Below are 143,418 nucleotides of genomic sequence, written 5' to 3'. Positions count from 1 at the left end.
TGTGCACAACCAGCGGTAAGTGGGAGGCAACGCAAACGTTTGCAGGTAAGATTATGACGCGACTTCGCTATATTGATTGGGAACGCAAAGCGTTTCAACAGCAGAGAAGGCGGACAGTCTCTGACGAACCGGCAACAAGCACAGACGTTTGAGTGAAACACTCAATACAGTATCATACAGAAGACAAGCCGGTAGTGAATTAAGATAACACTACTGCAAGCTTTCCGATGCCTCCTTTACTTTGGACCACCTATAAACATAGTGGGAGTAATTGAGACTATCGACGGTGTATAGCCTTCATACGCCTACAGGAGAGGAACCTGGACGCGGGTACCTGTCGTGTCTTCGGACATAAACGCGGCTCTACCCAGAAGTTATACTTTTGTGGTCCCAGGGTAGAACTAGCCGAGGTGGAGGATTGTTATAGTATTAGTGGGAGCGTGCCCCACATACCATTGGTGTGACGGCACCTTTGAGATGTTTCTGACATTTTGATTTCAGCCTCCAAAAAAAAAAAAAAAAAATTTGAATTAATTTGTGCAGTTCCGCTTTTACAACTGTTAGGGAGATGCCGATGCTCGGGTAGAAGGTCTCTGCCCCCTTCCTGGCAAACTCATCAGGAATTTCTTTTCCCTCTATGTTCCTATATCATGGAACCAAGATTAGAGAAATGTTACCTGCACACTCAAGAAATTTGATCTCCTCCTTACAGCAGTTGACTAGTTTCGTCTGCACCATGGCGTCGTCAGAGCCTTGATCGCGGCTTGACTATCAGAGAAAATGTTAATATCTCCCTCGCTCCCGGGTTTCCAAAGCATTTTGTATGCCTGCAGGATCGCAAAGACTTCTGCTTGAAAAACATTAGCAGTATTCGGTAGTTTAAAGGGGAATTGGCTGATTTAGATACTTACCCGATTAAAATTTCGAATCGCCATATAAAACTAAAAAACAAAAAATATTTATCCTTTCGTTCCTTTTTAAACATACAAAAAAAGCAGATTGTGAAGAAAGAAATCTTCCACGAATTGTACACCCCAAAAGGCATCTAAAGTCCTCAGAAAGGGAATCTCGAAGACGTGCGTGTTCCTCTCACGTCAGCCGGGTCTGCATCAGTGCAGAATTCCGGATTTATATCTGACAAAAGGCTGTCATATCAGAGAAATACTTTCTAGAAGCTTATTTGGAGCTTTTCACGCTGGTATAACTTCCAAAACAACAACAACTATTACTATAGCATAAACGAGGTCTGAAGTTCAGCGCACTAGACAGGGCTAGTTTACTGTGGCGGCAGTACTTGCTCACGGAAAACCCGAGTCATTCCGGTACGTAGATCCAGCTGCCATGAGATGATAACGTTCCAAAGTGAATGTCTATCTTGCCAAAAATCTCCAACGTTCCCCCCACTAAATTCACTGCAATTCTTTTTATCACATGGATGAAGGAGGTCGAACTGCAGCTAAAGGATAGACGATGACACACCAATATGTACCATCAAAAACCCCAAAATTTTGGATGTTACCTTCAATAGTTTGCTCTCCTTCTCAACGCTTACAACCACATTTGCTATTAAGGTGCTCAGATCGCTAGCCGGCAGCTTTTGGGGCAAAGACAAAAAATATCACTGGCAACATTAAAAGTAATTGATCAGCCGCTACTAAATTACACTGGGCTCGTCTGGTCGCCTGGTGTTAGTGATTCGCAGTGGACAAAACCCAGACATGTCAAAATACTGCTATTAGGACAGCCAGGGGATGAATCCTGCTGTCTCCTCTACAACACCTTCACAATGAGGATTCCATGGTTCCGGTCTAGTAGCAAAGCAAAATGCTCAGCAAGCAAATTTCTGCTGGGGTGTTACCGTAGCAATTAAGCCTGCAGACATTTGTTGGAATCTGAGCCACCTCCCAGACGAATCGAGAGACATCTTTTTGAATACAACGACGATAGCCAGAGCCACACACAAATGCAACTACTGGACCGGACAGTATATAGACAGGCATTAAACGGCATTCATGAAGAGACTCTCACAACCTTCTTAAACGCCCAACCCCCAAATGCCGTTATCGGGGTGCAAGCCCCACCTATTCAGATGAAGAGCTTCAGCTGCCTCATGAGACCCGCATAAATTTGGCTGAATGACGATCTGAATATTGCAACAAATTAAACTCCTACCTATCCAGAATCGACTTCGACATGCTCAACATATATCCGGGATGTAAAGGTACCCCGCGCGATACTAACCATCTATTCACATGCCCCATTAAATCCACTAACCTAACACCTCTCACCGCTCTCCCTCGGCACCCAACCTGTCAAAGCAGCACGTTTCCTGGGCCTACCGTTAGCTGAGTTAGACAATGACGATCGGTGACTACACCGCACTCGCAGCGCCTAATAAACTGCTACAACAACAATAACAACAACTAGAGACATACATCAGGCGTTCTCCAAATGTTTTGAATTCGCATGGTAATCCCATAAAAAATAAACTTGCTTTTGGAACACCCTGTGTAACCGCCCCTCTGATCTTGAATGAAAAGGACTCTCATAAATAAACAAAACAATGAGCTATAAAATTAAAGCAAGCGAATGTAAAGTGGAAAATAACAACAAACACTGCGAAGCAAAAAACGCTACCATAGCTTCAGCTAAGCGTAGAACAAATATTTTGGTTTTGTGGTAAAAAAGGTAAATCAATTACGCGGTTACGAATCGTTTATTTTCCACCATCGATGAAGACGCGATATCAAAAACAATTAAACTTGTTCTTAAGAGTAAAATATTGGTAAGTGAATACGTTAATTTTTTCTTCGCTACTCCCGCTTTTGGCATGCCCATCTGCCTTGCGCTGCAAATGCACGTAGGAATGTTGGCCAATGGTTTTTTAAATAGTGCAAAAGTGCAGTTTCTGCGATCAGTAGTGCGCAGGACATTCAACGATTCAGTGCGTGGAGTAAAAGACTGGTGCAATTTTAAATGCAGAAGAGTTTTGGGAATTGCTTATGTTTCTTGCGAATGTAGAATACTTGCTTAGTTGATTGTGTTTAATTGTGACGTTTCTCAAAATGAAATTTTTTGCTTTCTACTTTTTTTATACCGCCGGTGTGCTTGGTTAGTATGAAAGTTGTTTAAAACATTATGGAAAGAAAATATTATGCGGTTCGAGTTATAAAATTTATCAGAAATTTTATCAAATTATTAAGTAAATTCTCTTCAACAACGAATGATAATAACCCAAAAAGAAAGGACAATAATTTTATGGTTACAACGAGGCCAAAGCGAATTTCAGCTAATTCCAGCCGAACTGAACATTGTGAAGAGCCCAAGTAATAAACAAACAATAATATTTTCAACATTCCAGTATTTCCATTAATAAAAAAGCAAAAAAGCTACATAAGTCTCAATCTTCTTCTTCTTGATTGGCGCGTTAAACGCTTACACGATTTTGGCCGAGTATAACAAATCGCGCCAGTCATTTCTGTCTCGTGCTAACCGGCACCAGTTGGAAACACAAGCCAAGTCCTTCTCCACGCAAACTTTCCAACGCAGAAGAGGCCTTCCTCTTCCTCTGCTTCCACCACCTGGTACTGCATCGAATAGTTCAGAGCCGGAGCATTTGTAGCCATTCGGACGACATGACCCAGCCAACGAAGCCGCCGGATCTTTATTCGCTGCGCTATGTCTTGTCGTCGTAAAGCTCATTGTTTCATCACCTGCGATACTCGCCGGCCCTAACATGCAAAGGTCCAAAAATTGTCCGCATAATCTTTCTCTCAAACACTTCACGGGACGCCTCATCGGATGTTTTCATCGTCCAAACTTCAGCGCCATACGTTCGGGCGGACATGATGATAGCCTTATAGTGTGTTAGTTTTGTTCGTCGAGAGAGGACTTTACTACTCAATTGCCTACTTAGCCGGAAGTAGCACTTGTTGGCATGAAAAATTCACCGTTCTAAGTCTCAATCGCTCTTAACTAAATTTTAGCTGATAACATAAATTTGAGTTTGTAAAGGTACACACACTCAGGCTCATAATACCGTCTGCAGTACTTGCCCCTTATGAACTTTTCAAAAATTTTAAAATGCTGAGATCCACCAACTCATTAAAAAGTTGTCTATCCAAAGTGGTCAATCTTCGTCTAGACAGAGCCAGCAGCACAGAAGGTGTGAGATGTGTCTACGCGTGCCTATAAGACAGTGTATTTTCGTCTGGAGAATTGGAACAGTATTTTTGAAGCAGAAGTTTTCCGGATTGTGGGAGCTTGCAGAATAATTAGAAACCATCCACGAGAACTATCGGAAGCAGGTATTTTTTCCGATAGTCAAGCAGCCATCTTAGCTTTAAAGTCACCTATAATCAATTTAAAAATCGTCAGACAATGCAAAGAAGAACTTAATGCTTTAGCATGCAAGTCATCACTCTCATCGATAGACATCACTCTTATCTGTGGGCTTGGCCATAGCACATAGAAGAAAATTAGTAAGCTGATGACAAGACAGGGGGCATTCTATAACCAATCCGAAGCGGTAGAAATAGACTGTACCCAAGGCCTGCGCAAAAGGATATTCTCGCTATTCCAGAAGCAGGCAGTTGACAGATGGACTAACACGAATATCTGCAAAATAACTAAACAAACGTGGCCCAATTTCTACAAATCCAGAGCTGACGAGTTATTAAGAAAGCCACGAGCAGACATATGCAGAATTACGTCAACAATAACCGACCACTGTCCTTTGAAGACCATGCCAGGAAGATGGGGTGGCCGTTCAACGATAGATATAGAAGTTGCAATCAAGAAGAATCTAAGTGAACAGTCTTTCACAATTGTATGAGTGCCTTCCTGGGATTTAGGCGACCGGCTTGAAGGCCTAGACTATGCGGACGACATTTGTTTACTATCGCACAAATACTCAGATGCATCAGCTAAACTACAGCTAACTAACATAGCAAAGACCAAAGTAATGCGGATTAACACCACCGAAACACAAGTCCTTCAAATTGCCGACACGCCGCTTGAAGATGTAGATGAATTTTGCTGCCTTCGAAGCATAACATCAAAAAACGGCGGATCAACAACTGGCATGTCCCGAATATCTAAGGGACGCATTGCATTTGGTATGCTAGACAAGGTATGGAGATCAACCCACATCTCCAAGCACACAAAATTGAAAATACTTGAAGTCGGTAGTTCTGTATGGATGTGATACATGGAACTTAACAATCAACACATCACAATCATTGCAATCCTTCCTAAACCATTGTCTACGGAAGATAATGCGGATATTCTGGCCAGATATTATAAGCAACGATGATCTTTGGGCGGCTACCGGACAATCCCCAGTTCACATAGAAATTATGCGTCACAAGTGGAAACGGATCGGAGACACATTGCGCAAACCATAGCATGGCATCGCAAGGACAGCGCCAGACTGAAGTCCCCAAAGAAGCCGTAGGTGCGGGAAACCAGCCAACACATGGTGGCGACAAGTAGCAGCAGAGACGGACAGAGCAGACCGTTCCTGGAGTCAAATTAAACATCTAGCGAAACGAAACAAACGAAATCATAACTCGTTTATTGAGGCCCTATGTTTCATCTAGGAACTATGGGAAAGTATGAGTGCCTTAGTCTGGGTGCTCACGGCTTAGAATGCTGGGTGAATTCTCGATGGTTAGCTTGAAAGAAATTGCAGAAAGGAAAATAGATCGCATAGGCAGATTCATAGTCAAATCAAGATGTTTCGACCAACGAAAAGCAGTGGTTCTACAAGTGGTGTATCAAAATGCCATCTTTTTATGCTAATTGAGACTGGGATATGTCACTCACACAACAAATTTTTTTGTATTTTTAAATAATCTTTAAAATCGAGATCAAAAACGGTTAAATTTTTTTAGTTAAGAAAATTAATCAAAAGTGTGATAAATATTAATGTTTTTAGTATCTAGAACGACTTTCCCGGTAGCCTTGTAACGCGAGACACATTTTTTCTCTGCTTTTATTCGGCGACTGAAGTATTCTACTTAGAATTTTATACAAAGCATAGCTCAAAAATGGCTATCGAATCAATTTAAATTTATTTTCAGTTATTAAGCCTCAATAACGTTTTTTTTTTCTTTTTGTAATATTTTGTTAGTTTAATTACTAGAATTAGAAGCAAAGAGGCTTGAAACCCATTTTAGAGCCATGCTTCTAAGAGATTTTTTGTTCAGAATTAGAGATGGAATACTTCAGTCGCAGAAGCAAAGGTGGTTATAAAGGCTATTTCAAAAGTAACGCCCAGATGTTAGTAGTCAATCATTCCTCGATGGTACCTTTATTATGCCATCTCTGACATTAGTCAAGCAGCAGATGCACAATTTTACACGATAGAACAACGAGTTAAAATTATTTGAAAATGGTCGATCTTCAACACGCTGATCGCGACACCGAGATTTCAAAATGCGGCCGCTCTCTAAGTATGGGATAATGTAGTATTATCAGCGACTCTCAGCATGCGATTTTACGCACTGCGTGGCGCTCAACTAAATTTTGCAGTCATATTCGAGATAAGGAAAGGTCGCGTTCCTTCTCTTTGAGTGAGACAATGGAACAGGCAATGCAGGCGTACCTTTAAGAAACTTTCAGTTGGCAGAAAGCCACAGAAGTATACAAATCGTTTGAGAGTACAAACTTTAGTTTGTTCTTGAGAATATTTATCGCCCTTAAAACCGAAAAAGTTGGAAGGAGAAGAGAGTGGATGCATCAAGCGAAATTTTCTTATCGTTCAGATGTCGCCGGATATTACAGATATAATCATCAGAAGATGATATTTTAGTAGGCCAGAAAATGGAAATGGAGAGAAGAAGAGTAGGGAAGTAGCACACGTGCTAATGAGGTCTGTGACGGAAATGAATGGGTTGATCCAAAAGGGAATCAGCCTCTTTACGCGTACCTCCGGACTGACGCAGCGAGTAGATGAACCAATCCCACTTCAGGTAGGAAAAATTGTTCATAAATTACAGAAAAAGGAAGGAGACGTGTTATAAGGTCCCACGAATACCTACGACCGAACGCGCGCAAAACGAAAAAGATAACCGGTGTCAGTTACAGAATTTATTTAAGTGATCGCTTAGTTCCATCATTTATTATGTCAAGTCATTATAAAGGTCAAAAAGGAGAGAATGGCAAAAGATAGAAAATTAAAAATGCGTTTGGTTTGTTGAGTTGCCAAATCGACACTATTCAAAAAGACGTCCATAACGAAAAAAGTTGCGAAAGGAGTAAATTCCAGCAACACTTTTGCTTAGAATGCTTCTATAAAGCCGGTACCAGAGCCCGCCACGAGGAAATATCAGTGCCGGACCGAAACATATCGCAAAATGCGTGATTTTTTTTTATTGAAAAATCATCCGAATGATTCGACAATTCAAAGGTTAATGAAAAATTTTCAAGAAACTGGTTCTGCCAAGAATAGAAAACAGACTGGCAAACCAAAAACTTATCGTTCTATTGAGAATATTGCTGCCGAAGCGCAAAGTATTGGTTGAACAACCTTCGATATCTCGGCGTTCTCAACAATTAGACATTCATGAAACGACTGTTTGGCGGATTTGATCTGTGGACAGACTCATGGTGGGCATTCAAATGCTGCCTTTGAATGAAAGTGGTGAACCTGAAAGAATCTAAATTTTTGCATGTCTTGTTTTAAGGGGTTGTACGAGTATACAGTTAGAAGGCCGAAAAAAACGAATTTTCCCGAATTTTTTCTGAGAAAACTTTTAAAACTATTTACATATATAAAAATTTTTGCACATATTATGTTATCTTTTAACTGTATTTTAAGACTTAGTATTAGTAAAAATGTTTATTTTGAAAGGAACTACAGCTGATCTCCGGAAGCTTCTCTCTAAAAAGACGTTTTGCGGTGACCACTGCTTCTCTGAACTGGATCGTCTGAAATTAAAAAACCAAAGAGATTTCGTTAAAGTAATGTTAAATCTAGTAATTAATCGAAGGAATAAGCAAAATAAAATTTGTTGACCAAATGGCGGTTTCTAAAAAAAACAATAGATTTTTTACCAAAATTTCGGGCTTAAATTGTTTATAAAAAAAAAATATTTATCGGTGAGAAAAAATCTTCGACTAATTACTAAAAAATATATTTAATAAGCTCGTGTTAAAATTTGAGACTAATCGGTTGAGCCGTTTTCGAGTAATGTTGGTCACCGACTTTGAAAACACCATTTTGAGAAAAACGCGTCTAAAGTTCGAAAAACACTTTTCAAATGTGCGTGTAACTTCGAAAATATTCACCGGAACGATGTTAAATTTTCTGTGCGTATTCTTAAATATATAAAAAAAAAAAAATACATTAAGAAAATAAAATAAAAAAAATCGATCGTGTTTTGAAAGACCCTTTATTTAGTTTAAGAAGCAATTGGCACGCCCTAGTGCACATATAAATTTATTTTTAAATATAATATTTTTCCAAAATCATTTCGTATGCGCTTTGTGTGTTTCACATTAATCTTCTTGCATGCAAATTTATTTCCATTTATTGCCTTCCCCGCCCCATTGACTCACTCGTCCACCACTTGCAGCCCTCTATCAATATAACGCTCCGAAATTCCAAAACCGGTTGGGCGATTGTGAGCCATTCACTGTCGAATTCATAGCGGGACTAGTTTCGAAGGAGGCACGTCAAATACTCGATCCAGGATCACGTTCACGTCAAAAGCAATTGCGATACGATCTGTTTACACGTCTGAATCCACACAAACGACAAGTACTGTTAACTGGCGACCGCAACCGGCTGCTGACCTCGAACTTTAATGCCAGCTGGCCAGTCAGGTGAGTTGCATGCGAAAACAATAAAATTAACTGGATGAATGATGCGTCATTTTGTGAACTTGAACTTGTTGCATGATTCCTTTCGATTGCAAAACAAAAAGGAAAAAAAACGGTATTATATTTTTTCCACTCATTTACATTAACATTTTTACGTCCACACATATTTTTTGTCCACTACTACGAGTACTTCTTGTCCACTTTTTTGTCAACTCAAACCTTCGCCTTTTTTTCTTTTTTGCCTTCTAGATTCTCCATTCACGGCTGGAATGGCCAAACGACTACCTGCTCGAATGCCGCCATCAAAGATGCCTACCTCGCCGTGCACGATTACAATGTCATTTTGGTCGACTGGACAGATTACTCATTGGACATAAATTATATACGCGTGGTAGCGGAAATTTTCGAAATCGCACGCAAATTCAACGAGTTCACCCGTTTCCTGCACAACCACACCGCCATCCCGTTCAGTGAAATGTACTTAATAGCGCACAGCGCCGGCTGTCACATAGCTGGTGTGGCTGGAAAATTACTGCAACCAGACAAATATGGCGTCATCTATGCGCTCGATACTTCCGGACCCATTCACCGAAGGTTTGACGCGAAATGGCGACTCGCATCAACGGATGCCATTTATGTGGAGTCCGTACAAAGTGATGTCGCATTATTTGGCTTTCCCGCCGACAATCTCGCACACGCTTCTTTCTATCCCAACTGGGGTCTGGGACAACCGCATTGTCCGAACGCAACGACAATGGAGCCAGACTTTACATGCGATCATTTCGGTGCTTTGTATTACTTTGTGGAGTCCTTGCAAAATCCGTGGGCTTTTGGTGCAATAAAGTGCAAGAATTATAAGAGCATAGAAAACTACACATGCGGCTGCGGTGCGCCGCATTGTAGGACGAGTGATTTTATGGGTGGTGATCCAGCGGTGCCGAAGAAAGGCGTCTTTTACTTTAGCACGCGTAAGACAATGCCCTACGGATACGGCGAGATATGTCGAATGAAAAGACCGATCAAACCGACTATAGCGAGGATATAACTGCGGATAGGAATGTTCGAAACTTCATACCTCGAACTAAGCCTTGCAGCAATGAAGGAAGAAGTTTGTAGATCTGGAGTTTTATTGATTTGATTGGGGGTTTTGAGTTAAATTTTTTTCTTCGGGATCTCTCAGCCAAAAAATTAAATTAAGTATGCAGTGGATGTAGACGTTAAGTTACAAAATCAAACAAGAAATTACGTAAAAATATTCAACAACTATAATAAAAGCTGGATGAATCAACACTTAAACCAATAATAAAAGCATTTTAAGCCGCATGAAATGTAAAGCACTTCAGCTTACTTGGTTACTGGTAGAGCAAAGTAAAGTTGGTTACGACAGGCTGATTTCATAAGCCGGCAAAGTTATTTTTTTTTTTTTTTTATAAACAAAACAACGAAATTTAGGGACCCTTTTTAGGTGCTTGGCCGCGCTCCCCCTCCTATTTGTGTGCGTCTTGATGTTGTTCCACAAATGGAGGGACCTACAGTTTCAAGCCGACTCCGAACGGCAGATATTTTTATGAGGACCTTTTTTTCACGGCAGAAATACACTCGGCAGTTTGCCAGGGCCTGCCGAAGGGCGACCGCTTTTAGAAAAACTTTTTCTTCATTTTGGTGTTTCAACGAGATTCGAGTCACGCACCAACCCATTCGGCTACGGCGGCCGCCGAATATGATATGTACAACTGTATAATCATAAAACTGCATTGCAAAAAAATTAAAAAAAAATGCTGGTTAAAAAGTTTTAAGAAAATTTGAAGGTATTTTGAAATTTTTTTACAAAGTTGGAAACTGTGCGTTATATGGTTTTCGTTGTAGTATTAATTATATTTTTATAAAAACAAAATAGTGGCGTTTTTGTAATTTTTCAACGGGGCGTATATGAACAAAAATCGTAGGGGTGCGAATTAAAAGTGGTTAAGCAACACAGGATGCGTATACAAAAACTTCCCAAATCTTTTTAGCATACAGTGACACACAGCTTATTTGATGCAGGTAATACTTGACAACGAAAAATTTCAAAAATTGTTGCTATTAGTTCCTCAACTATCCAGCACATTATAGAAAGATTTCGCAACGAAAACAGCATAGAAGATAAGGGCAGATCCGCGCCAAATAAAATATTTAATGATGCAGATAAGACGTGGATTGTTCGCAAAGCTAAAGAAAACCCCGATTTAAGCGCTCCAAAATTAACGAACGAAGTCAAAAAATACAATACTTAGTCAAGATCTGTAACCCTGAAACTGTGCGTAGAGTTCTGCGCGAAGAAAGTTTTCCCGGAAGGACTGTCGAAATAAGCCGTTGTTTAATGTTCGTAATAGAAAACAAAGAATAGGGTTTTGCATTTGAACAAAGACATTTCGTTCCGGAAGTCCGTTGTTTTTGCGCATGAAAGTAAATTTAACCTGTTCAGGTGTTATGGGAAGTCCTGCCTTTGGAAAAAACACGGCGGGGCAGTGTGATGGTATGAGGTTGCATGTCCTATTCAGGCGTCGGAAATTTAACATTTATCGAAGGAAACATAAATAAAGAGTTATATCGGGATCTGCTAAAAGATAATTTAATACAAAGTGCGGATAAAATGGGTATTAGGGATTCGTTTAGGTTCTACCAAGACAACGATCCCAACCCTACGTCTGGTATTGTAAAAACTTGGCTTATCTGGAACTGCTCACATGTAGTACAGACACCTGCACAGAGTCCAGATCTCAACGTTAATGAGAATTTGTGGTCAGTGCTGGAATATTAAATAAGAAACCAGAACATTTCAATGCTTCTGATCTGAAACGGGCACTATAGGAAGAATGAGATAAAATTAGTTCCTATTATACAGCAAAACTTGCAGAATCTATGAATTCTCGATTAAAACCTGTTCTGAATCAAAAGGGATACCCCACTAAGTATTAGCCGTAATCATGAAATGGAAATATTAATGTATTTATGTTTTTTGAATACTTTTAATTTAGTGCATCATTTAAGCTGTGACCTCAAAACTGGAACTGAATTATTTTATTTTATTTTTATTTATTTATTTATTAGAGATATAATTATAAATAACTATATTACATTGCGAAAGGCACTAGTAGCTAGGACTATCGCACAATGCGGCCGATTCCCGAAAAGCTGGCCAAAACTCAAAAAATTAAGTAATTGATTCAAAATTTCTTACTCGGGGGTTGTCGGGGTCGCTGATTACGAATTTGATCTTAAAATTTTGAAAATCCACCCCCTTTCCACCCCTATTGGCCACCCCCTCACGAGAAATAGCGTATATTCTAGAACATAATGAAGATGCATGTTAATTTATATGTTTTCGGGGTCGCTGATTAGCAAGTGGTAGCAGCTGAATCTTGTTTTATTCAGTAACCATTACTTTTTTGAGTAAGCTTTAATAGGTTTCAAAGCAGCATATGACGGCGTTGTATTACTATACAGTTTGAAAACTCAAATTTTATAAAAAAAATTGCAAAAAATGTATCTACGTATTGCTGCAGCTAAAAATTTTGTGTCGAGGTATTGATATGTACTAAAGATTTCTCGTATTTTACTAACCTTCCGAAGATGATTCCATTTGGTTTTGTTCAATTTACTCCATTACAAAATCTTTCAAATGTGTACAACTTTCACTATTCATCGACAGTAATACGATGCTCAAACGAAGGCCACGTTGCGACTGAAAATACAGAGGATACTTAGGGTACAGGACGTTGCTATGAACGGTTTTCACTACTCAAGGCATTACTGTAGCCAACCCAAAGACAAAAAAACCCTATCTAGAAACTTTTTTTTTCGACTTTTGGCCAGCTTTTTGGGAATCGGCCGCACTGTGTATCGGCCTGAAATAATACTAATAGATTTTTTACTTATTTATAAAAAAAATATTAGAATAAAAATTATTATGTGTAGGTAATTAATTAATAAACAAAATTATAAAAGATAAACTAGTCCAATTTGATATATAAAATTATAAATATTCGACATATTTTCTAGAGAAATCTCTTTCAGTAAATCGGAAGGTTTCCTGCCGTTAAAGATATTGTTTCTGCCATTGTTATACTTGGTGCAGTAGTCTATTATATGAATAATGGACAGTGGACAGTTACATGCTGAGCAAATCGGGGCAGGCATTCCTTTTAGAAGGTGTTGGTGAGTAATATTTGTGTGTCCTAGCCGGAGTCGGGTAAAGATTTTTGTCTGCTGCAGTGTCGCTCCTGTTGGAATAATTGCTTTTCGTCGTTCTGGATTTATGGATTTGTAGCTGTGTTGGTATGTAAACCATTTCTCCCTTACGGTTGAGTGATAGATACTATCGATTATCCTGAGAATGTCGGATTTAACGAATTTTTCGAAACAGAATGTAGGGGTATTGCTGACATTTTTCGCTGCTTTATCAGCGTTTTCGTTGCCAAGAATTCCGCTGTGTCCAGGGATCCACATAACTTTTATTTTTGCCTTTTGCTGGGACAATTTATTTCGAATATTGTCAATTAAAGGTTCTCTGCTGTTTGCGCTCGACAGAGCTGCGATGGCAGATTTACTGTCTGTACAGATTATATATTTTCCTTTAGTTGAGAAGGCGTAGTCAATGGCGAAGTTTATAGCAATCGCCTCGGTAGTAAATATCGAGTTGTGTGGGAATAGAAGACCAGTCCTAAGTATGCTTCCCTTATCAGAAACCACAGCAAATGCAGTTGAGTCGGTTTCTTTAGAGCCGTCAGTGTAAATAAATTTCCAGTCTTTGGCATCCCAATAGTTCTTGATTTGAAAGAATAGCATTTGATAAACAAGTTTAGAGGTGTTTTGTTTTGAATACATCAGTAGGCTGGTGATGAAAATGGATGGAGGAAGTTCCCAGGGTGGGAATCTCGATTGAAAAGTTATTTTAATTTGCACATTTTTTGTTATTTTTTGTTATTAAATAAAGCATATTATTGTAATGGAAATACCATAAAATATATTTGATATTTTAATAATTGTTTTTTGGCTGCATCAAATAAGCTGTGAGTCACTGTAGATCGGGCAGTATTTATTTATAACGCGTATGCTTTCATTATTCAGGTCTGAAATCATCACGGACTTCTTCTTCCTCTGCTCCCATCAGCTGGTACTGTATCATATCACGATAACATTTACCATTCACGTAACAGCTTTGCCGACATCATTTTCGAAGAAGTACGGTCCGATGATTGGAATTTGTAGTAACAGTCAAGCTGCACTGAAAGCTCTTGCTAACCCACGCTGCTCTTCGAAGTTAGTCGGTGAATGTAAGACAAAACTGAACAGTGTTGCAAAACACAGCAAAATTAGTTTTATTTGGGTGCCTGGACATTGTGGTATTGCAGGGAACGAGTTAGCTCATAAATTGGCAAAGGAAGGATCTGCAAGTATGCCACTAGGCCCTGAACCCTTTCTAGGTGTCAATTCCGCATCGATTCAACTATGGATTGAAGACTTCATGAGATCTACCCACAGAGGTCCTTGGTCTGAGTTGAACTCGTGCAGAGTTGCCAAGTGCTTTGTGAAAGAACCAAAAATTAAAAACAGCGACCTTTCTCCTAAAACTCAGCAGGAAGGGCCTGACAGTACTGGTGGGTGTAATCACCTTTAATCTTTACTATCTCTATTTCTTCTACTGATATCTATCCGGGTGTAGTAGAATGGTCGACTGACTGAGTGCTCGGGCTTGTCCAGCCCCCACAAATCTAATCTAATCTAATCTAAACGGTCCGATGACTCAGCCAGTCCAAAAATCACACCAATCAGCGACTCCTTTTGCATGCATAGTTTTTTCTTTAATCACCTGTGAATTTTCAATGCCTCAAATACGGCATTTTGGGGGTAGAATAGGTTGATGCGTGACTACCGTCCGGAAGTGCCCGAGTTCGAATCTCCGTGCATGAAACACCAAATTATAAAAAAGTTTGTTCTAATAGCCATCACCCCTCGGCAAGCAATGGCAAACGTTCGAATGAGTTTCTACTATGAAAGAGCTCCCCATAAGAGATCATATGCCATTCGGAGTCGGCTAATCGAGACGCACACCCCACAAATAGAAGTAGAAGCTCGACCAAATACCCAAAAGGTACACCAAATCATAAATAAATAGGTGTAGAAATAAATGCGCGATTTTTGCTTTTTAACGTATCCGTTTCGGCGAAAATGTGCCTTATACGTTGAGAATTTCTTGCTGAACGACTATTTTTATAAATCGCTTAAATCACTTTTATCCACTGTTCAACTGAGTATAGCTCCATGACTAAGTTTGGCGTAGACAGTAGTACCAATTGCTTGAAAAAATTTTAATAAATAAAAATGAAATTAAATATCAGTAATAATGGCTTTCAAAGATCTGCATCACCCTTGAATCACCCTATATCTTTCCAAGATTTTAAAACGGCTCCATCCCATGCAGAAGGTGTTTCTAATCAAAGTTGAGTTCGGGTGGAGTGGACTTTGGTAAACACCATAGAAATATCTGGTGTTGTGTCAAGTTCAATACCTGCTCATATCCAAAGAATACGTGGCAACTATGCTGATCTAGACCTGAATCGTAATCGAAACGACACGGACTTATATCCGGCCAATGCCCGTGAGCATTCCCAGTTTATGCTTGGGTTATGAGGGGTTATGAGTTTTTCAAGCCTCTTTCAAAATGGATTACGCCTAGCATAGCCCCATAGTTTGATGCCAGCAAACTTTCCTTAGCCTTAGCTCTTCACTCTTAAGCTTCTTCTTGATGGTGTGTTGTCACATAGTAACGAAGATTCAATTTCTCGATACACTCAGGAACCAGTGAGGACTTAATCTCACAGAACTATAGAGCCTTGAGTGCAGTCTGACTGTCGCTGAAAGATGGTTGGAATACTACATATCGGCACATAACGCATGGTTCTGGGGCCATACATTGCAGCGCCTTCTGGGATCTTCGAGCCATCTGTGTACCAGTGCATGACACACTCCTAGAGCTTCCTTTCAGTGCAGTTCTGAACTTCTTTTCGAATTTGATGACTTAAGTGATATCAACGAGTTCAAGGCCGATGATTAGTTAGGAGTAGAGTTGGGTTTCGGGAATTTCCCGACGGGAATTCTCGAGAAATTCTCGATATTTTTCCATCCCGAATCTCGAGAATTGAAATTTTTAGCATTTCGGGAAATCCCGAATCTCGAGAATGTTTGAAGATTTCTCGAGAAATCCATTTTTTTTTTTAATTTCTGTTGTCAAATATTAAGAGAAAAAACAATTCTTTCAAAAGTAAAGGAATACACATACATATGATTAATACCTGGAAACACCAAACTGTAACGGCCATTATGTTACAAAGAATCGCACACTACATACTGTTTCGCAGAAGCACATACAATTTACACCATAGTTTCAATTGCTATGCGAAAAGCCACAACAGTATAACTGTTCCATTTGTTTGTTTGTTTGTTTTTTTTTGTTTTAGGGTGACTACAGAGTAAATGCTAGATGCGTTGCTATGCTATGTCCAGGGAAAGCACTGAACATCAAGCTAATGAAGTTTAGTTTTATGTGTTTCTTATATGTAGCAGCAGTTAAGCAATTAGAAATGCTTTGAAAATAGTCAAGCAATTTCAATTTGTTCGCAGACTGCACAGACGACGTTTGTAAATTTATTTTTTGTAGTGAGCGGGTGCATTTCATTTTGTGGTACCTGATTAAGTATAAATTATACACCGTATAATAAAATATTTTGTGGTCCAAATATTACTTATTTTTAAGTTTTGAATCGACGTATCCTTGACTGTGAGTACCGGTTAGTTACTTCCTTTAAAAAACAAAATTTAAAACAAATTTTGAATTTTTAGCATTAAAAATCATGAGTTCAGAATACGAATACGACCAAGTGTGGCAGCTTTTCAAGCGATTTGACGACGAAGCAACATGTTTGAAATGCAATAAAATCATTAAATGCAAGTCATCGTCAACATCTGGACTTCACCGTCACATGGAGAGGATACACAACATGAAGCGAAGGGAACATGAGGCTCCAAAAGAACAGCCACTAGCCAAGAAGACCCGAACTCTTCACAACTTTTTCAATACTTCTTCCTCGCCTGAATCGCTTGAACAAATTGTTGCAAAATTGGCTGCAAAAGATGGAATTCCAATAAACGCGATAACAAAAAGTGAGTTCATTCGTAATAGTATCAGCCGCTTAGGATTTCATCTTCCAAAGTGTCACAAAGCTGTTTTGGGTTTGGTTATGAAGTACTGCACGAAAATAAAAAGCGATTTGAAGATCAAAATTGAAAATTTTAAATCTGCACAGCGTAAGTTCAGCTTGAGCATCGACGAGTGGACAAGCGTGCGAAACCGACGTTACATGAACATCCATATATATTACGACGATGGACAATCTGACAACCTTGGCCTGGTTCGCATTCAGGAATCATGTCCCGCTGAAAAAGTATATGAGCTCGTAAATGCAAAGCTTTCAGACTTCAATATAAAACTACAGTCCGACATCGTGGCTATTACAAGTGATGGTGCCAGTGTCATGATCAAATTTGGGAGACTATCACCAGCGCATCAACAGATTTGCTACAATCACGGCATACATTTGGCGGTCATGGAGGTAATGTACCAGAAACGAAAAGTCGCAAACAGGATATACGATAGTGACGTAAGCGATGGAGACGATTCGGATGATAGAGGCTCCGATGAAAATGAAAACAATGCAGCCAGTACTTCATTTTCCGACATTAATGCTGAAAATGCTTCCGATGACAAGGACGACAATATCGTATTTGTTGCTGACAAGACGGTCACTATAAAGTCTGCATTTGAAATCGTAAAAAAGGTTCGCAAGATAGTTTTGAAATTCAAGAACTCGCCTGTACGGAATGCCATCTTGCAGAATTATGTTAAAGAGGTCGAGAAGAAAGAGCTTTTCTTGCTGTTGGATTGCAAAACACGTTGGAATAGCCTGGAAACTATGCTGGCCAGATACATTTGCATCAGCAAGCATGTTCGTAAGGCGCTCGACACTCTTAATTTAAATTTTATGGCCACTACTGACGCAAAAGAAAAGAATTGCGAGGATATCATAAATGCTCTTAAACCTATACGTGTTGCTGTAGAAGCACTTAGTCGCCAAAATGTGAACTTACTTGCTGCGGATTCTATTCTCAAATTTTTGTTCACAAAATTAAAGAATCAGCACACCGAATTGGGCAATGAATTCTTATCCAGCCTAAAAAAAAACTTAACAGCTCGTAGATCTAGCCGTTTGTTATCGGCCTTTAAATATTTACACGATCCAGTTAACAGCTCTAGTGACAAATCTGAATTTTTCCACACCTGTTCTAAAACAGAATTGATAAAAGAAGCCGAAAACTACTTGGTTCGTCTATTTTCTACGAGCATTCAAGAAGACCAAGCAGTGTCTAGTTCTGACGATGATGACGTATTTGCAACCAACAACGTCGATGAAGAAGATATGGCGAAACAGCTTGAAAAATACGTTCAGCAATGCTCAAAACCGAAAGCAGACATTGCGCAACATGCGGCGAACCAGATGTTTTCGTCGCTTAGAAACGAGCTAAAACTATATGAAAAAACTGGAGAGAAAACAAAAAATGTTGAAAGACTGATCGGGGCTTTTAACACTGTTAAGCCAACATCGACTCAAAATGAGAGGAATTTTTCTACAGCGGGTAATTTTGTGTCCAAAAAGCGCACGCGATTGTCAGACGAAGCCATTGACAGTCTGTGTTTTTTAAAACACCATTTTGGGAAATAATGTTTACAATCACTTTTTTCCCCTATTTTAATATAATAAGTATAATCTTGAATTATTTTTGTTTTGAATTTTTTTTGTAATTATTTTTGTTTCACTTTTTTGTTTGCAATAATTGAAATAGTAATATTTTCAAATATTTTTTTATGTAATTTATACTTTAATAAAAATAAATAAAAATACTATTTTATGAAATTCATTGCTCTTACACTGGTTTTAGATTTTTTTTTTACATTTTTTGGAATTTTTCCCGAATTTTCGAGAATTCTCGAGAAATCTCAAAAATTATTTTCGGGAAATCCCGCATCTCGAGAATTAAAATTTTCGTTATTTCGGGAAATCCCGATTCTCGAGATTGGGATTTTCTCGGGAAATACCCAACTCTAGTTAGGAGGTCTCTGAGACCAATTCAGTCCCCTTTCTGGCAAGCTCATCAGCAATTTCATTTCTCTCTATATCCTGGAACCCAGATCAAAGAATTGTGCCCTAAACACCCAAGATATTTCATCTCCTCCTTACAGGAGATGACTAGTTTGGGCATGCACCATGACGTCGTCAGTGCTTTGAGCGCGACTTGACTATCGGAAAAAATCCCTCGTTCCCATGTTTCCTAAGCATCTTGCGTTCCTGCAGGATCACAAATACCTTCTGCATTGAAGACTCTTTTTGGTAAAAAAATGCGGCAAATAAACCTAAGACATTTGTTGATAAACGTTTGAAGGGATCTGCTTATGTGGTCAGAGATGAGCCACGCCTCCATCCAGTTCAGTATAGGAGGACCGATTTTACGCTAGTATTGAAAATTCTAAGTTTTGATCATAGTGACACGATGCAAGAGCGCCACAGTCGGGTGGGCATATAGAACGCAGTGCGTGCTATCACATCACTCACTCTTTAACAAGTTAACTACATCCACATCGTTCCCACTGCAGTCGGTTCTACGTAACCGGAATGACCCGCATTTATATCCGGCCAAGAACAGTCACTTCAGCAGAATTTACCGCATATTTATATATATGAAAGTTCCTCTGGTTCCGCGAGGGCACAAAGGGCCTCAACAAGCTTGCTCCATTCGCTTTTGTCGGACACCAACCTCTTTAGTTCGTTCCAAATTTTGTTTGTCCTTGCTGTGTCCGTTTCGAAGGTTCTTCTCCAGGTTAGTGATTGTGTACCTCCGCGTCGTCTACCTTGCGGGTTCCAATCAATCGTATTACGGGTAATTTCGTTCGGATCTCTTCTTAAAATGAGTCCAAGCCAACCCTATTTTCTTTAGAGTATTCCCATTTGCACTGTAGTTCGTCATAGCCCATAAGTTTTGGTTGGATATGGTGTTAGGCCAAAAGATGCGAAGTACTGTGTGGAGGCAACGGTTCACAAATACACAAGATTCGCAGCCGTACAAGAGGGTGGACTTGACATTAGAGTAGAATATTTTAATATTGGTGTTACGAGTGAACACAGAAGATTTTCAGACATATTTAACAGAGCCAAAAGCCTGTTTTGCTTTACTTATACGATTGGTAATATCTCAGCTTGAAGATATAACAAGTTTGGTTTTACCGATATTTATTTTGGGGCCTACTTTCGCTGCTGTTTCTTTTAAAGGGTGTTTTTATTAGAGGTTAGGTTTTCAAGATGAAATAAAACGTATATAATTTAATGTTATGGCCAAGAATTTAGCTTTATTATAAAGATAAGGCTTTGCCATTATGTTTTAAAAATGATTTCGGGCAAGTGGCCGCCGCGGCTGGCTCGAATAAATTCCAGCCGAGAGGCCCAATTTTCGACCACTTTTTGCAGCAATTGGGGCCGAATGTCAGCAATAACGCGCCGAATATTCTCTTCCAAGACGTCAATCGTCTCGGGCTTATCTGCGTAGACAAGCGACTTCACATAGCCCCACAAGAAATAGTCCAGCGGTGTTATATCGCACGATCTTGGAGGCCACGCCACAGGTCCACGGCGCGAGATAATGCGCTCACCAAAAGTTTCCCTCAACAAATCGATTGTTGCGTTGGCTGTATGGCATGTAGCGCCGTCTTGTTGGAACCAAAGGTCGTCCACATCAACATCGTCCAATTCAGGCACGAAAAAGTCATTAATCATGGCTCTATAGCGCTCTCCATTGACTGTAACATTATGGCCGGCTTCATTTTTAAAGAAATATGGACCAATGATTCCCTCTGCACACCAAACAGTGACTTTTTGAGGATGTAACGGCGTCTCAGCAATGGCTTGTGGATTATGTTCACTCCAAATGCGACAATTTTGCTTATTGACATACCCATTCAACCAAAAGTGAGCTTCATCGCTGAACAAAATTTTCTTGTGAAAATCGGGATCGGTGGCCATCTCGTTTGGGTAATAAATTTGCACGTTTTGCAAACGTTGTTCAGGTGTAAGTCTATTCATTATGAAATGGCAAACCAAACTGAGCATAAATCAAGTGACAGCTGTCAAAAAGACCATCTACGAAAAAAGTAGTGCCAACTTGAAAACCTAACCTCTAAAAAAACACCCTTTACTATCGTTAGTTTTTTCGACAGTAAAGGTGTGTCAGTAGCATACGCCGATTACATGGTCCAGATGGTGTCGGGACCGTTTTCCTCAGTCATGGCTAACATTTTGGAAAGGCCACTGGCTGTACTCAGTCGCTGTGCTGCCACTTGCGACCTCCGAGTCAGCTCTGACAAAACGGAGCTGATGCTATTTACCAGAAAACATAATATAAGCCTCCACCATTTAGACTTTCCAAATTAAACAACCATGTTATCCCGCTCTCATCGGAAGTTAGGTATATTGGAGTGATACTTGACTCCAAATTCCATTGGAAGCAACACATTGAAAATCGGATAAAGAAGGCCAGTATAGCATTCTACTCCTGCAAATCTATGTTCAGTAAAAAATTGGGACTCAAGCCACAGGTCGTGCTGTGGATGTACAGCGCAGTGGTTTGCCAATTTTAACGTAAAGATGGATGCCTGATTTGGTGGGAAGCTCTTCGGAAGGGCTATAACATAACTAAACTGGAGAGGGGGCAAAGGATTGCTTGCATTGGCATTACCGGAAAATGTAAAACTTGCCCCAGTGGTGTCCTGAATGCCGTTTTGCACTTACTTGCCATCGACTTTTACGTTATTTCCATCGCAACTCAAAGTGCAATCAGGTTAAAGGAGGTTGGCCTCTGGAGGCAATCTTTCAAGGGACATGGGAGCACTTTCGGGCAGTCAACACCGTATTTCTGAGAACTTCGAACAGATCTCTCTGTCCGCAAACTAAAGTTTGAGGGTCGTGCTAGGGCAATCTTTTCAAATACGCAGGATTGGATCGAGGGGAAAATCTACACCGAAGCTTGCACCTCTGTCTTCACTGACAGTTCCAAGATGGAACTGGGAGTCAGAGCAGGTGTTTTCTCAAATCCCTTGGGTGTGCAAGTAAAATTTCTCTAATCGGGATTACAGGGCATAGGAACATAGAGGGAAATGAAATTGCTGATGAGCTTGCCAGGAAGGGGACTGAATGTTCCCACCTGACAGTTGTGAAAGGGGAACTGCACAAATTATTTCTCAGAAAAGCGCAGAAAAAATGGAGCTTCATTTTTTCCTATGCTATTTCTAAAACCCTTTGGCCCCAGTACAATATGCGATGGACTCAGAAAGTCCTTTGGACTACTCGCCAGTCAATTTCCAAATTCGTAGCTGTGTTTACCGCTCACTGGACGATCGGCACACACGCGGAAAAGCTAGGGTTACCATTTAACCCCCATTGCAGAAGCTGTGGGGTCCTTTCAGAGAAGGAGACTGTTGAGCAGTTTCTCTCTAAATGTCCGGTTTTGACAGCAAGACGATTAAGATCACTGGGTGCTCCTTTCTTCGACAGCCTGGGGCAGAGCGCCAACCTAAATCCCTTCAATCTTCTCCATTATATCAACAGTTATGGCTGACTGTAGATATCTGCCTGTTGGAGGTCTCATAATGGTATCAAAACGGCGCTTTAGTGCTACTTAAGGAGTGCCAGTCTGGCACTTCAACCATTTCACCTAGCCACCTAAAGGTGTGTGTCATAAGGCAGACAGTTGCTGGAATCTAAATAGAAATACATATGAAAATGCAAAAGAAATAAAACCGAAATGAATTTGCTAGTGCTTATCACATTTATTTGCTGTTAATTTTCAATTTTATTTTCATTAATCGTATTTTATAATATTTAGTTAATTTATGTATTACATACACCTTTTTGGTTTTCGATTCACTTAAGTTGCAAAAAATCACAAAATACAATAGTATATATCTTATCACTAAATACATTTAAATACAAACATATAACAGTATGTTCGTTCTTTGGCGTAGAACTTTGCGTTCAAACTGATTGTTGCATAAATGACATGCAGCAAATGACACGAATTGTTGGACTTTTGTTTAAATAAGGACACATTTTTAAGTCTGAATATGGCTGCATTCAAGCTTAAATGTAACTGCCTAAATATTTCAAGGCGTTAGTAAACAAACAAAACCGCATTAATAAATTCATACAAAAGCAAACAGAGCAGCTTTTGTGACATTTGCAAATACTGAAAAGTTCATAACCTAAAATAAAAATGTTAAACTTTTTAAGTGAAATCAGAAAATTACTTTGTGCTTAGCACAGCTCAAAAGTGTACTCCGAATTTGTATATAAATACCTAAACTTATGTACATATGTATGCAATATATCTATAAATAAACATATTAAAAAAAAAGAAAAAACCCGCCACCGATTTAACAAAACCCACTTGGATTTTAAAGCAAAGTAAGAAATAAAGAATGCAAGCAACAGCTTCCTTCAGCAGCTATAAGCCTAACGTAGCATTTGCATATACGCATACATATATAAATGCCTGCCCAAGTATGTACTTGCTTAGGTAATAACTTAAAATATAACTTTTTTCTTAAAAATACTCGTTCTAAAGTTTTGAGCTACGCAAAAAATCCCAGTATTCTTTAGGCAAATACAACTTTCTTGAACTCTCACTCCGGCATTCACAGCACAAAGTACTTAAACATACATACTTACATATGCATAAGTAGCCTATGTATACATATACATGTATATGTTCTACTATTGCGACTAATTCACGACTCTGGAAATGTGCAGTTAAGTGAAAGATTTTAAACTTTACCAAATAATAAACAAGAAATAAACTTTTTCCACATTTCTTATCAACCACTGCACATCTCCACTCTAATGCCCCTTTTCTACCTCGGCTCACACTTAAGAACGAGGCGCAGTTAATGTGCTTTGGCTCGTGCTCGCCGACATGCCCAGCTCCTCGTCCGATTCGTCCGAATCCAGCGGACTAATGCGTATCGCTTGATACCATTTGTTGGTCAAATCGGCCATTTGTGACTTGCACTCATGCAGCTCTTGGCTGTTGAAGCGACGCGTAAAAAATGGTATGAAAAATTTACGATCCATACGACCGAATCCACCGACACGAGTTTGTGCAAAGGACACATCTTCCTCCTCCGTCAATTCGGATAAGTGTTCAGAATCAATGGCTTGTCCCCATTCACGAGTCTTCGAAAGCGATATAGATTTTGTACGTTTTCGTGCACGCGAGGCCCCATTGCGTACAACGCTCGTAGAGTTGGCAGTACGTCCGGAGCGTGTGCGACGCTTTTTCCCAGGTTTGAGGTATTTCAGTAGCGGCATAGTTGAGCCGCCGAAGAAAAGCGTAGTGAAGAGCACAATAATTAGCGTTGTGGTGATGAGCACACGCCGTGTTTCGTCATTGGGCAAATCCAAATGCAAGGATAGCGCATATGAAATGGCTCCACGTAAGCCTGAGAACCACATGATGAATTGCATTTTGTTGGTAATTTTGTGTTCCCTGAATTTATTCACCAAGAAAGCCAATGGAAATATGTTACACGCGCGACCGATTAGGCACAACACAATCGACCAGATCACAAAGGAGAGTTCTACCTGATGCTTGAATGAGAATATGGCCAGTCCCAAGTATGCGAAAACGCAGGTTTCAGCAATAAAGGAGAGGGTACGCATTGTTTGTTGCATTGTAATCTGTGTGACGGTGGAGAGATTGAAATGTGTGTAGTGCGACATGACGATGCCGCAGAATAATATGGCCATAATGCCGCTCAAATGTATACCCTCAGCCAGTACATAAGGTGCGTAGGTGAACATCAGCATCATGGCGAACTCCAGCGACGGATGCTTACGCAAATCAACATACTTCAGCAGCAGCGCCGATATAAGCGCGAAAATTACACCGATGCCAGCGGAGGCGAAAAACATTTCACAGAATGTTCGGAGTGCGGAAAAGATTTCCTCACCTGTGGTCGCCTGTGTGTTAGCGGGTGTATTGGCCGATTGGGTGATCGATGTGGTAAGCACAATCGAAATGGCGTCGTTTAATATGCTTTCGCCGAACACCAACATGTTGAGAATGGGATCTACGTCGAGCGCGTGGAATATGGCCACAGTGGCTACTGGATCCACAGCCGATATTAGCGAACCAAATGCGAAAGATTCAGAGAAGTCAAGCCTGAAATATAAATAAAAGTTTTATTGAGGGCATAATTGAAAAAATTATTGTATTTGGCTTCCAAGGTAAAAGTAAATTTAAGCTATTCCTTTCTTTTCATCAGATAATACCTTTAATTCAACAATAATGACTCACCTATATGCAACCTCCGCCACACCTAGCAAATAACAGCCAGCCCCAATAACCAACGCCGAGATGGTCGTGCCAAATATGGCAAATACTAAAATCGAACCAATGTTTTGGAAAAAGTTGCCTTTGTGCAAATTGTAACCAGATTCGAATATAATTGGCGGCAACAGCACCAAAAAGAATCCCGTCGGCGAAAAAACTTCCTCACGCTTCCAGCTCGCATTTTCACCTGACATCACTTTGAGTAGGAGCCCAATTAGGGCACCCAGGAATACAACCACAATGCTTTCGGGTAAATACTGGAAGCCGGTTTGCAGCATTGAGTGTATGAGCAAAATACCCAACATAATAACACAAATGACGAAGAAGAGCGAAAGTGATGAATTGTGTTCCTGCTCCACGGCATGTTGATCTGGTAGTGGCGGATCAGCGGTAGGTGTTGTGACATTCTGCGTACTGTTTGCGACCGTTTGCGCTATAGTCGTAGTCGTGTTTGTTGGCACGCCGCTTGTAGTATTTGAATTCGCGATCGGTACTCCTGATATGGATGTGTTCGTTGCAGATGTAACATTTAATTGGCTGGCTGTGGTATTTGCTTGTATGCTATTCTGTATCTCCTTGGATGCGCCACCACTTTCTGCTACATTCTGGTTGCCTGTTGGCGAATGCTTAGCTGCTGAGTCATTTGGGAATATCGTATCATTTATGTTGTCACTATTTGCCACTGCTCCCTCAGTGCCATTAGCATTGTTTGTACTTGTGCCCACAATAGAATTGCCCAACAAAATGCAAACAACCAACGCAAGGTTATATACAATCAGCTTTTGTCTAGACATTGTTAATGATTATTCAAACTATGTCCACATAAAAGTCACACTGGGTGGCACTAAATTTAAGCCATTAAAATTAATTTGTTTAACTGTTTTTTCGTCGATTTTTTCGCGACTTTGCTATGTTCAAGAAAATTCCACCATAATTTTACAAGTCCAAGTGCACACGTCACTTTGTAAATGTCAACGGAATCACCTGTGTAGCTTTGTTTGTTTTTCACATTTGTTGATGAATCGATTGTTTTTATTTGTACCAGTGGTTCACAAACGTCTTTATTAGCATGATTTGTTTTTGTTTTTTGTTATTGCATTCGTATCGAAACATGACAGCAATGTTTGCAGTCTGTCAATATCGAGACAATTTGATTGGTTGCCGTGACTAAAATTTAGATATAAACCTAATTCTAGTTTAACACTTATTTGATTTAAAACGAGTTAAAAAGAAAACACACGAATTGTTTTGTTTCAACATAATTTTCAATATCTTATGAATATTTCTTGATTCTAATAAAGAAAATAGAGTGAAATTTTTCGACGCATTTACGAAGTGTTTAAATAAGTCTCAGGAAAAGTCTCTGAGACTCAGAAGATTTTGGTCTTGCCGTTTAATAATTTATTTCTTATAATACATTTAATGAATACAAATGTGTAAGCACGAAAATGTTAACTCCAAAATGATTTTTTTATATTTTTTCACCCACTTCACTTTTTAGAGTTGACTTTCATCAAACACGCAATGGAAACGATTTACGACTGCGACATGTAACATCATTTTTTTATATATCTCTCAAGTATTTATTAATTATTTATTACTGATATACAACTTAAAGTATATATATATATATATGTATGCTATTGTTGCGTACACTCTTTTTGGGTGTTTGGCCGAGTTCCTTCTCCTATTTGTGCTGTGCGATGTTGTTGTTCCACAAATGGAGGGACTACAGTTTCAAGCCAATTCCGAAATATTTTTTTTATTCCGGCAAATATTTTTTATGAGCAGCTTTTTTATGGCAGAAATAGACATGGTGTTTGGCATTGCCTGCCGAGAGGCTACCGCCATTAGAAAAAAAGTTTTTCTTCATTTTGGTGTTTCACCGAGATTTGAACCTACGTTCTCTCTGAACTCCGAATGGTAGTCACGCACCAATCCATTCGCCTACGGCGGCGAAAGTCACTTGCGAAAAGTTAGTTTTCACTCACAAGATATTATGACGAATTTTTTACCATTTTTGAGCTTTATAATGGGTGCAGAACTAGATTATCTACTTTTTCATGCTTAACTACCAATCCGTAATTACAAAGCGAGATTACCCATAAACTATTTCTCTCTCGAAATTCGAAATTATAAACTAATCTCAGATTATAAACATACTTTTTGCTGTTGCACGGTTGCTGTGTTTTCAGTGTTATCGATCATTATTATTGCAAATGTAAAAACTAAATAAAATGACCGCCGGCAAAGAAAAGAGGTTTGTAGACATAATTCTAATCAAATTTTTGTTAGATATTATTGAATTATTATTACAGCAAAAACCGTGTGTCCATAGACGCTTTGTCCTGTCATTGCTTATTATGAAATGTAATATCGAATTTCGCACGCGTTTGCCGCCATAATTTTTTGCAACCTCAGTAGACGTCGCTTACGGATTTCTTCCAACTTTCTTTTACCAGCAGCAAAATGCACAATTAAATTAACTACTCTTAACTTTACTTAACTCTTTGCCTTGTTTTAACAAAGCAGAAACACCAAAATATTCCACCAAACCAATTTATATGAAGAAAAGCCTTTCAAAACAGTTTTCACAGTTGGTTGTCAATATTGCAGTTAATCTGCCATATGCTAACGAATAGATAAATTTTTGTGGAGTTATTGCTAATCACTACATAGTCCCGATTTACACACAGCGACATCTTGAAGGGAGTCACTAGAAATTCTCTTTTGATTTTTCATTCACGGACACACGGACAAAATTCTTTTCGGTAGCATACATTGCTTTTGGCGTTTACGTCTTTAAGTTTGACAATACGAATAAGAAGCACAAAGCGTGTTGTTGTTATTGTTGTTGTTGTAGCAGCATAAACATTCCCCGCGCATATACGAGGAATGCTACTGAAGTGATAATCCTTGGCTGGATATAAATCCCGGTCGTTCCGGTTACGTAGAACCGACTGTCGTAGGAACAAAGCGTGTTGCTAGTACGGGAAACAAAAACCTCTCTCTCTTCCTCGTCCTTCTTCCACGAACAAAATGTTCACCCTTCCAAATATTTACCCAGTGTAATATTATTATGAGATTTACACGCAGCCTTATCACTTGTTACTTGATATCGATATATTTAACGCAATTCGAATGGTGATTCACACTTTACATGGTGAATTACGTATTTCTATTCCCATTTTTACTATTCCTCATTTTTTCATGAACTATTGCCTAACGCTGCTGCAAAATGCAACTGAAATTACTGTGAGCTAAAAACTGCGATTACTTAAGCAAAAATATCATTTTCTCAATTTCCGTGTGCCCCTCCCATTTCAAGTCCATTCAGTTGAAACGTAATTACTGTTCATTCACTTGCCGATACGTTCAAGAATGTCGGGACTCGCTCCCTGATAGCTGCATAGCCGAATATATAAATAATCTGATGAGTTAAAGCAATATTACAAACATATCAATTGGTTTTTGCATCACTTACGTAAAAGCAAACAATTAAAAGTTATTTTATTTTACGTTTAACTTGCTGATAAGTGAAGGAAATCTTTTGGATCTCCTCTCTGTCACACATTTGAAAGCGGACAGAAATTCCGCTATCTGATATTCCAGATATCTGGTGTGGTAAGGCTTAGATAGAGCTCTGCTCCGGAGCCAAATCGCGTAAATAAGTATTCACAAACTCTGCTTATTTTTCTTGTTCTATTTAAAATGTACAAATCGACTAAACGAATGTTACAGTTTTGATGTTTTGCAGTTACTAAAAAATTTTCACTAAAACGTCTGTAAAAAATCTCTATCACGTTTCTTTTTCTTTTCTTGATAACGGATTAATTACGGGTTTATTTCAAGTATAAATTTGTTTAAAATTAAATTTAATTGTTATGCAGCTCTGTTTGTATTTCGAATTAATTGGGTACGTGCTTGATAAGAACACATGTAAGTTGTTGGGGAAATATCGAAAATATATTTTCAGATTTTTTTAATTCAAATTATGCAAATCATTCATATTGAAAATATTTAGACATTATCAGTACCCATGATCGTTCACGTACGTCATTACGTCATTAATAATTGAAAACGTACAAATGTACATCCACAGCATCTTCAAGTAACATCCGCGCTCAAGCTAAAAAAACAAAAACAAGAAACAATTTAAAACGGTGGCGTATGGCTGGAGATTCTCAAATGTGTAGATTAAGATAAGGCATCAGGCAATACATTTGCATTCTTTATGGTTTAGCTGTATTCTGTTATTAAAATTTTTGTGTATATGCCACAAAATAAGCTGAAAACTGCCCTCCTTGACCCTGAAAGACCTTGGTTATCTGAAATCTTCAACTAAGAGAAATATGTATAAGCGCAGTATCGTAGAGCACATCTCAAATAAGATCAAAGAGCAGAAGAAATTAGGCACACGAGAATAAATACATATTTATGTTCTTTTAAATAAATAATATTTTTATACTCGCATACAGTTGTTTTTCTGAAAAGGTGCGGAACTACGATAACAATTTGTTTTGTTTTTATGTTATTCAAATTTAAGCAACCACCTCCGGTTTTTTATTGTTTCAAAACAAGCCTAACAAAAATTATACAATGGGGGTATTCGCGCCGTTTGATAACTCTACGATCCGATATATTTTCTAAAAGTATGTTCACATATGCAGCGATTAGCAAAAATCCGGAAAAAATTAATCTCCTAATCCATTCACATATAGCAGATTAGCTGCAAAATTAACAATCACCTGAATCACCTGTCGGGACTATTTTGAAAGGCTTCTCTTTTTCATAGAAATTGGTTTGATGGAATATTTTAGTGTTTTTAGTTTGTTAATTTATTATTAACGATGTGCGGAAAAGTTTAAGAGAAGCAGTCGTTAATTTAAGTGCGCAATTTCCTGCTAGTAATAGACAGTTGGAGGAAATCCGTAAACGACGTCCATTGAGGTTGCAAAAAATTATAGCTGCAAACACATGCGAAATTCGAAATAACATTTTATAATGAGCAATAGCAGGCTAAAGCGAATGGGTCTGGTGGTGAACGAGGATAAGACGAAGTATCTCCTGTCTTCAAACAAACAGTCGGCGCACTCGCGTATCGGCACCCTCGTCACTGTTGACAGTTATGATTTCGAGGTTGTAAAGGACTTCGTATACTTAGGAACCAGCATTAACACCGATAACAATGTCAGTCTTGAAATCCAACGTAGAATAACTCTTGCCAACAAGTGCCACTTTGGACTAAGTAGGCAAATGAGTAGTAAAGTCTTCTCGACGAACAAAAGTAACACTCTACAAGGCTCTCATCATGCCCGGCCTAACGTATGGCGCAGAAGCCTGGACGATGACATCATCCGATGAAGCGATGCTTGGAGTGTTTGAGAGAAAGATTCTGCGGAAGATTTTTGGACCGTTGCACGTTGGCAACGGTGAATATCGCAGGCGATGGAATGATGAACTGTATGAGATTTACGACGACATAGATACAGAGCAGCGAATGAAGATCCAGCGGCTACGTTGGCAGGGTCATGTCGAAAGTATTCGATGCGGTACCAGTTGGTGGTAACAGAGGAAGAGACCTTCCTCCTTTGCGTTGGAAAGATCAGGTGGAGAAGGACTTGACTTCACTTGGTGTTTCCAACTGCCGCCGGTTAGCATGAGAAACAAACGACTGGCGCGCTTTGTTAAACTCAGCCAAAATCGCGTAAGCGGTTATCGCAGAATAGCAGGCTAAAGCGCCTATGGAGCCACGCACGTTACAAAAATGTTATTCGAATTTTTTCTACAAACCTCCTTTCTTTGCCGGCGTCCATTTTATTTAGTTTTTACGTTGGCGTTTCTCCTTACATCCGTAATAATAATTATTGATAACACAGGAAACACAGGGTTGTTCCGAAAAAGGTATCTTTATAATATAAAATTATTTTATGATCTCGGATTTCGGGAGTGAAATTTTGTACGGATAATCTCGCTTTTTAATTACGGATTGGGAGTTAAGCTCGAATAATAGATAATCTGGTTATATGTGAACCTATTATAAGTCTGAACGCAAAACTAAGTTTTGATCTCATTTGCAAGATCTCGTTGCAGTTTTACAGAAAAGAACAAGTAGATTAAGGGAATGTCAGCTCTAAACAACTGATGTAATACTGAGTTGCTATACAACCTTAGTGCCCATTTACATAGGGAAACATTTTGTTCGTTGGAGAAGGACAGCCGCGGAAGAGAGACGGGAATTTCTGTCCCGTACTGGCGACACGCTTTGTGCATCTCATTCGGATTTCCAATCTTAAAGCAATTTTGACAGTTGCTTCATTTGTTTTCTTCTTTGTTGAGAGAAAGTTCTGAGTTATGTCTTGGTTTTCAATCAAAAGGTAGATATCAACGATGCCAAACATCCGAACGCTGCTTAGGAAATGCAGGATTATTTTTGCTAAAAGTTATGGGGCATGTAAATGTTGAATCCTAATTTTCCCCCCCTTTCTAAATATTCAAATAAGTTTTAAGTTAATTATTTATATATGAAGTATTTTTAATTAATTTTTTTCTTATTCACATTTATACATATATGTAAATAAAAAAACAACAAATTATTTATTATTTAACCTCATTGAAATATTTAAAAAACTGTTGACGAACGTTCTCCGCTTTACATGTTAGCGGGCTGTAGAATATATCCGAACCAGAAGATGCTGAAGTAGTAAACATCAAAATGATGCCGAAAACAATTTTTCCCGTGTGACCGCGAATGAAACATGAAAAGAGAATTTCCAGTGTCTCCTTTCATGATGTTTCCGTGTGTAAATCTGGTGTAAGTCGGCACTTATCAGACATGAATACTTAGAAAGTATTCTTTAATGCTAATTGTAACTTTGCTGAGCTTAATCTGTTCTAAAATTCACATAAAGGTTTTTACAATTAAATTGAATGGTCGCATAAAATTCATGTATAATCGTACATACTGGAAAAAGTGTACGGTTATATTTTTCTAAGTTAGTATACGAGTACAGCGTCACAGATTATTCATAATTACAAGATTATGTTCCTCTAGTTATGGGTTTTCATTTTAATTGGGTTTTCATTGAATACAAAAATAAAAAATTACAAGAAAAACATAGTTTGAAGAAAATTTATGACACCAACTGCTCCATTTATTGTACATTTACACTGTTCATCATTCGCGACTTAACATTTATTATTTTCGCGGCATAATTTTTCCACAATTTCCCCATGTGGGCACTTGCCGTTGTAATATTAAAAATAATTTTCAAAATTGCTTGCCATGGGGATTTCAAAAGTACACTCACACTGTTGTAGTTGTTGCAGTTAATCTGTCAGTTTCAGCCTAATAAAGTGTCACTATGTCCAAATCTAAGAACAATTAACTGTTGCTAATTTATTCTGAAAAATTTTGTGAGTCGAACTTAATTTCAAATATATTTAAAAATTCTGCCTTCTGTATGTTTGTGTTCATAATAGACTTAAAGGCGAACTGATAATTAAAGTGCAAATTTACTTATATGGAAAGTATATAAACGAGAGCAAGTGAATCGTTGTGTTTCAGTATGTTTTGGAACTAACACAGAGTAAGTTCATTTTAGAGAAAAGTTGTGATTTAAAACAAAAATCATTATGAAAAAAAAGTAAAAGCAAATATGTGAGACAAAATAAATGGAATGGAACTGGGAATGGGGCGACTGATTGAATGGTCCTCAGCTTTACCAACATCATAATGCAGATGCGACGATTTATGATTCTTAATAAATTAAACTCTGCTTGTGTAAATTAAACGAAATAACTTAAATTTTGCTTCATATTGCAATTCATTTACAAAAGCGCATAGTGTTCAAAATTTTAGTGTTCAAAAAAATGTTATGTTCTACTGATTGAAATTCTAATAGAGTCAATCCGATTGCTATATCATTCAGTATTTGTTGCGAACTTCTAAGAATTCGAATTACAATTAAAATATAATAATATATGTGTATAATAATTATTTTTTTAATGGACTGAAAACTAAAAAGTATTAATAGAAATCACGCTGTTGATAAGAGTTCAATGGACAACTATGAAACAGTTATCAACTGTGAGTAAAAATGTGATTACTTGAATGCGTATACAGTTCGTAGATTCCATATTCGTTGTGTCCAAAGTTATATTAGAGATATACTAAGAAATAGTGAATGAAAATAGGACTATTCGTTGTAGAATATAAGGCAAGTCAATACAACTTGAAAACAAGCACATTTTTTGTTAATTATCAAAAGCCGTCATTTTGGGATTAGCTTACGCAAAGTAGGGTATGTTGAAAAAGAAAAGTGACATATCGTTTTGAGAAGAATATCATAGGGGCTACTGCAAAAATTTTGATTACAATTTATGGAAATCAGAAAATTAAATCGAGCGTTAGAGGAAGTAAATATTAAAGAATTTCGATATGGAAGAAGTAGGTAAACTTTGGATGCTACGGAATGTGACTGTGTGATACATTATATCCAGCATTTTTGAATTTTCCATTTTTCTCATGTCACTTATACCATTTTCAATTCTCAATGTAAATAAATTATCAGCTGATCATGGAGCTCGCAAATTTTTATATATTTGTATCTCTCTAAATTGTCAAACTTTTTTCTTTTACTGTTGTTGATGGCTAGAGACTTTAAACAACAATGAAATATACGCCATTGAAAAATTTGACAATTTGTATTTGACATTCTAGAGATAAAAGACATGCCATTGTTGTTTTTGCTCTACTAATGCTACCTTATAGATATGCCCAAGGCGAGCATTCGAGCAACAACAACATTTTTTATATTAGAACTATCAAGGGAAAGAGAATAGAAGAATGGGATGAATGATAAATAGACATAATATAAATAAAATAATAAACATTAGTTTGTCGCTTATTCAGAACGCAGCAATAACTTTCCGTCATACCGTTTTAGTGGCATTTTAAAATTAAAGGCGAGTTGAAGAACAATCTATCAACTACTCTAGTTCCACCACCCTCTACAGGTACGCCTTGGATGTGCCTTTGCTTCTTGTTCGTTTAATATAATATTTTAAATATTTTTCTCTCTGAGAGGGATCAGTTGACAATTCACCAAAAATTTCCCTGCTGGATAATGTTTACCAGCCGCACTCTATTGACACTCAATAGAGATATTGCTTATTTTGAAGATAAATTAAACACTAATTTTGTTTTAAATAAATATTTGTATTTAAAGTGTATTAAAAAAAGTGAAGTAAGTGCACGACATTTATTTTTTAAATTTTCAATTCAAAAATTCAAGCTCGAAATTGAGAGTTAATTAATTTTTTAGAAGGGATTTTATTTGAAAAAAAAAAAATTAATTCCTGTTCAAATAGTTATTATATACTATCTTACAGTACTAACATTCATATGTACACATGTGAAGCAAGTGGGTTTTAATACCACAGGTACGAAAAAACACAAACGGGTAATGTTTGTTTATTTTCACGGTGTCAAAAAAGCGTACATTAAATACTTATTTCACTTTGTTTGAGTCAAAGAAAATTAAAGGCGAGGTAGGTTAATTTTTCACAGGCAATTTTTTTTATTTCATTTCTAATCGATATTGAATAGCAGAAAGAAGAGTTTATAAATAAACTTTTATATTAGAATTCCAACGGGACTTGTAGCACTAATTTTATATCGGTTTATCTATTGCGAATCCCTGAGTAATCGACTTTCAATATTAGCCACAAAATTTTTCATCATCTGCAGCGCATTGCTTAGCAATTTTTGTTATTTTTTTTTTCTTGAAAAGAAAGTTGACAAAAGTATACGCCGACGAAAAGCACGAATAAAAACAAAGTGGATGAATGAGTTCATATAGCCACCACCATCGAAACAGCAATATATTTCTTATAACCTCCACCGGCGAGACCGCCGTCCACAGCAACGCATCGTTAGACATCGACACTCGCAAGAGGAGCGATAACGAACACAGTTGCCGTCGTCGCCGCCGCTCCTGCTGGTGTAGATTTGGTGTACTATTCGTTGTATAAATTCTGAGAGTACCGGATTGGTTTCGCTCTTTTTCTACCCAACCGTCGAGAAGTGTGGACGTGTTTCTGCTTCTGGCCGAATTTTTCGCATTTTGTGTTGAGAATTGTGTGTGTGCTCAACTAACTAAAAGTAAGCAGCTAGTCAGTCACAATCAAAGGTTCAATTGAAAATACAAAAAAAATATATAGAAAACAGCCAAGTGATTTTACGGGTGCCAACATAGTGTGCATTTGGGAATCTCCACGGCGAATTCACGCAAAATATTGTGTTACATAAATAAATACGGAGGACAGCAGTTTGTGATCTACAAATTACTTTTTCAAACGCTTTGTGCAAAATTGACATCCGCATTTGGTGCTGGTACTGGTACTGGTACTGATTCTGCTGTCGCTGCCGCCAACTTCATTCCGCTACAAAAATATTTCTTCCCTTGTGAAAAATCAATTAGCTTCTCACTGCTTTTTACAGCTGCTACAACAACACGAACTACATCATTTGTTAATCTTCAACAGCATTTCCAATTATACAATCGTTATACGCAACTAAAAAACTACAAGATGCCCCAATCATCAGCTGCTGTAACAAACGGCCACGCTAATGGCTGCAATGGAAGGATAACCGATTCCTATGATATGGAAGATGGACAGACATTCCTCTTTACTTCTGAATCAGTCGGCGAGGGACATCCCGGTAAGTGTCGATTCGTTAATTTAATATACTTTATATAATTAATGTATATGTGCTCGTATATTTAAGATGCATTGTGTGTGTAAAAGTATTTGGTTTTTGTGTATGCAGTCTACCCTCGAAAAAAGTGACGGCCTGCGCGGCGCTGGTAGGCAATGAATACCTACGAATACCTCGCTATCTACATGCGAATCGTAGTGATCAGTCTGGCTGCTTTGCATTATTGTATGAAATACAGCAAAATAAAAGCGGCATTTTAAAAAGTGACTACGGTGCTCGTCGGTACTACCTCACATGAAAACAAATACTTCCGGCTACCTTAACGAAATACACGTTAAGAATTTTCCATAAATATCTACCAATTTTTCGCTAATCGACCTGACTTATTGCTCAAAAAGGTTTGCTTATTTTCTTCGTCGCTCACATGGAGCGTCGACAAAATGGCGGCGTTTCATTCTTCTCTAGAGACCGAGCATGTATTCGCTATTTCTAACAGCTCAGCACGTTCTTTTATATGGTTCCTCAATTGTATACATTCCTCTAACTCTTGACTTGCCGCATAGACACTGCTGTGATACCTGCGGGTTTTGTGCTGGATCATATGAGCTCCATATGCTAACTTCATGACCAGCTCATTATTTGTCTCCTCCTAATACCTAAAATGACTGAACCAGCCTAATTTTATTGATATTTCAATAAAATGTGTCGCCGTTTGCTGATTTGTATATCGCTGTCGTTTTGCTTGGCGGCGGGGAGAATTTTTATTTTCCCTTCTTTGATATATTTCGTATTCCCGAGAAACGCATGTTTCACATCGCACACAAACGCAAAGTGTGAACCAAAAAGAATATTCACATTTAGAGTGACCAGGTAACCGGTAGCGCTATGTACATTTGTCGGCTATATTGTTGTTACCTGCAAATTGGAGTTGGTGGCAATGGGTTGTGACCCAGCTAAACAAATATCATTAGTTTTATATTATATCTTTGGTATTTGTTTACATCGTTTGCTGCAAAATAGCCATTACCATCATAATAATGAATGAATTAACATAATAATGCCTCTACCAACAGCTGGTCACACGAGTGGATGATGAAACTCAAGCGATAGCAAGTTTGTGTTATTCATGCGCACCATGTGCTTGCCTTACCTAAAGATACTTTGATTGCCTCTCAGTGCTCTCTGGCACAACTTTGAATACCTTTAATGCATGATGCAAAGAATAATGAGATGGCGCCTATCGTGGTCCCGTTACTTTGCGCTCAGCGAATTTGACAACTAGTTACGTGATTTTAGCTCCAGTATGGCCAGATTACCATTTTCGTAACTTGATTTAGCTTTTTTTTTTATTATTTTTTGCCTGGGAGTTTTAGTTCTTTCTTCATGACATTTTTCTAGCTGTTCTAATTAAAATGTCATGTTTATAATTTTGTAAAATATACATTTTTTAATAATTATTTAAATAATTCACTCAGTTTTATTTAGCTTTACTTTTTTTGAACATCTGGTGGCATTGCCCGCGATTGCCGGTGTTGTTGGTGTTCTTCTGCTTTCGGCAGTCAAATCTCTCTCTCGCTACTGCAGAGTTGCCTAGCTTTGGATATAAAAACGCACTAAATGCCCATTTAAAGAAAATAAAACACGAAATTTTTGTTGTGTTAATTAAGAACTTTGTATGCGTGACAAATTGTCTGTAGAATGTGCGTTTTTTTTAAATAAATGTGTTATGCTTATGTACAATTTAATTTATGAGTTTTTTTTGTTAAGCGAAATTCTTTTGTTAAGGGAACGACTTTTTTGCTATATTTGAAGTTATATAACTAGATAAGGTGCTCTTTTTGTAAAAATGTCAGTATGGTTTCTTTAGTATTTTCTGGTATTTTGTTGCTTATTTTTACTATGAATACACCTCTTGATGCTCTATGTCTCACTAAGGATTGATGACCGGAAGAAACGATTGCACTTCTATGGTTTCAATTCGCATTCAATAAATTCAAAGGCTTTTTAAAATGTGTAAAAAGGTTTTCAATCTTAAGAAGAGTTGAGAGAGGGGCATTTAATATTTTTGCATAGCCTTAAATGGAGCCAAAAATTAAATTTGCACTTTCAAATTATCAAATTTTATAAGAGTAAAACAATTTTCATTAGCACTAAAATCTTCTCAGAGTGGCCCTTTTTAAACTTCTTTTGTATAATAATACACTTTTTTTTCAACCTAAAGTCTCGGTAGCCTTAAATTAAAAACAAAAAGAAACAAACACCAAACTTAAAAATTGTCGCATTTTTGGTATAAAAAAGCACTAAATTTATTGCGAAGAGCAAATGGTTGGCAATACTGCACAACTCTGCAAACGTGACGTCACGTACGCTCTGATGGGCGCAATCTTCTTTCTATCATTCTTGCCTTTAATGTGTATGCTTGTGTTTGTCGTTGGTGTATTTGTATTGCATTGGATGATATGCTAGTTCCCACAAGCATATGTAAATAGTGACTCACTCTCCCAACATCTGTTTGTCTCTGTGCTTGTGCTCGTATTATGCTCCTTAAACCCCCATCGATTGACTCTGCTTCCATTTTCTGTTGCGCTCACTCTCCGTCTCTTGTTTTTATTCCCACTTCTGTATTTTCGTTACCTCGTTGTTATGGATTCTGATTATATTTTGCAGCGCACATATACGATGATCTTTAATCAGTAAAGTTGAATAAAACTAAAAAAGTCTCTCAACGGCGCCATTAACCTGCACGTGCTAATGTATTTTCTAGATTTTTACGCTCTCCATATGCCAAGCTAAGCTTTGTAAATTTACTAAAAACCACGTGGTCGCAATCATCTCAACCGGAGCGCCAATGATTTCCAATAATTTTAAATTGGGTTGTTGCTGTGTTATGTTGTCAGTTTTTGATAGTATTTCTTGCTAAGCTATTTCCGATATTTTGATAATTCTGAGACTCAAAATTATGTAAATACTAAATATGTATAAGGAAGTAAGCGCTGATAAGGGAATATGCGCCCATTCCAATACTGTTAAAAATGAGACGATCACGAGTGAATAAGGTTACCATAATTTTTGTCGTTTTTATATATTTTTTTAAGTGTTATTTATTTTTAATTTTTACTTTATTAATCATTAATCTGATGCGCATTTTGTACTTTGAACTGGTACAAAGCACACTTTTAGGGTGAACTGGATTTATGCCTCAGTCGTATTTGACCTCAGCGGTTTGCGCTCAAAAGAAGGAGTTGAGACGTTTTGTTTTTACTATAAAAAACACTGAACGCTTATTTTAATTACTGATTATTAAGTGCGAATAGAGATCTGAGAATGTGCCGAAAATTGCTTCAAAAGATGCTAGCCTCTGTATCAATGTGTGTATGTATGTATGTGCATGTGTACTGAGATGCATTCTAGCCATATTTCTACACCGGCACATTTGTACAAATGCACAGATCAAAGAAAAGGTCTAAATGGTGAATAATATTTTTTAAAACTATGTTCGAAAAATTTTAAATTTTAGCACATAAGTCGCAAATAAAATTTATAAAAAAAAAAAATAACCGTTGTCGAAATACATAACTATTATTCGCTATTAGTTCATTTAGTATTGAGTTCGCCCCCACAAATCTAATCTAATTGAGTTCGCTTCGCTCCTCATGGTAGTTTCCTCAAAATAAGCGCCCTTTAACATGTTTTGAAACATAATCATAAAAACCTAACTTTTTATCGAAAAAATATTAACGTGGAAATTTTTAATTTGTGATTTCAGCCACAATCCCTTGAGTTCTAATATTACGCCGCTTTGTTTATGTTGTTATTAAAAAACGCTTGTCTCAACTTGTTTTTCAAAATCTGTTTCCGTGCATAAAAGTGATAACGCAGTTCTATGCTATCAGTTGCACCCTCGTTGGGTTCATTGTATCAGGAAAGGGTGGCATTACATTTCATGCCGTCATAATACAATTTTGTAAATCGATACCGTTTAATATACATACTATATATATGTATGTACATCCGTGACACTTTTTCATTCAAAAATATGCACAACAATCAATGCTTTCCATTTAATTTTCATTTTTATTGTTGTGTCTAGCGTCAAAGAAATGCAAACTCTCTCAAAAATATTGTAATACAATAAAATTTTGTCTTCTTTTTTTTTGCATGCGACTAAACTTTGCTTTATAAAAATTATATGAGCGCCTTACTTCATAGCGATGGTGTCATATCACACACTTGTGTAGAGACTGCACGCGCCAACTTGATCCGCGGAGCATTACTCGAAACGTGTGCAAGGATCGCGCACATAAGTGCATGCGCCTCGATCTTATTCTGCATGGCTTGTGTGTGAATATCTAGTTGTCGCTCTTTTTTGCTTGCATTTGTCACATTTATGCTGCATAGACAGTTTGGCATTGAATTTCGCTGGCTGAGCGTAAAATTTTATTTCGGCAAGTTTTTTGTTTTTTATTCTTTGACAATTTTCTAGCTAGCGATTGTTTATAATGTGATTGGGCGTGCGATGGTGGACAGGCGGCATTGATATTTTATATAAATATACATATATTTGTGTGTATAAATGCAGCTACTACAAAATGTATTCGCTTTGAATTTTATGCAACACACAAAAGTTTGTCGCCTGGTTCGTCTTTTGTTTTTAGTTTGTTTTCACTTCTTGCCTTGATTTTCACTTTTCTATTTGCTCTGCTTGTTCCTCTGGCATCTCTATGTTTGTACCACGCGCATTTGTTGCTACCCGTTAGCAGATTTATTTCTATTATAGCACAAAAACAAAAAAAAAAACAAAATAAAAAAAAAACTAATTTCAGTATACATTTGTGTATACATACATACATACATATAAATTTGTTTGGATGAACATAAAGTGAACCAAAAGCAAAAAAAACTTGAACACCAAAGGGTTTTACCTTAGATAGGCTCTATCTCTCTCTCTGGAACCATTTACACTTCAAAATTGCAAGCAACAGTAACTAAAAGGCTATATTATAACCGGAATGACTCCGAATTCCCGATATCCGGCCAAGGACTGTCCCTTCAGCCGCATTCCCCGTATATGTATGGAAAATGTTTATGTTGCTACAACAACAACAAGGTTTTTTTTTTTCAATAAGTATATTACAAACGATTTATTTTGTAAAATTTATTTTATTCGCCAAAATTTCAAAAGCAAAAACAACTCTTGCGAGAGCAAAAAAAGTGTGTGGCTACCTTTAGTGCCCTTGGTGGGTAGCAGGACTGTTCATAGAACGTACTAAGTTTTTTGTAACATCGAGGGACATATTTCCCAAATATCTCGAAGCATCTCGAGACTAAATTCGAGATTGTTTTCAATGCTCAATTTTATGGAAATTGTCAATCGAGACAGCAAATTGAATGAATTTGGCAGTAGTCAGAGGGCCGAAAAAATTAAGATTTTCAATAATTTTTGTTTTGCTAGTCAATTGGATTATTTTACAACAATAGCATTAATACAAAAATATAGCACTAATGCATCATGTTTCGACTTGATTTTAGCAAAAATTAAAAAAAAAATTATTATTGTAAAAGTTATCGCTGTGTGGGTGGAACCCGTTTCTCCAGAAGTCCCTTGCGGTGATCATCACAAATCCTTGGAGATTCATCTAAAATCAATCGGACAAGAGAAATTAGTTTTATTAATAGATAATCTTGTGCCTGACCGGAGCTTTTTTTCAAAATTAACAATATGGCGGCCTTAGGAAATATTTTTCAGATTTTCGAGAAAAAAACTGACAATTAATTGTTTAAATGAATCGAAATTTTTGAAAAAAAAATCTTTCGATCAGGGCATGTTTATGTTTTTCAAAAGCACTATAAATTTTCTTGAAATCTACCAAGCGGCTTTTAAGTTCCAGTGATCACCAGTTCAAAAAACGCATTTAAAGTTAAATTAAAAGCTCCCGAGCGCCTGAGCCCCTTTGTTAATTGTGAAATAACTTCAAAAGTATTTGTCGGATTCACTTCAAATTTTCACACACTATTTTTAAGATATTATATTTTAATAAAATCAAAAAAACAATCAAATTTTTTTTAATTCTGACTACCCCTAACCACTTAAGTCATATATTGTCAACTTCTGTGAATCAATGGCTGTCATTTTGCATGCTTGACAACCAATTGGTATTTTTTTGTGACGCTCAACCTGGCAGCATTTTTGATAACTTTTGTTTGTCAGACTGTGTGTGTCTCTTTTTTGCAAAAAGGATTCACTCAGAATCTGGACATCATTATTTCTTATTCATCGTATAATCATAATCAAATAATGCTTTCGATAACATAACATGGCAATCATCACCATCGTTTGGCGCTACAGTTTCTTGTGAGCTTTGACCTGCTGAACAGTAAACTTCCATGCTGCTCTCCGTTGCCGCTTTTTCCAGTCCTTTAGATTAAACTATTCCAGGCCTTTCACTTCATCTATCCACCTCGGTCTTGGTCTTCCTTATGCTTTATTTGTGGATCTATTCAGCTCTAGAATTTTTCTTTGGGCTCTTGAACTGCCCAATCTCATAACGTTTTATTCTTATCTTTTCCTCTCAACGTCAATTTTTTAGTTCCACTGCTATGCCCACACTTAAAATACTGACATTGAGTGTTGAGATGTTGAGTTAATCTCATTTTTAATATTTACATGACGCCCACATAATTTTAACTCCATGTACGCCCACAGGTGCTAAATGGGTTTAAGGTCTGTACGCTGTGAAGGTTGCGGCAGTACTTTTTTAAAGTTGTACAACCACCACTCTTTAATTATGACGGTGGAGTGTGTTGGGTTGATATCTTGCACTGGGGAGTAATCATCACTAATATCCAATTTTGCAGCAGATGGAGTCAAATTATTTTTTTGAATTTCTAGGTAGTCCAATTTGTTCCTTATTCCATCGATGAAAACTAGATTGCCCATATAGCCCTTTGTGCCCATTGCTTTGCACACCCTGATACTACTTTTTCACAGACTTCCTTTTATTAACCTTTTAATATGGCACGTTCCTAAGGCAGGCGGGTCTACGTTACTCGAACGAGCCCTAAAATCTAGGGAATGTGAAAAATTTCGCACAGTTTGAGAATGGACTTCTGTAATGGTTGTAGCGAAAACAACACAGGAAGTTTTCGAGTCCTTAATTAATACAACGCTACATTTTTCTTTCAGACGGGTGTGCAAATTTTGTTGGATCTTTTGATCTCACCTGGTCTTCCTACTTCACCGATTTTCTTGCGCACCATTTTTTATTAACAATTTTTAACAAATTCTCCTCGCTTGCCAGAAGGCAGCTAATATTTAATACTCCACTCTTGCATCTTCTTTTGAGATTTGAGTATTTGGCATTTTTTGATTTTATTATTTTTTTTTTTCAAAATATTTTTTAAAAATTCCTAAACGATGTAAAAAGCTCGCACAATCACAACACGCAAATAAAAGTGGATAAAAATAACGATGATTACGAAATAAATGCATTTAAAGTGCTGCCAACGCAAGTGTACAATTTTTTTTAGCCTTCAAAAGGGGAGTTCCATTCCTATAACGCATTTGCGGACCATTCTCCCATCTTGACCCACACCAACTTCGATTGCAGCCTGTGATTTGCAATGTTGCCTGGGGTTATTCTTTTTTTATCATTTCTTCAATAGACGTTCTTTCAGATGCGTATCTCGGGCAGGAGAAGAAGATATGTTCCGCGTTCTCAGCAGTCTGCTGCGTCCTCGTGGCCGAGACTTTGGAGATACTCTCATTAGGGGCTGTGTCAGGTAGTAATCTGTGTCACCATGTCTTCTCCAACCCATGCATGCACGCTTCTGATGAGTTTATGCGTCCACCTCCATTTTATCGCTAGGTCCCAGCGATTTTGCCACTCATTTATGCTCCCTTCTCTTCCGCCGTTAGTTGCCTGTTTAGGCTTTTGGCTTTGTTGAAGACTCTACCCAGTTCAGAGGCCATTGTATCTGGTGGCATGATACCCGATGTGACACATACTGCTTCATATGACACTCTCCTGAAAGCACAGGTAATTCTAAGGGCATTTAGTCTAAAAAATTATTGTATGTTTTTTTGTATCAGGGCTTTACCCCACATGGATGCTGCATACATAAGTGTAGACTGGGTAACTTTAGCACATACGTGTGTATGTGTGCAAGTGTGTGTGCAATGTAACGCGGAAAATTTGACAGCTGCAAGAATAAAAAAGACTATTTAAACATATAAAACTCATATAACCACATAATTTAAGTGTTTACGCGTATGCATAATAAAGGGTGATCAATTTATGGGTGTCGGATTTTAAAATGAAATAAAACAACGAAAATTCAAATTGATTGGACAATCATAGAACCATTCCTGACATTTATTTTTAAAGATACTACCTTTCAAATGTTGCGCCGTAATTCGGCCATCTGTAAACACCAATTTTGAATGACTTGGAGGGCTTCGGTAAAATTGCTTGAGCTTGTAAAGCATAACACGATTATATCCGGAGTTTTCAGAATTAATAAAAAAAAAAAAATTGTCAAAAATGACATGAAAATATTTGTTTCAATTATATTCATGGTATCACAAAATACAGAAATAATTAAATTAAATTAAATTGATGTGCGCTGTAACTAACTCAAGGCCAAGTGAGAATAGTGATCGACAACTTTCCAATTCATTTGGTTATAGAAACCCTAGAATGGAACACGTCAGTTGATTGCCACGGCTGTCAACCAATTCGACTAATTTTTTCACACAAACGCTACAAGAGAGAGTGACGTCATTGTGATGTCAAGTCGATAATTTCATTCGAGAACATACAACTAAAAATGTGTGCAAACAAAAAACTTAAAAAATATTTTCATTGTCTGAAATTGAAATTTCGGTTCCTAAATTCTGTTTTTATTGCTCTAAATGTTCACTATAAACAAACAAACAATTCACTGACTAAGTATTTTCTTTAAGTTCTTCAACCAATTGTGGGCAACACATACATGCAAACATATTTAAATAAACTTATATATATATGACTACGACAATACCTATACATATTTGAAACCTAAAATTTTACTATTCATTGCTTTTATTCTCTATTTTTAGATAAAATGTGTGATCAAATCAGTGACGCTATTTTGGATGCACACTTGAAGCAGGATCCCAACGCGAAAGTAGCGTGCGGTAATGATTTTTAATATTATATTTTTTAAATTATTATCTAAAATAATTTTTGTATTATGTCAAAACAGATGAAAAATATTTTTATTTTTTTTATTATTATTTTTATATATTTTTTTATATTTTTATATATTTTTTTATATATTTTTTTTATAATATATTTTTTTATATTTTTTTATATATTTTTTTATATGTACATATATTAAAAATAATTTAAAATATTTTTAGTTAAAAATTAGTTAAAAATTTTTTTAGTTAACATTTTTTTTTTAATTTTTAATTTTTTATTTCTTTACTTTTGTTTTTTTTTTTTGTAAAAGAGTACACTGAGTTGTGAAATAGCGCCGTTATATTGGAAGCAATATTTTGTATTTCAGCTAATTGAGATAATTTTTGTACGCATATTTCCAAGGTGAATCTATAGGGTGGGCCATGTAAAATTTGCTTTTTGAATCGGCTATAAAAAAAAACTAATCAATATTTTTTCAAAATTTTTTTTATTTATTTTGAAGATTGAACATTGTCATTTATGAATGAAAAATAATTTCGCTCAAATGACTGCCACGACTGGCTTTACAGTAGGCCATTCGATCAACCCAATTTTTAAGCACATTTTCGATTGTTTGGGCTCCAATTTCATGAATGGCAACTTCGATTTCGTGTTTTAAAGCATCAATCGCCTCTGGATGGTTCGCATAGCATTTGTCCTTAACGGCTCCCCACAAAAAATAGTCCAACGGGCTTAAATCACAGCTCAGAGGCGGCCAATTGATATCGGAATTTCGGCTGATTATTCGGTTTTCAAAAACGGTAGCCAAAAGTTCAAGTGTAACTTTGGCAGTGTGACAAGTTGCACCGCCCTGTTGAACTAAATGTCGTCCATGTCATCCTCTTCAATTTTTGGAAACAATTCGTTGAGCATGTCACGGTAACGCTCGCCATTTACTATAACCACGGCTCCTCGCTCATTTTCGAAAGAAATGGCCCGCTGATGCCGCCAGACCAAAAACCGCACCAAACAGCGACTCGTTGTGGATGCATTTGCTTCTCTACAGTAACGTGTGGATTTTCTGAGCCCCAAATCCGACAATTTTGCTTATTGACGTAGCCACCGATGTGAAAATCAGAAAAGAAGAAGAAGACTCATCACTTTGGAAATAGGTTTTCAATATTTCCCAATTTTGTTCAAGCGTATAGCCTCCCATTTCGTAAATCTCAAACCTTTAAGTAAATTATGAACACATTTGACATGTCATTTGTGTTACCATTCTCAAAAAAATAGGTGGTTCAAAAAGCAAACGCTATATGGCCCACCCTGTATTAGAGGTGGTGTTGGTAAATCAGCTGCTTTGTTTTTTTTTTCTTCCGGTGTGTCCATGTGGCTGTCAGCTCAGAATGAAACGAAGCAAATTCATCACTTCTTTTCTAGTTTCCCAATAATTTGCTTTGACAATCAAACGTACAGAACATTGTTCTTGGTCTAGCGCCACCACCTTTAATGAATGCGTCTTGCATACTTGCATAGACAAAAATATTTCTATTCGCACACGAGCAAATTCGAATTTGAATTTTCCTTTTTATTTTCACAACAAAAATTCTTATCTCTAAAATACTCAATGAATTTAATTATTAATTCTGTAATAACTATTAATTATAAAATATTACAAAAAGCGTACGTAGGCGCTAAAAAATTTGCCAGTCCAAAGTTACAGTTCTATTTGAGAGAAATGTCTATTTTGCATAGAAAATATTTCCAGTTGCAAGAATTAAATATTAATCACGCAAATATATGGCTCATTTACTTTTCGATCAGCTGTTCTCCTTTTTGGCAAATTCTTACAAGTAAAAATGTATCCAGTAAAAACTTGCAACTTCCCCTCAAAATAAGATGTCGCTTTGCTCTCTCACTTTCCCCTACTTTGCAAGTTTTTTTTGACAACATAAAGATCAAAACTTGATAATTTGTCATCCATTTCATTTATTTGCTTTATGAACAGACCTATGAAAATTAAAAGTGATAAAAGAAGAGAGGAAAATTCAAAAAAGCTTTATAGGCACATTTCGTAGTGGTTTCCAAGTGGGATTTACTTTTTTATCTTCTTGTTTTACTCCTCTTAGGAGCATAGAGCCTCTACAAGGCTTCAATATTTAAATTCTTTGTATTTAGTTTTTCCAACGCAAAAATTTAATTTTTCTGAATTGCATAGCCAGCTGCTTTTGATCAGTTATTTTTCTTGTCACTGTTACGCTCTCGATTTTTAGTTTCTCTTGCAACTTTTTTGCTTACGCGAAATATCAAATAGTATCAGGCATGCAAACATGCTAGGTTTACCTATGGTGAGAAACAAAATTGTGGGAGGAACTTCGGCTGCCAAATCACAGGGGATTCGCCAGCCTAATTCGAAGTATCATTGGCTCAATTTTATATAGCACCAACATAATCTTAGTTTTTTCGTAAACAAACCGCTTTATGACCCCAGTTACCTTAGCCCCTCAGCTGATTTTGTCAAATTCGCTGAGAGCCGCATAACGGTCTGTTCTTAGTCACACCTTCTCAATTTTTTCCACCAGGTCAGGTATGCGAGTTGACCTATTACTTGCAAAGAAGTGGAAATTGAGACAGTAAAGAGCAAACAAATTTTGAGCGGAAGTTGCAAACGATGGATAATTTGATGAATAATTCGAAATTAAGTTGATGGTAATTTTGCAAGTAATACAGCAAGAATCAACGTCAGATTAGTTCAGGCACTAAAATGTTTCGGATTACAAGAATATAGGGCCTAGTTGCTTATGTGTAAGCAGTAATCATGCAACATAGCTGGCAAAAAAGTGTTCTTATCAAGCGCAAGGGATTAAGTCCCATCTGCGCGATACGAATTCAGGTTCAATAAGGAATCAGTTTTTGTGATGCTCGTACCAGCCTTCAGCGGCGTTTCACATTGCAAGTTGAGTAAATATACTTTCACTTCAACCACTACAATATGAAAAACTCATATCAAAAGCTTAGCCCTGTATGTCTGTTTTATTATAATAATAATTCCAGTGGATTTAATTCCCTAAAGGGGATTAGGCCAATTTTTTCCTCCTATTTGGGAGGGTTTCGCAAATGCAGGAATTTAAAGTTTTATAAATTCAATGTCGAATTTCAATCGAATGCGGGCGCTCTTCTCTGCACGCCACGCACACACACACACTCGGCTACAGCGGTCGCGTATTTACTATGTTTACTTTTTTAGCATTTCCAGTCATCTGATATCGCAGATTAGTAAACAAATAAAGCCGCCATAAAGCCAACTGTGTGGCAAGCGCGCAACAGACATTAATACAATGGCACTGAAGTACGCTGCCTTTGCAATGCCCATCGCAAAACCATTTCGATGTTAGCCGTGTTTTTATGGTGGCGCAAAACGCGAAATTCACGCGTGCGCAAAGTTTCCCGGCGACAATGCGACAATAAACAAAATGCAGGTTAAACTTATTTTTACTTTTTATTTATGCGTCGCTCCGGCTATACATTGGGTTGCTATACTTAATTTGTAAAATGAGTAGTGGGAAATTAAACAAAGCTGAAAGGAGATGGCGCGGAATAAGGAGACCAAGAGTAAAGCGTTTGTAATTAAACTGCTGCGCGATGCCATTAACGTCTTGTAAATATTTACGGACGTGAATGTGAAACCTTTTTTAAAAATACGCGCTTAATCATTTTATTTATGAATTTATGTAATTTGTATTTATGGATTTATCTAATTTGTATTTATGCATTTATTTATGAATTTGTCATGCCTGTGAATTCACTGATTTAAATTCCATTTCATTGTGAATGTTTGCAGAAACGGTTGCCAAGACAGGTATGATTTTGCTATGTGGCGAAATTACATCGCAGGCTGTGGTCGATTATCAAAAGGTCGTGCGGGACACAGTCAAACACATTGGCTATGATGACTCATCGAAAGGTAAGCCAATTTTTCAGTTAAAGGAATACTCCCAGTTGCCCTTGGCTTAATGAAATCTTAATATTTCCAAACCAAAAAAAATTGGTTATTATTATCAAAAAAAAAAAAAAAAACAAATTTTAATTAAACGAAAATCCCTTCATTGTAAAATTGTCAAGGTTTCGATTGGAAAACATGTAATTTGCTAGTTGCGATCGAGCAACAATCGCCCGATATTGCCAATGGTGTACATGTCGATCGCGATGAAGAAGATGTAGGCGCTGGTGATCAGGTATTGGAAATTAACCAATTTTTCTACAAAAAAAAAAAAATCGGAATTTGTTTTATTGTTGTTTAACTGGCTGGCCTATCATACATACTGCCCATTACAATAAATGACAAGAAGTAGAAAGAGAGAGAGAGAGCGAGAATAATAAATACTAAATAGTTAGTAAAAAAAATAATATTCGAAAAAAATTAGAATTACAACTGAGAATAATGCATGTCAAAGAGTAAAAAAAAGTATAGAAAAAAATTTTAGAAAGTAATTAAAAATTTGTACCACATTTTATAAAGCCAGTTCAGTGAGCGTAGTTTCTCAAAGTGTCCTTTATGGTCCTGCAAATTCGTTTATCATTCTTCACTGAATTTACAATAAAATTAAACAAAGCGGCGCATGTCTACTACTCGGTTTCGTTCTATACATCTTAATTAGCATGGAAGCGTTTTGCTTTCATCTGGGTTAATGTTGTGTTGTCCAACTCGCTGGGAAATTCCATTTAAATCACCTTATTATTAATATAAAAACCATATATTTCTATGCTATTAAGTATTTATAGATAAGTATCAGGCGTTGATTCAATAAGTCATGATTTTTTCATAGTTTATTTAATATTTGTAAACAACATTTAATTAAAAGAAGACTAGACGTGCATAAATAATCGATTCAAATTTCTATTAGAACCAATGCACAGTGAACAGGTATTGACAGTAGAGCAAACCACAACTAGAGCAATGCATTTTGTTTTTGTTTTTGACACCCGCAATGTCTAAATCTATAAACAAAGATTACAGATTAAAAGATTAAATTACACTAAACTAATTTAAAGAAAATTTTAGAATTTAAAGTCCCAATAAAATGGAAAAAAATTCAGATGCTTTACTGCTACCAACTGTTCAGTGTGCCTTGATTAAGGTGAGGTTCTAGTCCAAAGGCCCGAAAATGTGCGTAATTTCATGATTTTTTTTTTGAGGGTACATACGTATTTTTTTTTTAACTTTTGTAGCATTTATTTGTCTATATTTTAAAAAGTTTATAAAAATTTTTCGAGTAAAAATATTGTAATACAAAATGTCAGCTCCAGCCCCCACTGACGACGGTCGTGCGCGGCGGTGGACAGTGTGCGCGAGGCATTCTAGAGCCCTGCCAAATGAACTGAAACGAAAAAACGAGAAAAAATCTTAAAGTGAGTGAAATTTGTGGGGGCCTTATGAATTTACAATTTTTAAAAACCCTTTAAAAAAAATGGGGATCCTTTGAAAAAAAAAGGTTTTTTGCCTCTTTTTAATTGTTTTAACGTTAAAAAAACCATTACTAAACATTTTTTCTTGACAAAACACGATTCCTGAAGGCCCCCTACATTGAATAAGCTTTAATTTGAGCAGCTAAACGTCGAAATAGGTGTAGTTGTTAAAGCGGAATCACGCCCCGCGCGCAAATAAAAGGTGTTTCGAGAAAAAACGCATTTAAAGCGGCTTCGAGCGCGCGCTTCTACCTGTTTTTCGGCCGACGCGCTCTCTCGTCTTTACGCTATAACTCGTAAGTTCAGTTAGATAGGGAAATCTTTTGCCTACACATTTTTAAGACCTTAAGAATGAAAATAAAGCAACACAAAATATAAGTTTTTTTCGGTTGATTTTGACTAGAACCTTCCCTTACACCAAAGGAGGGAACAATAGACCAGCTGATTTCTTTTTTTCTTTCGCTGTATACATTCGGTTGTCATTTGTAATTTGAAAAGTCAAATTTCTAAGGGAATCTATTAAAAGCGGTAGCAGTAAATCAGCTGAATTGTTTTTTTTTTTTCTTTCACCGTGCCCATGCAGCTGTCAACTCAGAAGGAAACAAGGCGAATTCATTCTTTGTTTTCTACTTTGCCCATACTTTGCTTGACAATTAAGAGTACAAAACATTGTTGTTGGTCTAGTGCCACCTCCTTTAATAAATGCGCTTTGCAAATTTCGTAATTAATTTAAATTCAAAAAGCTTTTTATAAATAATATATAATAAATAAAAAAACATCAGAAGTACGCAATTTGTTTTAAAAATGGATCCTCTTTTCTATTTTGCCTTCACAATTAAATCACTTCTTTGTTTTCTACTTTGACGTAACATTCTCATGTTCAAAAAGTTGTTGTTGGTCTAGTGCCATCATCTGTAATGAATTCGCCTTGGCTAGAACCAAGTAATTGAGCGCTGATAGTAAAAACAAGTTAAGTCAACTTGGAAACTTTTTTTAAAAAAGGTTCGCAGGCCTTGTTTGGCTTTAAAAGCAATTGTTTTTAGTTCAATAAAGCAAGGAAAATAGGAAAATTAATTAAAATTAAAATGAGATATTTGGTCTACATTTATGAATGATTAATAGTTTAAATAAAAAATATTAAAAAAATTGTTTCATCGACTTTTGGGTAAACTTTCCTCCAAAATTTTAACCTGCAGCTCAATGCATTGCTTGAAATTTGTTTTTCTTTATAAGCCTGGCTAAAGGTGCCAATTAATACATTCAGATTGGAATTTAGGTATACTTTGACGATTGTGTGCTGATTTTCTAACACTTTCCGCGTACTTTTCCTGATAATTTTTGCACCATTGCACTACTGCAGCACTCAAAGAAAATGTCGTTTATAGTATCCATACTAAGATAAGCTTTTTCATATTATTATATGCAAACATCCGCGTTTAATTGGTCCTTTGAATGAGTTGAGGATCGTATGCCTCATGTCACCCACTTTATGGTCGTCATGGGAACCTAAGCACCTCCCATTACGAAGAGACGAAGAGCTTCACCTACTGCGGGTATCACCTCTGGCGACATTTGCTTGAGCCCGAGTCGTCTCCTAGAGACGAGATCCACATACAACTGTAACTACTGGACCGGACAGACAGACATAAAACAACAACCTAAAACAACATTCACCGGGAGATACTCACCACCTTCCTAAACTCGCTACTCCGAATACCGTTATCGGAGTCGATATTCTGGCAGGTTTACCTATTCTTGTCCAAAATCGACTGCGACATACTTAATATATGTCCGGCTTGTGAACGCTGCTAACCACCTATTCACAAGCCCTCTTAGACCCACTCACCTAACAACCCTCTTCCTGTGCACAAAACCTGTTGAGGTAGCACGCATCCTGAGCCTACCGTTAGCTAAGTTATATGATGACGATCGGTAACCACATCTCACTGGTAGGGCTTGATGAACTGCTACAACAACAACAATGTTTTTTATTGTAAAAATATGTTGTCACCTAAAACTATTTTGTAAGCAATAGGAAATCCACGGCTGTGGCGCTATTTTTTGGGGGCGTTTATTGCTGATTTATTATGAACTCAATCGTAATTATTACATTCTGAATAAATTTTTAATAAAATAAAAGCGGGAAGAATCCTTATAAAGTTATTTTTGTGTCCCTCATTTATGTTTACAATCTTCGCCTAATTTAAGTATAGTTAAAAAATATTAAAAAATCATCATTTATAAAACCACTATTTCTATTTTGTGTGCATTTCTCTCTTTTCGTTTAAAAAAAAAACCCAAAAAAAAAACAAAAATCGAAAATTAATGTAAAAAAAAAAAACTCATTAAAACTAATCCCAGGCTTCGACTATAAGACGTGCAACGTTTTGTTAGCATTGGACCAACAATCGCCGGAAATCGCTGCTGGAGTACATATAAATCGCGCCGACGAAGAAATCGGTGCCGGAGATCAGGTGTGCACGTGTAAACGACTCATTTCAATGCGTTTCTTCTGTTGCTTATGATTTACTTTGTTTCTATTGTATTTTAACAAAAGTAGTAATCGAGAGTGTTTGAAAATGATTTTCCTACATGTAAATTTTTATAAATAATTTTGCTAAAAAAATGATCGAAATTGTAGTGCATAGTTCCATATTTAATGCAGCGCCATCAGACAAGTTTTTTTTTACGCGCAAAAGCATACACATACACACTCACACTCATACGGAATTTGGAGAAGTTGTTTGATTTCGCATACATATATACGCTAACGGGGTTGGTTGTTTGGCTGCAAAAACACTTTCGAATATTTTTGTACTAAAATTTTATGATATTCTTACATGCATACATTCGTATACGCTAACAGTCGTGACAACTTGCCTCTTCTGCACACGGACACATACACATGAAAATATTTAATCTGGCATTGGTGCACGGACTCTGTTTTTAATTTAAAAAAAAAAAAATCGTAAATTTCGCAAATCATTTAGAAGTTTTGAATATTTAATTATTTTGTGTAACGGATCTGAAAAAAAAAATTGAAAAAAAATTCTGCGTATTGGGCCAAATTTTTAGTCTTAGTGAAAGTTTTCGAATCTCTGACTTCTTGTATAGCCTCATAGTTCATTAATTCATTGAAAAATTATGCTTTGCTTTGTTTCTTTGCTTCCTTATTTACTTACTAACATCGAAATTATTTATTGTATTTTGCTTTCTCTAATTATTTGTTACTTTCTATGCGTTTCCTTGCATGTTCACTTGTAGTTGGTTGTTGTTGTTACATATAAAATTTATATAATATGTTTACTGATGTTGAATTGTACATTTGCAGGGCATTATGTTCGGCTATGCCACCGATGAGACCGAAGAATGCATGCCATTGACTGTCGTTTTGGCACACAAATTGAATGAGAAACTGGCTGAACTACGTCGCTCTGGCGAATTCAGTTGGGCGCGTCCCGATTCAAAGACACAGGTGCGTAACGCTATTTACGAATTTTATTTATTGCATTTACCAATACACCTACATCTACATATACGAGTATGTGCACACTTAGAACCAGTGCAAATTCAACTCTGCTAAACTCAGTTTGAATGCGAAGCCAAATTTAGTTTAAAATTCACCACAGTTCAACTGCCACTGTAAAACTGGTCCTAAAGTAACCATAATTGGTATGGAGGGGAAAATATATAAATTTTTTGCATTACAAAATATGAAACTTTATGGCAATCGGAGAAGACTTAGAGTTTTGACTAAATTTTAAGGTGATTGGAAAATATTTTGAAATTCGGAGTGGAGTTTCAAATTTGACAAATGCTGACAAATATATTTTACAAACTGCAGACTGAAGTCGCAAGCTGAAATTCTCTTCCGATTGACTGGACATTTCATATTTGATAGTTTCTTTGTTTTTTTTTTTTGGGAAATCTCAGAATTCCAAAACTTCTCGAAAAATATCTACTACTTTAGTGGCCAGCTTACACACATACACACATACAGAGGCACTTACAATAATAGCTGTGCGACATTTAACAAAGTTTTGACTTTCATGTTTGAATGTTCGAATGTTTGAAATATTTTTAAATGGGGAAAATGCTGAATATACAATACTCAAAGCAAAAAGCAAAAAAATATCCGCGCTCATTTAGAGGCACTTTAAACTTGCCCAACACGACACCAAAATTAACCGGCCTACAAAACTGAATACTGAAATTTTTGAAATTGAAAACATATTGAATTTTTTGAAATTTTGTGCAAAATTTGAAATTTGGCGCTAAATGATTTTTGTTGTAATATGATGGGCCAATAAAAAATTATAAATAAAATAAAAATAAATAAATAATATACAAAAAATAAATAAGTAAAATAAAAAAAATGGAATTAATTAAAAAAAACTTAAGTAAATCAAATTTAATAAAATCAAAATAAAAAAATTAAATAAAATCAAAATAAAAAAATTAAATGAAATAGAAAATTAATTAAAATAAAAAATTAAATTCATTACAAAAATTAATTAAAATAAAAAAATTTTATTAAATAAAAAAATTTTATAAAAAAAAGTAAATAAAATAAAAAAAAATTAATAAATTAAAAGTAAATAAAATAAAAAAAAAATTAATAAATTAAAAAAATTAAATAAAATAGAAAAGTAATTAAAATAAAAAAATGAAATAAAAAAAAAATTAAATAAAATACAAAAATTTAATAAAATAAAAAAAAAAAAAAAAATAATAATAAAATGAAAAAAAATTTAAAAAATAAAGAAAATTAAATAAAATAAAAAGAAAATAATATGGATATAAAAAACAAAAAAAAGGTTACAAAAATCAGCGCTAATTTTGAGGCACTTTAAACTTTTACAACATTATACCCAAATTGAACGGGCTACAAAACGATTTTTGCTTGAAATTCTGACAAAAAAATTGAAATTTGTAAATTTGAAAATATATTGAATTTTTTGTAAATTTTGTATAAAGTTTGAAATTTCGAGCTATATTGTTTTTGTTGTTGCATGGACCATTAAAAAAAATAAAACTTAAAAAATGTACAATATCTTTCGAAACACAATCTTTCAGTACTCTCGGACCTGAAAATCGAATCTCTCATTAAATTCTCGAAACGAATTAATATCTTGGACCAAAATCTATAATAAAAATCTCGGTTAGGTGGGGAAATCATATAATATAATGAGCTCTAGGGCAACACAACGGACCCAACTTGCGGTCTATGTGGCACTCCGATGCGGGGTCACCCTTAAACCAACCAAACAACCAAAACAATTTGATAAAATAAAAAAAAGTAAAAAAATAAAAAAGTATGTATAATAAAATAAAATAAAAAACTATAATAAATAAAATAAAAAATATAATAAATAAAATAAAAAATATAATAATTAAAATAAAAATTTTTTTGATAAAAAAAGAAAAAAAATAAATAAAGCAAGAAAAAAAAATTACAAAAAAAAAAAAATAAAATAAAAATAAAACAATAAAAAAAATTAAAAAGTAATGAAATTACTACTTGCGTTACGACCAGACAAATCTGGCCATCCTACAATCTGAAACAGACAAAAACCCTTACAAGTCTTTCAGTACTCTCGAACCTGAAAATCGAATCTCTTATCAAATTCTCGAAACGAATTAATATCTTTGACCAAAATCTACAATAAAAATCTCGGTTAGGTTGGAAAATCATGTAACATAATGAGCTCTAGGGCAACACAACTGACCCAACTTGCGATCTATGTGGCACTCCGATGCGGGGTCACCCTTAAACCAACCAACCAATGAAATTACAGTTAAAAAAAATAATTTTTAAAAATACAAAAACAAAAATAAATAAATAAATAATAAAAAAAGTAAAAATAATTATTAAAAAAAAAAATAAAATAAAAAAAAATTAAATAAAATAAAAAAAGAATAAAATAAAAAAAAATTAATAAAAAATAAATAAATAAAAAAACAAGAAAAAAACTTAAAAACAAATTATTAAAAATACAAAAAAAAAATAAAGAAAAAATAGAAATATTAAAAAAATATAAAAAACATGTGCAGTGAAACCTCCCTCCGGCGGGCACCCATAGTCATTCAACTTTTGTCCGCCCTAGAGAGATGTCCGCTTAAGAGAGGGTAATTTAATCCGTTACCGAAAACTTTGCTGAAGAAAACAATGTTCGCTCAAAGGAAGTGCCCGTCTGATAGAGATGTTAGACTCTATAAATAGTTAAAACTTTGGAAAATGTACTCCTATTATTGTGCCCGCCTGTGTATTTACATATCTACATACATATACATATATATGTCAAATAATCAGCAACCGTTTGCAATAAATATCTCAAAATACATTTTTCTCTCTATCCATAGGTCACTTGTGAGTACCTCTTCAATCAAGGTGCCGCTGTGCCAAAGCGTGTTCACACCATTGTCGTTTCCATGCAGCATTCGGAAAAGATCAGCTTGGAGGACTTACGCAAAGAAGTTATGAATAAGGTCATAAAAGAAGTCATTCCAGCCAAATATTTCGACGCCAACACAATTGTACACATAAATCCATGCGGATTGTTCGTCATCGGCGGTCCAATGGGTGATGCAGGTTTGACCGGACGCAAAATTATCGTCGACACTTATGGTGGTTGGGGCGCCCACGGCGGTGGCGCATTTTCGGGCAAAGACTTTACTAAAGTGGACAGATCGGCCGCGTACGCTGCACGCTGGGTGGCAAAATCTCTGGTGAAAGCCGGCCTTTGTAGACGTTGCTTGGTGCAGGTCTCGTATGCCATCGGCTTGGCTGAACCACTTTCCATCACCGTCTTCGATTATGGTACCTCACACAAGACACAAAAAGAATTACTCGACATTGTTAAGCGTAATTTCGATTTGCGGCCGGGCATGATTGTCAAGTAAGTCAAGCATTGAATTGAAAAGTTGCGCCAAATATAACAGAATTTAACCAATATTTGCATTTGCATTTGTTTTTGCGCGCTACAGAGACTTGAACCTCAGACAGCCAATGTACCAGCGCACAAGTACTTATGGACACTTTGGACGCAACGGTTTCGCGTGGGAGCAAGCAAAGCCGCTACAGATCAATTGACTAGACGCCGACGGAGATCAGCTAACACAGCCACCGTGTGCTAAAAAGTGTAAAGTTGCGTAATTATTAGTTGTTAATTTAATTATTTTCATTTTAATTGGCTTTTTCCTTGTTTCTTGAGTGTGCAAACCATGCAAGAAAATAATTGCAAATAATTATAATAGAGGAAAACGAAAAAGCAACTTATTAGTGAAAAGCGAATGAAAATCACAAAAATAAAGTGATTTTTTGTAATCATTTTCGTTCCTCTTTACTACCAATAAATATAATTTAGTTTTAGTTGTTTAAAAATAACAGAAATACGAAACAAAATATCCCAATTCAAGTTCTGTACAAAAACGTGTCAACTATTTTGTTGTAATTTGTCCATCAAAATTTTATATTCATGTTTAGAAAATTGTTCATTTGTATTAGTGTGATTCAAGCGTGATGCGTCTGTGAGAGGTATCAAAAATTATAAATAAAAGCATGTATATGTCAGCCCCCTGCAATTTGTACTCATACCAACAATGAATGTTAGAAATTTTTGAGAGAAAACAACAAAAAAATGGAAATCAAATACAAAATTATAAATATATTTAAATGCAATAATGTGACGCTAGTTATTTTTAAACTGAAGCAAGAGATCTATCAAATATATCTTATTTATTCAAATTCATAGTCTTAATAAAGCTTCAACTTATTGATATCAACAAAATTGAATTGTCTCTGTACACTAATTGTAACTTCCCAAACAATTCAAACATTAAAGCAAGAACGTAAATTTAAGAAGTAACATAAAATTATGACAAGTAATCCCTAAAAAGTGTTGAAACGCGCAACTATGATAAAATAATACTTTTTTGAAGACAGTTCCACTTGACCATTTTTTCACTGAAAATCTATGTTGGGAGACGCGTAGTATTACCACCGTTAAGCGAGCGAATATGCGGGTATTAACTTTTTATAAAAATTTAAAATAAATTTGGTGCCTGATGGCTGCACTTTCAATAAATACTAAATGGGTTAATTCTCTTGAATTAAATATTAACAAAAATGCATTACTTGCTGAATTTCCAATGCTAGTTGTTGTTGTTGTTGTAGCAGCATAAAAATAACCCCTCGCATGTACAGGGAATGCTGCTGGAGTGACAGTCCTTGGTTGAGTATAAATCCGGCTCGTTCCGGTAACGCAGAACCAACTGTCGTGGGAACGTTAGCGGAGAGAGTTTGGGGAGACTACTCGGTTGAAGTGCCAAAGCGCAAAAGTGTTGATTTGCGTCGACAGCCGTAACCGAATGGGTTGGTGCGTGACTACCATTCGGAATTCACAGAGAGAACGTTGGTTCGAATCTCGGTGAAAGATCAAAAATTAAGAAAAAGTTTTTTCTAATAGCGCTCTCCCTTCGGCAGGCAATGGCAAACCTCCGTGTGTATTTCTGCCATGAAAAAGCTCTTCATAAAAATATCTGCCGTTCGGAGTCGGCTTGAAACTGTAGGTCCCCCCATTTGTGGAACAATATCAAGAAGCACATCACAAATAGGAGGACGAGCTCGGCCAAACACCCAAAAAGGGTGTACGCGCCAATTATATTAATTTAATTAATTATTATATAAAAAAGTGAATATACACTAAAACTACAACAACAGCACTATAACTTAAAAAATGTTTGAAAAAAAAACGTGACTTTTTTGATAGAAAGTTTCTCTGCTTTTAAGTATCTCCAGGAAAATGAAATGCTGAAAAATTTTCTTCACAAAAATATTTTTTAAAATCTCTTCATCAATTAATGTGAAAAGTTTGCCAATACTTTATTACCCAATACATTATTTGGCATCTCAGCTAAATTTAAATTTTTACAAAATAACAATACCAATAAATATAATAACAAATAAAACAATTATTTCGATCGGTTGTATGCAAAGTCGTCAAGTTCAGCTTAATTTTAGAATTGCTGTACTTTGCAAAAGCTTATAATCCCACAAATTCCATAATATTTTTAATAAATAGAATATCTGCTCCGATCTTACTGAACTATTAGCTGAATGTGTAATTTGAGTAGAAGAAAACATTTCATATAAAGAAATAGAAAATTCAGTTTATTCTTATATCCCCCCAAGACCTCAATTGAACCGGATTTACGTCCCACGAAGATCTGGTAGTCAATTCAGCATCATTTCCCAACAATTTTTGGCGCGTATTTTATGTTGTTACAACAACAACAAAAATAAATTCATCTAAGTCGAAATATTTTTGACTCTCGAGATTTTCAGTGTCGTCTAATTTGCCTGTGACCTGCACGTTTTCATTAAAGCATAAAATATATCCAAGTCACGCTGGATACAAGAATTGTATCTTAAGTTAGAACTGTGGAGTAAAGAAATGCAAGGTGATGCATAATAAAAAATTCTAAATTATACCGCAAGCAATCCAATTTTTTGGATACAAAGGGTTTTCTTATGTGCAAATCCTCATCTTTTTCTTATTTTTTAAATTGCAAACAGCTGGAATTTGTTTTACACAAACCAGTTATAAGAAACCAAGTTGCCGCCAAACAATTAATATGACTTCTGGGGAGAAGCTGTGGAACTACCTTCTGAACGTAATTTTATCATGCGCTCAACCATCGTAATTATTGCAATACAGTGACGAAAATCAAATAGTAATTTACATAAAAATCGAATGAAACAATAAAATTGCGCGCGACTGCGTATACAAAAAAAATCATATTATTATTTACCTCAGGCAAGTTGAGACTGGGGGTTGTGAAAGAGCTTACAGGATTCATTAACTGCATTCAAGCCAATAAATGAAAATTGATTAGAAAATTGCCGTCTCGTGCAAGATTACAAAATAGTGATTAAAGTTTGAAATGTCTACATATTTTTGTGGGTTTTTGGCGAAACAAATTATTTGCTTTCTAATTAGTTTTGAATATTTACATATAATACTTTGTTATGCTTAAATTTAAATAATTTTTTTTTTAACTAACAAGAACCAGAAGTGAGCAGAGACAGAGTAGATTTAGGGCGGTAAGCAGAAGTGAAGAATAAAAATAAGCGGAAGTGACCGGAAACGGGGTTGACGGGAATCGGAAATCACCAGAGATGGACCAGATTTAGAGCGGATATGATCGAGGTGCGAAAGTGATTAAAAGTGAGATCCAAATTGGAGGAAGTAACAGGAAACGGGGTTGATGTGAAGCGGAAGTGACCAGAGACAGGGCAGATTTAAGACGGATATGGTCAGGAATCAGAAGTGGAGATTCTCAACAAGCGAAAAAGACTAGAAATGGAATTCACGAGAACCGGAAGTGACCGAAGATAGGGCGGATATGGTCAGGAAGCAGATGTGATTAGAAGTGCAGATGCAAAACAGGAGGAATTGATCGGAAACGGGGTTGGTGGGAAGCGGAAACCGAAATGACTGGAAATGGAATTGAAAGAACCGGAAGTGACCGGAAACAGCAAAGTGATTATAAGTGGAGATTTAAAATAGAAGGAATTGACTGGAAACGGGTATTACGGGAAGCGGCAGTGGCCAAAGACAGAGTAGATTTAGGGCGGATATGGTCGAGAAGCGAAAGTGATTAGAAATGGACATTAACAACAAGCGGATCTGACCGAAAATCGATGTGACGGAGGCCGGAAATGTCCAGAGAAGCAACGGAGCTGAGATGGTGGTCGGACAAGGAAGAGAAGTGACCGGAAACGGGGATGGCGAGAAGCCGAAGTGAGCTGGGATAGGGTAAATTAGAGGCTAGATAGAGCTAGCAACGGATATCATGCGAAACAGTAGTGAAAATGAGAAGCAAGGCACATTTAAGCGGAATATTGTCAGGAAGCGGAAAGGGTACATATCCACCTCTACTCCTTTCTGCTCAGATGGTCCCGCCGTAGCCGAATGGGTTGGTGCGTGACTACCATTCGGAAGTGCACAGGTTCGAATCTGTGTGCACGAGACATCAAATTATAGAAAAAGTGTTTTCTATAGCGGTCCCGAGGGGCATTTACCATCCGATAAAATTTTAAAATTTTTAATTACAATTTTTCTAAACTGTTAGGGTACGCAGTTTTATAGCCCATTGAGTTTTAGTATAGCAAAAGTGAAGTTTGGAGCCGCTGAAAATTTTTGTTCATTTTTTATAATTTTTTTTCTGCCGATATTTCGCATTTTCGCCGAATTAGCAAAAATTTGCTTTCATTGAAATGGCTTAAAATTTATATTACTTTAATTTTAAAATACTCTTTCCCCGTAACTGTGTTTCCGTATAAAAAAAACTTGTGCATTCGTTACATGGAAAAAATGCGCAACATTTTGAGTGACTTAATGGGCTATAAAACTGCGTATCGGTTTTTTTCAAAACTTCTAACTAAAAGTTTGAGGTTTTGAGAAAAATAAATTGCATTTAAACCCAGCAATCTGGCGCTTGACAAGTACAAATACAGTAGGGCCTTAATGTTAAAAAAAAAACATTTAAGTGGATATGTAAAAAGTGGGTAATGTAAAAAGCTCTCAATTCTAGCCAGAATTCCCAGCGTCTTGCGAATCGTCGCAATGCTTCAGAATTTTAAATGCGGTCAACATTTGTTGACTCACTAAAAATATGCACTAAATTTATAGGTTTCTGAACAAAACAATAATAAAAGCGCGATTCCCTGAAATTTATCCCACACAGAGTAACTGAGTACTCCACGCAAGTCGATTACATGATAGTGTTGATAACTTTCTGCTATTTGCCATCAAAGCCTCAACGAGTTTTACACTCATTGTGGGCCCTACTGCACATGTGATATTTTTGCATTTTACCGCTAAGCAAAAATATCCGCTCTTTGTAAGTGCAAGTAAAATGCGATGGAAAAGCTCAAATTTTCAAGCGGCGCTCACTTTACTACCGAAGAGAACTTGCTGCTGCCTCTAAGCGCTCTCTTGCTGGCTCATTTCATTATATTGCATGAGCGACACTAAACTTAATGTAAATTTGCCAAAGCACTGCTTAGTTGTCGCAAGCAGTCACTTCAATTGGACGGGTTCGATGTTGAAACTTGTTGGTATTTTTGTTTATTATTAGTGTAACTGCCGTTTGCCTTAGCAATGTCGATTAATTTTGAAGATATTTTAAAAGTCATAAACCAATTCATAAATATAAAGACTGAAAGACGTATGTTTATGTTGCACTATCAGGCATTGCGGGACAAACTTTTCGAAAATCTAAAACTGCAAGATCCGGTGTTTAAAAAGCTTTTCAATGGGCATCAATTGCAAGGTAGGCGTTAAATGCTTGCCTGGTGGTAGTGTTTCTGAAAGAGATTGAAATTTTGTTTTCTTATTAAAAAAAATGCATCAAATATGTTGCTTTCTTACTAAAAAAGTTCATCAAGTTTTCGTTTTTTCTCCAGATGTATTGTTGGATTTTAAGCGCAAAAAGTATTTGATCGGTTGAGGCAAAAAAAAAAAAAAAACAAAACACATGAAAAAGCAAATCAGTGTTGAAATTTTCTTTGTAAAAAAGCAGTTATTACAATAGAATTTTATCATTCTGCATTACATTAAATCTATTGCTGTATTGTTTGCTGTTGCATAAGCAACCTGTCGCAGTGGGACTCCCCGGAAAAGTGAATGCATAATAAGTGTTTGTGCAATGCGAATTGGAACATATTTTATAACTACATATATATGTATAGGGTGTTTTTTTTAGCTACATGAGAACTATCGATGCCGATAACTATGGTTTCACAGCTGAAAATGGCAACTATTGGGTTGGCAACTAAGTAATTGCGGATTTCGCTCATAGATGACTTCAGTTGAATTTTTAGGTTTGCAGACGTAGTACAAATGTACGTAAAAGAAGGATCCAAAATCCAGAGTAGCACCTATTGATTGGGAATAAATCCATATCGGGGAATTAGAAAACAATATTTTCTCATTTTAAAAGTTTTACATTTTGGTGTCTGTTGTTGTTGTGGCATTATGAAGCATTCCTCATATATTTTGGGAAGACTGATTCTTTGTCTGATGTAAGTCTAGATCTTTCCGGTGCCGCAGACAACGTGTAATGGGAATTAAGAACTGTTGGTTTGCAGACTCATGCAGTACCTCTGCAATTACAATGGTAATAAAAAACTATTTAACTGTTTGTTTCAACGCAGGAAGCTATGGCGACAATGTCAAGGTGAATCACGCCGATGAATATGACTTGGTGTTCTTCTTAAATTTTCCGGCAAGGGACGAAATACTTGTCACAGAGGATCCCGACATGCCAGGCAATTTCTTTATTGATATGAAAAACGTTTTGGAAGCAATAAGAAATCAAAAGCAAAATGCACTGGTTTATGAAAAACTGCAAACAATGACTGTGAAAGAGAACGACTGTGAATATTTGGATATAGAAAAACTGCATTCTTGGCTGAAAAGTTGTTTCGACAAGGCACTGTTGGTGATGAAAAGCGACGGGGAAGGAGTACCGTTTAATTTAAAATTCGCATATCAACGTTGTGGCCCTGCGCATACAGTTACCGTTAGTGAACCGTGTACATTTTCGGTGGATTTTGTGCCAGGCATAGTTTTGGGATCGAAACACGTTATAATGGCGATGAGCACAGCCGAATGGCATGGCATACCTAAGCCCATAACGAATACAAAATCATTTCGTGCCTCATATTATGCGATGGAGCAGGAACTTATGAAGAATAAGAACAATTTGAAAAATGCATTAAGAATAATGAAAAAGTTTCGTGATAGCCATCCAAATATGAACAATTTGAAGAGTTACTACATTAAAACGTTGTTTTTATGGAAAAGCTCGCAGGTGGAGAATCACTATTGGGAACGCAGACTTTGTGACTCCATTAAAGATGTGGGTAGTTCTTGCGCAATATAATTGCTTGTAGATATTTTTGAGAATAAGTAATCAATTTCTCTTCCACAGATGTTTTGTCTATTGAAGTGCAGCTTAGATGAAGGTCACTTGGGCTTTTTTTGGAACAAAAAGTTAAATCTATTCAACGCATTGGATGGCAAACAGCTCAGAGAGATGCGTTGCTACATAAATTGTGTTTATGAGGAAATCTTGGTTGCACACGACAACATGAATTTATGCCAACCACGTGCGGAGAAGATTATCAATTTGTTCTGTAAGTATGCGAGTGTATATTTCTGCATCGGTGTGTTGAAGCCACGCAATAGTTACTGGCGTTAGTGAATTCGTATTTCTTGTTTAATACTCCGCTGCAATGTTGCAAAAGTATTGGGTTGGAGAGAAAGTTCTGTAGTGTAAAAAAAATATTTGAATTCATTTATAAAAATATGTATGTGTTTAATATTAATCAATTCAATCAAAAACAAAACCGCGGTAATAGCGCAGACACCCCAAATTTAGCGAAGTCCCCAACTATCTGTGCGATCCTTCTGGCAGAAAATTGTGAAACACAGATGACCCTCAAAGCAGTAAAGCAGCCGTTGTTCCTAAGCAACGACAGTGACCCCCCTGTCCCACTTTTAGGACTGGTAGCGGCAGGCTAATCACCTAACCTGTCAGAAAGCAAAATAGATTAAAGAAACCAACGCAAGACTGAGTCTTGTCGAGCCCCTATGCTCACGAGAGGAGTGAATAAGAAAAAAATTAATCAATTATATATGCTCCGTTATTTGTTACAACTTGTTGCCATCTTTCAGGTAAACTGTAAATTCCTGTTTTGTAGAAAGTCTCGTCCTTGGAGTTAAAATAGTCAGCAACTGCTTTAGAAACATTTTCAAAAGACTTTAATTTTTTTCCTAATAGATAATTTTGCAGAGATCTGAACATGAAATAACCAGATGGTGCAATGTCAGGATTCAATGTCATGAATGACTAGGGACTCCCCATCATAACGCATTCAGTTTTGGTTGTGTCACCATTGCAGTATGCGGTGGAGCATTATCGTGTTGGTACACTATTCCTTTCCTGGACACTCATGCTGGTCTTTTTTCATTGATAGCTGCATTCAATTTATCCAGCTGATTTCCCTACAGATCCGCGTTGATGGGTTTCCCCTGTTTCAGCAACTCGTAGTACACTGGATCTTTCCTGTCCCACCACAAACAAAGCAGTCCTTTTCGTTGATGAGTACTTGATTTCGGAACTGTTGCTGATGATTTGCGGTAAGATTTTTTTCTGTTGATATTCTCGTAAAGAATCCACTTTTCATCTCCAGTAAATAGTTTGCCCAAAAATGGCTCCACATCGCATCTAATTAGATGAGATGAGCACATTCTTACACGATCAGACAAATTCTTTTCCGTTAATTCATGTGCAACCCAAACATTTTGCTGTGTGATGAATGCCGACCTCTTCTTGGCTTCGGCTTGTTAAATGTAGATTATTTTCCAACATGGATCGAAAAACATCATTACCGATCGTGGATGGTCGTCCAGATCGATCACTTTCTTGGAGTCTTAGGCCCCGGAACGAAATTTGCTAAACCATCTTGGAGAGGTACGAACATTATTTAGAATATCTTTTTCAAATACTGCACATAAATTTTTACATGCAATCGATGCGTTGCTTCCTTTTAGGAATTCATACAAAATGCAGTTTCGTAAATGCACTTTACTTACTGACATGTTTTTCATTTTAAATATCACAAGTAAATGATGAACGTTAAAAAAGGACTTCTCTTATCTTATACAGCAGGTGAAAAACCAAAAAAAAAAATTTCTAATGACACACTAGCCAGATGTTTTTTTATTTACAAGAAGAATTATCGGCCTATTTAAAATACGATAGAACTTTCCTCTAACCCAATAATTTGGCAAGGAACGTGCCATTTGTATGACGAAGTATTGAAAATTTTAACTGATAACTGATGAGCTGCCAGCTTTAATTTTGCCCAGTATTTTTTTTTTTCAAAGAATCGATTTTTTTTTTTTATTTGTTTATTTATTATCAACTAATATTATTAAGTACTACAATAAACAATAGTATTAGTATAGTAATGATGAGTCGTACAATGTCTCTAGACGAGCTCTCAAGTACGTATATTATCTGATGTCGAGAAACTTTTTCTTAGTATTGAAATTAATTTTGTTTTAACTTAGAAGTAACTTGGTAACTCCTAAAACACACATGAAAGGGTAAATAGTCGAGGAGGAAAGGAGAGAACTAACAGAAGGGAAAAGAAAGGACAGTATAGAGAAATAGAGGTAACTAAACTTGTGAGATTTTTTAGTAAATCTGAAAATATTCTCCAGCTTGGGAGAACGAATTTTGCGCATTCTCATGACATGGAACTACAAATTCGTAGGCTTGCTCTAGCAAATGCAGGACACTCACAGAGAAAATGCTCAGTACTCAGGTCGTCAATGATTCCATTAGTGGTCAAATGTTGAACCCAAGGACACAATCCTGTAATAATACCGGCCATCAACCGAACGTTTTTTCTTCCAAGTTTTACCATGGAAGAAGGTTCGACAGTTTTCTGTTCGGGCTTCTCACAATACACTTTGCAGTTCTGCAGCGTTCTAGATCGGACCATCGATATTTATGTAAATTGATTGCTCTTTATGTAGGATGATTTCTGCAGAACTGACTCCGATTATTGGCTCTGATTACTATGGAGCACCCACTGATCCGCAGTTGGACATTTCAACGACAATTTCATTGCCTTGAACACGGCAGTGTCGTGGAACCCATATAGGTAGGTAGGTAGGTGGGGTGGCTGTCACAATGACCTTAAACTTATGCCTTTCATAGGTCCATTGTGATACCACTGGAACTTATCTTTACAGTATGGGTTCCTTTTCAAACCATCCGGTACCTTTAATAAACGAGCAAAGCTTCATTAGTTTTAGATGTGCTATGTCCGCTACAACAGTTAAAAATGTCGTATCAAGAGTGCGGAGCCCCCTTGTAGCTAAGCTTTCACACTCACCTAAAAGGTGTCTGACTCTTTCCTCTTCTTCTGTATTAAGACAGCTGCTACAGAAATCGTAATACCAGAGTCCTAACCTTCTAGCGTGGCTGCCTATTAAACAATTACCATTTAATGCCCCTATAATTTTTCTTATAGCTTCTCTGTTAAATCCTAATAAGCTCTTTGGTCGACCGCTATTCCATTTCGGCCATGTTTGTCTGCTTAGTTCGCATATTGTGAGGTTTTGCCCATTTGTATATACCATGTTGATGGTTTCCCTATGTATGAGTATATAGTTTAGCCACTTCGCTATAGCCACGGTATCAGCGTCTTATCCACTTGAAGGTCAAGCGTTGTACCGGTTCGAGCAAGTTCATCTGCCTTGCAGTTCCCTGCTATACTATATTCCTGTGTCCTGGAACCCAAATAAGGTGTATTTTGTAGTATTTAGATACGTCATTTAGAAGTTTAAAACATTCTATAACAGTTTTTGACGAGTGTGTTTTAGATTCTAGCGCTTTTATTGCTGCTTGACTGTCCGACTATAATGAAGACTTCATTTGTGAATAATACTCTCATTTTTATTACCATAAGTCTCTCTTTAATGGCAGTGACTTCCGCCTGAAATACACTGCAATGATCAGGTAGGTGAAATGATTGGCTAACTCCGAGTTTATCGGAGTAAACCCCTCCATTTACTCTGTTGTCTAGTTTTGAGCCATCTGTATAGATGTTTATATCATTTTCTCTAACAATAAGCCAGTTATACCATTCCTCTTTGGAAGAAAATACTGTGTCGAAGGATTTATTTAAGTTGACATCCTTAGTCTTACAGAAATCCGTTATAACAGGAATGCAGGGGATTTTTTCTAAAATTGAAGAGTGCCCACTCGGGTTCGTTCTGAGTAGATCTATTTCTCTTAGTCTGAGAGCTGCCTTGGCAGCTGTTTGCTTGCCGTATTGCTCTATTGGTAGTAGGTTAAGCATAATATTTAGTACCTCAGTGGGTGTAGTCCAAAAAGCACCGCTGATGCAAAGGCTGGCCATTCTTTGTACATGTACCACCATTTTTTGTTATGTATAACTTATCTAAAGCCGGCCACCATACACAATTACTGTGTACAGTCAATATACGATAGGTGGGGAAAGACCCCAACCCCATATAAGTCCATATAAATCTGTTTTGCAACAGAATTAAGCTTCTCCTTACATTCTTGAACATCCCATGAGGTTCGCTTTGCATTCTCCAGAGCCTTTAGTGTAGCCTGACTGTAACTAAAGACTCCAATCTGTTTCCCGCTCTATCTCCTCTCAGTTATCCATTCTGCTACTTTAGAACGCCAAAAATTTCCGTTTGGAAAACAGCAACTATTCTTCCATAGCGCAATGATACTTAGGTATTACTATCGTATAAGTACCATCTGACTCCAGAACCTATTTCATTCTTGGACCCATTAGTAAAGAAAATATCCGTCAATCCTCTTTGAATGCACTCTGGATTACTCCATTGCTCGCACAGTGGAAATTTGGCATCGCTACTACTTAGTTCCAGTCGAGCTTAAGGGGTCACATACGTCCAGCAGCGACAAAAAAGCGTTAAAAGAAAAACTGTTTTTAGAAGGAACTTTATAAAAAAATGTATTTTAATTTTTCTTTACAAGAATTAGTATATAAAAAATCACATGACCCAAAGTACAATGAAAAAAAGGTGCTCCACGGTCTGCATCATTTCTCCTTGAAATGTTGATGGATCTGTAAAAAGTAAAAAAAATCTTGTAAAATAAAGTTGTAGTTATGGTCTGTAGAGTTGGATTTTTTAATTTCGAAAAGTTTTGTAATTTACGGCATTTAAAAAAAAATGTATACATCTTACGTCATAACTGTTATATAATTTTTATGTTTAAGTAATTTTTATAAAATTTTTATGCTTATATGTATGTTTATACAATTTTTTTTAATAAAAATATCAAAAATCAAATCTATAGAGAAAACAATTTCGAATATTCAAAAAAAAATCGCATCATAAAATATTAAAAACTGTATGAGTTGTTATGCATAGCGTGCCGGAAAAAATAGTTTCGAGAAAAACGAGCTTAAAATTTGAGGTACCGGAGGGCGCGGACCGCTCTCTACCTAGTTAATAGGCTGTAGATGCTATAATATTGGGAATTTTCGCAATATATTCTTAAGATACCAAACTTTAGAAATATCGAAAAAAAATCGATTTTTTGAAAATTCTGGATGTATGTAACCCTTTAATTTTCTTATGGAAACCATAATTGAATTATATTTAATAATAAAATATTTTAGTATTTATTATAAATTTTGCTTACTTTGCGATTTCCTCCTTAAATGCGTAGTGAAATTTTACGTAATGCGTTTGTTTTGCTAGTAAGGAGCAATTTTCAATTTTCAATTCTTACAATAATTTTAATTTTTATTCTTTATTTTTTACCATGTAATGTTCCTTATATTGCCGGCATTTTCGCTTAGATATTGGCGCTATCTCATAAGAAGTAACACTGCCGTTATTATTTGAAGCTTGAACACACGCCATGCATTTGGTAAACAAATTTTATTTTTTCCTCCAATTTTAGTGAACAGAGACGAGCGAAAGGAGTGTTTACCGTTAATAGGTCGCCACATCAAAACTAAACGTCATCGTTTAGTCCCTGCTGCTTCACGTTTTAGAGTACCACCACCATATAGGTTCCCGATGCCACATTCTTTAATCGGAGCTCCACAATACTTTAGTTCAGAGGATATAACAGTACCTGATGGACCTCTAGCGTTTGAATTTTATAATTTGAAGGAACGTCCTACTTATATTTCTGATGATGGCGAACTCTTTTTGATGGACTTACCTGAGGAGTATTTAAAAATTCTATATGAACTCTTTGAATACGAAGACCCTCTAACACACATCGAATAGAAGGTTTACCAAAACAACAACTTTTAGTCATTAAATTATATTTGTTGTATGTTAATAATTTACGCTTCACGCTGGAGTAGGGTATATTCAGAAACGCATTATAATGCGCAACGTACTTTTGCAGTGTTGGCAATGCGTTCAGAAATGCAAATATGGCAGTACTGCAAATGCATCGCGTTCCAAAACGCCATTTTTGTATCAAACGTCACGCATTATTTGCAGGAAAAATTTTAATACTGCCGCTGATTACGCTAATATGATGTCTGATGAAAACTGAGTATAAAACTAATTTTTTTAGCTTTTAATGCAAAGATATATTAAATATACGTTATTAAAACAATACTTTATTACATTTTTCTTGATTTTAGCGATTATCTAAGTACATCGGAAGTAAAGTTGCTTCTCAGAGTCCGACTGAGCATGGAAAGTGAATTTGCTTCAGGGAGGAGGAAAAATAGTGTTTTGTGGAATAAGGTGGCGGAAGAAATAAAAAAAGTGAATAAAGATTTGAAAATAGACGGGCAAATTAAAAAGCATTAGCGACTAGCAAAAAAGATTTATTTTTGGGAATTTTTCGTTTTAATGAACATCTTACTATATGTGGTCTTCTTTTTAGCTTTACTATCACTTTTTACTTCAAATATATCGTCAACAACTAAACTCAATAATACTTCCATTTTAAAACGCGTTCATAAATGCAACAAATCTTTTTGCAAATCGTTAACAAATCTATCCATTGCATCACTTGTCACATTGGCAGTGCTGCCAGCGCTGCCAGCGCTGCAATTACTGCGCATTTATAATGCGTTTCTGAATATACCCGTATTTTTCATGTCGCACATCGAGAAGAAAATTCTGTGAAAATGTAGCTGTATCCAATGTAAAGGCACACAATATAAATTAATATACACTAAATTTACGGCAAACACTCAGATTAGTAATTGGTAAAATACAGGGTCCGACACTCGAACTGTAACCAACTTCAGACTGGTCGCGCAGCTGATGCACGGGCATCTACTGTCTGTTAGTTGGCTAAGTAACAGTCTAGAGTATTGTTTACAAGCACCCGGAAGCATTTTGCCGAGAGTAAACGCGAAAAAAGAAAAGCAGTAATGGATTTCAAACGTAATAGTGTGGATTGACTTATATTTGGCTGGAAAATCACAACCAGCGATTACTCGTAAGCTCGAGCATCTTAAAGTAAATAAAGTTTTTGTTTATCACACCATTACTCGTTACAATGACACTGGTAGCATCGCCAAACGTGATGGAGGTGGTCATCAAGAGACCGCAACGTCACGTGAAATGGTTCAAAAAGTGAAGAAGCGACTTGAGCGAAATTCCCGACGAAGTGCCAATCAAATGGCGAAAGAACTGAAAATATCTGACCCTAGCATCCGCCGTATACTGAAAAATTATCCCAAAGTCAAGCCTTACAAGATCCAAAAGGCGCATGATCTCACACCAAAGCAGCAACAAGTCAGACTTGAGAGAGTGAAGGAGTTGCTTCGCTTGGCCGAAAGCCGTCAATTTCCGAATATTGTGTTTTCTGACGAGAAAATTTTTGAAATTAAGCAATTTGTAAACACCCAAAACGATAGGATTTATTTGACCGACCGTTCATAAGAGATTTTGAGTCATCGTTTGGCCACCAGGAGGCAGCACCCACCACAGGTAGTGGTTTGGGCCGCACGAAATCGTAGATGGGTGTTTTTATCGTTTCAACAGGACTCGGCATCATCTCAGAAAGTTCGAGTGAACCAAGAATGGCTAAAAAACAACGTTCCGAATTTCATAATGTCCACACAATGGCTCTCAATTCACTAGATGCGAATCCGATGGATTATTCTCTTCTGGCTATTTTGGAGAGACTGGTCCGAACTAAAAGTCCAGTCTCAAGGCTCTGAAAAAAGCCATTATCCGCGAGTGGGCCAAAATACCTACGAGTCAAATTCGGGCAGCTTGCGATTTGTTTCTGGACCGTATCAAGACCATAGTCAAAAGAAAAGATGGTCATTCAGAGTAAAAGTTAATTGATTCTTAATTTTGTATTATTTTCATATAAAGGGTGCGCCATGTAAAATTTGCTTTTTGAATCGGCTACAAAAAAAAAACCAAGCAATATTTTTTTTAAATTTTTTTTTATTTTGAAGATTGAACATTGTCATTTATGAATGAAAAATATTATCGTTCAAATGACTGCCACGACTGGCTTTACAATAGGCCATTCGATCAACCCAATTTTTAAGCAAATTTCCGACTGTTTGGGCTCCAATTTCATGAATGGCAACTTCGATTTCGTGTTTGAAAGCATTAATCGTCTCTGGATGGTTCGCATAGCATTTGTCGTTAATGGCAAATCCGACAATTTTGCTTATTGACGTAGCCACCGATGTGAAAATGAGCTTCATCAGAAAAGATGATTTTTCGGTAAAAATGCTCATCTTCGATCAAACGATTTTCTGCCTATTGAGCGAACCAAAAACGCATTGGGTGGTCATTAGGCTTCAGTTCTTGCACCAATTGATCTTTGTAAGCCTTCATACCGAGGTCTTTATGCAAAATTCTCCTCAAAGAAGTGCGTGAAATGTTCAATTCTTGAGAAGGATGACGAGTTGAGGTTGTTGGATGTTCACACACATTTTCGGCTACAGCAGCAATGTTTTCGGGTGTACGCACTGTGGGAGCACGTTCACGCGTTGTTTTATCCATTAACGATCCACTTTCACGAACACGATTAACAAATTGATCCACAAACTGTCTTGTTGGCAAATCTTTGTTTTTGGAATTTTTTTTCAAATTTCTCACAGTTTGAGTAGAAGACTCACCACTTTGGAAATAGGTTTTCAATATTTCCCAATTTTGTTCAAGCGTACAGCGTCCCATTTCGTAAATGTCAAACCTTTAAGTAAATTATGAACACATTTGCCAATCTCAAAAAAATAGGTGGTTCAAAAAGCAAACGCTATATGGCCCACCCTGTATATTTTACTTTGAATTGAATAGAAGTAATTTTCCAAGCTAAATTTAAAGCCTTTTTAATTGACTACACTTCGAGTGCCGGACCCTGTAGCAGCAGAGCAAAAACAAAATAAGAGATATTTTATTGTGCTGACAAATTACAAGAAGCCGCTTTCTGTTTCTTTTTATTGTATTGTCGTTACGAGCTGTTCTCTAACTTTTTATGATACAAATGAATTCATACATTATTTTGCACACTAAATTGCTAATATACACGTACATAGTATTTCCCCTTCTCCAATCCTTTTCCCTAAAACACCACAATATTTAATCTTTCGGAATTAAGCTCAAATCCTGTAAAATAACTTATGGTTTTGTGTTTGATTAAAAAATAAATATGTATGTACACATAAGCAAATATTTAATAATTTATTCACATTACATGTCTTATCTAATTTATCGGAACATTCTCGTTTTATTAAATTTTTCAAATATAGGAAATAGAATTAAAATTAAATTAAAAAAATGTGTAAAACGACGAAAAGCAATACGAGTACAAATACTCATAAAAGCAACCACAACTACAACGATTTAGATGCTAACAATGATATGTCGGATGAATTGAGCGCGTACAGCTCGGAGGAAGACGAGGTGACATCACGAAAATCGCGAAAAATACAGCCAACTGATGCTGCGGATTACGAGGATGGGGGCGGAATGTAAAAATGTAAATTAATTTGTGTGCAAGTAAATTACAAGTGATATTTTCATATTTGAGCCGTAAGCCCTGGCAGCTAGTGCTCCTTTTCTTATTGTAAAATAATAATTTATTGTTATTTTCCATATATTAAATTAATTAATTAAATTATTCACATTATTGAGTGATTGGCTTCATTTGAATTCGACTACAGTTTGATTGTTTGCGTGCGTTACTTCCACTTCCGTTTGACATTTGCTTGTCAGTATTGTAAAGCGTTAACACTCTTGCCGGAGCGGAACTTAGCACAACAGCAACAAATAGTGTTATACCTTTGATAGATGTGTTAATACACCTTAATTATGCTTGTTTACTGTGGTACATTGAGAGCCCGGGAAGTTTCTTGTTACTTCTGTGCTATGTGTTAGTATTTTAAGAAATTAAAATTGCCATATATAGCAACTCATGTAAGGAAAAAGCCCTGTACCTAATTCGGTACAACAATTTTCAATTTACGTTAATACCCAAAGTTCTTACACTATCAATGCAACCCTGTGTAACATCTGTGTTGTACACGTCAGATAGACCAGCTGTCAGAAAAGCAGATAAGTCTGGAAAAATGTTTATTAGATTTGTGGACAATAACTAACAGTGATAAGTAAATTCCACGTAAACTCTCGGATAACGATCACATTTCGAAAACTAAGTCCAGTGCCGGCTGTTACATTAAACGTTTTTTCTTTGAAAATGTGGGGTTTTAAGGTGTTTCTATCGCTTATATGCGTGACAATGCAGCTGACAGCGAGTTGTGAAGCAGTGGAAGCCTTTGAGAAATCGCCTAAGGAGCTAAAAGAAAAATCAACCAAGCTTCCACCTTGCAAATCGTGTACTGTTCTTGTCGAGTCCTTTAAGCTGGTGAGTGAGTTATAGTGCAAACGAATTCATGCCATATACAATCAGTTTTCCATAAGCAGTACTAATGCAAATTTTGTATTTAGGGTTTAGAAAAAACCAGTCGCGGCAAGCATGCCGGTGGTGACGCAGCTTGGGAAGAGGAAAAACTACGTTCGTATAAAACTAGTGAAGTGCGTTTGGTAGAAGTGCAAGAGCATTTGTGCAGCGACGTTAAACGTGGACAGGACCAATGTCATACTATGGCCAACGATCACGAGCATTTGCTAGAAGACTGGTTCTTGCATAAACAAAACGAGTCGCCAGACTTGAATGCTTGGCTGTGTATTGAAAAACTGCAAGTATGCTGTCCTGATGGTCATTATGGACTGGAGTGCAAACAGTGCACAGATTGTAACGGCAATGGTAAGTTGAATTTAGGGCAATAGAAGACAAGCATTAAGCGAAATGTGCGCGTGGAAAGAAGGCAATTAAAGGGAATACAAGAAATGTGTAGTTTTTTGTTGGTTTGTTATCAAAAGTTAGAGTTATTATTATTTTTTTACACAGGTAAATGTAAGGGATCTGGCACACGCAAAGGCAATGGAAAATGTGCATGTGATGCTGGATTCACTGGTGATAATTGTAATGTGTGCGCTGATAATTACTATGAAGCCTACAATGACGGCAAAAAGATGCTTTGCTCCACATGTCACAAGTCTTGCGGCGAAAAAGGGTGTACTGGCGCTGGACCCAAAGGTATGCTTCAAGATTTAGCTTTTCAGTAACTTAAAGGATGTGATGAAAATAAGCAGTAATGTTAATGAAGACTTGCAGGGGTTTTATGTTTAGTTGTATACTTTTTTATTTTTTTATTTTTTTTATTTTAATTTTTTTTTTATTTTTATTTTTTTTTTATTTTAATTTTTTTTTTATTTTTATTTTTTTTTTATTTTAATTTTTTTTTTATTTTTTTTTTAAAGCTTACATGATAATAAAATTAAAAGTAAACTAAGCAAACGCAGCGCTAGCAGCAGAGGCTTTCGGCTGTCTGGTGATGTACTATATGTTGAATCAGATACGACGGAGTAGGTCGGTGTCCTTCAGAAATTTGTAAATATTTTTGATGTTTTCTTCAGTGGCTTCTTTTAGAAGTAGAAGAGGGGTTTTATGTTTAGTTGTATACATTTTTATGTATGTATATTTTAATAACTAGTTACTGACGATGTTACAATTTTGTGTTAGCTTGTCGAAACTGCAAAGATGGTTGGACAATGGGCACCGACCCCGCAGGATGTTTGGATATAAACGAATGTATAGTGCAGAAACGCCCCTGCCGGCCTAATCAGTTTTGCGTAAACGACGAAGGTACCTTTTCATGCTTGGAATGTGATCGTTCGTGTGAGGGTTGTGACGGTGATGGGCCTGATATGTGTAAAAAGTGTGCAACTGGCTATGCGTTGAAGGATGGAAAATGTCAAGGTGAGAGTACAACAGCTTTATAAGTGGACAAACATTTTTATTTGATTTTATTTTATATATTAATTAAAAATATGAAATTTCTTAGCAAATTTTTCTTTTATGAAACCAAAAATTGCCTATTTATATGTACTCATACACACATACCTATTCTATATAACCTTTTTCTTATGTGTTAAGCATAGGCGAAATTTAAGTACTGATGCCTTGTATTTTTGTATTTCTTTCTTGTATATTCACTGGCAAATCTGTTATGAAAATATTTTTCCAAATACTGCGTAACAAACAATAGATGAGTCGTCTGAGCAACGCGATCAATTCGTGAACATAACACGCTTACTCACCTACTTTGGCCTCTGCATTGCCACTTGCGTGATTTTCCAAAGCTCAACACACATCGCCTACATAGTGGGTGCAGCTGTAGCCATTTACATAGCAGCATCCGAATATTGGCTGAATTCGTCGGCATCGTCAGGAGCAGCTAAGCCACAGTTTGACACCAAACAATTAGAAGATTTAATAATGAAATCACTTTAATAATATAAAAAATGTTCACATCAAATATTTACATGGAATGCAAAGGAATGATAAAAGTGCATCAAAGTATTAACTAGAGAAATTCAAATTTATTCTGTGAATAAAAGTTGTCAACGTGTGTGTAGTGATATGAAAATGATTTGTAAAAACATGATTTGAAATTGCATAACCAACTTTAAAGTGAAACACACGAAACGCACAAGAAAACCATACGCACTTTATACTACAAACAACCAATTTCCAGAGCACCAAAGTATTGTAGTTAGACATTTTTTATTGTAGCCACTTGCATGTACACTAAGCGAAAAAGCTATATGGGACAAAATAATTTCATAATTTTTCTTCTAAAATAGCGGCATAATATTTTCTTGAATTGCCTTAGTTTTAAATTATTTTGTTTTTTGTTTCAAGCCTCGTTGCTTGAAATTCGAGTTTCTTGAAGGAAATAGTCGCAAGGGATAAGATTTTATTTCTTGTTGTGGCATTTACACGATATTTTTATAGTCATTTCACAATTTAAAAATTTCCTTAAGGTAAGTTTACTAGTCCAATGTAGTTTAATGTCTCTCGGAGGTAGAGCTGCAGAGCTTACTTAGATTCGCAAAAGACGCAGGCTTATTACAAGTAAACGTAAGGGTCAAGCTCCATCTGGTACCACTAAGAACCAATAGGTCTATGTGATGGCTTTCAACCTAACCTAACATAAGTTTAGTGGCTTTCATTAGCAATTAAATAATTTTCATGCGGGGAAAATAACTTTTTAGGACACTATACCAAGAGGAGCGCAACTATCTACCGATGAGGGTGCTAGTTGTTGTTGTTGTAACAGCATAAACACTCCTCATACATGTACCCAGAATGATGCTGAGGTGGTAGTCCTTGGCCGGCTATAAATCCGGGTCATTGCGGTTACGTAGAACCGACTGTCGTGGAAACGGGCGCTAGTATTCTTGCTTATAGCGAATTGGGAGTCTTGGTACGCAAAATAGTGCTAAAAGTAAATCGAAGTAAAAATTCTATTCACAAAATTTTGAAAATTTCTATTAGATATGGAAACATTTAAAGAACTGGTCAGAATTGTTGTTGTTGTTGTAACAAAAACATTTCCCATACATATACGGGGGAGCGCTGCTAGAGTGACAGTCCTTGGTCGGATATATATGAATGTAGTAAATCCGGGTCGTTCTGGTAACGTAGAACCGGCTGTCGTGGGGAACGTAACAGAGAGATAAGCCAATTGACTGCCAATAAAAAACACCAGCCCTAACCAAATTAGATGTGAACTTTCTCGCCATGTTAGAAGAAGAGAAGAATACAGCAAATTTTGAGTCAAGATTCGAGTTCAATTCGGCTGAACCGAAGCTTACACCAGACCACAAAGCAGCTAGATTCGAATTCGCATAAAATCATAAGCTCTGAGATAATGAATGGCAATCCATCATTTTTATGGGCCTGATGGTCGTCAGAAGTATTGGAGAGATATTTGCGAACTGCCTTGCGTCATTTCCGAAACTTCCACGGTGGCTCTCTTATGATCTGGGGTGTTTTCGCTACCGTGGCAATACCCCAATTTGTTTTAGTTCGCATAAGATGAACGCAGAAAATTACGTAGAGGTCTTGGATAATGTTTTATTGAATTTTGCCGAAGAATTTCACAGTGAGTCTTGGACGTGTCAACAGGAAAATGCTTCAATCCACATGCACGCTCAGCGTACAAAGGAGGTTTTCGCGACGAAGTGGCGCCTGGCTGAAGTGGCGCGCAGTTAGACATGATCTTCAATGGAGAACCTCTAAAGCATTCTTAGCAACCAAGTTTATAAAGGCCGATGCAAGTTTATTAGTCTATTGCATCTGAAAAAAAAAACCATTCAATAGGTTAGGTTAGGTTATACGGGCTGGCCGAGGCCGCACAGGTACCATTTAGGTGCCTAGTAGTCATTTAAAATTTTTTGTTTTTTAGCGAAAATATGTATCACTCGCGAATTTTAGTAGTCGCTCAAGCTTCAGTTCAGCGATAGAATCTAGTCTCTCAAAACTGAGAGCACTCATGTAGGTTGGGTTAGGTTAGACTTGGTTGATTCTCTAGATGGCACATAGAGCAGAAATTGATCCAGAAGTGATACCAAGTGTTAGCAAGTGTTATTTTATATTTTTCCTTTAAAGGGGTAGTATGGTATTTTTTTTTTTTCATTTTTTTTTTTTTTTTTTTTAAATTATTCTATAACATCTTAAGATTATTGTGTGAAAGTTTGAAGTGCCGAAAATCTTTAAACGCGTTTTTCTCACACTTGCCTTTTTTACGGTCGGTGTCCACTGTAGATTCATATCTACTGCACCGATTCTTTTCAAATTTGGTTTTTTTGTTTCTTTACTTTATTCACGAGGTAATGACGTCGGGTTTTTTTTTTTTTTTTAAATTTTGTCATATTTTAAAACAACAAAGTTTTCAAGTTTTCTTTATGAAAAATCGGTGTTTTGACTTCAAAGCGCTTTAAAAAATTCGACGTTGTTACCTGCGAAACTTTATTAGCTGATGAAATCAATTTGGTTTTTTGATTTTAGTTGATCCAGTAATGAGTTCTGAGGGACAAACTTTTTTATGAGACGTCCGCGAAGATTCGCTGCCACCAACTCATTTCTTCATAAAAATCAATGAAAATTTCACACAATATTCTTTAAATATGACTTTATAATGAAGTAATTTTAAAATTTTGAATAAATCAACTGTGTCGACAAAAAAAATTTCGAAAAGTATGCTTGTTTTACACCGAATTAACCATACTACCCCCTTAATGCACAGTTTGGATAATTTAAGTAGGCTGCTAATTTTTTGATCTGCGCCACTTTCTAATGGTGAAAATGATGCAGAACCTAAGTAGTTTATTTGCGGCGCAGGTCACTTGCAGAGTAGGTGTTCCAGAGTCTTCACCCAGCTAGCATAGTTTAGTTTTCGAGAGAGCTGGACCGTAGCATAGAAGATGCTCCAGGGTTCGTCTTGTACCCGGTTCATTACATTTCCTGCAAGCACCGTTAATAGTTAGATTTAGCTTGTAAGCATGCGCTTATTCAATAAGAATGGGCAAAATTCGACCTTAGTGTCTTTCAGTCACTCCTAAGTTCCATGCCACAACGACTTATATCAGATACGGGGGACATTTTTCCTTTTACGCCCTTGAAAATTAATAAATTTTTGCAATAAAAGGCTGTAATAAATCCTTTAACAGCTTTATACTTTTGTGATGATAAACGGTTCACTAGACAGGTCTAGTTTACTGGGGCGCAGCCCTTGGTCGGGTAAAACCCGAGTCATTTCGGTAACGTAGAACCGGCTGCTATGGAAATGTACTTACTTTTGTTTTCTTCCCTCATGCCGAATGGAAAAGATTTAACCTCAGATTGCTTTATTAAAAAAATAAAAATAAGAAATGTTTGTTCAGTGTCGCATATAGCTATTTCGCTTAGTGTATTTAATATATATTTTTAAATATTCTATTTCATTGCACCAGTTTTTCTTTTCTTTATATTTTGCATTTAACGAATGACCTTCTACTTAGTCCTGCCATAAGTTCTGTTACAAGTTAAGTTCGTTATAGGTAGGAAATTATAATACGTTTTTTAAGAAGTCAGTTTTATTTAATTTTAAAAAAATTTAATTTTCATTCGAAATGGTTACCATTTGCTTTTACACAAGCCTTCAGGGGTTAGGGTTGGTCAGATGCCCGAAAAAATGATGATTTTCAATAATTTTTTTTTGCGTCAATTGCTTTAATTTACAAAAACAAAAACATAGCATTAATACAACATGTTTGGACTTGACTTTAGCAAAATTTCAAAAGAAAAAATTTGTCGCTGCTTGTGTGGAGCCCGTTTCTGCAGAAGTCCCTTGCTGTGATCATCACAAGTCCTTGGAGATTCATTTAAAATCAATCGGAGGAGAGAAATTAGTTCCATTAATAGATAATCTTGGGTCTAATCGAAGCTTTTTTTTCAAAATTAACAATATGGCGGCCTCAGGAAATATTTGTCAGATTTTCGAGAGAAAAAACCCCACAATTAATTGTTAAAAAAAAAAATCGAAATTTTGAAAAAAAAACCCTTCGATCAGGCACGAGCTTTTTATGTTTTTCAAAAGCAGTATACATTTTATTGAAATCTTCCAAGCGCTTTTTAAGTTACAGTGATCATCAGTTCAAAAAACATAGTTTTGAGACAAATGCATTTAAAGTTTTGCGAACGCTCCGGAGCACCCGAGCGCCCTTTGTTAATTGTATTTGTCGGATACGCTACAAATTTTCACACAACATTTTTAAGATACACTTTCAGAAAATGCAAAAAAAAAATCCACTTTTTTTAAAAAAACTGACTACTATTAACCTCTTCAAGCGATAAGGCCATTCAGTTATTGCAACACGCACGGTTTCCATAGAAATTGACGTTGCTTTCCGGACCAAAGATTGTTCGAGACTCCAAATTTCTGTGAGATCTTGTACAGGCCATCTCCTCCAATTCTGACCACAAACTGTAGTCCAATGGGTTCAGATCTGGACTGCCAGACGCCAATCTTCTGCTGGGTGGTTTTTGCCTTATGGGCTTGAATGGAGTCTTGCTGGAAGAGAACCAATGCTCTCCATTGAGGAGAGTACTGCTAAACCATGCTTTCTAAGACATCCTCCTGGTACACTTTTGCCACGGTCTTAACAATTTTTTCGCAAAAATTAAGAGATTTAACGTCTTTACAAGACACTCTCCACCAAACCATTACGGAGGCTGGATGGTGGCCACGCTGAGTCCTTGGAACGACATCTTTTGAGTCTTTAGAAGCTTTAGCACAGACTTTGTCGTTATTAACAACTTCTTCATCTTTGAAAGGAATATTTCATGGCCGTTGGCCGCGTGCCAGCTGAAGAAAAAGCTGTTTGTATCTGTCGAGTCTAATTTTCTTTAAGCGCGTTGTCAAAAGATGACCAGTAGAGCGAAGGAAGGCTTTCTCCCCATGAATTAGTCCCCATCTCTAATTAGTCGAATCAATCTTGACATGGATCTGGCCGATACATTCATTTTCCAGGAGATGATTTGCTGCTTTCTAGGAGGATTTCTGCGAATTCTTTCGCGAACGGCTTTTATGGCTGCACTGGTTCGAATCACGCGAGAACGACCACTTCTTTTTCTGTCTGTCGCTTCAGACGCCTGGGAAAAACGTGCGGTAAAAAACAAGCCTTCCCGAAGTATCAGGTGTTTTTAGCTATTCGTAACAAAAGCTAAAATAACGGAGCTTTTTTATGCGAATTCGTTCTTGTCGTATGTTATTGTAAAATTTGTCACAGAATTTATGGCGAGACTAAGTATATTTATAAATATTTTATCTCATTGCACCAGTTTTTGCCTTATATTTTGCTCTTAACCCTACGTTGGACACTTTTTGGGCATCCTGTCGCCTTGTTTAGAATTTAAAATTTTTGGAAGCTACCGGGAAGCTCAAGTCGGTCGCTGTAATAACAATATCTTAAATTCACGTCCAAAATCGAAAAACTGGCCAGACCCGGGTGGCCAACGGAGGGTGTTAACCGATGATATTCCATACTAGTGAAAGATTTATAAAAAAATTATACCAATTATAATTTACAGTTTTATTTGAATATCTGCTTGGTTTTTGTCCTTCACTAAAATTTTTCCTTTTTATTTATTTTGCATGATTTTCTACCCAAATGTTTTGATTTTGCAGATGAGGAAGTTGGTGAAGACAATGAAACGGTCAGCGATAGCACAAGAACCGAACTGTAATTTAAGTTAAATGCTAGCCACATTAAAACCACTGTGTTAGATGTTTCAAACAGAAAGTTTTTTATTACAAATACTAAAACCAAATACGACTGTAAGTATGCGACGAATTTTCATGTGCGCACACCAACCGAAACGACGCTAAATTAATTTATTGTAATTGCTTTAAATTATAATTAGTTTTCTATTTATTATGAAATGCGAGGCATAAAAGCCAATAGCATTAATACATACGTACATTTAAGCGCACGTTTAGTTCATAAGCTGAATATTGAATGTAACTGATTGACAAATGAATGCACGCAACTGCCATTTTAAGCAATGAAGATGCGCGCAAAAGTGGAATAAAACTGCTGTCTTTCATGAAACAACCGATTTGTCTTTTATCTTTTAACTTTGCTCATCAACTCTCGGTTCATCCTCTAGCTGTTTTAGCATAGCAGTGGCGTCATTAAATAAATTTAGTTCATTCAATTTGGTGGCCAACGGCCCTTCGGGCTCTACCAAACTGCCGAATAATTTGAAATCATCTACCCTATCCGCGTCCTCGCTACCCTCACTGCTATCGCCACCATTGTGCACCTTAAGACATTCATCTAACGCCGCTAAAGACTCCTCAGCTGCTGCTGCTATTAGCGCATGCTCGCGCTCTCTTTCCAGATACTTTTGACGCTCGATCTCCGCCACTAGTATAGCCTCTTTTTTGCTATGCAGATGCGGTAACATCACGGCAGGTATGTCGGCACTCGATTGGCGTGATTCGCAATCAGCCGAGCTGGCGGATAGCGCCTCCGTTTCCAGCAGCAATTTACCATCCTTCAGCACGTAATGCGGTTCCGGTTTGTAATAGTTGCCGTACAACTCTTTCAGTGTTTTCTTGGTGAGATTGAATTCGCGCACTCCAAAACCTTGCCTGGCATCGTACTCTCGCTCTTTCTCTTTACGCCGAGCTGCCCGCTGCTGATTGTGTGCCAACTGTTCGGCTGCAGTGCGTAATCCGTTTTCATCGTCTTCCGAGTTGCGTCTCGATGACCAAGCGCTCGAAATGGACTTGCGCGAACGTTTCATTATCTGACGGCACTTGTTTGTTATGCCGCCCACGATTTCGGAAATGAGCGCTATCGCGCCCAAGAGATAACCAACACCCATGAGGAGGAACATGCCCTCTGTATCGGCTGTGGTTAATTGGCGCTCCTCTTGTATGCGCTCACGCAGTGCATTGGATGAGCTGGCTTGTAGCAATTTGCCGCTGGCGGAACGTTGCATGGACCATTTGACTTCGCTGAGGATTTTGTTCATTAGTCCACTTTGTTGCGCAAGCAGAATCATTGAATCGATTTTGCGCTTATAAACAGAATCGCGTGGAAACACGAAGCCGACTTGGAACAATGCAAAGCACTCCTCGCTGAGGTGAAGTGCCGATCGACGCGAAATGTTGCTGAATTAGGAAAAAGGGAGGTTTTAGAGACATACTTTGATATTAATGCTCGCTAAAAGTTGGCCACGCTTACTCATCGGAGAAATTTTTCTGCACCAAAAATTCAAGCTGCGCAGCAGAACCCAGAAAAGCGTAATTCCAGAAGAAACTCTGTGTTACATTGCCAACGCCCTCCTCCAAGGTAGAAACGAACTCCATTTTCTTATACAGCTTAGATGTTGGAACATGCGTGGAGTTCTGGAACCAAGTCTCCCAGCCGCTGTTGTCTGAAATTGGTATTAAAATATTTGGTATTGAGGAACGGAAATGGGGCCAATGCCCATATCGAAAGATCTCCAGTAAACATACATCGACGACTCGATTTTCGCTTTAGTACTAAAATCTTAGGGTAGTCCAAAAATTTGTAGGTTACACTACTATGACGGAGAAAGTCTATTTTCCTATGTTAGGTTTTGGTCCTGCTTCTCCTCTTCCAATTTGTGGTCTGCGTCTTAATGTAGCGCAGGGTAGTCAGAAAATATGAAGGAAACGCTCCTATATCGACTTACTATGTTGGATGTTTGTTTGAGTGTCTCCTCTTCCGATTTGTGGTCTGCGTCTTAAAGTAGGAGGGCAGTCCGGAAACATGTAGGTTACGGAAGAAATCTATTATGACGGAGGAAGTCTATATTGCTATGTTAGTTTCGGTCGAGCTTCTCCTTTTCCAATTTGTACTCTGAGTCTTAATGTTGTCCCAAAAATGGAGAGACCTACAGATCATCAGATGGTTTTTATAGCAGAAATGCATTCTGAAGATCGAGCATGCATGACAGGGGAATCCGAAGGGATTGCTATGCGACTACCATTCGGAAGTGCGTAGGTTCGAATCTCCGTACATGAAACAGCAGAATTATAGAAAACGATTTTTTCTAATAGCGGTCGCTCCTCGGCAGGCAACGGCAAGCCTCTGAGTGTACTCTGCCATGGAAAAGCTCCTCATAAAAACCATTTGCCTTTCGAAGTCGGCTTAAAACTGAAGGTCCCCCTTTTCTCATATTTCCAGTGGGCATCCAACCCGTGACCGACCGAAACACTCACCAGCCTTCAGTAGCCGGGCTCGCATAGAGAATTTATTGTGCTAGCTTTTTCGAACCTCTCGTATCTGGAATGCTGTTCTATAGACACCCTGCCTTCCAATTCTACATTAAGCCCACCCTTTCTAAGTCAAACACGGCTTTAAAAAGAACCCTCGTGTTCGCTGTCTTCCCTAGAGAGTCCGTCTCTAGTTTTTATGCTTCATCATTTAACTATCAAACTGGCTTATAAGAAAATTCCTCGTGTGATACGCACCCACTCTACTCTACTTACCCAAAGTTCCCACGCGAAAGAAGAGACCCAACAGATCATTGACTGAATCCACGGTACTAGGAAACGCTGGCAGTGTAACAAATGCAATAATTGAGCCCGTATAGCAAGCGGTAATAATGATCGTAAATAACCAATAGGAGCCTATCAGCAAACGTGTGGATGACTTTTGTGTGCTGGTCCATGAATATTTGCCCGAGAAGGTTAAGCTATTCGTAAACATTCCGAAGACATACCAAAACATATTCTCCATTTCACCCCAATTTCCAATCACGTGACGCAAGGTCATCCGATCACTGTACGCAATAGGAAATATAGCGCCCAAGTAAATGAAAACAATACAAACCCAAACAGGCCACTGAAATGGGCCCATAATAGCGCGGTATCTGAAACGGCATAGCGAAAAAGTGAAGTTCCGGTAAAGACTATAGCTTAAGCTTGCTGATTCACTGAACTCACTTGGGCAATGCTTTGGAAGCGAGTGTTATAAAACTGGCACAATCACGCGAATGTCCAACCGACATATCCATTTCTGTGATGCGATCCTCGGTGATATATAGTCCATCTCCTCCAATTCTGACCACAAACTGTAGTCCAATGGGTTCAGATCTGGACTGCCAGACGCCAATCTTCTGCTGGGTGGTTTTTGCCTTATGGGCTTGAATGGAGTCTTGCTGGAAGAGAACCAATGCTCTCCATTGAGGAGAGTACTGCTAAACCATGCTTTCTAAGACATCCTCCTGGTACACTTTTGCCACGGTCTTAACAATTTTTTCGCAAAAATTAAGAGATTTAACGTCTTTACAAGACACTCTCCACCAAACCATTACGGAGGCTGGATGGTGGCCACGCTGAGTCCTTGGAACGACATCTTTTGAGTCTTTAGAAGCTTTAGCACAGACTTTGTCGTTATTAACAACTTCTTCATCTTTGAAAGGAATATTTCATGGCCGTTGGCCGCGTGCCAGCTGAAGAAAAAGCTGTTTGTATCTGTCGAGTCTAATTTTCTTTAAGCGCGTTGTCAAAAGATGACCAGTAGAGCGAAGGAAGGCTTTCTCCCCATGAATTAGTCCCCATCTCTAATTAGTCGAATCAATCTTGACATGGATCTGGCCGATACATTCATTTTCCAGGAGATGATTTGCTGCTTTCTAGGAGGATTTCTGCGAATTCTTTCGCGAACGGCTTTTATGGCTGCACTGGTTCGAATCACGCGAGAACGACCACTTCTTTTTCTGTCTGTCGCTTCAGACGCCTGGGAAAAACGTGCGGTAAAAAACAAGCCTTCCCGAAGTATCAGGTGTTTTTAGCTATTCGTAACAAAAGCTAAAATAACGGAGCTTTTTTATGCGAATTCGTTCTTGTCGTATGTTATTGTAAAATTTGTCACAGAATTTATGGCGAGACTAAGTATATTTATAAATATTTTATCTCATTGCACCAGTTTTTGCCTTATATTTTGCTCTTAACCCTACGTTGGACACTTTTTGGGCATCCTGTCGCCTTGTTTAGAATTTAAAATTTTTGGAAGCTACCGGGAAGCTCAAGTCGGTCGCTGTAATAACAATATCTTAAATTCACGTCCAAAATCGAAAAACTGGCCAGACCCGGGTGGCCAACGGAGGGTGTTAACCGATGATATTCCATACTAGTGAAAGATTTATAAAAAAATTATACCAATTATAATTTACAGTTTTATTTGAATATCTGCTTGGTTTTTGTCCTTCACTAAAATTTTTCCTTTTTATTTATTTTGCATGATTTTCTACCCAAATGTTTTGATTTTGCAGATGAGGAAGTTGGTGAAGACAATGAAACGGTCAGCGATAGCACAAGAACCGAACTGTAATTTAAGTTAAATGCTAGCCACATTAAAACCACTGTGTTAGATGTTTCAAACAGAAAGTTTTTTATTACAAATACTAAAACCAAATACGACTGTAAGTATGCGACGAATTTTCATGTGCGCACACCAACCGAAACGACGCTAAATTAATTTATTGTAATTGCTTTAAATTATAATTAGTTTTCTATTTATTATGAAATGCGAGGCATAAAAGCCAATAGCATTAATACATACGTACATTTAAGCGCACGTTTAGTTCATAAGCTGAATATTGAATGTAACTGATTGACAAATGAATGCACGCAACTGCCATTTTAAGCAATGAAGATGCGCGCAAAAGTGGAATAAAACTGCTGTCTTTCATGAAACAACCGATTTGTCTTTTATCTTTTAACTTTGCTCATCAACTCTCGGTTCATCCTCTAGCTGTTTTAGCATAGCAGTGGCGTCATTAAATAAATTTAGTTCATTCAATTTGGTGGCCAACGGCCCTTCGGGCTCTACCAAACTGCCGAATAATTTGAAATCATCTACCCTATCCGCGTCCTCGCTACCCTCACTGCTATCGCCACCATTGTGCACCTTAAGACATTCATCTAACGCCGCTAAAGACTCCTCAGCTGCTGCTGCTATTAGCGCATGCTCGCGCTCTCTTTCCAGATACTTTTGACGCTCGATCTCCGCCACTAGTATAGCCTCTTTTTTGCTATGCAGATGCGGTAACATCACGGCAGGTATGTCGGCACTCGATTGGCGTGATTCGCAATCAGCCGAGCTGGCGGATAGCGCCTCCGTTTCCAGCAGCAATTTACCATCCTTCAGCACGTAATGCGGTTCCGGTTTGTAATAGTTGCCGTACAACTCTTTCAGTGTTTTCTTGGTGAGATTGAATTCGCGCACTCCAAAACCTTGCCTGGCATCGTACTCTCGCTCTTTCTCTTTACGCCGAGCTGCCCGCTGCTGATTGTGTGCCAACTGTTCGGCTGCAGTGCGTAATCCGTTTTCATCGTCTTCCGAGTTGCGTCTCGATGACCAAGCGCTCGAAATGGACTTGCGCGAACGTTTCATTATCTGACGGCACTTGTTTGTTATGCCGCCCACGATTTCGGAAATGAGCGCTATCGCGCCCAAGAGATAACCAACACCCATGAGGAGGAACATGCCCTCTGTATCGGCTGTGGTTAATTGGCGCTCCTCTTGTATGCGCTCACGCAGTGCATTGGATGAGCTGGCTTGTAGCAATTTGCCGCTGGCGGAACGTTGCATGGACCATTTGACTTCGCTGAGGATTTTGTTCATTAGTCCACTTTGTTGCGCAAGCAGAATCATTGAATCGATTTTGCGCTTATAAACAGAATCGCGTGGAAACACGAAGCCGACTTGGAACAATGCAAAGCACTCCTCGCTGAGGTGAAGTGCCGATCGACGCGAAATGTTGCTGAATTAGGAAAAAGGGAGGTTTTAGAGACATACTTTGATATTAATGCTCGCTAAAAGTTGGCCACGCTTACTCATCGGAGAAATTTTTCTGCACCAAAAATTCAAGCTGCGCAGCAGAACCCAGAAAAGCGTAATTCCAGAAGAAACTCTGTGTTACATTGCCAACGCCCTCCTCCAAGGTAGAAACGAACTCCATTTTCTTATACAGCTTAGATGTTGGAACATGCGTGGAGTTCTGGAACCAAGTCTCCCAGCCGCTGTTGTCTGAAATTGGTATTAAAATATTTGGTATTGAGGAACGGAAATGGGGCCAATGCCCATATCGAAAGATCTCCAGTAAACATACATCGACGACTCGATTTTCGCTTTAGTACTAAAATCTTAGGGTAGTCCAAAAATTTGTAGGTTACACTACTATGACGGAGAAAGTCTATTTTCCTATGTTAGGTTTTGGTCCTGCTTCTCCTCTTCCAATTTGTGGTCTGCGTCTTAATGTAGCGCAGGGTAGTCAGAAAATATGAAGGAAACGCTCCTATATCGACTTACTATGTTGGATGTTTGTTTGAGTGTCTCCTCTTCCGATTTGTGGTCTGCGTCTTAAAGTAGGAGGGCAGTCCGGAAACATGTAGGTTACGGAAGAAATCTATTATGACGGAGGAAGTCTATATTGCTATGTTAGTTTCGGTCGAGCTTCTCCTTTTCCAATTTGTACTCTGAGTCTTAATGTTGTCCCAAAAATGGAGAGACCTACAGATCATCAGATGGTTTTTATAGCAGAAATGCATTCTGAAGATCGAGCATGCATGACAGGGGAATCCGAAGGGATTGCTATGCGACTACCATTCGGAAGTGCGTAGGTTCGAATCTCCGTACATGAAACAGCAGAATTATAGAAAACGATTTTTTCTAATAGCGGTCGCTCCTCGGCAGGCAACGGCAAGCCTCTGAGTGTACTCTGCCATGGAAAAGCTCCTCATAAAAACCATTTGCCTTTCGAAGTCGGCTTAAAACTGAAGGTCCCCCTTTTCTCATATTTCCAGTGGGCATCCAACCCGTGACCGACCGAAACACTCACCAGCCTTCAGTAGCCGGGCTCGCATAGAGAATTTATTGTGCTAGCTTTTTCGAACCTCTCGTATCTGGAATGCTGTTCTATAGACACCCTGCCTTCCAATTCTACATTAAGCCCACCCTTTCTAAGTCAAACACGGCTTTAAAAAGAACCCTCGTGTTCGCTGTCTTCCCTAGAGAGTCCGTCTCTAGTTTTTATGCTTCATCATTTAACTATCAAACTGGCTTATAAGAAAATTCCTCGTGTGATACGCACCCACTCTACTCTACTTACCCAAAGTTCCCACGCGAAAGAAGAGACCCAACAGATCATTGACTGAATCCACGGTACTAGGAAACGCTGGCAGTGTAACAAATGCAATAATTGAGCCCGTATAGCAAGCGGTAATAATGATCGTAAATAACCAATAGGAGCCTATCAGCAAACGTGTGGATGACTTTTGTGTGCTGGTCCATGAATATTTGCCCGAGAAGGTTAAGCTATTCGTAAACATTCCGAAGACATACCAAAACATATTCTCCATTTCACCCCAATTTCCAATCACGTGACGCAAGGTCATCCGATCACTGTACGCAATAGGAAATATAGCGCCCAAGTAAATGAAAACAATACAAACCCAAACAGGCCACTGAAATGGGCCCATAATAGCGCGGTATCTGAAACGGCATAGCGAAAAAGTGAAGTTCCGGTAAAGACTATAGCTTAAGCTTGCTGATTCACTGAACTCACTTGGGCAATGCTTTGGAAGCGAGTGTTATAAAACTGGCACAATCACGCGAATGTCCAACCGACATATCCATTTCTGTGATGCGATCCTCGGTGATATATAGTCCACACATGCCGACGTCCGCTGCCTTTTTGGCGATTTGAACACTTATGCCATCAATGACGCTGAATAGGTGAAAGAACATACAGAGTTTAGCTAGTCGAGTTCTTTTAGATAAATGGATTTCTAGATTTACCTTTTTCCACCTGAACGTGGCGGAGGCTCAACTATGTCGATGGTAAAGTTGAGTTTCGAAGCGATCATATTGAGCAAACGATATTCGACGCCATCCCAAACGGCGGCCGCTGTGCCACTGGTCGACAGTTGTTGTGTACGAAATATAAATGGGGGTTGATTGGCTGCTGACACTCGGAAACTGTGCCCAGCAAAACCTTTGGAAAATTTCGGCGGAAAGAGATTGACGTGTGGACGAGAGAGTGCACCTCGAATCCAGCTAGTCAGCACAACAGGCGTATTCGAGCCCAGACCGTCCGTATATAGTTTGTGCGTGTATAGAACGTAGGGGCTTTCCTGAAGATTTTAAATTATAGATTTGTGAAAGCATTAGTATGCGAGTGCTGTTTGGAATGAGAAAAACGAAGTTCATGGAAAAGAAACAGTAGAACTTCATTTCTGGTAACATTTCGGTGTGATAATAATGCGATAGGAGAGATTGTAAACCACAAAAGAGGCCCGTTGGCCGCTATAGCCGAATGAGTTGGTGCGTGACTTCGATTCGGTGTAGAAAAGATCGAGTCTTCGTGCATAAAACACTACATGAAAGAAAGAACAAAATTTTTCTAATAGCGGTGGTTCATCGGCAGGCAATGGCAAACCTTCTAGTATATTTCTACCATGACAAAGCTCGTCATAAAAACCATTTGTCTTTCGGAGTCGGCTTGGAAATGTTCATCCCTCTATTTGTAGAACACTATCAAGGCGCACACCACAAATAGGAGAAGGAGCTCGGTCAAAAAGGGTCGAAAAAGGTTGTAAGCGACAATTTTAATCCTGCCCGTCATATCGTATGCCCCAGAAGCGTGGACGATGACAAAATCCGATGATGCGCCCCTTGGAGTGTTTGAGAGAAAGTTTCTGTGGAAATGTTTTGTAAATATATTATATTTGCACGTTGGCAACGGCGAGTATTGTAGCTGAGGGAACTACGAGCTGTATGAGCTCTACGACGACACAGACATAGCGCAGCGAATAAAGATTTAGCGGCTTCGTTGGCAGGGTAATCTCGTCCGAATGGATACAAACGCTCCGGCTCTGCATGTACTCGATGCGGTACCAACTGGTGGTAGCAGAGGTACAGAAAGGTCTCCTCTGCGTTGGAAAGATCAAGTAGAGAAGAACTTGGCTTCACTTGGGGCGTCCAACTGGCGCGCTTTGTTAAACTCGGTCAAAATCGCCGCGCCGATCCAGATGAAGAAGAATAATGCGATATAAAACTTAACCCTCCGTTAGACATCTTTTTTAAAACCTTCGGTTGGGCAACCGTGTTTAGCCTTTTTTCGTCCTGTTCGAGAATTCTTTTTTAAAGGTTATATCTATAAATCGATAGAAGATTAAATTTTACAAGGCTACTTGGAAGCTCAAGTTGTTAGCTATAAAAGAAATATCTTAAATGTACGTCCAAAGTCGAAAAAGTGTGGCTAGACCCGGATGCCCACCGGAAGATTAATCAGATGTGAGATTACGAGAAGTTCGATTGAAACTATGTTGAAACCTCGAATTACACCAACTTTTCAAGTAATCTTACCAGGTAGGTTGATTTGCAGGTCCATTTTCAACCTTCAGAGTTCCACTGAATTTTTGCAAAACCATTCGCAGTTGCTTTAGGTTGAATATTCATCTAAACACAAATATATTCCAAAACTCACCCCCTGCGGACCCTTTGTCAGTGATACGCCTACGACCAACAAATTCACAATGTTCGAAGAGGCTTCGGATGCCAAAAAGTCCCTCAGTTTCCATTGTGTCGAGCGCGCGATTAGCACAACGCGACTCTCAATTTGTGGTCCGATAATTTTGCGCGTCATTTGCGGATCGGAGAGAAAAAGTATATAACTTTTACAGTTGCTGTCAATACGTTTTTTGAGCCGTGAATTAATAGCCTTGTAATGCTCGTTTATTTCGCCATGATAGAAGGTCATGGGAAAAGTCTAGAAAATATGTATTCAAAACAACATCCAATTAGATCAAATTTAGCTCCTTGGTATTACCTTAAAAAGGCTCTCCAGTATCATAGCGTCTGATTTCTCTACAAAACTATCGTAATAGATGACTGGCGGACATTTGTATAGATACTCGCTGGCGATTTTATTGATTAGACGCACCAACGAATCAGTTTGATCGTAGTTGTTGACATTCATATGGAACTTTTTGGCCAGCACTTCTCCGCGCGGCTTGGGTTTTCCACGAAAAATAGGTCTGATGGCTCGCCGTAACCGTTGTGGCGGTGCTCCTGATGCATTTCGCTGCAGATATTCGCAGTCTTGGTATAGCTGAGAATTTAGGTGGTAACGCTTTATCAAATTTGGACTGACACAGCCAATGCCTGCCGCTGTCTCAGATAAAAGCTCACAAGTCGTCGATTCCATGCACACCAGTATCACACCCACTGACGCAATGAAGCGTGACCAATTAGTCGGGCTGACAATGACCATGACAATTCGCTTGGTGTTGACACGTCGTTGACGGATTCACTTCTGCTGCTCTTGCTTCGCTAGGTAGTGATTTTTATCTGTATGCTAACTTTTATTGCTCACGCCGGACAAGGCTAACGCGTTATTTATTAGTCCTACTTGTGCGGCATTATTATTGTTGTTGCATCGTTGTTTAGTGCAGTTTGTGGCACGCAACGGGTCATCACCTGCAAATTAAAGTTGATGTTGTTTATGATTTCCTGCATTTGATTGAGTTTTGATTTGGAAAACACCTGCGCATAATTGAGTTCCAATATCTGATGGTGCAGTGCCACTATCTCTGGCGCAGTTAAAAAAATGTTAGCCTAAGCAAGTGTGAATGGTCTGAATGTGAAATGGGTCGAAAGTTGAAAAATGAAAATAAATGAAGACATAAAAATGTGTTTAAAAACGAAAATGAAACATGACTTCCGATTCAGCAGTATGACCGATCGGTCTTCACTTACGCTGCCTGACTCAACTTCAGACCCAGCGATTTTCGGTCTCCCTATTTATTTCAGAGGCAAGCTTCCAATGCTTTGCTCTTGACCCTTGAGCTTATATTAGCTCGCTACTGCTCTGTTTGGTGAAATAAAATGCTCTGTGTATGGAATTCACTTAGTTAGGTTTATCCGACTTATACACATTTTTTATTGCTAATCTTGATTTTCAGCGCAATGAGGAAATAAGTGATCACTTGTCGGTCTGATTCGACGATGTCCATGACTCTATAAACATTGCCGACGGTTGTTCTACCTCATCTCTACACATTTTTTTGGCCATTTGCTCCGTCTTGCCTTCTGATGGAAATCTCTGAAATGATTTTTTTTTATGTAGGATGTAGATCTGCTTGACCCTTGACTTCATCAAAAAGTGAATGACGAAGCTGTTCAATATCAAAGTCGAATGTAAAAGCAGTTTGTTGAAAAAAGTTTTAGAAGTGCCAAAAGCTGCTGCAAAAATTGAATTGGTATTAGCAATCCGACTAGTAGTCTAATACGGAGCTTGAAGGACTAAATTATAATATTTTTGCACTGTTGCAGGTTCGAAAGAAGCGTAACTTAACGCCTCAGAGTGCAATTTTGCTTGTGTTTCATGAAAGCAAAACACTCTTATCCGTTCAAAAACTACAAGAACTCGTGAAGACATCATTATAGAACTACTGTCTCCCATATAACCCAGGTAAGTGGGAGTTCTATTTCTTCCAGTAGAGGCCACAAAATACCATGAGGTCGAAGTGCAGACCTCATAAAGAATCTATCTGATCTAAAATATTTCTTCCACTATTGGTTGTCATGGCCAAACTTCTTGAATGAGCGATCCAAAGAGAGGGAAGAGTCCTACTGTTAGAACGACAAGGTCTGCAATTAAGGTATACTCCGTTTAGAACGAAAAGCTCGGCAGTCCAGAAGAAAGTACCACAAAATAAAAATCAAATGGTAAACAAATTAGCCGCATCAGTCTGTGGCTACACCATCGTTTCTCTATGTGTGACTCGAAGTTCAGCAGCAAATGAAGCTGTTTTGCTAAAAAAAAACATTTTTGGATGAGATATTTTCATCTCGGTTCCTTAAGTTTAGTTGAATAAGTAAAATTGTCATTTTTAAGTGGAAAAGCATCGTGTAATCGTAGAGAGCCCGTGCGTAGTGAGCGAATGATATTTTGTGCTGACTTTTGGACGCCTGCAAATTGGGTCCAACTTTCTTTGAAAATGAAAATACAAACAAGTTTACAGTGAATTGGATGTGGTTGAGTCCCGGTTTTAATAAACTGACTGCATTAGATTCTGCGAAATTAATGCAGGGTAAGCCAAGGCAGTCATTTGAATTGAAGTTTTCGAAAGGTTTACTAATTCGAAAAAAAAATCATCGAACCATAATTTCACGATTTTTTTATAAGATTCATAAAAAGAAACCAGTTAAGCTCTTATGTGAGTGATGGCTCTGAGTTGTACTACGGTGGTTGTCACTCCTGATGCTTATGTCAAGTGTACTATCCTTTAATTTCCGATGTGATAAAATCTCTTTGTCTCGCTGATAAGCGTTGAAATAACTGTTGCGGATGATTGCAGATTCCAAGTCTGCCAGCCGTTCAAAGAAGTGTGAGTTTAGACAGCGGTTTTGCGTTCTGATCAGAGTCGCACAGTGACAGAGAGAGGAGAGAGAGAGAGAGAGAGTGACACTCGATTTTCTTCTCGTTTTTGCAGCTGAGGCAGAAACTATTAGAGGGGCACCCTATACGTTCCCCATTAAACAGTGCCGGGGAAGTTGCCAGCCACTGTACTAGTGGATGGTCGATCTAGATTGATGAGGGATCTAATTCCGCACTCACTCCTTCTAGGTCACATCTGTTTAGTTACATCACAGGTGGGCTCCGTGGACCATCTACTGCTAACTTGCGCGATGTAGATCGACCTGATTTAGGGCTTGCTTGAGGATAAAGGGATGCCCACATATTCGGCTGAACAGACTGATTTAAGATCAGTTTCGTTCCTTGCCAGCCCATTTGTGATGCTATTCCCAGAAAGGCTCAGTGTCCAGGTACCCGCACAAGGTTTGTGGTGCACGGTTTTACTTACTTAATTGGTCGTAACAACCCGTAGCCGAGTTACAGCCTGCCGAATAATGTTTCGCTAGGTGTCTCTGTTTTCCGTTTCTTAAGCCAAGAAAAATGGCTTTTTCATCTTCAATTCGGTCCTTCCACCGGATACGAGGATGTCTTCTTCGCCGTCGACCGTCAATTACCGTCTCAAACACGCCGGAACGGTGCCATCCATACGGACGATATGACCCAGCCACCTTGCCGTTTTACCAGCTCATTTATGATAGGCCCACCTTTTCAATTGCTACATTAGATGAAGTATTTTATCACTGTAGAGATTTTATGGTTGATTCGCTGTCAGAAGAGGTAGTGAGTGAAACAATTCAAAGAAGTGTTTACTTTACGTCTAATAGGAGGAAGAAAAAGAGGCCAACCAAGAAAGAAATGGCTTTATGACGTCGCAACAGACTTAAAAGTGACGAGCGTTCGTAATTGGAAAAATGTAGCAAGAGAGAGAGAGAGATAGTGAACTGGAGCAAGATTGCTGATGAAGCTATGGTCCATCACAGACTGTGCAGCTAAGAAGAAGAAGAAGAAGAAGAAGAAGAAGAAGAAGAAGAAGAAGAAGAAGAAGAAGAAGAAGGAGAAGAAGAAGAAGAAGAAGGAACAAAACTGTGCACCCAGAAAAAGTTAAAAAAATTTAATGATAATTTTATGAAATTCCTTAAATTTTTGTGAATCTCTATGCTATGGTCCACCACAGACTGTGAAGCTAAAAACAAGAAGAAGAAGAAGAAGTTGAAGTAAATGGTTTGCTGCAGCGTATGAGTTACTGACCCAAGCCACATCCTCTTTTTTTAGCTGCTAATTCAGCTTGCAACAAAAGAGAGAATTTTGAATTATTTAAAATCAGTTCGCTTTTATCGCCTAAGCAGCTTGCAAATAATATTCGAGGATTCCAAATTAATAGACCTTTTTTTAATATAAAATTTAAAAAATTTTTTGAAATAAAATAAAATCTTTATATATTCATAATTTTTTCTTTATTTGTAATATTCATTGATTTCGATTCGTTTGACATGTCATTAGCACAAAATATTTGATTCACTCGTTGTATAAAATTTGAATTGGTCGCTTGAAATGCTTAATGTTAAAAGATTTAAATATGTTCTACAAACAAATATATTTGTAGGTATGTATAATTTTCTACTTTCGAATTAATACGTGTTTGCATATTTAATGCTGAATTTCACAATTTCCATAACATAAAATATTTAATACTTTCGATGTCAGCTGGATGTAGTTTTGTTGCAAATTACGATTTTGTTTAAAAAGTAATTAAAATATGCTTTAATAATTACAAATACAAGAAAAATAATATAAACTATGCTACGTATAATAGTTTAAATCGTTATTTTAAATTATTTAGTGCGCGCTTGGCATGCGATTTATTTTTCTTAAACAATTTGCAGTGTATTCGATTTTTTTTAATATTTAAAAATTCTTTTAATATTTGTTAATATTAAATTTTTAAATATTTTATTTTATTTACGCTAGAAATCCATTTTCTTTTTTATTGCATGCGATTTTGCGATATCAATAGCTTGGCAACAACAACGACGTCATAGGAAGAAAGAAAGTAATAGAGCTTGGCATGGGACATTTTATACAGTTAATACTCGCACTTATCAATATTTATTTTGTTGTTTTTTTTTCATTGTATTATTATTAATATTTATTACTTATTTTAATTGAATTAGCTTAAATTCCTTAGTTTCGTTAGGTGGTGGATTCACGCAGCTGCATATGGCAATATTGTCAAGTTATAAATTTTTCAAAAGTTTGCAATTTGAGTGAAATTTTATAGTATGATTTTTTTGGAATTTGTATTTTTTTCATTGGAGAGTTTTGTCATTAAAGAAAAGCGTACAATGCTGCTAAAAAATTATTAAAAATCATTAAAAAATAAAAAAGTGAGAGTAAAAAATAATTCGCCTTTAGAAATGAATAAAAATCGTTAAAAATAAATATTATATAAAAAAATTTCACAGTAAAAAATAATTCGCCGTAAGCAATTCACATGGAACCGGTAGTGAAAGTAGAGCAAAAACAATAAAAGCAATATATTTTGTTTTTATTTTTTGCCACTAAAATGTCAAAAACTATAAACAAAGATTAAAAGTTTAAATTAATTTACACATAATTCGACAAATAGAGACCAAAAAGATGAAAAAAATACAAATCAGCTGCTCCAACTGTTCAATGTGCCTTGGTCTTAAGTAATAAAAAAAATCGAAAACATTTAAAATTGCTGACCATTTGCCTGAAATTTTATCAAATTTAATTTAAACACAAAAATAATATATGAAAAAACACAAACCAGCTGCTCCAACTGTTCAATGTGCCTTGGTCTTAAGTAATAAAAAAAAGTTGAAAATATTTAACATTGCTGACCATTTGCCTGAAATCTTTAATATGAACACAAAAAGGCGAAACAAATTAATCAGCTGCTCAACTGTTCAATATGCCTCGGTCTTAAGTAATAAAAAAAAATTGAAAATCTTTAACATTACTGATCGTTTGCCTGAAATTTTTAATTTAAACACAAAAAGACGAAAAAACACTAATCAGCTGCTCCAACTGTTCAATGTGCCTTGGTCTTAAGTAATAAAAAAAATAGAAAATACTTAACATTCCTGACCGTTTTTTTGAAATCTTTAATTTAAACACAAAAAGACGAAAAAATATTTAACTTTGCTGACCGTTTATCTGAAATCTCACCAAATTTAATTTAAACACAAATTGACAATTTAGAGGCCAAAAAGATGAAAAAAATCAGCACTGCTATACTGCTACCACCTGTTCAATGTGAATTGTCCTTAAGTAATAAAAAAAAATTCGAAAATATCTTAATAATTTTATAAAAATACAAATTTTAACAGAAATGAAGACGCATATTTCTCCCAGAAAAGTGCTAAAATGCCAAAAAAAAAAAAATTATATACATATATGTATATATGTGTGTGTATGTATACATTTATTTGCCTTCTGCTTTTTGTTAAATTTTAAAAAAATTTCACACGTTTGACCTTGCTGACCATTTGCCTGTAATCACACCAAATCCTAACATACAATATTTTTCATTTCTATGTTTATATGTATGCGTGTCAGTGTAGCGTAAGTATTTTGAAAAAAAAATATATGTATGTATGTATATATAAACTATTAATTTCTAATTGCTATACTCCTTAACTGCTATATTTTGTTTTTGTTTTTTTTAATCTGCTTACAAAATATTTATTTGCTTTTAACTAAAAAAAAAAAATATTTTTCGCTATTTATGGTTGCTGGGCAGTGAATCAACATACGTATGTAAGTATATGCAAAAATATTATGAAAAATTGCGAAAAAATAAGAAAAATGTAGTGAATCTTAGTTAAGTAAGCTTAAACAGATGGTTATGATACAGTGGATATCTGTTCATGGTGAAGTGTTATAGGATTACTTGCTGAGCTACAAAAAAAAGAAACCAAAAACAAACAAAAAATAAGAATGTACTAAAATTTTAACTGAAATCGATTACTAAAATTTCTATGATATTTTTTCGTATACTCCCTGCGACAGTAAAAGTTATTCAGAAAAATTTCATTTGCACATGAAGCTGAAGCTTTAGATTTTACATAGTAATGCTGCGTACTTAGTTTTTTCGTTTTCGCAGCATTTTAATTTTTAAATGACTTGCAAGACCCAATGGACAAAATTTTTAATTTTCAAAGAATTGTTTTAAATACTTTTACTCGCTCTATGATTTTAATATGGATATCAAACGAAAGAGGTTATATCCAGCTATTGAGAACAATTTTCAATTACTCTGTGCCAGGGCAAATGTATGACAATAAAGTCGTTTGAAAAATGTATGCTTAAAAATGCTTGAAAATTACAAATTCATTATTTTGAAAAAAAAAAATTTTTTATGTATAAAATTAAAAAATATATATAACAAAAAATATATTTTTAAATGTGTGCCTACAATTCGTTCTTCTTGCTTTAAAAAAAAAACTTAAAACGCAAAAACTTTAATTTTTCTCCTTTGAAGTAAAGTATACGCAGTGGATACCCCGCGTTTTGCGTTTCCTCTGCGAAAACTCACTTAATTCGCGAATCACTCAATTAAACTGATAAGAACATGAAAATTGAAATTTTCAAATTAATTATTTTGAAGAAAATACGTATTAATGGTACATATATGTAGTAATACATGTGCGCCTCAACTTCGTTCGTTTTGCTGTTGAAGAAAGGGAAAAAGTGTTAACTTTCTTCCTTTGAAGTTAAGTATACGCAGTGGCTACCACTGTTAGCGTTTTTCCTTCGAAACTTTAAAGCCCTTCAAAACGTTAAGTTGTTGAGAAAATAAAAAAAAACTGGGTATGCAGCTTTACTATATAAAATCTATAGTTTCACGTGCATATGGAATTCTTTCTCCATAACAAACAAAAATTTACTTTTGTCACATGTCCAAAAAAAAATTTAAAGGGAAAGCCTTTAACTTTCCTCTTATGAATTAAAGTATGCGCAGTGGCTACCCCTGTGTGTCCGTTTCTCTTTCAAAACTTTAAAATCCTTTAAAAATTAACTTAAGGGGAAAGAGAAAAAATTGAGTATGCAGCTTTACTATATAAAATCTATAGTCTTACGTGCATATGAAATTTTTCTTGAATTTGATTAAAAATTTGCGTGATTTAATAATAACTGCGGAATTCATTTAAAATCTCAAATTTGCTTATATGAACAATGGAAATAAATGTACTCGCATTTAAATATTTATGTACAAAAAATATAATATTTTTTAATAAAAAATGCTAGCGAATAGAAAAATAATAAAAAATTAATGTATTATTATCAGGGTTGAGCATTTAGCACTGCCACTAAATTGGACTACCACTAATTTTTTAGTTTTTAGTGGTAGTTAAAATAAGGGTTTGAGTAGCAGTAAATCTGCAGTGTTTTAACTATCCGCTTATTGCATTGATTATGTAGTGCCCTATGCCCAACCCTGATTATTATACACTCTGTGGGCATTTGCTATCCACACTTAGTTTTGAAAACTAGAAAACTCAGGGTACAAAAAGCGCAGAAAGTGTTGAATTGAAATTTTTTTTTGTTATTTAGATTTGAATCAATCCCAAAATGCTTTAAAATATCAAATGCAGAAATTCACCACAGCGAAACTTGCTTAAAAACATTCGCTCTTGATTCATCTCACTATTGGTCTCTTATATCGCACCCTATAAGTATGCAATAAAGTTAAGTTAGGTTGGAAATGTCGAAAAAAGTATCCATTTACAAATTTAGTTTGACTCGCAAAAGGGGTTCTTGATGGACTGGAAAATTTTCTATGAACCATAAATTCTAAAGTCAGCTTAGCTTCTGTCTCTGCTTCTTGTGCAGAAATTAACAAAAATTAAAAAAAAAATGTAAGTATTTTGTCAGCAAATCGAATTCTCGCATCTTTGTACCTACACTCGCTTCAAAACTCAACGCTGTCACGCACGCAGGCGTCAAAAATTATAGCAAACATTTATCACATATCATAATAATAGCCTAAATTACTGCGTACATACTGAGCTTACAACCTACAAAAAAAAAATCTTAAAATTTATTTTTTCATTTGAAACTTTTTATTTTAAAGCCTTCGGCATCTTCGTGTTCACATTTTCTAGTAATTTATTTCGTAGAAAGCTGCGAAGAATTGCTTAGCCTACAATGAAAAAAATCTACAACTAGTATTGCGCGCATGCGTGGCCAGTTTGCTTTCATTTTGTTACTTTTAAAACTAACAAAAAATGTAATACTAAAATTTCGTCAAAAATTAAAATAAAATAAATATTTTTTTTTATAAATACCAAAATAAATTTAAATAGTCAAAAAGTGTTTGATTCTCAGTTTTTAACAGCTTACAGCCATTCTTTCAACAAATTTTGTGTTTTCTTTTTTCATAATTTTTTAAATAGTTTTTCGATAGTTTTTCGATAATCTTGTCTTTGCTAACGAGTGAATTGCATATTTTGTGCATCTATAGATGTATGTATGTGTGTAATTCGCTTTTTCTCCCATTGATACTTGTGCGTATTTACAAATTGTGCATCAATGGCAGCTAAGTTTGCTCCGCTCTGCTTTGCTCTCTTCGCTAACACTTCTCCTTCCACAGGCACACATACACTTATACCACTTATCTATTGTCCACATACACACTTTGTAATTTACGCTGTCGAATCTTCAATTTCGTTGTCGATGCGCGATGAGCGAATACCAGATTTGCCGGTCCATGGATAGATGTCGGGGCAGGGTTGACATGTTTTCATGTACCGTACGCCAGATTTGTGCCAGAGATTACAAACTTTGGGATTGTTGCAACGCTTCGGACGGTCCTGTGTGTATGAGAAAGCAAAATTTTTTCCAATCATCGACATTTATCGGTGATATATTTGCCTTTGGTACACCTACCGAGTAGTCACACTGGAATGGCTGGAAGGAATTGATGCGCGAAATGGGTGTGGGATCACGAACCCATTGTAACATTTGCCAATTGGTTACAATCCAAACATCGGGCATTTGATTGATGGCGTCCAAAAATTTAATGAAACCTTCCTTGTGATGAGGCTGTGTGAACCAGGCGGCGTGATAGAAAAGTCCAAATGGAGCTCTGGAAATGATGGAAAAAGTGGGTAAGGAGATTTAGACAGAGCTATGGATAGAGAGAATATAGTTTGGGACCACCATTACCCTCTTTGACAATTTCAGTGAATTCACAGTGTTGATTGAGCAATGAAATTTTCAGGTGAGGTCTAGAAGTGATTAAGAGAGGGGTTGAGAAAAAGTGCAAATTTAAATAAAATGAGCGAATTTCCACGCTCATTGATCAGTCAGAGTAGTGATTGAGAGCTTACACTAAATTGCTTATACCGTTATAACTTTTTACTCAGCGCTCGGCGAATCTAACAGAATCAGTTGTTGAGCTGATGCCATTTTATATGTTTGTTAATTTTTTTTTGTCTAGCAAACAACTCTCTCAATGCATGGAAAAGCACAATAAGCTAGCCTCACCTTTCATTTTTGTTTACAAAAGTTCCTTACTTTGACACTTTTCCTTAGCTCTCTCTCAAGGCTCATCAAAAAGAATGACAATATTTAATCACTGTGATATTTTATGCTGTCATTCTTCAATCAGAACTGTGCATGCCAGAGTCATAAAAAATCACAAAGATCGCAGCCTTGCCAATTAGTATTATACCGCATGACTCTATTAAACTCATTTTGCAATATAATAAATTTTTTGTTTGCTTGCTGAAAAGCATAATTAAGGATCTCTTTTTTTTGCGTTTCCTCACCTGTTTGTCGTGTAGTGTCTTTCGAAGTTCTTCATGATCATCTTGTACACACCATCCGACTCGCTTGGGTTCGAACAGGCGTCACCCATCGAACAGCGGCCACCATTCAAGTCTTGCCACATAACCATAGGCACTTGCCATACACCAGGATAGCTGCGCGTCGGACAGGGTGGTATCATGCAGTCGTGGAAGATTTTGTAGTCGAAAGTGTAGGGCCATGATGGTGGGCGATTTTCGTAGACCGGCAGTGACGAATCGTAGGTGAAGTTGGAATCGTAAAGCATTTTGTACATTTTATTGCCACCGACTGAGAGGAATGGAGCGCGCATGCCACGCACATCGGAGAGTTTCACACCACCGTAAGCGGCGAGAATTTCGCGTTGGCCGGCAATCTCACGCGTCCATTTCTTCTGCGAGAATTGTTCGCCGAAGCTGTGACTATAGTTTTTTTTAGTTCATGGCAGGAGAAGAGGAATAGATTAGTTGATTGCTTGGAGTTGGACTTAGAAATAAAAACTTTAAGTTTATTATTTTTCATTAAAAAATTTATAGTGTTTTTTTTTTCTTTATAAAAGTAAATTTATTTATTACTACCATTAACTAAACCCTTTACTGCGTTGGGAGGAAAGTATTTAGATTTTTTGGAAGACATGTTAAGAGTTAATACTTTAGTTAAAGCAAACAAAAGAAATAGTTTTAAAGAAAGAAAATTGAACAAAGACAAAAAATCAAACCTTGAAACTTTCGGTTTAAATTTTTTTTTACAAAGACTACAAGATAATATGAAATCGGATGGCCTTCTTTCTACTTCCATTTTTGCGAAAGCAAAATAAAAAAAAACGTTTAATATAGGAAATAGAAAAAAATTAAAAAAAAAATTATATTATTTTATAAAAATTTTATCGTCATATAATATATTTCCGGCAAAGCAAAGAACAAAAAATACTTTTAATATCAAGAAAATTAAACTAAACACAAAATTTAGGCACATAAATTGGAAAAATAAAAAATTATGTTGAAATGAAAAACTGGAAAACATTTTAAGAAATACTCAAAGCACCAAAAAAAAACATAAAAAAAATAAAAAGCTTTAATAAAAACTAACCAAATTTTGTCACAAATTATTTTAGCAAAAAAATCAAAACTTCAGTTTCGGTCGAAACTGTATAAAGTAAAAAATTACAACAAACAAACAAAAATTAAAAAAAAAAAAGAAAAAAAGGTTTAATAAAAAGTTTTAATCAAAGAATTTATAAAACTAAGCAAATTTCGTCACAAATATTTTATACTAAAAAGTAAAACCGGAAATTCGATCCAAACTGCATAAATAAAAAAAAATAACACAAAAAAAAAACTTTAATGGAAACTAAGCAAATTTCATAAGATTTATTACTGCCTGCTGAGGAGCAACCGGTATTGAAAAGTACTCTATTTCGAACCTGGGGCCTGTTTTTTATACCTCATTAAAAACGTATAGTCGGTGATGGGCAAGCAATCACTAGCACTATTAATTTCCTGCTTTTTATAATAATGAGACGAAAATTTATTTAATTTATAGTTATGTCCTAATTTTCCTTAGACATAAAAATGTTTTTTTTTGGACCACCCTTTATGGTGTTCTATCTAATAATTAGGCGTAAAAATTTATTTCATTATTGGACCACCCTTTAGAGTGCTTTTTCTTATAATGATAAACAATTTATTTCATTTTTGGACCGCTCTTTATAGTACTTTTTCTAATAATGAAATGCAAAATTTATTTCATTTTTGGATCACCCTCTATAGTGCTTTTTCTAATAATGAAACGCATAATTTATTTCATTTTTGGATCACCCTCTATAGTGCGTTTTCTAATAATGATACACAAAAATTTCTTTCATTTTTGGACTACCCTTCATTGTGCTTTTTCTAATAATGATATAAAATTTCTTTCATGTTTGGACCACCTTTTTTAGTGCTTTTTTAATAATCAGGTGCAATAATTTATTTAAATTTTGGGCCACCCTTTATAGTGCTTTTTCTAATAATGAGACGCAAACATTTCTTTCATTTTTGGACTACCCTTTATAGTGCTTTTTCTAATAATGATACACAAAAATTTCTTTCATTTTTGGAGTACCCTTTATAGTGCTTTTTTTAATAATGATACACAAAACTTTCTTTCATTTTTGGACTACCCTTTATAGTGCTTTTTCTTATAATGATACACAAAACTTTCTTTCATTTTTGGACTACCCTTATAGTGCTTTTTCTAATAATCAGATGCAATAATTTATTTCATTTTTGGACCACCCTTTATAGTACATTTTCCAATAATGAGAGACAACATTTTATTTTATTTTTGGACCACCCTTTATAGCTCTTGTTTTTAAATATTTCAGTTTTTGTTCAATTATCTGTTATTACCCTTTGCCAAATTTGGGACTAACATTTCCAGGACTAGTAAAATAAAGCTTTGTATGTAAAGTAAATGTAAGGCTTACAGTTGCATGAAGGATTATATTATATGTATACATGTAGTGGTGCGAAAAAGTATACAGCCTTAGCAGGAATTCCACATGAATAAATTGTTTGCCTGAATTACAATATTATAAAATACAAAAACAAATTTGGGCATTTTTTCCATATCGCTCTTGTACCACATTGCAATTCACATGGAATTCGAGCTAAGGCTGATTTGCTACTATTTAATCAAAGTGAGGTTAAGTGACGTTTATGGACTAGTTATTATTCAAATTAACTTGTGCCCTTTTCAAACAACAGAAGTGTGTAGTTTTACTCATATAGAATAACTTCGTTTGAAGAAATCCAGCTTGGCTGCTTTCAAATATGCTTTTGGCATTTTCCAACAGGCGTCAACAGGCGCTTCACTGTTAGGCGTCAAATTTTTAGGTTTTAGATAAGTGTGTGCGTGTCAGTGTTTTATTACTTTTATTACTTAGTAAGCGCTTCATCGTCATATTTATTGCTGTGCATTTTGGTTTTTTTTTGTAATTTTTTTCTACTTACGATACAGTGTGGGAGGCCATCTCATGCCCATCGGAATACAAATTTTGCACTTGACTGTAGTCAGTCCACTCGTGTGATACGTAGAAAGTAGCCGTTATTGGGCAACCATTCGGATTGACACGTCCCTTTTCGAATAGATCGGTGTACAGTTGCTTATTCAGATCATTAACGGAATCATCAAAGGTGATTAGCACAATTTGTGGCACTGTTTCAACCGGTAAATCGGCTATAATAGCGCACGCGCGTAAATTTTTCGTGGTTGTTTGGTTTTTTTTTTTTTTTTTGGTTTTCATGAGATGATCAATTGATGGTTTTTGACAACGGGTACGGGTCCATAACACATTTTTATGCATAAATTATGTATGTTTATATGTATAGAAGGAGCGGTAATTGACGAAATGACACCGAAAGAAGAGATGCATGATTTGTAAAATAAAAATACAAATTATGGCATGTAAATAAATAAAGAAATAAATAAATAAATAAGAAAATCAAGAAACAAAACTCTGTGAAATATGTAAATGGAAAGCGAAAACGCAAGTAATGGAAATAAAAATTCAATTAACAAAAAATTATTATTTGCCTGCATATCTGTTGACTTTTGAGAACACAACTTAAGTCGACTTAGCGCTTTTTACCAGCCAAGCACAATTATTTTGAGCTCGAATGTAATATTGAAACATTCGCACACGCCTAGCTTTAGCTAAGAATTCATTTTGATAAGATTTGAAATAAAATACTACATTTTTCTAACGTAAAATTAAGATTTATTGGTGTAAAAGCAAAGTCTGCTAAAGTCGCATAGGTTTTTTTCCTTTCAAAAGGCCACATATATGCATTAAATATACCAAAAAAAAAAATATATATAGGTATATAAAGAAAATATAACTAAAGTAAAATTCGCGCACACAAATGACAGCGCAGAAATGAAACATTTCCACCAAGAATATTTATAAAAGATAAATGAACTGATGGACTGCTTAACTGCTGGGGACAAAACTTGGTATTAATAAAACTTGGGAATGAGGGTCACCACATGCTAGGCCACACAATGAACGCACATATTTGTCTATATTATACAATTACATATAAACACTGCTCCCGTTATTTGTTTTTTTTTTCTTTTTCTGTTTTTGCATGTTCGTACAACAACGAAATCCACACATAAAGCGCACATAAGCTTTCAAAGCTTAGCAACGCCCAACTTACGAGACTGTGTGCGAAGCCATCTCGTGTCCATCCGCATAGAGATCCTGCACCATGCCATAATCGGTCCACTCGTGCGAGACATAGAAGGTGCCGCGCAACGGACAACCATTGGGATTGAAGCGCGACTGGTTGTTGAAGAGCTCCTCGTAAAGATCGATGTTTAAAGTGCTGATCGCGTCATCGAAAGTAATCAACAACATTTGTGGCACCTCATTGACATTCAAACCGCCTAATTGGGTGTGCGAATGAGCATCGAATATATTGTGAGTGTGTATTGTATGTAAGTATAAGTGTATTTGTATTTGTACACAAACATATAAGTGGACTATGAAAACTCTGAATGGTGTGAAATGAGCGCAACTGCGCAATCGCAGTGTGCATCCATTAAGAGCGCACGCACGATTTACGAGTGCGGCCTTTAAAGCAACACGCACACATACACACTTGCACACATGTACTTACCGGGTATGTCCTTGCCACCGCAGGCGCAATCGGGCAGTAGACAAACATCCTTGCGGCATTTGGCTGCTGTCTTGTCTGGTACTGGTTGCGGGTAAAGCGGTTCGGGTCGTGTTGGTGGGTATCTGTAAATATCAACGAACTCCTGTGCCTTCGATACGATCGTGCCCGAGGGCTTCAATGTGGGGCGTGTGCGACTGTGTGGAATATTGAGTGAGAGAATTAATATTGAGAGAATATTTTGTTTTGTTTTTGCTTCTAGCTTTGCTAGGCACTTACGGTGGATGTGTGCCACGATTGCTGGTCACTGCTGTGGGTGCATCACGATCCTGGCCGGTGTAGGTGGAGCTACCACGATTACGATTGTTATTCGAATTTGTTCTATACAAAAATTTAATTGAATAGTGTAATGTTAGCGACATCTGTAGTTAATGACTGTTGTAGGGGAAATTTCATAGCACTTACAACACATATGTATGTATTTATGTGTTTTTTATTGTAGTGATTTTATAGCTATGTAGGAATTTATTTTTTTATATTACTTTTTGTTTGTTTTTGCTTAACAGCGGTAATAAAAGTTAGCTACTTTGCTGTTAAGCAGTTACCAATGTAAAGTAGTGAAATAAACACACACTGCTACGCTGAACGGGAAATCTATATATATTACACAGTAAGCACAAACGCACAACACTCTAACATTTACAAATACGTATGTATGTAAGAAATTAATTTGTATTAGTAATGAAAGCGAAAACCAATTCAACAAGTGGAACAAATGTTAGCAGAAGACATTAATGTTAATTACAGCAAAATTACAGTGAAATCACAGTTGGCTATGTTAGGGGAAGAGGTTTATTTACAGAATGTCTCTCCAATGTATTAGTAGCGCTCAAACAGTGCAAGCAAATCCGTTATATGCGCTTAAAGCTAAAACAACCGAAATTTTTACATAATTTACAAGCTGAAAATGATGTAAAGGATATATTGATATATGAGAACCGAAAAGATGAGTTGTTTATATTAATTTTTTTTTTCATAAAAAATGCTGCTGCAAGGAAAATGTGTTTAGTCAATTCAATTTGTTAGGCTTTGTAGTCGGGCATGAGTTAGGCTGGCATGTTGGTGGGTGGGGAAAGGAATGGAGTGTGAGAGTGAGAGTGGCGTTGGTAGATTAAGGATGTGAAATTATTTTAGGAAAGAGAGACTGGAAGAGAGCAAGAGAGAGTGAGAGAGAAAGAGAGCGAGCGTGTTAAGCAGCTTCTCTCTTGGGTTTGCGGAGTATCAGCACTTGCCAAGTGAAAGTGAAGTATTCAGGGTACAAATTCCTACTTTTGGGCTGGAAAATTATCACTTCAACTACATATCAACTACAAATGGAATATTCGCAGTGCAGTTTTAGCAAAATACACAGAGTTACTAGTTACCTCAGTTTAGATTAAGTGCTGGCCAGGGAGTTGGAAGCAAAGAACGTATAAAGACACGCAGCTCGAATTGTGATCAAAATTCAGCTGGAAAATTTCAAGACACAAAAGCAAACATAAAATATAGAAGAGATTTGAAATAACTCGGAGTTTTGTGTAGTGAAATTTCCTGAGTTAGCGTAAACGTTCACGATTGCAGCTGCTTGTCTGCTTACGTTCTTTGTGGGAAGTTCAGTTTTTCGAAAGAGATAAGTGAAAAAAATTTGGATTAACTGAAAGAAAGTTTTATGTTGAACGAAAAGTTTTAAATGTACGCTGAATAATTAATTCATCTTTTTTCATTACATTATACCTAATTATAGTAGAAAATACGCAAAAATGTTACTTTACGTCTAAAGACCTACTTAACGTACTTAGTTAGGAATGATGGATAAATGGCTGAGCGATGTGGAAACAAAAAAAATATCAGTTTTTTTTTAATTTTTTATTTATAAAAACGGCATTCTCATATAAATGACACTGGGCACAACTGTTTCTTTTTAAATTGGTTAGAATGCGTGTGCTGATATGAGCTTCTAAAATGAGGTGATGCCGTCGAGAACAGTTCATCAAATCGATTCGTGCTTTGTCTCAAAAACAACTCAAATATCAGAGAGTAGGAGCAAGAGATTTCTCTTGATGTAAATAAAACATTACACCGAGCAAAGAGCGCCAAGGAATTTGTAGTCATAGTGAAAATAAATTAGAGAGTGTGGCGAGGATCAGACCGTTAAGTGGCTCTCAGTGAAATTGAGAGAATCAGCTGATTGGCTGACGTCCCAGCGCTCATGCTTGACTGGGTTTGTTTATGGAAAAACTGAGATTGTGTGGGGCATATACAAAAAAAGAAAAAACAAATTAACGCAATCTTCGCTCATGCGCTTCGTTGTCGCCTGAACAACTATTGATGGGATGAGTGTGTTATTACATGTGAAATGAGAGCGCATAATTCGACAGCCGAGTACACGGTGAGGTGGCAGCCGAAGTTGCTTGCGCTATTTTGTTTTTGCCCATAGCAGATTGGTTAACCCGGGTAGTCTATCATCCTTGTTTGTAGAGGGCACTTAAGCGGGAAACCTACGCTCAAGTGGCTTATTCAACATACTTAATTCAATTTTATAATCATTTGGTTTTCCCAATGGAGTGCGCACTTGTAGAGCATTGAAATTAAAGCAAAATTACGTGTTGCGAAATTTCAAAATACTGGTTTCATAAGTATACGCCTGGTATGTTAATCTGGTCTTCTGATATCGTAGTTTTCTATTTAAATATTTTTTTTTTATGAACTCGCAATTGTGAAACGTCATTTAACGTTTAAGTTTACGAGTAAAGTTTAAAAATTATCGGAAATTACTAACTGAGTTAGCGGCCTCAAATTTTTAGGGCGAATTCCATGGAAAAATCATTTTAAGCATAGCATCTCATTTTTGGCCTAACGACTTTGTGAATGAGCAAAATAAGCCAACATGAAATGGGCCAATAAGCCAAAAAAAACCCAGATGCGCTTCAATGGACTGTATTGAATTCACAAATCCGCTTGATGGCGTCATACTTTTTAATTCGAATTTTTAGAAAAATTTCGAAAATGCAGTTTCAAAGCTCATTGAATTTTAGTATAATAAGTTGCCAGTTTAAAGTGACTCAAAAATTGTGTTAATTTTTGAAAATTTTTTGTTTGCTGGCAGTTTTGTGTATATTTGCCATTTAGTGAATGCTCGAAATTTTTTATAGGGTAAAAGGCACTTAACACCGTAAAGAAAAAAAAATAAAAATAGAAATTGTCAAAAATCAACGCAAACCACTTAAAATTTGCTCGAAGTTAATCTTAATTAAACTGAGGGATATCATTTACATCTACGGGTTTTACTTTCTTGCTGATCCAAAAATATGCCTCCTTTAACGAATTTTATTTCACTTCATATTTTAATTCTATTCTACGAGTATTACCTCTGTACTATTTTTTTGGGCATTTCGTCATCGTTTGTGCCAAGAGACGATAAAATACTTTGTTGAACTAATGCCCGGAAAAGTGATATTGGCCGAACAGGAGGTTATTGAAGGTTTTACCATTTATTTATTTAAGTTTATTTATTTATTTACGTGACACTTGTTATTAATAAAAAAATTGAAAATTATTACTAAATTACTATCTTCTAAATAATTAATAACTATACTGCATAACTGAAGGCACGAGCTGCTAAAACTATCGGCATTTATTAAATCAAGACAGTCGCGAAGTATCGATTTATCGATTACTTATTAATTTGGTTTAATTACTAGAAAAAAAGAATTTGGTATGAAAAACTTCTATCAAATCACTTTGAAATTTAATTGCATCGGTTACTTAGGTTACGTCCTGAGTACTCAGCAAACCTAACCTTACAGTTTTATTCCATCTACCAACCGGAGCTGATTTTTATGGGAAACTTTTCATTACAGCAGGATCGACTATTGGGAAAAATGCTTTAATGCTTAATGTTCACAGTGGTCATTGAAATCAGGGCCTGCTTTTTTATGCATAATGCATTCTCAGAGTGGTTTTGTGGATACCATTTAAAGAAGAAATTGGGTGATCGTATTTATTGCAAATTTATGGGCCATGCATGGAAGATGACTCCAAATTTTATATTTTTAATTTTTTTTTAATTGTCGCTTTCCTATCAAAAGAGGAAATATTCGCCAAAGATTGGTAAACAACTTATTTGTTAAGCAGATTTTGTAATTTTCCGACTTAATGTGACGCCTAAAAAAGCTGCCGCAAAGGGCAGCCCGTTTTCGCTTTGGAAGTTGCGTTATTAAATATAAAATTTGCTCTAGTCGGCCAGTCACCAATCAATGAAATATTTAGTCAATGAAATCATGAAAATTTTTAGGAGAACTTACATATGAGTGCCCAAAAATCCACAAGCAAAGAGTTTTGAGCAACATGAAAAGAGCCGAATAGAAAAATCAGCTCGATTTGTGGATGCCACATGAATTGACAATGAAGTAATAGCGAATTAAAAATGAAATTTTAATGAACCAAATTTCCATTAACGAAACTCTGTTGAATGGCACAAAACCAAGCTATTTTGAAAGCGAATGATTGCTGATTATGAAAATGTATTAGTTTACTGCCAGTTGGCAACGAGTTGAGTTGAATACAAGGCAAATCTTATAAAGGTGGTAGCTGTAAATCAGCTGATTTGATTTTTTTCTCTCGCCGCGTCCATGTGGCTGTCAGCCCAGAATGAAACAAGGCCAATTCAGTCTTTGTTTTCTACTTTGCCAATACTTTGCTTTGACAAACAAAGGTACAAACCTTTATTCTTGATTTAGTGCTACCATCAACCAAGGGGTGAAAAATAATATTTAAAAATCTATGGCAAATTTTGACTTCTAGGGCTAGTAGGGTGCTTCGTATTTGACTTTAAATTTCTTTTTCAAATTTTGTTTCACATGCTATACTTTTATTCTACGACATAAAAAGAGGTGAACTCTCTTCTTCTAATTTTTAAAGAAATATTTAGGCGACGGTACGAGAAAATGGAATATTTAAAATGGGTATTATTTTTAAGGTTTTTATTAATTAAAAAAAACTAAAATTAAATTCTAGTATTTTATGCTAATAACGTAGATTTCTTTTCATTACCGTAAATTTCGCTCGCAAAACAAATGTCATGTGCACTCTTTACCACGGCGCCTAGGTTACTCTTTGTCAATGTAAGACAGAAAAAAGTGACGCATTGGTTATTTAGATGAAAAGGTGAGGTCATTTTTTTTCTTAAATTGATAAATGGGAAACACCCTAATGGCTGGCTATTTTATTGCTATTTTAGTATTTCAAAACTTTAATATTATATTTTTCGCATGCTTTTTCATTTTTTTATTTATTTTTTATTTGTACTAAATCATTTACTTGGTTTTAAGAAAAGTTTTTACTTTATTCCAAGAAACTATTATTTATTTATTCGTTTTTATTTGTACTGAAGTTTTTACTTTATTCTAAGAAAAATTTATTTATTTATTCGTTTTTATTTGTACTGAAGTTTTCACTTTTTTCTAAGAAACTTTTATCTCCTAAATTTCTAAGAAATATTTATGTATTCACTTATGTTTATTTGTATTAAATTTAATACTTATTTATTTATTTTTACTAAGCTTTATATTTATTTTTTATAGTTTTACAAAATTTTTTACTTTTTTTATTTTTTTAATTTTTTAATGTATTTAATTATTTTTTATTTTTATTTGTATGAAACTTTTTTATTTATTTATTTAGTTATTTTTATTTGTATTAAACTTCATATTTATTTTTTTATTTTTCCTTATATTTATTTATTTTAATTTTTATTGAACTTCATATTTCTTTATTTCATTTTATTTTTAGTTTTATTAAATTTTTTATTTATTTTTGTATGTATTTATTTACTTTTATTTGTATCAAACTTTTTACTTGTTTATTTAATTTTATTTTTATTAAAAATTTTATTTATTCATTTATTTTTTTTTTATTAAAATTGTTATTTATTTATTGTTATATATTTATATTAAACTTTTTACTTATTCATTTATTCTTATATAATATTTATTTTTATTGAAATTTTTATTTATTGATTTATTTTTTTATATTAAACTTTTTATTTATTCAGGATTTTTAAATTGTATTAAAATTTTTATTCATTCATTTATTTTTATTAATATTAACCTTTTTATTTATTTTTATTTTTATGTCCTTTTAGTTCGTTATTATATCTATTCAACTTTTTATATATTTATGTAAATATTTTTATTTGTATTAAAATTTGTATTCATTTATTTATTTTTATTTATTATTAACCTTTTTATATATTTATTTATTTTTATTTGAATTAAAATTTTTGTTTATTTACTTATTTTTATTTGCATTTCACCTTTTATTAATTATTTTGTTTTTTTTAATTGTGGACAACTTTTTATTTATTGTTATTTTTATGGACATTTTTATCTCGATTTGTATTCAACTTTTTAATTATTTATTTATTTTTATTTGCCTTAAATTTTTTACTTTATTCTAATAAATATTTATTTCCTCCAGTTCTAAGAATCATTTACTTCCTCCTCTTTTTTTATATTCATATATTATGAACTTATTTACTAACGATATACACCAAAAAAAATACATCTTTTCAGTTTTCTACTCTTTCCGCATCTTAAAAAAGTTCTATAGAAAATCTTAAAAAAAAATGTCATCTAGAAAACTTTTCCTCAAAAATTTCATTCGATAATCTCCAAAATCAAGCTCCTAGAAAAGCTTTTGGCTATTGGAAAAAGCTTTCGTCTATTTGAAATAGCTTTTCTTAAAAATTTCGCTCGCTAATCTCCAAAATTAAGCACCTAGAAAAGCTTTCGGCTATTGATAAAGCTTTCCTCCAAATTTTCATTCGATAATATCCTACAATCAAGCACCTAGAAAAGCTTTCACTCATACAGAAAAGCTTTACCGAAAGTTTCATAAAATCAAGATCGGATTTTGCCGTTGCCGAATGTCCGTAAATAAATATTTGTACTTAAAAATTATATTAAAATATTCAGTATTTATGACAGAAAAGTGGTACTGAAAACGTGGTAAAATGGATCGATTAGGTGGTAAAGTAGTGCAAAAAGCTAACTAGTAAGTGCAGATTGGTTAAACAAACAAAAACCCTTTTCGGTTCTCAATTGATACTAAAAATGTCTAATAAATATATTTTAAGAAAAAAAGAGAGTTTGTATTGGCGCAATGCAGTGCTCCAGCTACTAAGAATTTAGTAGTAAAATTCAAAGCAAAAGTTTTTGTTTTTTAATAAAATTCTCAGATTATACACTAAAATATCAAATCAGCTAACCACCACCTTTTCGATAAAATCATAAAAGAAAATGGACTAATATTCTATAGTAAAATTACTAAAAAAAATTTTTTTGAAATTTTCTTAATTATTCAGCGTACACCAAAACGAAAGTTGTTGTAAATTTTAATAAAACATTTTGCTTTACGCAAATAAATAACAAATTGCAAGTGAACAAGGAAAGTGAACAACCAACAACTACATACAGTACAGTAGGCTGTGGATATTAGGATTTGCTCTTATTCTTGCAAATTTTATAGGTTTTCGAACCAGCTGGGAATATCGAATTTTTTTCGCTACCAGTGGCCGTTGTGAGGTTTTTTATTTACGTTCTTTATACGTTTTCACGCTATAACTAAATATACATTTTTTTAGGAATTTTTGCACAGTTACGTATTTTCTTCTAACTAATTAAAGTGGGATAGTTGATAAGAGTGAGTTGATTTTTTCTTTATAAAATTGTAGTTGTTTTGGTTGTTTTTGTTGGCTAAGTACCTCGAGGGAATTTCGTTGCACTTGGCATTCGATGTAGTGTCGGAACACTTGACCGCTGCACCGGCATTCGTGACGTAAGCACTGGCCTTAAGACTGTTACCTCTGGCCGTCTTGGCGGAGCCCACAGCAGAAGACGCCTGAGAAGCAGAGTTCGTTGAGGCGGACACGGAGGTGGAAGCGGAGGGCGAAGAAGCGGAGTAAGCGGCAGCGGCAATCGACGACTTGATGGCATTATTGACTCTTGAAGCACGCATGGGCGTTAACAAGGACTTGGCAGTGCTCGCTGGTGTGCTGCTGGCAGATGAGTGGGAGGAGGGCGTGTTGGCAGGGAAGGAGGTGACATCGGCGGCGGAGGATCTTTGTGTAGGAGTTGGGAGTCTCGTTTGTGTGTGTGTGCTTTGTGTGGAGGAACGGTTTGTGGTGGTGGTGGTTGTGGCAGTGGCGGTGGTTGGTGTTGAATGTGTAGCGCCTGTTGTGCGGTAAACTGTAGTAGGCGGGCTGGCAGTGGTAGTCGGGCGCAGTGTAGTCGTTGTAGTTGTGGTCGGTGGTCTACGTGTCGTTGTCGTCGTTGTAGTCGTGCTCGTAGATGTTGTGGTCGTAGCTCTTGCTCGCGGCGTGGTGTACAGATTTTTGATCTCTTTCACTGCAGCATTGATCTCACGCTCTGAAAAATCATCCACGAATTGTTGAGCACTACTTTCGTCGCTATCGCCTGCGAGAAAGAGTTGCAGTTGTTCAAGTACCGCAGCCGACTCGAATTTCGTGCGACCAGTGCTAGATGTTATATAACCGGCATTCTGCAGACTCTCAGCCAAAGTGCGATCTTTTGTTTGTTGCCGATATTTGTTCGAGAACAAGTACTTCAGCGGACGATCAGTGTTCGCATCGCCTTGCTGTTGTTCGGTGGATGAAGATGAGCTAGCGCTGCCCGCTGACTCAATGCTATTATCCTGCTTTGTATCGATAGGCAGCCGCACCAAAGCTTCGGCGCGTGGACCATCATCCACAGCCGATTCGTTTTCAATCGGCTTGCGATTCACTGTTTTCTGCGGCGTTTGTCCATACGCGGACACCGAAGCCTGTTTTTGTTGCTTCTCCGCCTTGTAGTTCTCATATTTCTCACGAGATTTGATTGGCGTGGCGCCCAGTGTATTGCGTGGTCCCTGTATGGCTACGATGCGTGCGCGTTGAAGCTTTCTCCTTTTGGGCGTGGCTTCGTTTGGCGAAGACGTAACAGATTCATAACTGGCTGCGTTAGCACCAGGGTAACGCACTCTCGGTGCATATGTCGTTGGTTCGTCGGCCGAATTCACTGTTGCCGCTGAGTATCGCGAACGTCCGCGCGGACGTGGCGTTTCTGAGTTGTTTGGACCATAATCGCTTAAGGCTTGATTTCTCAATATGTTTTGGCTCGAAACTGCTTGAGACACACGTATGGGTGCAGTAACGATGACTGTGGATATCGTAGTCGGTGTTGTGCTCTCGGTTGTAGTCTCGGTCGTTGGCGCTTCGGTAGTAGTGGTGGTCGTCGTTGTTGTACTTGTCGTAGATTGCGCTGAGACTGCAGCTCTGAGTGGTACGTTCGAAAAGGTGTTGAGTATGGTATCGCTCACACTGAAATTGCGTGTGCCTGTCGACGCTGTAGCAAAAATAGCATCACTCAGGTTCCGCTGAGGCGTCGTGATGAGGAAGTAGCTACGCACAGGCTTACTCGTGCTATGTGTAACGGTGGAAGGAGTTGTTGGGTGCGTGTAACGCGGCTTAACAGTACTGCGTAGTGCATTGAAACCCACATAGCGATCATCTTTTTCTTGCAGTATAGTTTCTAGACTTTTGTAGGGCGAGACAAAGCGCTGCGCTGGAATGCCAGTAGTCTTAATGAGGTTGTCTTTGAAGTTGAGTGCGCGTGGTGTGTAACTCTGTGCCGTGCGTTCTGTGCTGGTGACAACAAACGCCGTTGTGGGTGCGGGAGTTGTAGTCGTAGTTGTGGTTGTAGTTGTAGTCGTAGTGGTAGTAGTAGTGGTCGTACGTGGCGTTGTAGTCGTTGAGGTAGTGGTGCTGCTCGTCGTTGGGCGCGCAGTGCTGGTTTCCTTTAATGTCGTCACTACGCTTTGCTCGCTGCCCGAACTCGAGACATGATCGTCCTCTACAACGGTTTCCAAAACAATATGTTGTAAAGGCCGAGCACTGGTACGACCCAAACGCCACGCGCTACGTAGTGGAGGCGCATATGTTGTTGGCACAATTTCATCCTCGTATGAAGCATCGGAAAACGGTACTTTCTGTACTGCCAGACTGACAGCAGCGGTGCTTGTAGATGGAGTCAAGACTGCACGGTTTGTTGTCGAAAGTGTCTGCACAGCCACATTTGGTTTGCGCTCATAAATCGGCTTTTCGGATTCATTGGCGCTTTGCGCGCGCAAGCTGAACCCATTTGCACCGGTTTGCAGATTATACTTGAACGGCTTCGGCTCGTAAACGATGTTGGTGGGATAACGTAGCGTTGTGCTGGATGCAGAATTATCGCCACTTAACAGCTCTAAAACAGGCTCGGGCTCAGCAGGTGGTGATACCACCAATTTAGCGGTCGGCACAGGTTTGAAACTCTGCGGTGCAACATCGGATACAACATAACTCTGGAATCGGCTCTTCTTATTATCTGCATCAAAACGCTGGTGCTGTCGTGGCTTGTCCTCCGATATTTTACCAAAATACTCTTCCACATGCTTACCGCTCCCATAAGAATTCTCATTAGCTGAATACTTTGCATGCGCGATGGCTTTTTCGGTGATCGCGCGCACCGAGTTGCTACGCGCACTCTCGTCGTAATCTTCCACTTTGTCAATTGCGGCCAGAAATTTCGCTCGACCATTAAGCGCCGAAGACGTTGTCGTGCTAGAGTCGAAGAGACGTCCAGCGCTCCTTAAGGGCGCCACCGTTTGCACTCGCACATTCTGGCTGGCGTCCGAGATGGTCTCAATGTCTGCTTCCGTTTGGAAATTAAACCGCGATGACTGAGTTTGTGGTGGATTCTGTGTATTTGAGGGATGTTTTGTTTGTTGTGTGTTCGAGCCGTGTAGGGAGTGACTATGTGGCTTGACGACAACCGCGACAAGTGTGTCTTGTGTATCAAGGTATTGTGGACTAGGAAACGATTGGGTTGAATGTGTAGTTGTTCGGGTTAAAGGTGGTGGTATTGTTGTTGTTCTTGGTATTGGCGGAGGAGGGGAAGATATATTTGGCAGGTTGATTGCGGAATTTTGTTGTGGATTTAATTGTGAACGTTGGTTCTTTTGGTATTTGTTTGCATGCGTTTTAGATCTGTAGGAGAAATCCACATTTGCGGTTAATGTTAGTGTTGTTGTTGCTTAAGATTTGGTAATTGGAATAGTGGTGCTTGTGGTGGAGGTAGTAGTAATAGTAGTAGTAGTAGTGGTGGCAGTTGTGATTGTTGGTACGTCAGTTGTTTGTTGTTGGTAGGCATTCAACGATTTTGAACCGAACATTTTTTTTTTTACTTTTTATTGATGTGTTATTGGTATACGATTTTGGGTTATTTCTGTTGCTTTTATTGTATGTACTCAATGCAGTGTCAATCACGACTTTGGGAAATGTTCTAAATTCCAATTGATCACCGTAAATGGGAGATAGTGGCGATGAATTTGTTACTGATGAGTTGCCTGGTGTGCTGTGAGTTGATTAAGAAAGTCGAATTGTGAGAACTAAAAGTTTGCTTTACTCGAGTCGACTATACGCGCCCATTTTTCGGAAATACTTCTTAGAAGAAGCAATAAAAACAAAGTTGATTTTATTTGGTAGAACTTTTTTTGTTGCTTCAAGAAAACAAAGCCTCTACTCCTGCGAATTGATGCCTTCACAAACTGATATGCCTTTCATGCACCTATGAAATTAATCTTGGATACCTCCTTGGATTAGCTATAAAGCACCGGTATTTATAAATATCCTCCCAATTCACATTCTCATGCAATTAGCGAAAGGCACTGAAAGCTCAAAAAATAAAAAGTTTAAATCATGCAAATTTTTATGCGCAAAAGTCTCCTTGTTTCATGCAAAAAAAAAAAAGAATTACCAACCGACTTTAATCATCGAAATAAATTCGTTGGTTGCAGCTGTAAGGGCCCTAAATTATACTTTACAAACTTTCGATCCCTTTGTGAGAAGTTTAGACCTCTTATATTTTTACTGCCTCGTAGATTTTTATTAAAAAATATATGCTAGCTATTGGGAGCCACGAAAAAATTACTCGAAAAGTAGACAGACTAAGCCACAAAAGGAGTTTTGCCAAAAGAGATCTTGGTGCTGAATTTTGTGACAAAAGTAGTTGGGGAAGCATACCTGAAACCAAGCAGATGGACTATGCTTTTGTGGCCTACAGATACCTCTCTAAGTGGCAAGTGTATCTGGAGTGAGAATTAGATATTCTGCGCCTATGGATAGTTTTCTTTCGAGCCTAACAATCAGGCTGACCAAAATCCCCTACTGAACCCTCTACCACGTGGCGGCTGGTAATAGGTACCACAGTTGTCCTGGATCGGGAGGTACTTAGCTAAGGTAAATATACTAGGATTGGTGTTTGATACTCCTCAGTAGTACATAATTTTTCAGCGTATTTTCAACCCGAGTCGGGGGGGAGAGCTGGTTCAAGGTGTGATGCGACACATCAGAGTTATGAACAGGTGGACATCCTTACTCCGATACTCGAGGATTAAAAAATGTGCACAAGCATACAAATAAACAAAACCAAGGGGTCCGGTCCGCTGTTAAGCAGACTGAGAGGGTCTACATTACCAATAATTGGAGCAGCGGTGCTTCCGATCTCGAATTCGGCCACTACAAAGTTAACGGCTGAGTTTCGCCGTGCTTCCATAGGCATAGGTGCGGACGAAAAGGCTTGCCTCCATTATGCACATTAGTGCCCTCTAAAGCCCCGGAACAAGCAAAAATGTCGTTAGCCAACTTTTGACCGCTTGCGACGGGGGTAGGGCAAAGAAAGCGCTGTAACCAGTAGTAGTGGCAGTAAATGGCCGAAAGTAAAGTTATCTGAAAGGCAACCAAGTTGTGAAGATATCGATGAGATTAAGATCATATCCAAATTAAAGCCTGTGGCGCGAAAACAAATCGGCGGAACTGTATAAAGCTGTCATCTTGGAAGTGGGTGAGGTATATCCTGACGTCAAACTGTGAGTCGTCGTTGATAGAGATGATATCTTTTCACGAGCGAAGGCGAGGGTTTGAATCCCGTCTACACCCAAAGACCCCGCTGAGATTATGATTATATTCTAGACAAGCAACCCTGAACTCACCATGAATGAATGGAAGCTTTTAAAATCGAAGGACCTGCTGCTAACGCGGAAATGAAACGTGCCACCATGCAAGTCCCTTTTCTTTTCACTAAGAAATGACTAAAGCCATTGGCGAAGGTAGATGGTCTCGTTTACTATATAGTAGCCTATCTCAATAGAAATAAAGAAAGAAATAGCAGAAAAATATCCGAAACAAACGGTTAGATGTTTGGCCAAGCTATTATTGCTCTTCCGTTTTTGCGCTTGCGTCTTGCTGTTGCTTCTCAAATGGACGGTCCTACAGTTTTTCGCCGCCACTGAATGAGATGTGGTTTTTATTAGAAGCTTTTTTTATGAAAGTAATACTCAGTGGTTTGCTATTGCCTGCCTAGGGTCGATCGAATTTGCTGATTCATGTCCATAGTGAGTTGTGAACCCGAGCTCTACCGAATGGGAGCCACAAGCTGCTCAGAATGCTTATAAAATTCCAACTTAGTTTTGGATGGATAAACAGTAATGGATTCTGTGGCAATTGGGACAGATATTTTCCAGAGCTTAAGAAGCGAAGCATCAGCTAATGATTCAAAGTGAATCTGAGTCATCCCGAGAATAATCCATCACTATTAACAAAAGTTAACTGAGTGACTATCAAGTCAATTTATAATAAAGAAAACACGGATTGGCGCGCTTCTAAAATACTGAAGCATAGTTAGGCCTGGCACCAGGTTCTCTGGACATGGGCTGATAGAAGCTCTTGCAAAATGGTCTAGAAATAAAAAGTCAGTAGGAGTTGGAGTAACAGGCTTACGTTTAACTAAATTTCAGGTCACTTTTTGATAGAAAAATATGCGACTAAAATTAAGAAGAACTCCAACAACTGGCCAACTGCGGATCAGCTTTTACCTCCCAAGGACCAGAGCCAATAATCGGATTCAGTTCTATAGGAATCATGAATTGGATCAGCGATTATGTTTGCAATTTTCACAAAGAACCATGGCTCAGTCGAGAGCGCTACAGAGCTGCAACGTGTCTTGTGACAAGCTCGAATAGAAAACTGTCGAAATTTGGTAGAAAAAACGTTCGATTGATGATCGGTACTATTACAGGATACAACTATAGAATTTGACCACCATTGGAGTCATTGAGGACCCGATTTGCCTGGCTTGCATAGAGGATGCGGATAGCACTGAGCATTTCCTTTGTGAGTGCCCTGTCTTTGCTAGAGGAAGGTGAATTTTGGGTTCCGATGTCATGAGAATGAGTTAAATTCGTTATCTCAAACTGGAGGAAATTTTCAGATTTGCCAAAGAATCTGGACAACTTTCACAGGACTAGCCATCATCCATGAGACAGCGGACCACTTTCTGTGCGTCTGCCCGGACTTCGCTCGAATCAGGCTTAAAGTTTTTGTTACTGATGTGTTAAGAAGCGACCACCTTGGCTCCTTGGCACCACAAGATCCACTCAGGAAGAAGATTAAAAAGAGAACCCGAGTGCAATACAATGGACTTAATGTTGTCTGAGTGCTGTACTGGCTAGTTTGTCCTAAAAAAAAAAACAAAAAAAGCTATCTCTGTCTCTATTCCATCCTATCTCTTTCTCTCTGTCACTTCTCTCCTTTCCTCCTTGACTATCAACCCTTTTACATTCCAGATAATCTGGAAAATTCTGACAGGACTAGCTATCTCTGTCTCTGACTCTACTCTATTCTATCTCTTTCTCTTTGTCATTTTTCTCCTTCCCTCCTTGACTATAACTCCTTTCACTTTTCAGAGCTTCGAATACATTTTAGTTTTTTAGTCTGAAACAATTATCATTCGCTTGGTGCTTCTTGGCACGTTTTTTTCAAATTTCAATCAGTACTTGCGAGTTACCTAACATAGAAGGTGGTGAGGTAGCATCTGAATTTCCACAAAAGAATTTTAGTTACTAGTCTAGCGAAAGCTTTTCTAAGGCATTTCTTATCCGTCAGATAATTCTTGAAGGAGCCTTCGAAGCACGGACTGCTTTTTTCATTTTTGGTCTCACATAATACTTGCTTTCCTGGCTACTCTCTAATGCAGCTGTAATTCTTAACATGTTCGTGATGTTTGAAAGTGAAATGTGTGTGTTTTAATTGTGTGCGTTTCAGATGAGCAGCTACAGTCCCACATGAAAAACTATGAATGTTCGTATGGAAATGATTTAAGAAATCATTTTTTATCACTAACGAGTAAAACCACAAATCAAATTAGATCTAAAAAAAAATCACAGAATACAAAAACTTCTGCTTGCTTGTATTGATGTGTGTATGTATGTATGCTTGCGTGTGTATGTATACTAAGTAGATATGCATTGGCGATAGCTGGGTGAATGGCTGCGCTGATGATTGTGGGTGATGTCAATAATTCAATTATCCAATCAATTAACTAAAACAAAAGCCAAAAACATCACGCAATGTCTAAACGCAGTTACTTAAAATGATTCAAAGAATCTAACGTTTTTTCGAATGAATGCATTTCAGCAGAAAGTTCGCTTAGCATGGATGATGTGCGTGCGAGTAGAGAATATTTACTGACGCGATTAGCGTGGCAAAGACTGACTATACCTTATCGATTTTGTTGCTGTAGCCGGCTGCGTGGTGCGCACTACTTGTGTGGTGCTTCTAGGTGGTGTCACCGTGGTACGCGCCACTGTCCTTGGCGCAGAAGTCGTCGTCGTCGTCGTTGTGGTCGTCGTTGTTGTGGGGTTTCGACGTTGTGCGATTGTAGTGGCTTTGGTGTTGCCACCACGTGCCGGTTTTGCGACTCCTCTACTCGTTGGTAGTTCAACAAAGTTTGTTGCAGTGGGATTGAATATTTTTTTAACATCCTGATCGTAAAGTGTCGAACCGACCACATTATATTCGTCAAAATCTTGTGTGGGTACCAGCTTGGGTGCGTAGGTCGTGTAACGTGCGGGCTGTTCGTATAGGGCACGATCGTTATTTAGACCATACGATGGCACATCATCATATAGTTCGGCGCTATTGTCGTAGGCGGACTCATATATGGGCGCGTCATCAATTGCTGGCTGTCGCAGTGGGCGGGGCGTTGTTGATGGTGGCAGTGTTTCAATGGTGACGCGCTCACTGTTTCATATTTTGTATGTGTGTGTGTATTGAATTTTTTCAAAGTTAAAGTAGAGTAGAGCAAAAATTTTGGAACGGTATTGTAATGCAGGTCAATGATCAATTTTGAGTTGAATAAAATAAAAAGTAGGAAACAAAAATTTTGATGTTCTCATAAATACTTGTATGTAGTTGTGCATGTGAATGAGAGGGTGCTTGTGCTTGTTGTTGTGGTTGCTGTTGTTGATGTTATTGTGTGATTTGTGAGACCTACATTGTTTAGCCCTCCAAAACATACCCCGGGGGTATACTTTTAGTATGGATGCGAGTATTACCTCTGCTTCAGGCTTTACCTGTGAGGTTCAACTTGTAATTTTTGGGATGGTTTATGAATTTAAATGCTTTGGTTTTACGTTGCAAAATGATTTTTCGCCGACCTAAATATTTTCGGGTGAAGAAAATTGTATGTATCTGCGCATATTTGTAAACCTGGGCATGTATATGGGCTTATGGGTACAAACTTGCAGTTATAAACTTGGAATAATTTATTATACTTATGCTTGTACGTATTTATGTATGTATATGACAGGCAGCTCTCGCTATGTAAGTCGGTTAAGTTGTTAATCATAAATTAAATGCTTTGGTTAAGAAACAAAAAACGTTTTTAATGCCTTTTAATGGTTATTTGTTGTTGTTTTTGTGAATGATTTGTGCAAGAAAGCAGTGGTGTACTTACCGCAATGGCGGACGTGTTGGCTGATCATACACATTATCTTGTTCGATCTGTCGGAAGAGGAATATTGAGGTTTGGAAAAGTTAATATGGAGTTTTGTAAATTCAAAAGTAGATTTATGTAAGAATATCAAAAATAAATATAATTTGCACACAAAAATATACAAGCTACGGGGCTGTCTCCTGATGGAAAAACGCGAAACCAGATCGATCATGCTGCGATAGATGGAAGACGCGCTTCTAGTGTTTTAGATGGACCCACGATCCGAGGACCCAACATCGACTCGGATCATTACCCTGTTGCAGCCAAACTGCGCACACGCCACTGTGCAGCAAAAAACGTACATCTACCTACGCAAAGAATGTTCAACATCGAAAAGCTGCAATCACAACAGACAACCAGAAGATTCACCACTCGACTCTCACTCCTGCTCTCAGAGAATACTGCCCAACAAACCGGCATGCACGAGTAATGGAACAACATTTCTCGCCGCCAAAGAAGAAATCGGATTACGGCGAGTCCGAAAAAACAGTTGATACGACGAGGAATGTCAAGCTGCCGCAGAAAGAAAAGATGCTGCCTATAGAGCCACGCTGCGAACGGGCGCAACTTTCTACCAGAAAATTCGGCGACTTACAGAAGTTTTCAAAACCGAGGCGTTTTCCTGTAAGACCAAAGACGGCGATCTGATGATTGGCATCCAGAGCGTGCTTGAATTATGGATGCAACACTTCTCAAACCTGTTAAATTGTGACAACTGCGCATGTCGCAGAGAATGTGAAGATCCCGATATCCCAATCGTTGACGACGGGGCTGTCATTCCCCTGCCCGACCATGACGAGGTGAGAATAGCGATAACGCGTCTAAAGAGCAACAAAGCCGCGTGCGCCGACGGACTGCCGGCTGAGCTATTCAAACACGGCAGCGAGGAGCTGGTAAGGTGCATGCATCAGCTCCTAAGCAAAATATGGTCGGATGCCTGACGATTGGAATTTAAGTGTGCTCTGCCCAGTCCACAAGAAGCATGATACTGCAATCTGTGCGAAATACCGCAGGATTAGTCTTCTAAATATCGCCTATATAAGGTTCTAGCGAGCGTATTGTGTGAAAGGCTGAAGCCCACCGTCAACCAACTGATTGGACTTTATCAGTGTGGCTTCAGACCTGGAAAGTCTACCATCGACCAAATATTCACAATACGCCAAATCTTGGAAAATACCCATGAAAGGAGAATCGACACACACCATCTTTTCGTCAATTTCAAAGCTGCATTCGACAGTACGAAAAGCAGTTATCCGTATGCCGCGATGACTGAATTTGGTATTCCCGCAAAACTAATACGGCTATGTAAGATGACGTTGCTCAATACTTGCAGCATCGTCAGAATTGGGAAGGATCTCTCCGAGCCGTTTGGTACCAAACAAGGTTTCAGACAGGGTGACTCGCTGTCGTGTGACTTCTTTAACCTGTTGTTGGAGAGGATCGTATGAGCCGCAGAACTTAATCGCTCAGACACATTGATATTGACATCATCGGCTTTAACAACCGCGCTGTCAGTTCTGCCTTCTTCACACTGGATAAAGAGGCAAAGCGAATGGGTCTGGTGGTAAACGAGTACAAAACGAAATACGTCCTGTCATCCTAGCGTCCTAGCGTATGGCGCAGAAGCTTGAACGGTGAAAATATCCGATGAGGCATCGCTTGGAGTGTTTGAGAGAAAGATTCAGCGGAAGATTTTTTGACCTTTGCACGTTGGTGCATCGCAGTCGATGGAACGATGAGCTGTATGAGCTTTTCGACAAAATAGACCTAGCGCAGTGAATAAAAATTCAGTGTCTACGTTGGCTGAGCCATGTCGTCCAAATGGATACAATGGCTACGCTTCGGCCTTGAAAGTATTCGAGGCAGTACCGCTGGTGGTCTCGTCAGCATTGGAAAGATTAGGTGGAGAAGGACTTGGCTTCACTTGGTGTCTTCAACTGGCGCCGGTTAGCACGAGAAAGAAATGAGTGGCGCGCTTTGTTAAACTCGGTCAAAATCGTGTAAGTGGTTTTCGCGCCAATCAAGAAGAGGAGAAAGATGGTTCCGTGTGTGGGGAGAATACCTGATTACCATTCACTTGGTAGTGGTCAGGTCGATTCTTCAGCATACAGTTCAAGCTGCTCCAACTGCCGCGCTTCGCCCAAGTATACTCTGTGCAGCTCCCAAACATCCGTTTGAGAGCGAGCCAAGGTGAGAAGGCGAATCAACTCACGACATCTGGTTGTACGCTGGGTTTGGGACATACCACGTCAAAATTCTTTCCCAATGAATAACAAAACGGAGCCTCGGATGAGAGGCTCTCTTTTTTATTCGATATAATCCGAACTATGAGCTACTACAACTCATATTGCAGGTCAAGTTTAAAGGAAGATAGTGAATCGGGTGCAAGCGGCTTTCTTGGAAGAGATAAATGAGGCAGTGGACCGGTATACAATGTGTGTGTCACCTCTAGACACATAGACATATAGCTTAAATTTTTATTTTCTTTTACTAATTTGATCGAAAAATATTACTATGTATATGCAGTAAATGTTTTTATTTCACTCACCTGTGCAATCAGATCCTCGTCGTAGTCTGTATTATAAATCAATGATTGTTGATCGTTGTACGCAGGCTTCTCTTGTTGCTTATAAGTCTCTCGTAAGGGTGCCTGAGGCGCTGGTGTTGTCAGAATCTCCAATGGCCGATAGGTCGATTGTTGGACGGGTTGTTGGCGCAAAGGCTGCTGTGGCTGATATTGTTGCTGTGGCTGCTGTTGTTGTTGCTGTTGCTGCTGCTGCTGTTGCTCCTGCTGTTGCTGATATTCTATATCCCTATACAAATCAAGATCATCATCATAAACTGAATAATATTGTTCATAGGAGCTTTGCTCCTGGTTGGATTGTTGCGGTGCTTGTTGCTGTTGCTGCTGTTGTTGTTGCTGCTGTTGCTGTTGATGTTGCAACGCAATTTGCTGTTGCTGTTCAGCCTGTTGCTGTTGATGCAATTGATGTTGGTGGTGTATGTTTGCTTGTGACTCATAGCCCGCATGATTTAATAATGCCGATGTGTTATAATAATTACGATTTTGCAAATTCTGATTCTGATTGTGATTGAGATTTTGATTTTGTATGGATGGTATCGCCTCCACAATCACGCCAGTCGGCTGACGTTGTTGCTGTACATAATGACTGGCCGGCGGTTGCGATTGTGGTGATGATGGCGATGATGATTCGGGTCTGCGATGAGTGTGATGCATATTTTTGTTTTTTTTTGTTGATTTTTTTTTTAGTTTGTTTTGTTTTGATTGATTGTTGATTGTACACCGTGAATTTGTGTTTGTTTTTGTTTTGTAGATTGATGAATTAGCGGTTTATTATTAATATATAAATATTTACAAATACAAAACGATGTTATGTAATAATTGAGTAGTTTTTGTTGTGTAAGTAGACCAATGAGGATGGCATAATATATAGTATAAGTAAGTATATATGTAAGTATATTTACAAAAGAGAATATGAGAACGAAAAGAAATCGATTATTTTCGGATTAGCTATAAAATAACGACTAAGAACAAGTGGAGAGCTGCACAGCTGGGTTAATCGATGAACGGAGTATGAGAGATGGTGTGAGTGTGTGTCGGTGCTTGTGAGAGAGAGAGAGGAGGCGGGCGCATATATTTATACCTATTTGTGGAGCATGCAAAGTGAGTATATACGAGTATAGGTAATAGAGAGATTTGAAAGATTTACAGCAAAGGGGAAAGGATGAGTGCAGGCACTGAGGTGAGAACAGAGTCGGTATGGAATTTTTACGTTTGGGTCCAAATTTAGTCAAGTTGAACGGTTTGGATTTTTCGAGACTCTTTTTCTTTTTACTCTTTTAAAAATTGTACTGTTACAAGAGCACCGTAAAACCGTTTGTATGTACATTTGGTAGGTATTAGTGACATTTAGTAGTAAAATGTAGTAAAGTATGTATGTAGGTAAAACGTTCATTGTTTGGGCGACACCGTACGTTGCACCGCAAGTAATTGAGTAAGTAAGTATGTAGGTACAAATATGTATAAACAGTTATTTACAGATTTACATTCGGTAGAGTGTTGGTTGAGTGTGCGCGTATGTCTTGCTTTGTCGCTGGGAGCGATACTGGGGAAAGTAGCAACAATTTATGAGCCTTGCAGTGCCAAACAGGCAGACTCCCCGCTGGAGTCTTAGTGTTTAGCTTGCCGGTTTGTCACATTCATACATATTTGTTGCACTCTTCGCCCTCAAATGCTCAAATGCGACCTTTGCCACTGTAGTGGCTATGAATTTGTTTGTCAACCTGTCTAGCGTTGCTGTGGCTTCAAGGACACAACAACATAATTGCGCACGCAACAAGCGCACATTTCTCAACCGCAGCAAAATTGTGTTTATATGTATACTCATACATTTTGTTGTTGATTCTCTTCAAGTATACCTTTGTCCATTGTCGGCGGCGTCCAAGTGCATGTTAACGTTCAATTGCAGCGAACCCAATGCTGAGGACGCCGGCGTGGCTGCGGGCCGCTTACGAAAACTTTGCGTACCAAAATCAGTTTTGTTGCTTTTGCTGCCGTTATTGTTGCTGTTGCTACCCTGCACAACGTTGTTCAGCTCTTTGTTGCTGCCGCCGCTGGTTTGCCACTTACTCTGACCGCGGTGGCGATTCGGACGCACCGTGTAGCGCATGCGCTGCGTTGTTGCTGTTGTTTCTGCCATTGTGCTGGTTGTCGCGGGAGTTGTTGTTGTTGTATGTGGTGTGTGCGTCGTTGTCGTCCTAACGGTCGTCATGCGTATATTGTTCAAATTGTTTGTCAAAGTCGGTGCAGTCGAACCCAATTGCGGTTTTGGTGGCAGACGTTGCTTGATCTCTTGGAATATGTCGCTGGGGAAGTTTATGAACGAGGGTATCTGATTATTTTGCTTCGTACCCTGATTGTTCGTTGGTGTTTGATAGAATTGTTGGAATTGCACGTTAGCAAACGGGCCACGTGTGGTGGTCGCCTCAAAGAAGCCCGTCTGGAAATTGGATTTCGCGGGCTGGTTGCTGACCACTGTCGTGGGTGTAGGTGGCATAAATTGTGACCGTGGTGGTGCCATGGTCTCCGACATAGGCATATAAGGTGGCATTTGCGAGGGTGGCATTATATCATCATCGGTGTCGGTACCTAGCGGCTCCTCTTCTTCTTCGTATTCATCATAGTAATCGGGTACCGCCGTGCTGGTGGTGCTTGTAAATGGTTTACCCTGTTGTATGCTGTGTGCATTGAATCTGTGCGCTTGATTCGGTATGCTCTTGAGAAAGTCTTCGTAACCCTTCACCGGACGCTTCGTTGGCGCCACCGTTGGTCGCTGCCGGTTCTGCTCGGTTGTAGCTTCGATTTGCTCTTCGTACTGTTCCACGGGATTAGTGCCCTGATTTGTTTTGACACTCGTGCCGACTGGCTTACGTCCTGCGTGTGGCGTATTTAGCTGCTTAAAATATTTGATCATATTCACCACTTGCGGATTCATATTAGTCAAATCGGACGATTGCAGACTTGCAACGAACTCGGGCATGTTGAATTGCAAAGTCAAAGCGGGCTTACGGGAGGACTGAGGTGTGTGCGTGCTGCTAAGTGTTGAGCTGTTGGGTCTGGAAGGCTTCAACTGCGGTGAGATAGTTGTGGTATGCACCTTGCTGAAAACCTGATAGGATTCCGGCATTTGTGCTGAATTGTTTGCGAAGGTAAGCATTTCGGGAGGATACCTCGAGAATGCATTGTATTTTGGCAGTTTAGTTGTCGTTGTGGGGTAGAAAGGTGTTAAGTTGGGTGCTGAGACTATGTCAATATTCGACGTGGGTGGTGGCGTTGTCGTGTATCTGGTTACGGTTGGACCCGATTGGAAAACGCTTTCGTGAATTGAGGGCTTACTTGTGCTGTAGTAGCTCTTATTTTTTTGGTTGGCCAAAACATTGTACTTGAAATAGTTTCCCTCAGTCGTAGTGGGTATATAATTGTCAACTATGCTATATTGCGAGACCAGTTTGGAGGGATACTTTGCGGTGGACTTGTAATCATTTAACTCCGCTTGCTGCTGACTACTGGGCTGGTTGTTGTAGAAGCCACCCATTGTGCTGAACTGAGCGAAATGGGAGTTGGATGTGCTCTTAAATGGCGTCTTGGTTGTCTGGTAGTATGACGTTTGTGGCACCGTGGTAGTTTGCAACGCTCCACCGTTACCATCTGCAACCGCTGTTGACTGATTCTCTAAGTGAAAGTATTGGTAGTTCTCTCGCTGCAACTTCTTGCGCTGCTCCTGGTACTCGCGCAGTGACTGCAAAATGTAAGGTATCAATTCGGGATTATTAAAGAGATTCGGACGCTTGGGTGAAGTTGAGGGTCGCAGCGTGGTGGTGGTGCGATAATAATTCGCCGCCATAGGGCGGAAGTCATCTTCAATCAATGCTTGTGGAGGCGGTGGCGGTGGCGGATTCAATGCTGCCATATAGTTGAATTTCTGCTTATGGCCACCAAATGACTGCAGACGCTGCTGCTGCTGCTGCTGGGGAAACACTTGATACCCCGGACTCAGTTGGTTGTAGTTGGCCGAGGTTGTTGGTGGCGATAAATATGGATTGTATTGGCCAAAGCTATAACTCGATTGTTGCTGTTGATAGGGCCCAGCATCAAGGGAGCGATAATGTGTGCCGGGCACATTTTGTATTTCATAGCGCGCACGTCCGTTGAAATATTGACGCAATTGGCGTGTGCCACGTTGGCGCGATTGCGCGGCTGTCGTGTCATTTGCATCGGTATCGTAGTCCATATCGAGTAGCGCAGCAATATTGTTAAGCGTCTCCAAAATAGGATCTGCAGCTGAGTCAGGTATTTGACCTACAGTGGTTGCATTGGTGTCGTCGTGAGTGTTGACCTCATTAATGAGTTTGCTGCTGGTGGCGGCCTCAGCGGACGTACCATTTGCTTGCATCAATTCCTGTTCGGCACCATTTTTCTCGATAGGCTCTGCGCTGCCTCTTAGTTCTTCCAAGATCTTCGTTACAATTTCCATCACAGAGTCTTGCATATTTTCTTCAGATTCCAAAACTGTTTGTGCCTGCTCGGCACTTGAGTTTTCGACAGCCGCGTCTTCGTTGTGCGGAAAGTCTTGTTCGGGTTTGTTGTCTACTTTGGATTGCGCGTATTTGACTTCGTCAAGATGCTCAAGTGGTCTCATACCCTTCAATGTTTCCAGTTGTTTTTCGTCAGCGTTTAGGTATGCAACGATCTTTGGTCTTTCTAGCGTCCTTTGGTGTGCCTCAGTCTTTAAAATTTCGCCAGTATTATACTCCAGTGCGCGTGGTTCGCCTAATGTCTTTGGGTTTTTATCAGTCTTTAAAATCTCACCGATGTTGTATACGATTTTGGTGTTGTCATTGTTTTGATAACTCAAGTCCCGTTTGACGCGTTTATGCGCCATCTGTTCGCTGCCCAAGTCTCTGTTCAACACTCCATACACTTCCCAGTCAATATTACTCAAATCGTTTGCTTCAACTAAATTATCGATATCAAGATCGTTGTTGCTTAAGTTGAGGTCTATGTGGTTTCGACTTCATTTGTCACAAGTTAGCGGTATTATTTTGCAGTCATTTTCCAATAATTTTTTAGGTCATAGGTGCGAAAGCGTTTAACGTTTATCATTTCGTCGAGTTCAGAGTCGTAGTGCAATAGTAAATGCAGTTATGAGTTGAGAAAATTTCATTTGCGATTATGTAAATTGATTTTTGAGTAGTTTCGAATGTTCGATTAATTTGAAAATAGCAATTGAAAGAAGATTGATTAAGCATTAAATTTGAATAAAAAAGCGCATTAAATTGAATGACAGATGAATTCAGTTCAGTACAGTTTAGTTCAGCTAAGAAGCAGAAGCGGCTGTTAAGGAGCCTACAACGACCACTTACCTAAATTGAGAGCCAAAGGTGTAGGAACCGATTTTACCATGATTCGGTATGGCATTGATGCTGGCCTGATGTATGATGCCGTCACGATCGCGCTGCACCTGGCTGACGGTGCTCGGTTGGCCACGATAGACGCGCTGCTGACGGTCGCTCTCCTCCTCTTCGACGGGAGGCAGTGAATCATGCGCGTCGGCGTAAAGCTGCATGAATAAAACAAAAAAAAAATACGTTAATTATAATTAAAAATAAGGCAAAATTCTACACATCGCTTATCTGCTGCAAGATAATCCGAAACAAATTCTTTTGATAAGCCTGCAGAAATAATAAGCAGATGTAAATGTATCGTTACTTTTATTAAGGGTGGTATAGCAAATTCAAAGTTTTGAAGCATTTATTTTGTCGAGATTTTGATTTTTTTATTTACGACGTTCTTCCAGCAGCGGCGCGATGTGTACTAAACATTTTTTGAAAAGCGCATGACTTCACAACTGATTTTAATATTTTTACTTTATTTGGAAGCCTGTTGGTATCAGGCAAACAACTTAAGCAAAAAATAATGTTTTTAGCAGAGCGTTGCCACCCCTTTTTAATTCAAAAATATTAATTTAATAAAAATATAAATAAATATGACAACAATTGATATCCACGCACTTAAGTCAACCTTATTCCAAAAAACATATTATTCATAGTGTTGCCACCTTGTTTTTATTACAATAATGGTACAATAAACGACTCAGTACTAAAATACTAAGATAGAGATATCAGACAGGAGTTTTTGAAAAAAAATGTTTAAAAAATATTTTCAGCTGACGTTGCCACGTCAAATGGGAGGCTAAGCTTCAATATATAATTTGGAAAAAACTTTAGTTTCACGAAATTCAAAAGCATTTTTTTAATTTTTATTGCAAAAATAGATTTTTAAACCAAGCCAAATTAAATGCTAATATAAAGGGTGCACACGAGAAGTGTTTAACAAAATGTTAAATTTAAAATATTTGATATATGAAAAATGGTGTTGCCACATAAAATGGAATTTAACATAACATAAAATTTAATATTAGAAAAAAAACGACCATAATCAAACGAAAAGTGTTCAAATGAAAGAGAAAAACTTAAATTTTAAAAATAGTTTTATTTGGTGTTGCCACCTTATGTTCAATTCGAAAATAAAGCTTAAAATCAATTTAAATTAACTAATGAGTTTTATAAATCAGACGAGTGGTGCTTTAACAAAAAGATTTTATCAAAAACTTTTTTCGAGTGGCGTTACCACATAAAATAGAATTTAATTACAAAATTTAACAAAAAATAAAATTAAGTATAAGAAAATGGTTATTAAACGAAAATTGTTCAAGCGAGGTGCTTAAAAGTATTTTAACAAAAATGTTAAAGTATAAAGATTTTAATTAGTAACATACGGTTTTAGTAAAAATGTCGTTGCCACCTAATTTTCAATTCGAAAATAAAGCTTAAAATAAATTTGAATTCATTACTAAGTTATATAAGTCAGACGAGAAGTGCTTTAAAAAAACAATTTATGAAAATTTTTTTTTCAAGTGGCGTTGCCATGTAAAATATAATTTAATTACAAAATTTAGCACAAAATAAAATGAATCATAAGGAAATGGTTATTAAACGAAAAGGTTTCAAAAGAAAATGGAAAATATTAGTTTGAAAATGATTTTGTATGGTGTTGCCACCTAATTTGCAATTCGAAAATAAATCTTAAAATCAATGGACATTAACTAAAGAGTTATATAAATCAGACTACAGGGGCTTAAAAAGATTTTAGCAACAATATATTTAATTATGAAATGTAACATAAAATAAAATTAAATATTAGAAAATGATTATCAAACTAAAAGTTTTCAAAAGAAAATGGAACATTTTAGTTTAAAGATGATTTTGTATGGCGTTGCCACCTAATTTTCAATTCGATACTTAAAATCAGTTCTAATTAATTCTGAGTCATTTAAATCCGATGAGAGGGGCTTAAAAAGATTTTATTAAAAATATTTTCGAGTGGCGTTGCCACGTAAATAGAATTTAATTACAAAATTTAACATAAAATAAAATTAAGTATTAGAAAATGATTTCCAAACAAAAAGTTTTCAAAAGAAAATGGAAAATTTTAGTTTAAAAATGATTTTGTATGGCATTGCCACCTAATTTTCAACTCGAAAATAAAGCTGTAAATAAATTTTAATATATTACTGAGTTATTTAAAATAGGTTATTAAAAAGATTTTATCAAAAATATTTTTGGAAGGCGATGCCACCTAATTTTAAATTTGAAAATAATAATAAATAAATTTGAATTCATTATAAATCAGATGAGAGGAGCTTAAAAAGATTTTTAGTAAAAATATAAAAGTATAAAGATTTTAGTAATATAAGATTTTAATAAAAAGTGGGGTTGCTACCTAATCTTAAATGCGGAACTTAAAATCACGTTGACACGTAAAATAGAATTCAATTACAAAATTTAACATAAAATAAAATTAAACATTACAAAATGGGTTTCAAACGAAAAGTTTTCAAAAGAAATAGGGGGGAAACAATTATTTTGTATAGCGTTGCCACCTAATTTTCAATTCGAAAATATAGTTTAAATCAATTTCAAATAACTACTAACTTATATAAGTCAATTGAGAGGTGCTTAAAAAGATTTTGTCAAAAAAATTTTCGAGTGACGTTGCCACGTAAAATAAAAATGTATTACAAAATTTAACATAAAATAAAATAAAATTAAACTTTCGAAAGAGGTGGTCAAACAAAAAGTTTTCAACAGAGTGAGAACAACTTTAAGTTAAAAAGGTTTTTATGTAGCGTTGCCCCCTAATTTTCAATTCGAAAATTATTAATAATTACTGATTTCAATTAACCATGAGAATATGAGCGTTGTCACCCAATTTTTAATTCAGAAAGTAGTAGACCTGCTTTCTAATCTACCATTCAGCTACAACATATGAACCTTTATAAAGGCTAAAATTTTAGAAAAATGCAAATTTTTGAAAATGTTCTATGTATATATGCATGTTTTTGTTATTAAATTTTTGAAATAATATGATGTTTAATAACATAACAGTCAACGAGTTTTGAAATACTATGAAATGTACTCTCCAAGAAGACACTAAACCGATCGCTATGTTCTTTAACTACCGAAAATTTTGGGGTTTGTGGATTTTTAAAAGTAGTATCACAGATAATGATGCTGCGAAGTTTAGGATCAACGAAATTGTGCAATGGAATTTGGCTGCTAGTACAAATGTCCAGCAAAATATCGTTACTTACATAATTTCTAATTTCTAATGATCAACTTCTACGAAAATTTTGTTACTTAAAAATTTTTTTATATTTTTTTTTACTGCAGCTAATGATATAAAATTTAGAGCAAAATATGATTACTTTCACTTATATAAGTAATTTTTTTAAGTTTATTACTGGGGCTATTGGATTATATGGAGTACCATCAGCCAGGTTTTAGGCTACTAAGTTAAAAACAAATTTATTAACAGACCCTTGCAGCTGATATTCGTAACGTTTCCACTTAATTTTAGTATTGCATATAAAAGTTAATAAATAATAACAATAAATTTGTTAATTTGTCAAAATTAAACTTAATTACTTTACCCACGAAATTACTCTAAGCCACTCACCTTAGCAATATCCTCCTGTGTATCGAATGGCTTAGGCTGTCCACGCGTTCCAATCACCGTACCCGCATGCTGTGGCAACGACTGCACCTGCGCCTGTATGACCTGCGGCGGCTGACGATGATACTGTGGTGGCACTGTCGCCTTGGGTGCCGGTGTAGTCCCCGCCGCACTGCTGAAGGCCGAACCGAACCGTATGCGACTTGGCACATGCTGACTGTTAATTGACTGCTGCTGCTGCTGTTGTTGCTGCTGTGAGTGTTGCTTACCCGAGCGTGTGCTACCGCTGCCAGTGCTGCCTATGGCTGCTGCGCTGCTGTCCACAACTTCGCAACCCACATTTCGTGGCCAATCACAGGTTTGTAGCTCATGCGAGTACATCAAACCGCCGGTGCAGCTCTCGAGCAATGCGCCACCAAACACACACACATAGTACTGTGTGCAATCGGTTGGATGTGGATAGTAGCCAAACTCTTCGGGGCAATCGAAATTAACACCATTCGAGGCGGACGCTTTGACATTGGTGCCGAAGCTGCGCGAGCTGGTGATGCGCGATGAACGTTTCTGCTGCGACTGCGCCAGCACACTGGTAGCTGAAATGGAAGAGAGTGGGCGCAAATTGTTAGCACAATGATTGTTGTAAGTTTTCGATAAACAAAAGCAATAAAACGACACATGAAAATATGTACATATGTTTAAGAATATAAATACTTTTTATGAGTGCAGTACGTCTTTAATTGATTTAATGCTAATTGTAATTCATTTTCTGAAATGGAGTAGCAGAGTAGCGTAGTGGCAGTTTACAGTTTGTCGCCAACAAATCAAAAGCTTAAGCCGTTAATGCGCAGCTTGACCTTCATACAAAGTGCAGCGAACAACAATCCATTTATGGTAGACGCAGTAATAAATTAATTTTTTGTTGTGTTTTTATGCTTATTTGTCGTGCATCTTGATGGAAGATGCGAGCTCCATATTAGTATTTAAATACAAAATTCCATGCCCAGTGTGTGTGTGTGTGTGTGAAAATATGTTAAAGAGGTTAGTGTATGTTCACATGTCATTGTCTATTTCATCGGTGCACTCCAGTTGTTGAAAAGGTCAACATTAACTATTGGCGTTCGCCGTTCAAACATAGTTAACTTTTTTCAATTGGCTGGCAACGTTGGCGTTGACATGCGAGGCAACCATGACTGCAATGCTACGGCCACGAATATAAAACAGCGATAGTTGAATTCGCTGTAAGCTTTTGCTCTTGCTCGAGTTTTAACAAACTAATTAAGCAGCAGAGCAACCGAAAACAAAAAAATAAAAAGATGCTTCGGAGTTGATTGCAGTTCCTCTATAAGTTTTCAGCAAAGAATCTTTCACTTACGATTTAGGCAGCTCATAACCTTTGACTTCGCGCAAATATTCTGTGCGTAATACTCAAATATCACTTTGGGAGTGAGCTGAGTGAGAAGTCAAACATTGTTGGAGCCGCTCCGACGTATTTCCGTTAAGCGCTCACCAGTGTCCGCAGGGTACTTCCACCATTTATTTTTGTCTTGGGAAAGGGGGCATGAGCACACTAAAACAAACCTTCTCTCTTTGGCTGACCTCCACCCCAGCACCGCATTTGCACTACACCGAGGGGGGAGCCGTGGTTGTGTCCATCAACCACCTGCGTCCAGCCTCTCTACCTATGACGCGTGGGGGTATACGTCGCTGATAGTCTACATTACTTTCGTTATGAAGCAGAGAGAGCTTCGAAAGGGTGCGACACTGTCATGTGCGATACCATCTTGTTTGCGTATGAGTCGTTAACTCAAGCGTCTGTAATTGTCGTCGGCACATCTGAATCAATCTCCTTTGGTACACTATCTCTTGTTTAATTCAGCAGTTGTTTTCAAGCTCGGTTGTGATCAGACATGGCCCAGGGCGTTGATATTATCTGGCTCTAGCTGCCGCTGCTGAAACCGCCCTCTTGTTCGCCTTTCTTCACCCTGCATGCGTAGCGTACACAACACTTGCTTGACAAACTAGCATTTAGCATTCCAGCAATGTTTTGAGTTGGACATATTGCCACTTAAATTTGTGTCACTTGGCTGTCTTCCAAAGATCGTGGCTAACTCTTCACGTTCTCTTGCGAACCTGGGACAGTAGAAAAGTAAGTGTTGAGCGTTTTTAAACTCTTCTGGGTAGGCTGAACAGTTTGGTGCAGCAGGGAGACTAAACCTATGCAGATAACACTGGAAACAGTCGTGTCCGCTTAGCATGAGAGAGAGGAAGTAATCCACTAATCCTCCCTGTCTTCGTCGTAACCACGTAGCAAGGTTAGGGATGTGTTCGTGTGTCCAGCGGTCAATAGGAGCAAGATCCCATCCCAAGTGACGCAACTAACAGTCATGCGGTTAACAGAGGCGATATGTCTCAGGGAAAGAAGCTCCCGTCTTTAAATGAAACATTTCAAAGCGCTGGATGCATGTTTGGCTTGGAAGACCAACTTCTAATGAAAAACTAAACAAAGCTCCGGTACGGGTCTTTCATTGACGACCCCACGCAACGTTTTGCATACTATGATTAGAGAAAACCTTCTTACATGCGTGGTTGGTTTCCTCGCAAAGAGGACGTGGAGAATGAGAAATGGTAAGTAGACTATAGGGCTTACGACGACTACTCAACTCGCGTGTAGAAGTGAAGAAATTCAATAATATCATATATTTGTGGTGGGAGGGAGACTTCAACAGCATGTATCTTCGTTTACTCCGACGAACGTGGGCCTCGCTACAATCCGTATCAACATCACCACCAACATTTATGCCCACGTCCAAGGGAAGAGAAGCACGGCGCCACCAAAGATCGCTCCTATAAGCGCTTAAAGCGCACTAAATAATGGGTGAAGCACTTAGAGCACACTTAGGGAAGGTTCATAAAAATCATGCTTGAGGATTTCATCGCCAGGCTGGACGAGAATAGGATCTTTGCTATCAGGACTAAACGTTCAATGAGGGAAAAGATTGAATTACTTCTTTGGTTGCCCGAAACATGATAGCCTATGGCACTAGGTTCTAACACAAAAATTGTCAGTCGTTATCATCCATGTCATCTAACATTAGGCCCAGCAAACGTGCTGTTTCGACGGGGTTGGCCCAAAGTGAAAGGGATGCTAGGTGAGTCGGCTTAAGAGGACCCGTACGTGGTGCCTTCATATACACATACATAATTGGCGCGTACACCCTTTTTGGGTGTTTGGCCGAGCTCCTCCTCCTATTTGTGGTGTGCGTCTTGATGTTGTTCCACATATGAAGAGACCTACAGTTTCAAGCCGACTCCGAACGGTCGACTCTGGAGGAGTTTAACCTGCTACAGTATCCGACACGTAATTGGGCTAAAGTAACGAGGGTCTGACGGTGCAGCTGAGGATCTTCGTTTGCAATAAATGGCGGTAAGACGCTGACGACGGCATTCCGGGAGCGAGAGTTCATAAAAGTAGTGAGGGGCTTTCGACGAATGTTATTTATGGTCTGCCGGTGTATTGAGAGACTCAGTGATTGTCAAGTATGGTGAGGGTTCTCGTCAGTCGAGTAATGGAGATGTCTCCTCATGTGCCTTTAAGATGCTTCAATCTCCAACAAGTGTTGGTAAGGGTGGTTCCTAAGGTTGCATCCCAACAGGAACTGCTTGCTGAGCATAGTATTTCGCTTTTTCACTGAGAGCATACATGCACATTCCCGAGATAGTCAATTCTAGATACCCGAATGAGGCAGGGGTACTCCCCGAATAGGCCGCTTCAGTGCACTAAAGTATTAGATATATTCATCAAACTACAAGGCTATCTATGGTTCGGAAAACTCGAGAACGAATAAAGGATGTCGCGATAGACGGAAGTTAAGATGTATGACAAAAAGTATGATCTTAGAATTTTATGTCGCCTCCGAAGCACAGATGGTTTTTCAGAGAAGTATGTCACCCGTGAGTAAGTTGCGGCTGCCAAAGCCGAATGGATTGGCGCGTGACTACCATTCGGAATTCGGAGAACGTCGGTTCGAATCTCCGTGAAACACCAAAATTAAGAAAAATATTTTTCTAATAGCGGTCGCCCCTCGGCAGGCAATGGCAAACCTCCAAATGTATTTCTGCCATGAAAAAGGTCCTCATAAAAAATCATTTGAGGAACCACATCAGACGTACACTATAAATAAGAGCAGGACCTGCATAGGAGGAGATATTCCTGTCATCCGCCTCTTGGTACCGTAAACTCGCTGAACGTTAGAATAGAATATTTGCTTATTTACGAAGCAACAGGGAAGTTATTGCAGGTGCATTTTTTAACCCAATTTTTTTCTGCAGCTATTGAGGTATTCTGTTATGGGTTATAGTGTGTGATTTTTTCTTTCGATTGAACTTAGCGCATCTTCGAATGCTAAATTTGTATGCCTCTACTTAAACTTCCTTCAGTATATTTTCATTTCTTGTGCTTTTTCAGTAGTTTAATAGAAGCAAATCCAATTTTTGAGGTGCATCAAATCGTAAAAAATTCTTTGTCTGACATTTTCGCTAAGGTCAATTCGGCAAATACCGATGCCGCAACCAAAACAACAATCACACACACAGCAAGCAACCTTTTGTGTCAACATAGAGCAACTATAAAAAAGCAGCAGAATAAAAATATACAAGCGCATACAAACAAAAACAACGCTAAAAACAAATACAACGTTTAACTTCGAAAAAAGTTAGACAAATGAGCGCAACTGACTTGGCAAACTGGCTCGCAATAAAAATATCCGAACAAAGTTCACACCGAAACATGTAAAGCTGTTACAAAGTAATCCAAACATAAACGAAAAAATGTTGTTCGAAGCAACAAAAGCAACAACAAACCGACACATCCACAAAAGCGAAGAAGACACCAGCAATCACTTCAATCACCAAGAAGCGAGGCAAACACTTAAGCAGGAGATGCAAAAAACCAGCTGAGGCTGCTGTTGCAGCTATGGGGCACGGACGAGCTGCCGAAACCGTCAACAAACATTTAATGCTTCACCCGTTGCCATTGGCGCGATCGATGGTGGCATCGAGCAAATACAAGAAACAAAAAAACGAAAGAAAAAAAAAACACTGAAGATGCCTGCCACTTAGTGCTGCTGATGGCTTTGCAATGAATGAATGTTTCACGGTTATGCAGTGTTATTGCCGCATGTGGCATCCACTGACCCGTGGTTGTAGCTACTTGTACAACTGCAGACGTAGGCACAGTAGAAGCAGCGGCAGCGGCTGATGACGTCGGCAAATTCAATTTTCCACTTTTGAACTCTCGACTGTGTGTGTGTGTGCACTATTACCTGCTCATATGTGCGTATATGTGCGATATATATTTATGTGTTTGCAATGCCGCTTTAAATTAATTTTCATTAGTATTTTTTACGTATCTGTATATAATTTCATATGTGTCTGCATGTGTGTGCTGCTTTGAAATCCCAACATTGGTTTGCTGCCAGCAGATGCAAAACCATGCAACGAATTACGATTTTTATTTCTATTTTTTGCTCAACCTCTTTGCTCTAATGGATGGATCTCTTTGCCTGCCTGCTATTGCCATTGCAGTTGTTGTGGTTGCCGCTTCCCATTTTCCCTGTGGCAAGCGTCTCGCATTCACCGCTTTACGCGCACCAAGTCGAGTTAATGACCGAAAAAGTGCTGCTTTATTTTTATTTTTATTAACACTGTTATTGTTGTTGTTGTTGTTGTTGTGATATAAAAAAGTTGCTACTGGCTTCAGCTGTACAAGTTCAGCGACGTATATGCAGCTTGGCGTCGATGAAGATCCAATGTTGTTGAGCCACCTCAAAATACTTAGGCAATTTTGTGGCATCATCGTTAAAGTAGAGTCTGGTGGTCATGGTTGTCTTATTTGCTAAACTTGTTATTGTATTTGCTATACGATTTATTTTTGTTGGCGCACATTTTTGGGCATTTCAACTATTCGGGCAGCACTTGTTGCTGCCGCTTACTACGCTGCTGGCGCTTGACCTTTTTCAATCGGAGTGACTTGATTTTTACCAAATATTCAGGTCAGTTATGTGTGTTGTAGTTGTACAGGTAGTTGGTGTAAAAATTAAAAAAAAAACATTCTGGTGAATTTTCTTTATTTTATTATTTATTTTTATATTTTATTCTTTCAAAAAACGTGATCTGCCGCTAGGTGAGGCATTGCGCTGCGCAGAAATATTGGAATGAAAAAGAGTAAAGAAATGTCTAAGCGCTAACGAGAATTTTATGGAGGACACAGGTGAATTTAGAAGACGATCGTAGTTGTAGTTGTGTGAACGAGTATAGGGATAATACTTTTATTTCACTTTATTTCATTTGCATTACTTAAGGCTTTGGTTAGGAACCCATACAGGGTAGAGTTAAAAAATGGCTTGAAGATAAAACCTAAAAGTTATGAGATTCCAGCTTAGATAAAAATAAGAGCTCTGAGAAGAACGAAATCAAAGTCCGGACTATTAAAAAGTACATTAATTTCATAAAGGGGTCTGGTGAAAAGTTTTAGTAGTTTGAGTTAAAAATTTCAACATGCAATGTAAAGGGAAAACGTTAAACCCTCTAAAGAATATTCAAGCTTATCTGCTCCAGTAAATTTGTTTTTGTTTTTTGTGTGTTTAGTTCTGTAGATCAGTAGATCTAAACAATCAATGATACCACAGAAAATATCTTAGATTCACTCTTT

General features: G+C 37.3%; 9 protein-coding genes across 20 annotated transcripts; 4 read left to right on the top strand and 5 right to left on the bottom strand.

Annotated features, from left to right (window-relative positions):
• Positions 1-2,975: 2,975 nt before the first annotated feature.
• Positions 2,976-10,317, top strand: LOC128864062 (phospholipase A1-like). The gene is made up of 3 exons (XM_054103547.1): positions 2,976-3,111; positions 8,580-8,829; positions 9,076-10,317. The coding sequence occupies exons 1-3, from the start codon at positions 3,066-3,068 to the stop codon at positions 9,869-9,871; spliced, it is 1,092 nt and encodes a 363-aa protein (XP_053959522.1). The 5' UTR covers positions 2,976-3,065; the 3' UTR covers positions 9,872-10,317.
• Positions 10,318-22,783: 12,466 nt separating this feature from the next.
• On the bottom strand, positions 22,784-26,481 carry LOC128863496 (sodium/hydrogen exchanger 8). Its single transcript, XM_054102690.1, has 2 exons — positions 25,321-26,481; positions 22,784-25,185 (listed from the first exon to the last, which is right to left on the bottom strand). The coding sequence occupies exons 1-2, from the start codon at positions 26,148-26,150 to the stop codon at positions 23,892-23,894; spliced, it is 2,124 nt and encodes a 707-aa protein (XP_053958665.1). The 5' UTR covers positions 26,151-26,481; the 3' UTR covers positions 22,784-23,891.
• Positions 26,482-35,114: 8,633 nt separating this feature from the next.
• Positions 35,115-60,506, top strand: LOC128865099 (S-adenosylmethionine synthase). 4 transcript variants are annotated; one of them, XM_054105067.1, is made up of 8 exons: positions 35,115-35,521; positions 35,905-36,082; positions 45,177-45,254; positions 49,082-49,204; positions 49,363-49,475; positions 54,038-54,181; positions 57,070-57,605; positions 57,694-60,506. In XM_054105067.1, exons 2-8 carry the CDS (start codon positions 35,950-35,952, stop codon positions 57,797-57,799), a joined length of 1,233 nt encoding a protein of 410 aa, XP_053961042.1. In that variant the 5' UTR covers positions 35,115-35,521; positions 35,905-35,949; the 3' UTR covers positions 57,800-60,506. The 4 variants fall into 4 exon arrangements, with proteins under 4 accessions (XP_053961042.1, XP_053961041.1, XP_053961044.1 ...); XM_054105066.1 differs by lacking the exon at positions 49,363-49,475 and adding an exon at positions 53,068-53,180 and having other exon boundaries at positions 35,120-35,521; XM_054105069.1 differs by lacking the exon at positions 49,363-49,475 and adding an exon at positions 53,068-53,180 and having other exon boundaries at positions 35,120-35,521; positions 35,861-36,082.
• Positions 60,507-62,341: 1,835 nt separating this feature from the next.
• LOC128864031 (cyclic GMP-AMP synthase-like receptor) lies at positions 62,342-71,199 on the top strand. Its single transcript, XM_054103503.1, has 4 exons — positions 62,342-63,045; positions 63,929-64,635; positions 64,708-64,912; positions 70,267-71,199. Exons 1-4 carry the CDS (start codon positions 62,874-62,876, stop codon positions 70,599-70,601), a joined length of 1,419 nt encoding a protein of 472 aa, XP_053959478.1. The 5' UTR covers positions 62,342-62,873; the 3' UTR covers positions 70,602-71,199.
• A 3,633-nt stretch (positions 71,200-74,832) lies between these two features.
• On the top strand, positions 74,833-83,315 carry LOC128862774 (cysteine-rich with EGF-like domain protein 2). 4 transcript variants are annotated; one of them, XM_054101501.1, is made up of 6 exons: positions 74,833-75,174; positions 75,258-75,576; positions 75,721-75,909; positions 76,396-76,632; positions 76,922-77,419; positions 82,889-83,315. In XM_054101501.1, exons 1-5 carry the CDS (start codon positions 75,007-75,009, stop codon positions 77,164-77,166), a joined length of 1,158 nt encoding a protein of 385 aa, XP_053957476.1. In that variant the 5' UTR covers positions 74,833-75,006; the 3' UTR covers positions 77,167-77,419; positions 82,889-83,315. The 4 variants fall into 4 exon arrangements, with proteins under 4 accessions (XP_053957476.1, XP_053957477.1, XP_053957475.1 ...); XM_054101502.1 differs by having other exon boundaries at positions 76,922-77,424; XM_054101500.1 differs by having other exon boundaries at positions 76,922-77,427.
• On the bottom strand, positions 83,294-86,271 carry LOC128862776 (ionotropic receptor 21a-like). Its single transcript, XM_054101506.1, has 4 exons — positions 86,186-86,271; positions 85,730-86,112; positions 84,456-84,648; positions 83,294-84,382 (listed from the first exon to the last, which is right to left on the bottom strand). The coding sequence occupies exons 1-4, from the start codon at positions 86,254-86,256 to the stop codon at positions 83,335-83,337; spliced, it is 1,695 nt and encodes a 564-aa protein (XP_053957481.1). The 5' UTR covers positions 86,257-86,271; the 3' UTR covers positions 83,294-83,334.
• Positions 86,272-87,266: 995 nt separating this feature from the next.
• On the bottom strand, positions 87,267-93,722 carry LOC128862775 (ionotropic receptor 21a). Its single transcript, XM_054101505.1, has 7 exons — positions 93,079-93,722; positions 92,737-93,018; positions 91,047-91,381; positions 90,814-90,975; positions 90,358-90,740; positions 89,084-89,276; positions 87,267-89,010 (listed from the first exon to the last, which is right to left on the bottom strand). The coding sequence occupies exons 1-7, from the start codon at positions 93,520-93,522 to the stop codon at positions 87,963-87,965; spliced, it is 2,847 nt and encodes a 948-aa protein (XP_053957480.1). The 5' UTR covers positions 93,523-93,722; the 3' UTR covers positions 87,267-87,962.
• A 3,398-nt stretch (positions 93,723-97,120) lies between these two features.
• LOC128862771 (mucin-5AC) lies at positions 97,121-137,323 on the bottom strand. Of its 6 annotated transcripts, none has more exons than XM_054101493.1 (12): positions 136,713-137,323; positions 133,058-133,254; positions 127,662-128,331; positions 125,075-125,121; positions 123,838-124,359; positions 115,948-119,268; positions 108,426-108,527; positions 108,150-108,343; positions 107,688-107,916; positions 103,470-103,907; positions 102,586-102,784; positions 97,121-102,509 (listed from the first exon to the last, which is right to left on the bottom strand). In XM_054101493.1, the coding sequence occupies exons 1-12, from the start codon at positions 137,088-137,090 to the stop codon at positions 102,342-102,344; spliced, it is 6,465 nt and encodes a 2,154-aa protein (XP_053957468.1). In that variant the 5' UTR covers positions 137,091-137,323; the 3' UTR covers positions 97,121-102,341. The 6 variants fall into 6 exon arrangements, with proteins under 6 accessions (XP_053957468.1, XP_053957473.1, XP_053957469.1 ...); XM_054101498.1 differs by lacking the exon at positions 107,688-107,916 and adding an exon at positions 106,479-106,704; XM_054101494.1 differs by having other exon boundaries at positions 127,662-127,926; positions 136,713-137,187.
• On the bottom strand, positions 128,338-133,051 carry LOC128862772 (mucin-2-like). Its single transcript, XM_054101499.1, has one exon. It carries the CDS (start codon positions 132,574-132,576, stop codon positions 129,544-129,546), a length of 3,033 nt encoding a protein of 1,010 aa, XP_053957474.1. The 5' UTR covers positions 132,577-133,051; the 3' UTR covers positions 128,338-129,543.
• Positions 137,324-143,418: the final 6,095 nt, after the last annotated feature.

The sequence above is a fragment of the Anastrepha ludens genome, chromosome 5 (assembly GCF_028408465.1).
Source record: "Anastrepha ludens isolate Willacy chromosome 5, idAnaLude1.1, whole genome shotgun sequence".
Lineage (NCBI taxonomy): Eukaryota > Metazoa > Arthropoda > Insecta > Diptera > Tephritidae > Anastrepha > Anastrepha ludens.
This window is presented reverse-complemented; position numbering and strand designations above follow the sequence as displayed.

What these genes read in the sequence shown, in the direction of transcription:
- LOC128862776 (XM_054101506.1), bottom strand. Translation starts at nt 86,256, where the DNA reads ATGGATATGTCGGTTGGACATTCGCGTGATTGTGCCAGTTTTATAACA. An exon ending in CTTTCGCGTGGGAACTTTGG is followed by an intron (nt 84,649 to 85,729) that starts GTAAGTAGAGTA and finishes TACCAATTTCAG; the next exon opens with ACAACAGCGGCTGGGAGACT. An exon ending in CAGAAAAATTTCTCCGATGA is followed by an intron (nt 84,383 to 84,455) that starts GTAAGCGTGGCC and finishes TTCCTAATTCAG; the next exon opens with CAACATTTCGCGTCGATCGG.
- LOC128863496 (XM_054102690.1), bottom strand. Translation starts at nt 26,150, where the DNA reads ATGTCTAGACAAAAGCTGATTGTATATAACCTTGCGTTGGTTGTTTGC. An exon ending in GTGGCGGAGGTTGCATATAG is followed by an intron (nt 25,186 to 25,320) that starts GTGAGTCATTAT and finishes TTTATATTTCAG; the next exon opens with GCTTGACTTCTCTGAATCTT.
- LOC128864031 (XM_054103503.1), top strand. Translation starts at nt 62,874, where the DNA reads ATGTCGATTAATTTTGAAGATATTTTAAAAGTCATAAACCAATTCATA. An exon ending in CAATGGGCATCAATTGCAAG is followed by an intron (nt 63,046 to 63,928) that starts GTAGGCGTTAAA and finishes GTTTCAACGCAG; the next exon opens with GAAGCTATGGCGACAATGTC. An exon ending in TTTGTGACTCCATTAAAGAT is followed by an intron (nt 64,636 to 64,707) that starts GTGGGTAGTTCT and finishes TCTCTTCCACAG; the next exon opens with ATGTTTTGTCTATTGAAGTG.
- LOC128864062 (XM_054103547.1), top strand. Translation starts at nt 3,066, where the DNA reads ATGAAATTTTTTGCTTTCTACTTTTTTTATACCGCCGGTGTGCTTG. An exon ending in TTATACCGCCGGTGTGCTTG is followed by an intron (nt 3,112 to 8,579) that starts GTTAGTATGAAA and finishes CACCACTTGCAG; the next exon opens with CCCTCTATCAATATAACGCT. An exon ending in AATGCCAGCTGGCCAGTCAG is followed by an intron (nt 8,830 to 9,075) that starts GTGAGTTGCATG and finishes TTTGCCTTCTAG; the next exon opens with ATTCTCCATTCACGGCTGGA.
- LOC128862771 (XM_054101493.1), bottom strand. Translation starts at nt 137,090, where the DNA reads ATGTACTCGCATGAGCTACAAACCTGTGATTGGCCACGAAATGTGGGT. An exon ending in CACAGGAGGATATTGCTAAG is followed by an intron (nt 133,255 to 136,712) that starts GTGAGTGGCTTA and finishes TTATTCATGCAG; the next exon opens with CTTTACGCCGACGCGCATGA. An exon ending in ACGAGGATCTGATTGCACAG is followed by an intron (nt 125,122 to 127,661) that starts GTGAGTGAAATA and finishes CTCTTCCGACAG; the next exon opens with ATCGAACAAGATAATGTGTA.
- LOC128862774 (XM_054101501.1), top strand. Translation starts at nt 75,007, where the DNA reads ATGTGGGGTTTTAAGGTGTTTCTATCGCTTATATGCGTGACAATGCAG. An exon ending in CACAGATTGTAACGGCAATG is followed by an intron (nt 75,577 to 75,720) that starts GTAAGTTGAATT and finishes TTTTTTACACAG; the next exon opens with GTAAATGTAAGGGATCTGGC. An exon ending in GAAGGATGGAAAATGTCAAG is followed by an intron (nt 76,633 to 76,921) that starts GTGAGAGTACAA and finishes AACAAACAATAG; the next exon opens with ATGAGTCGTCTGAGCAACGC.
- LOC128862772 (XM_054101499.1), bottom strand. Translation starts at nt 132,576, where the DNA reads ATGGCGCATAAACGCGTCAAACGGGACTTGAGTTATCAAAACAATGAC.
- LOC128862775 (XM_054101505.1), bottom strand. Translation starts at nt 93,522, where the DNA reads ATGGTCATTGTCAGCCCGACTAATTGGTCACGCTTCATTGCGTCAGTG. An exon ending in TACTGGAGAGCCTTTTTAAG is followed by an intron (nt 93,019 to 93,078) that starts GTAATACCAAGG and finishes CATATTTTCTAG; the next exon opens with ACTTTTCCCATGACCTTCTA. An exon ending in GCTTCCAAAGCATTGCCCAA is followed by an intron (nt 90,741 to 90,813) that starts GTGAGTTCAGTG and finishes ATGCCGTTTCAG; the next exon opens with ATACCGCGCTATTATGGGCC.
- LOC128865099 (XM_054105067.1), top strand. Translation starts at nt 35,950, where the DNA reads ATGCCCCAATCATCAGCTGCTGTAACAAACGGCCACGCTAATGGCTGC. An exon ending in CTATGATGACTCATCGAAAG is followed by an intron (nt 49,205 to 49,362) that starts GTAAGCCAATTT and finishes AAAATTGTCAAG; the next exon opens with GTTTCGATTGGAAAACATGT. An exon ending in CGGCCGGGCATGATTGTCAA is followed by an intron (nt 57,606 to 57,693) that starts GTAAGTCAAGCA and finishes TGCGCGCTACAG; the next exon opens with AGACTTGAACCTCAGACAGC.